Source organism: Pelmatolapia mariae, linkage group LG14 (genome assembly GCF_036321145.2).
Source record: "Pelmatolapia mariae isolate MD_Pm_ZW linkage group LG14, Pm_UMD_F_2, whole genome shotgun sequence".
Taxonomy (NCBI): domain Eukaryota; kingdom Metazoa; phylum Chordata; class Actinopteri; order Cichliformes; family Cichlidae; genus Pelmatolapia; species Pelmatolapia mariae.
Genome location: NC_086239.1, coordinates 13,812,371 through 13,956,549, shown reverse-complemented (window position 1 = coordinate 13,956,549; position 144,179 = coordinate 13,812,371). Strand labels below are relative to the sequence as shown.

At 39.2% G+C, this 144,179-nt stretch overlaps 2 protein-coding genes across 4 annotated transcripts; both read right to left on the bottom strand.

The window, feature by feature from the left end:
* Positions 1 to 28,489: 28,489 nt before the first annotated feature.
* LOC134640958 (sucrase-isomaltase, intestinal-like) lies at positions 28,490 to 84,565 on the bottom strand. The gene is made up of 47 exons (XM_065471932.1): positions 84,445 to 84,565; positions 84,149 to 84,234; positions 83,846 to 83,966; positions 83,136 to 83,245; positions 82,409 to 82,560; positions 79,825 to 79,996; positions 79,448 to 79,547; positions 78,657 to 78,769; positions 78,408 to 78,533; positions 76,271 to 76,402; positions 75,897 to 76,016; positions 72,703 to 72,816; positions 72,418 to 72,502; positions 71,314 to 71,431; positions 69,466 to 69,637; positions 68,215 to 68,331; positions 66,701 to 66,855; positions 65,166 to 65,250; positions 58,965 to 59,021; positions 56,784 to 56,908; positions 56,537 to 56,625; positions 56,209 to 56,258; positions 55,666 to 55,848; positions 54,237 to 54,371; positions 53,419 to 53,625; positions 53,165 to 53,319; positions 52,333 to 52,501; positions 50,802 to 50,898; positions 50,063 to 50,175; positions 49,640 to 49,765; positions 47,402 to 47,530; positions 47,093 to 47,209; positions 46,881 to 46,943; positions 46,615 to 46,731; positions 46,413 to 46,503; positions 46,132 to 46,270; positions 45,278 to 45,411; positions 45,069 to 45,103; positions 44,330 to 44,446; positions 40,640 to 40,788; positions 39,747 to 39,831; positions 39,599 to 39,655; positions 35,368 to 35,492; positions 34,958 to 35,046; positions 32,751 to 32,800; positions 30,008 to 30,172; positions 28,490 to 28,628 (listed from the first exon to the last, which is right to left on the bottom strand). The coding sequence occupies exons 1-47, from the start codon at positions 84,563 to 84,565 to the stop codon at positions 28,551 to 28,553; spliced, it is 5,445 nt and encodes a 1,814-aa protein (XP_065328004.1). The 3' UTR covers positions 28,490 to 28,550.
* Positions 84,566 to 103,452: 18,887 nt separating this feature from the next.
* Positions 103,453 to 112,735, bottom strand: slitrk3a (SLIT and NTRK-like family, member 3a). 3 transcript variants are annotated; one of them, XM_063493349.1, is made up of 3 exons: positions 112,238 to 112,735; positions 112,016 to 112,154; positions 103,453 to 109,362 (listed from the first exon to the last, which is right to left on the bottom strand). In XM_063493349.1, exons 2-3 carry the CDS (start codon positions 112,027 to 112,029, stop codon positions 106,590 to 106,592), a joined length of 2,787 nt encoding a protein of 928 aa, XP_063349419.1. In that variant the 5' UTR covers positions 112,030 to 112,154; positions 112,238 to 112,735; the 3' UTR covers positions 103,453 to 106,589. The 3 variants fall into 3 exon arrangements, with proteins under 3 accessions (XP_063349419.1, XP_063349420.1, XP_063349418.1); XM_063493350.1 differs by adding an exon at positions 111,245 to 111,332 and having other exon boundaries at positions 112,016 to 112,734; XM_063493348.1 differs by having other exon boundaries at positions 112,016 to 112,735.
* Positions 112,736 to 144,179: the final 31,444 nt, after the last annotated feature.

Genomic DNA, 144,179 nt, shown 5'->3' with positions numbered 1-144,179 from the left:
TCTGTTTGTCCTTGTTTTTAATGTCCTGAAACATCTGCCTGAGGGCAGCAGTCGAAACAGAAAGTGTCCGTGGTGAGATGGATCTTTCGGGATGCTCTGGGCTTTTTTGAGGCAGCGGGAAATGTAAAGATCTTCCAGGGGTGGAAGAGGGCATCCAGTGATCTTCTGGGTGGTGGTAACAATGCTCTGGAGTGCTTTCCTCTCTGCTCGTGTGCAGCTGACAAACCAGACACAGATGCAGTATGTCAATGTGCTCTCTAAGGAGCAGTGATAGAAGGACACAAGCAACTTTTGGGTGAGGTAGTTCTCCCTGAGAATCCTCAGGAAACAAAGATGCTGCTGTGCCTTCTTTACCAGTGCTGCTGTTTTTAAATCCAAGGCCAGGTCCTCATGTGTGTTCAGGAACCGGAAGTTCCCTCTCCACACAGTCGCCACTGATGAAAAGGTGAATGTCTGTTTTCTTCCTCCTGTAGTTAATAATCAGCTCCTTGGTATTGGGGATCTTAAGGATCAGGTTGTTATCCCTGCATCACCCAGAAAAACTGCTCCACCTCATCCTGATGAGCAGACTCATCGCCCCCTGAGGTGAGCCCCACTATGGTGGTGTTATTGGCAAATTAGATGATGTTGTTGCTGGAGTGAGCGGTGGTGCAGTTGTGGGTGTAGAGGGTGAAGAGTAGGGGGCTCAGCACACCGCTCTGTGGGGAGCCAGTGCTGAGACTGAGGACTGAGGAGACCTAGCAGCTTACGCTCACCCACTGGGAGTGATCAGACAGGAAGTCTTTAATCCACATACAGCATGGCGCACAGTCAAAATGTAATCAAAAAGACAGAGTTGTTATGCTAGCATCTTGGGCAAAACAAATAAATAAATAAATAGATTAAAAAAAAGTGATCTCACATGAAAAAGATGCTTTATAACATACAGATTTGTTACATTATGGGCAATTCCCAGGTAACTAAGAAGGCAGTGTATTTTATTTCTGTTTTATTTTACAAATTCAATTATAAGATAGTCAGGACACACTGTAAAATGCAAATAACAATAGACTGCAATGATTTGCAGATCTGACAAACCCATATTTCATTCACAGTAGAACATAGAAACGTACTAGTGAAGCCAAGTGCTGTATTTCTAAAATAATCAAATAACAAAAATAGGATAAAATGCCAGAGTTTAAGAAAGGAATACATAAAATGAGAAAACCTGAGTAAAAACACAACAAATTAAAGTACTCTGAATTCATTCTGATTTGAAACCCAGAGAACAAAAATTGGTTTTCAAATGCTACATTTTATTGTTTCATGAAAAATATTAGCTCATTTTGAATTTGATGAAAGTAACTTGTCTAAAAAAGTTGGAGCAGTTTTGAAATTGGGGCCAAAAGCCATGATAAAAAAAACAAAAATGAAACAAAACAATACAAAACACCCACCAACCAGCCAACCAACCAACCAACCAAACAAACAAATAAACAAACAAACAAACTCATCTGTTTGTTTATTTGGCTCATCTGTTTGTTCAGATGAGCCACATCTGAACAAACATATTTTTTACCATTTCCATATACATCCTCGTTCCCTGTTTATTGTGTGTAACCTTCCAAGTATACACAATTTTATTGTTTAAACTAAGAAGTGATGCTGACATTTAATTGCGTACCTGAAGACTCTCTTTCATTGTCTTTCTGTGAACCTGAGTGAGTGGCTTGATGAGCACAATAGAAATCAGGGAAGTCTATAATGATGCTGTTATCTTTAATCAAACGTTATGAAAGGCAACATGACATTTCATGCTAAACAAACATGCACTGGTGTGAAAAACACTTTTATCATATTTTATTGTTGGTATGATGTTCCTTATCTGAAGCGCTGTGTTAGTTTTATGCCAGATGTAATGGGACAGACACCTTCCAAAATGTTCAGTTTTTGTCTCATCAGCCCACAGAGTATTCTCCCAAAGTCTTGGGGATCATCAAGATCGCCCTTTTTCACACAGGGCCAGGTAGGTTTGGATTATTTTCCCCCTTAATAATAAACACCTGCATTTAAAAAACTGCATTTGTATAACAAAAACACAAAAAAATAGCAAATCAGGCAGGGGGCAAAAACTTTTTCATACCACTGTAGATGTACATCTACATAATGTAGGAAGCGATTTGTTATCTTAACTGGGAGAGATGTATTTATTATTTATGTATGTATTTATTTATTTGAGATTTGTTTTGGTTTAACAATAATATGATTACTCTCATGTAGTGACATGAGAAAGAAAAAAAGTTTATGTGATTGTCAAATTAAAAATATTCCATTATGATGAAATTTATGTTGCTTCTGTACAGGACCAATATGGATTTTCAACCAAACAATCAAGATGTGATTTGCCATCACATTTCCAGCTTTAATTCAGTTAAAACCATTCAGGGACCAAAAAGTAAAACTGACATCCTGAAAAGCAGATTCATTGTCAAGTGAGGCCTGTTCTGTCATTATTACTTTTTGGTAGCTGTTCTTTGGAACTCTCTGTATGAGGTCCAAAGAAATGACCATTATTCTGAAGAAAAACAAAATAAATCTGAGAGAGGAATAAACATGACAGCAAAATATATAATAGTGGCCAACACAAAAATTTGAAACATTAAAAAAAATGCAGTGGGACTACTGTGGAAGACCACCGAACCCAATTAAAGTAGATATAAGTAAATATCTTTCCTTGTTTAAGAAAAATCCCTTCACAGCATTTAGCCAAGTCAAGAATATTTGATAAAGCTTGTCATTGTCAGGGCCTACAATCAAGAAAAAAGAAAATCTTTAGTCTCTTGAAACTAAGATTCTCATCAGTCCAGTATTTGATCAAAATATAGAGAAGGCCAGGAATGGTTTATAATCCAAAGGATACCACGCAATCTGTTAAACAGAGCTAATGTTCTGGTAAGGCTGCCAATAGATCTTTAGGTCTTTAGGGTTTATTGATGTTGTGACTACCGATCAAAGCAGCTGAATTAATTCTAAAATGTACAGGGCTGTACGCTCTGCTCAGATTCAGGCACAAATGGATAATAACATAAAACAAACTGCAAAAGCAACCGGAGTGTTTCTCAAGGATATTCTTTAATGGTCAAGTCAGTCACCTGATCTAGTGTTCAACTCAGAAAAATGGAAAAGGATTGCGTCCTCCACTGTCTTGCAATTCTCTTGCAAGTCTCAGTAGAAGAGGAGAGATGAACCACAGATGACCTCTCCACAGGAAGTCCCTTATCAAATGAGAATCATTTTTTAGTCTGACATGTAGAATCTACTATAGCGAATTTGTTTTTCTGTTTTCACTGCATTTAATCATTAATTACTAGTAATCTCTGACTCTTAGCCACATCTTGTCTTTTGTCTTGTCTTACTCCCCTCACACTAAACTAGTCATGGCAGATGACTGCCCCTCCATGAGTTTAGTTCTGCCAGAGGCTTTTTTGCACTAAAAGGGAGTTTTTACTGTAACGAAAGTACGTGCTCAAAGAGGGTCATCTGATTGTTGGCATTTTCTCAGTATTATTGTAGGGTCTTTGTCTTACTAGATAAAGCTCCTTGAGGTGACTGCTGCTCTGATTTACATACAGTTAATATAAAAGTGAATTAAACTGAAACTTACATGTGACAGTACAAAGTTAGTTGAAGCTCAAAATTACTCTATAAATTTTACATTGACAGCAGTGATAACTACTAAACATCAGATACTGACAAGCTTCAAATAGCAGATCTGGAGACAGATGACAACTTACTGATTTTTAAAATATGTAAAAGAATTTTTGAGTGGAATCTCAGTTGTGGGTTCGAACAACAGGCTAGTGAGCCTGGATTGGTGCAGGAAATATCCAGAAAGGGGAATGCGGGTTAGTGTAGGGGTGTCAAACATAAGGCCAAGGGGCCAAAATCAGCCTGGCAAAGACTCAAATGCAGCCCACCAGACAAATGTGAAGAATGCTTATAGATTTTGAACTTTAACTGTATTTTAGATAGATAGATATTTTTTAGTTTTACAGTTTTTCCTATTGAGGAAGGAGTCCAGGTTAGGAGTCAAGTAAGTAGTAAGTACAGGCTCAAAAAGCAAGAAGCCCTGATTACCACCAATAGAGCAACAATAAATGCATGGAGCAAAGCTGCTCAGCCTAGTCCTTAAACAACGTGGTTAATGAGGAAATTGGCAACAGGTGTGATGGCTGGAGCCAGGGAACTGAAGGGCTCCGCCCACAGTTAGGGCAACCACGGAGCCAATCTCCATCTGAGAAAAAGAAAGCAAGAGAGGAGACAGATAGAAAAGAGAGAGAGAATAAAAGGTAAGAAAACCCAGACCTGCTTGTACTGTGACAAATCCTAATTAAGACTTACTACTAATAAATACTCTATCAGACTCCAGATTCCCATTTGGTTCCTTAATTATTTTTGTCAAGGGAACAAAGTCCCCTATACATATATACTTCATATATAATTATTTCAGCATGTCCATATGTATTAAGAGGTAAGATCTATTTGTTATTGCTTTCCTTCAAAAGTCTATTTTACTTTTCCTTCTATGTGAAATCGTCCTAAACAAGGCATCTCAATCTTTTTGATGTGTGTGCTTCTTCCTGTCTCCCTCCCAGTTTTTTGCATCTCCTTTCCATATTAACAGACTTTCTCCACTTCATTCTACCCTTCTATGTAGTCACTATTCCTAAGGGAAAGCATGGCGCTTCAACACCTTGTGCTTTCTAAGTTAAAAATAGTGCTCTTCAGCAAACGAAAAGGTTATCCAATTAAAAGTAATTGCTTGAGAGGAGGAGTGGATGTACTGTTCTTCTGAGAAAATAAATAAATAGGTAATGATAATGAGAAGCCCATGGTGTCTATTATTGCATTATTCAGTGAGATGTCCCCTCACTCTACATCCCCCCGGTTGTTTCCCATCTTTCTTTTATCATATTTTAGCATAAAAATCAACACTTCAAACATTTTAAACTCTTAATTTAGTGAATGATAACACAAAACAGGACTGAAAGAAAAAGAGACTGTCAGACTTTTCAAAATTGTTCAGTGGTATCCCGTAAATTTAAAAAATAAATAAATGAAGTTTAAAGTTAATGGAGTCCTGCATACCTAGAGAGAATGTTGGGTCTGCACTTCAGGAGGCCCGCTAGTTCAGAGCCTTATCACCCATGAAGAAAGCAAGACAACAACGTAACCGGGTTTTACTTACTAGCAAGGGAGGCTGGTCGGAACCAGCCTCTTGGAGCTGAACACTCCTCACCTGTTTCCTAGCCAACTTCAAATAAACAGCATTCCATGCAGTCTTTTATTCAGTGAATACAAGCACCACCCATTGTAACACCCATATGGTCACAAAAGGTTAACACACTGTGTGTGTGTGTGTGTGTGTGTACATGACTTCCTGCCACACAATATATGCTTACAACTGTTTAACCACATTTCCTAGTTATCCAAAGGTCATCTCCCCACACCCGTATATGGCTTAACTTTAATGGTTCACCATATGCAAGCATAGGCGAGCCTCGAAATGGCTGGGAGTGGACATCCTTCACAAGATAAGGAAACCAGAATCTCACATGGAATGTGTCTGCAGTTAAACAGCTACAGCTACCTCCTCCAGCATCATAGCTGTGTAGGGGAGGAACAGAAGAATATCTAACCATGCAGTTTAAGGCACGGTTTACAAATTTAAGTAAAACAATGACAACATTTAACAATTGCAACCTAACAGAGAATAACTTAAATCAGCCAATGCAAACTGACATAATGGCATATTTGACTGCAATGAGACTATTGTAGCACCTGGACTTTTGTAGTACAGTGTCGTGCTGTCATATGTAGTGTCATAAGTAGAACAGCTGATTTGATTAACTTTGTGTTGTTGAAATGAGCAGGATTTTTCCTTTAAAGAATCGGTCATGGGAATGGCAGCACATGTTGCTCCAAAGGTTGTAGATATGATTTAGCATTAAGGATGCCTCCATAGAAGGCAGATGTCTTCTGTGTCTTATATATGGTAAATGTGGAAATGCCACTGAAATCATTTTTTAAAGCTTCCTCAAGGTAAGGTTACAATTTCTTAATTTCTTTCCTTTTTTTTTTTAAGTAGGCTTCAGTAGGCCATATGAATTATCAGACAATGAGTTTGCTTTTATTATTCATATATGACATATGAAACACAACAGGCAATAGAGTAGGAGTCACAAAAAATAGAAAGACACAGATAATAAGAAACTGTCTGACACAGAAATGCATTAATCAAACCCTGATCCGACAACATGCTTCATTGATAGGTTTGTCATATTAGGTGCCACTGCAGTAGTTGGCAAACAAAACAGTGCAACAAATGATTAGCAATACAGGACTGCAGGATAAGAAGAGGGTCATAGAAACAGAAACAGAGAAGAAACGTGGAGTGAGAAAGGTCAAAGAAATCCCAAGAGGTAAGGAATGTTACAGGAGAGCAAGGTATTGAAACAGGTGTGATTGAAAAGCCACAAACAATTGAACAACCACAAAAAAGGAAGGCACATCAAGAATGACAATACGCTACGATGATGAAAGAAGACAACATAGTCGGGGAAGAGAATAGCACTGCACTCTGTTCTTTCTCTGCTCTGCAGTTCTTGTTTCCAAAAGTGGCACAGAGTTGTTGTCTCCCAAATTCTTTCTGTTTCCCACTTCCACTATTGGTCTTGCTTTCTCATTCTGCTCTTATTTCTTTGATTTGTCTTGCATCTTTACGCAGCATTTTCAATTCTGTGATCCTGGTTTTCGACTGTCTCCTATATATCCCCCCATTCCTCTTTTACATTCCCTCTTATATCTATTTCCACCCCCCTTTCCCGCAACCCTGTTTTCAACTCTTACTCTTCTTTCTTTGTTTTTATCTTTCTCCTCCCTCTGTCAATCATCTCTCTATCTGCCTCCCACTTCTCTCCACACTGTTTCTTCCCAACTCCCACTAGGCTATTGCATTATTCAGATGTGAATCTTTTATTTTGTTTCCTCTCTCCACTAGCTGAAGATGTCTATAGGATACCAAAGGAAAATGAATGGACAGGCCAATGCCTGCCATTTATCCAGATTTATTGTCAAAGATCTGAGTGATGCCTATACAAGATGATTGAGTGGAACTGAAGTGATTAGAGAGGGCATATGAAAGGAAAGAAATTCTTAGGGTCATGAAGTCTGAGGACATCTTGTCTTTATCTCTCTTCACCAGATGCCTGTCATCATTAGGCTTACGTGGCTTTTAACCAGGCAAAGGGTGAACTCCAATTCATCAAGGGCCACTGACAAAGTGTGTATAAAGAAGAAGATGGGGGATTTTTGTGTATGTTTTATCTCCACAATTTGCTGCTTGAAAATGTCTGGAAAGTCCTACTTTGAGAGAGATTATTCTTTTTCTATTCTTAGTCTCTTTGAGAGAGAAGCTGTTTGGGATTGGCAGTGCTGAATCCAATGTAGTTGGGACCTGATTCACTGGAATGCCACATACCTGTTACAAAAGCTGCAAAGTACACACACTAAACACACACAAGAGCACCAGAACGCCTAGCCACTTTAGCACCATGGCCAGCGGCAGCTTCATTATGCAGCCAATGCCAAGAAAGGAGCTTAACTTTCAGGACCTTGGACAGCTCTCACTCAGCTTGTGGGCAGGTGCATCCTTGTGTGAGAACTTTATCCTACAATAGATAATAAACTGTCATTCCCTTTAAGTCAGGCAAGGGATTTAAAAAAAAATAAGAATCTCAAAATGACTTTAAATAAATGACAGCCACAGTGAACTGGTAAAAACTGCATTTCTTCTAATGGCTGCTTCCAAAAGAAAATTAGCCCTTAGTGACTCCCAAATTAAAACACCCAGTCGTATATGTGTGTAAACACATTAATGGGGTGATACTAGTAAGCCTTAAATTTAGATGGCTGATTTGATTGTCAAGTGTGCTAACACAGGTAGGTGTAGCCAATTAAATACTTCTGTTCGATCCCAGCGCTTTCTGTGGGAGAAGCTTTAAATCCTAGTGACTCATTCAGTCTCAGCTGACTGCAGGTTTCCCCAACCTTATTAACAGTACAGTTGCATGACGATCACAACCAGCGCATAACAATGAGCCACAAGATTAGTTTCATGGTCATTGATATACAAATTGTCATACCATTAGTCGATGGCCATGAGCACTATTCGCACAGAATTGGAAAATGGCTGCAATCACAGCATTGTGAGATGGTGAAAGATGTACTCTTAGGACCCCTGCTTGGTTCAAACTGGGTTGTTCCCTTTTAAATGGAAGGGCCTCCTTGACTTCCCACTCAAACCAGCGGTCCTCCCTGTCCAGGATGTGTACATTGGTATCACTGAGAGTGGCCACTGGCCTGTAGGTACAAATAGACTGCAGAGCCCTGGCCTCTGAGGATGCTCTTTTGTGTTTTGTGCCATCCACTCAGCCAATTGTTTTTTGGTTTCCCCGATGTATAATTAATGGCAATCTTCCTAGCACTTAACTGTGGACACCCAACGATCCTTCGGGTGGACCAATTTTAGGGTTTGAGGCTATGTTTGATGAAAATATGCATATCGGCTGTTCCAGTATTCTTGACAAATATGGAATCACTAGTGGTTTTTGCTTAAACATGAATTGTCCTACTTCTTTTTTGGATAACCTGGAGCATTCCTCAGGTGTCTTCTCTGCTTGAGAAATTGTCAGGTGGGATAACTGCGTTTACTCAGGGCCTCTGTGATGTAATGTTCCCCTGCTTTGTTGGCCGTTGTGTCTGTAGGGATGGTGTTTGCTCTGTGTTGCAGTATCCTTATGACAGCTAATTTGGGCTCCACTGAATGATGAAAGCCAAACCTTAAACACTGATCTGATCTTCGTTAGTTTATATATCACAGTATACATCAACTTTCAAATGCCCCTCATTCCTGATGATAATTTCACTGTCTCAGAATCTTAGCATGTCATTTTTCATATCTTCCCTCCCAGTGTGTTTGTGTATTGAATTATTGTGATTGATGAATTATGGTACATCCTGAGGTTTGATAATCACCCAGGTATCATCTGTTGGGATTAATTTTTTATCTTTAAGGCTAATATCTCTTAATTACCACACATATTTGTGTTTTATACTTTACTGCACAAAGTTAAGCATTGTAGAGTAGTATTAGAAGTAGATTCCTATACTCAAATACTAACAGACATAAACAGAGACGAGCCCCCTTCTCTAAGGAATTTGAGGGGAAGGGTCTGTCTCACTATTGAAGGCACCAGAAGGTAAACATGGTCGTAAATTTCTGAGATTGGAGAAGCTCTCTTTCTCCAACCTCTTTATGCAAGTCTGATCGGTGGGCAAGAGGTGGTTGCTATGGTGATGGGTGAAGTGGCGTCTCCAAATAAGGAGATGCCCAGAAAGTTGCAGGAGAAGAAATGTGAGCCAACATCAGACTTTAGGCCACCCTAAACTGTTTCAACCCACCATGTTAACATTATGTTTTTGAGACGTGCAATAAAAAGTTTTTACTGCCTGGGTGTGGCAGCCTTTTGTCTCTGAGCCACAGAGAGGAGGTCCATGGTGCAATGTGAAACGAATTTTAAATTCTAACCGTTTAATAATAGATTGTGAAAACTCATAATTTGAGCATATTTGTCTTCTCTCTCATAAAAAACCCTACACATCCACATACCTGAACCAATCGATCAGTGGTGTTTTAGCACAGAATATGACAACCCTCTTTTCCACTTTCTCTATGTATAAGTTAGAATGGGCGACTGGGAAAACTATTGTGCACCCATGTTTCTGTCTCTAGTACTGCCCCTTATATGTGAAATATTTAGAGTGAAAGGACACACTTGGTCAGTAACACTTGCTGTTGCTAAGGGTGGGGTCATCCTGTAATTTTTTGTAACTACTTCCAGTGCTTCAGTAAGTGGAACACTTGAAGAGAGATGTAACATAATTATGTGACAGCCACGAATTCACTGGTAATGTTGTTTCTGTGTGACATCGTCTCTTACCTTTTCCACAAAATCCAGTGTGTTATGCATGTGATGTTTTGTGCTAACTACCAACGGGAAGAGGCAGGAAGTAACTAAGTACAAATAAGTTGTTACTGTACTTAAGTAGAATTCTTAGGTGTCCATAGTTTACTTGAGTTATTTTTCTTCTGACATCTTTTGACTTTTACTCGCTACATTTTAACGCAAATGTACTTTCTACTCTTATTACTCTTCTACATTTTAAAACAGACTTTAGGTTCAGTGGTATCATTTATGGCATTTGTACGCGCGGTAAATGTAGGCCAGAATACTTGTTCTGCAGATGTCCGTACAGCATACGGACATGCTAGCTCTACAGAAAAGGAATGAGCGAAAAAGGAGTAACATTTTTACTCGACAAATAGGTGCCATGTCTAAAATATTCAGCTCAACAAACATCAGCAAACACACAAATTGTTAATGTGCAGTTGGTATGTTACTAGCTAAAGGTCCAGCTGCTGAGAGAAAAGAAAGAGAGCTAACTTCACTGAGAGATGGAGAAATGTGTAAGAAAAGACAGGAGAGGGGAGGAAGAAGAGAGATTATATTTAAAGGTAAAGACTGCTCAGTGAAGCTTGATAAACTGCAGATTTAAAGATTACGCGCAATGTCATAATTTGTAATCACATATTGGATTAGTATATGATGTTTTTTGACAAATCATGCATTTTCATTTTGGAAAACAAGCTAGGTATACTAATTTTGTGTTATTCAGATTAAATTTCTGGGTAACTTTGTGCAGGATAAACAGGTCAGCTCCATTAATGTGGTGAATTTGCAGTAAGGCACTGCGTTGGACTGCTACACAGTGGCTGTTGTGGTCAGTCTTAGGTTACATCAAGTGTAGCAGAGATTAATTTACATTTAAGTTGATGAGACTTAGATTCATTCATTTAATTCAATCATTATGCTATAATAGTATTACTAATAGTATACTGTATTATGCACAGTATAATATTAGTGTAGAAAATGGAACTCAGCTGAAATAGCTGTGAAACAGCTACTTACATCTTGTTTTGTGTAAATCCACAAATAGTAACAGGCCAGTTGATCACAGCTTGTCCACTAAGAAAGTCTACTGGAGCTCACATTAGAAGTTTTTGTGAGTTGTTAGTATTTTCCCTATGCTGAGCCACCACAACAGAGCTTAGTGTTCCTCCACTTTCTGATCTCACTTGACTGTTTTCATTTTTCTGTTTAGGTGTCAAGTCACCATGTAGGCATCAGAAAGTATATATGCTTTTTTAAACGCTTTTGTACTGCTTGTGTCATAAATAACATATTCAAATAAAGTAGATTTATTAGAATTAGAATTTAGATTCAAATAACATTTGTATTCTCACATCCTAATATTATTTTTTGTACTATATTAATATAACAAAATGTCCAGTGGCATGTGCATAAAAATAAATGATAGAATTGTCCTTGAAGGAGTTACTTTTTACTTTCAGTAAATTTCAGAGACTCTACTTTTTCCCTTTTAAGTAAAGAAACTGAATCAGTTCTTCTGTGTTTACTGATGTATTTTTAACACAAGTATCTGTACATCTACTGAAGTACAGAATGCCTGTACTTTTGCTACCTCTGCCATTGGGTTGTGGACCAAAGCCAGAAACTTGGAGATGTTGTACATAACAGAACTGATAATACTGAGAATGGCCTTCAAAGTATTTCCTATTTAAAGAGCTTAGGTCAACAATATATATTTGATGAAGCCTTCACGAAGTATAATCTGTACTAGAGCTGGGTGATATAAGATTTTTTCATATCACGATATGTTTTTTTCATTTCAGGCGATAACGATATATATCACGATATAAGCCAAATAACTATATTTGTAAGATTTAAATGTGCCGTTGCTCACAAGTAAAATGTGAAATAATTAGCAGCTTGTTTTAATTAAAATATTTATTTCCCATAATAAGTTCAACAGGGTAGATGTACTTAAGGAACATGAGACTTCAGTTTCAGATAAATAAAGGCAAATATTGCAAACTACACAAAAGGCAGCTGCTAAAGCATTTAAGTTTCAAAATAGAACAAACAAAACAGACTACTAAATTGTCAATTCCACTTAGAAACAAAATATTAATTCTAAAAAATAAATCTTAGTTTGTTTTACAGAAGAACAGACAAAATTGACTAACTTTTGTCAATATCAAATAAACTGAGAACTAAAAGGAAATTCTCAATCTCTCCTTGTTGTAAAGCTTAGCTTTTCAAACAGTTTTAACAGTTACTTTAGTCTGACAAAAGCCGAATGACGAATTAGCGCTTTCAGTCAGAGATTGAGCATGCAGACTTGAAATAGCCGAAATACCTTCACACTACGGAACTTCTATGGCCCTTCCGTTCGACAAGCTCTCCGGCATTGGAACCATCATCGGTTTTTTCTTCGGTAACCTTCGCTCACGCTCTCGGTTGATTTTTCTCTAGTCGGCAAACTCATTTCCTTCATTACCTGGGCAGCCCGACTGCAAAAACAAATACACATGTGCGCCTTGGCACTTGTGCTGTACGTCAAAGGTCACGTGACATGACGCTGCGGCTGTGATTGGTTCGGCTCTGCGCTACTTAATTTGGATTGGCTGTTCTTTTTTTTTTTTTAAGAGGACAAGAGAAATGAGGCCTATCGCAATAGTTTAATTTTTCTATTGAGAAAAAGTTATTTCACAATACATATCGTTATCATTCTATCGCCCAGCTCTAATCTGTACTATGAAATCTTGTCAATGCTGTTGTCGCACTCTAAATGCTTTAGACAATCTGCTACCGCTTTACTGTAACCATTACCTGGATCTTGTGTCAGAGGCTCATAAGTATTCCTGTCAGTAAGTGGTAACATAAATGCTCTCATGGCTTGGTCTGCTTTAACTGATTGTCTAACTATAGTCTAACTTGACATTCTTCAATCATTCCATTGATTTTTGTAAAATAATCCAGGAATTAATTTTAAGTCAGCATGATGCCGTAAAGTTTTTTTTTCTCCACCTTCAGTTTGCAAAAGATATGATTACATTTTCACTCACAAAACAATAAAGAAAACAAAAATGAAAAGATGTCCAGTTGTCTGTGTAACACTTTCTTTCTGTGTTGTTAATAATCTTAAAATGAATTGCAAAATTTGTGAGTAAAAAAAGCAACAATCGCTCACTGTAACTGTCCTACAGTTCAGGAAAAGAAATTCTTTTAAACAATCATTTTGATTATGCTAATTTTTTTTTCTGTCCATGATTACTTCAAAGAGGACCAGACATGTGAAAAATGACACCACACTGTCAAGGCGGGTGGGTATGAAGTGGACCCAAACGCAGAACTTTTTTCAAGAGAAAACATTCAGTTTATTTACCATGACAAACACATATTTGTGCTGATGTTTGAAAATCATGGTCCGACTATGGGAACCAAGAGAGCTGTTTGAATGGTCTCCCATTAAGTGCGGACAAAAACACCCACTGAAATGCTAATGATACGAAATAACTTTTGGTTTATTTTAAGAGACACTTATTCTGACAGAGTGTCCTGTCTTTCAGCATAAGCTGTTTTTGCCAAAAAAAATGACTACTGTCAGTATTTACCAAAGTAGAACGTTGTCAGTTTTGCGACTGAAAGCATGGGCACATTCATATAACTGTAGGAATTTCCCTTTCAGAGAGCAACATTTTGAGAGCATCATGTATAATGTAACAGCAAACATAAGCATGCATAGTTGTCACTATGAGTGATGACTTATTTGGAAGCCAGTAACAAACATATAATGTAACTGGATCTCCCAAAGTTGGATGTAAATATTTTCAGCAGGGCCTCAGCAGTACTGGTACTCTGATACAGTAGTGCAAAGTCATATGTGGAGTGTCAGAGGAAAGCAAATAACTGTTGCCCAGTGTAAGACACACATATGCTATGAATGTAATAAAGTTAGTTAAGTTAGTTGGTTAAAATGGTTTGCAGTGTTAAAACACAGGTATTATTGTGACTTGCTGTGATAGAATAATCACTAAATCTTAAAATGGGCAACAAACAAAATGCATATTCTTTCTTTTGACTTTCAGGAAAAAAGACCAGTGTGCACATTTATGCACATGACACACTGAATCTGTTATTAGAAAGAGCTGCATCCTACATCCCACAGGTCAGCTGTTACACACACATTTCTAGTTAATATAACAGACTCTGTAATAAAGCAGCCTTCTCTATGAATCATGCCTTTCAAACTTTCTACAGAGCTGAATTATTTGAAAACACTTCTATTCAGATGTTCCCTGCTTTATGGCACATTTTTCAAACTATGAAGCACTTCTTAGTATTGTTTTTTCCTTCCCATTTAAAAATAATATGTCTGTGATTCTCTATTAGTATGCATTAATTAATTTACTTTAGAATGACTGGGGACTGTTTGGATGACAAGGTGCTTCTAAAAGGAAAAAAATCAATAGTGAGAGTAGCTTATAAAATGTACAGTGAACTAGCTCACTTTTTAAAAAGTAAAAAAAAAGTATATATATATATATATATATATATATATATATATATATACACATATATATATATATGAATAGATAGATATTTGACTGACGTCTTTATTGTCAACATCACTGTCCACATATCCTGTTTATATCTATGCTGTATTTTCAACAAAGTAGCACATTTACATTTTTCAAATGACTTTCAAAGGTCAAAAAATGTGTAAAACAAAAGCAACAGGAGTCCAAACATGCCACCCTCACTTTCTGGAGTCTTCTTAACCACAAAATCAAAAATGGTGAACCCAGAACTTATTTTGCTTTTTGCAACCAATAAACATGGATGCTCTTCGTATTACATGTATCCATCTAAACATGCATGTTAAGCACAAATTTCATCACATGCAACCTTATATTTTCATCTCTTACTCATGCATAATCTAAACTGGCATTTGCTTTAGCTGTTTACCCTTGCTTCCCACGCACAGTAACATTCACACATTAGGCTTTCTCTCGCATATACCACGGGTGCATGCATGGCCAAATTTCAAATAAGATTACATGTGTCACATCCACTGTGATTCTTCATGCTTAATGCACACGAACATTTGCCACCTTGTTGCCAGTGAATTTTACCCTATCTGGTTCATCCAAATAAGACATATGCATACATTCAGAAGCCTGTCCATCTTAATGTGCAGTAATATATGTTCAAACTTTCTTTGATATCAGCAATTATATAAAACCCTTTGTCATAAGATTTTTTTGTTAGTTTTTTACCCTAAAACGAATTAATTCTTTATATAGCAACAGACATTCCTCGAGTCTAAAGCACTAACTGGGTTCACCAGATTTTCCAGCTTAATTTGTGCAAGCAGACATCAAAAATGTTGGGCAGATGGTGAAAGCATGATGAGTCATATAAATGCCAGACACATAAATAAAGTAAAACAGGCTTTAATGTTGTAAATATAACAGATATGCTAAATTGTCAGCCAAAGACACAAAATACACATTATGACACTGTGGTGATTCAAACACCACAGTGCTATAATGCTGTGATATTTTATAAATGCTATGTATACTGTAGATAGTGGTGAAATAAGTTTCCAAAATGCTTATCAATGGTTATTCAGCTTCAGTTAAAAACATCTTAAAACATTCAGATTTTTCCCAATACAATAATTTTTCAAGCACAATAAACTGAACGAATACTTGTACTCACCAGTCAAAAAATAATGACTGCAAAAGTTTAGTAATGAAGGTGCAGAAGAGTTAAAAGAGAGCAAGATTACAACACACCATGTAATTTTCTACTTAGGTTAATTGTGAGACAGTTATAGGCTAAAGCTGGACAGTATTTCTCTAGAAGGCTCATGCAATAATCACCCAAATTGTCTACTTTGTTATTGTAATATAGTGTAATATACAATCTTGTTCTATATATGGACACGATTACAACTGACTTTAGTACATTTTGTGAACCTTCTTCATGTAACAATATGCATTTCTTTCAGTTCAGTAGGGTTCCTGTCTGATTTTCTATTCCTTTTCACAAACTGTCTCTCGCTCTATTTATCCTTTGTCTGCCTCCTTCCTCTACTCCTAGCTGTCTCCAGCATTATGCTAACACATTTAAAGGCAGGCTCCTGCTGTGCAGAGTAATCCTTCAGTGAAGCTACACTCCCCTAATGTGTTGAGGCTTAGATTACTCCCAAACCAATATATCTCTGGGATGACATCAGACACAAGCATTAAACCAGGGTCACACTCAAGCTGTATACATGTATACAGCTTGAGAGTGCTCACACTACACACACTACACACACCTGTGCACATATATTCCCAGTTCTTTGATAGCACTGATTTCACTTAAAAGGTACACATATTTCCTTGAGATTTTAGGATCAAACTAAAACAAATATTTCACATTCAGTGGTTTATGAAGTTGTATACTCTAAGAAAAAACTCTAAATCAGAATGAACGATCATATAGAGAAACACAGCATTTTCCATACTCATCAAGTTATTGATATGCAGGTGGTCATCCATTAACTGACGGAGATATCCTTTGTCTTAAAGCCAACCGAGTAAAAGCAAAGTTCTACTAGCGATACCTTAAGTACAGTAAGGATTATTCTAACAAATATGAGCTGTCAAAACATCATGTGGATTTGTTCCTTGCAGTTGTGCCCCATTTTTTCTTTGTGTGTGTGTGTTTGAATCTTTGTCATTGTTTTTACTATATCATAGAATTGTGTAAAAATTAATCAAAATGAAAACTGAAGCATCAAAATGCATGAAAAAACAAACTCTGTCAAAACATTTGGCCACAATTCTTCATAAACTGACTTTATACTCACTATAGGGTGACTGTGACTCCAGTAGTAGAGTGGGCCATCTCCTAGTTGGAAAAGCAGTGGATCGAACTCTGACATGCCCAGTCTATGTTCCTACGTATCAGGCAAGTTCCACCTAGTTTATCCATGTGTTCGGATAGGTTAGAAAGTGCTTAAGCACTGTATTAATGTGTGATTGAGACTTGTACAACACATAGTGAGTAAGAAAGGTGACTGAGGAAGAAATGCTCAATGCATCATCCCCCACCAGCCTACACCTATCGCAGCATAACTAAGGGAAGATTCAGGGTCACCTGATCCAGCCCTAACTATATGCTTTAGCAAAAAAAAGTAGAGATAGTGTCTGTTTCCCGAATTTAAACTGGAAGCTGGTTCCACAGAAGAGGGGCCTGAAAACTGAAGGCTCTGCCTCCCATTCTACTTTTAAATACTGTAGGAACAACAAGTAAGCCCGCAGTCTGAGAGCGAAGCAAATTTAGGATAAATATGCTCCCTCTTTCTAGTCCCTGTCAGTACTCTTGGTGCTGCATTTTGGATTAACTGAAGGTTTTTCAGGGAGTTTTTAGGACATCCTGATAATAACGAATTACAGTAGTCCAGCCTAGAAGTAATAAATGCATGAACTAGTTTTCTAGTACCATTCCATTTAACATTTACTCACTAATGCACAAAACACATGACTGGAAACATTAAAATCTACTATTTTTAACGGATACGGGACCTAACTTTAGTAATAACTTAGCCTTTACTGAAAGTTAAAGCATGTTTTTCAGTGAGAATTCATAGGCTTGGGGGTAAGAGCCACAGATAAGTGGAAGAGAGACAGGTTAACACATTGTTGGTTTTGGTCTTTTTTTTAAAGGAGAGCTGTCTCATTTCCAATGAGTCACATACTGACACTTGGTCAGGACCTATTACCGTCACATTTTAACACACCAGGTAACCCTTTAGCATAATTTTTTAACATGCAGGGTAGCTTGCCAGACTTCACTAGGAGTCCCTCGGTTGCTTAAAAAGGCACCGTAGGTCCCTAGCCAAATGTTTTCTGCTGGCCCTGTCACTGACACAAAACCTGCCTGTGTGTAAAAAAAAAAAAAAAAAGAAAAAAAAAGAAAAGAGAAAAAAGAGAAAAAAGAAAATCACCATTTACTGTTTTATGGACTCAGATGCAAACCCAGAGACAGATGATAAGTTTAGAATATTTATTACAAACAACCAGAGGTATATATAATGAGGTAGGATATTGTAGCAATATCCAATAAACTTGCCAAGGAATGTGAGTGGGAGCGTAGGTAGGTAAGTGTTTTCAGAAATCAGTCTCTCGCCTTACAGGCGTAGCTCTCTTAAGGTCTTGCCAGAGAAATTGAATTGGGTTGCGGTCTGGACCTGGGTCATTGCAACAACTTCTTTTCTTTATCAGCCATCGTGTTATAGATCTTTTGGTGTGCTTAGTATAAAAAAAAATTACTGTTCCATGAGCCAATTTCAGTCAGCTTTTAGCTGTTGGACTCTTAATTCTTGTGGAAGCAGTAAGGGTGTTCTTAAGGGTGCAGAGTCCATTTAAAACTGTCTTTTTCACATGATTGTACTGCCAGAATCATAACAAAATGAAGCTGCATGGTGCAGATTATTCCAATCCATTTTTTATTGCATAAATCTTACTGAAGAGCAATTGAAACTAAGAGATGATCAGACCAAGCAAATGTGTGTAACAAGTTGTAAGTAGAACAGTCCTCTGTTTGACAAGTACTTCTTTATGATGTCTAAACTAAGGGATGCATGTCTTTTGTGTATAAGCAGGCATGATGATCTCTTTTCCTGACGGTTTTTTTTTCCACCCAAGACTTTAGGATAATCATCCCCTTAATACCAAAGGAAAGCTAATTCCAAACAAGCTGTAAATGAAGAGAATTGCAAAGAGGTTTTCCATCAGTCCTCATTTATTCAACAAATGTGATATATTTCTCTGCCTTGAGGGTGATCGTGTAAGTGATTGTAAACATGTTTTGTCCTTCTTCAGAACCCTTTCCACAGGCTGGGTGGAATCATTACATTGTTTTAAGTAAGGAAGGAAATAATTCATAGACTACTAGTTACCCAATAGTTTCTAAAGTTTCTACTTTCCACAGCGTTAGATCCTCACCAAGAAAACGTGTTGTTCTCTTATAGTTTCCATATATTTTATGCTTTCTCAGAATTTTGTATCTTTGAGGGCCTTGTGAACTCTGATTTTCAGTTTTTTTGTTGACATATGTGAGAACAAACATATGTGCCCGCTGCTCTTTTTGTTCATGATGTGTGCCTCCTGTTAAAGCTCAGTGTGCAGTTTTAAATCAAAGCTGAGCAGGTGTCACTCTGGCTACAGACAGATGGGAAACCTCATGGTGAAACCAGAATTCTATCTACTCATCTTTTTCTCTGATCTCTCTCTGTTTGCCTGTTTCTTTATTTTTATCTTTGTCTCCATACAGGCTGATTATTCTGCCTGGCTCTAAGACTTGGTGGTTCTCCCACTTGGTGCTGGCTCTCATGTGCTACTGTATCACTTCCTGTTCCTGTTCTGTCTGTTGTAACAAAGAGTCGTGTTCTGCTAGCTGATCTCTCTAGCTTGATAACTTGCAGTCTCTTACATAGCAATCAATTTTATATTATAAACTATGCATGCCTTATCAAAGCACTGATTCTGTTTAATCACTTGCAAATTGTAGGTATAGCTTTCATTCATCAAACTTTTCAGGTCTGCTAGCTTGATTTAAGTTCTATCTAAACTATTAAAACATAGCTCGTGGGTCTCAAAACTCAGAAAAACTCCCCAAGCAGCCTGGAAGCCAAGCTAGCTGGGTGACTGTGGGGATAATAATCCAAAGAAGCCCTCAACACACCACCAACCCATTCACGTTTCTAATCAATCCTCAACACTTGGCAAGACAGGGGAAAAGAGAAATAAAAAACAAACAAAAAAAACGGTTAAGGCACCCTCAATCTTGTCTTGACATATGGCATAGAAACTGAACATTTACCAATATTTCCTGAAAATTCTCTTTAGCTTGACCATTTCTTGGAACTTGTTATTTTATCATAATGGTCTACACAGCACTAGGGAAAAGTTCTTACTGTAGATATCTATCTGAAAGTGCTAAATTAAATTTAGGGACGTGATTGATTCATTCCAATGTTTTCTTCAATGCCATGTGCCAACACTGCAGACCAGCTATCTAAATTAAAGCAATAAAGAGAGGTTTGACTCTGGTATAATTCAGGCAATATGCTTTAGATCAGTGTCCATGTGCACTGAGATGTGCTTTTCAATCCGATTTACAGATTTTTGGCTAAATCTGAGGAGAGAGTACAGCCCTGTACACTTCAAAATTCATCCCACTGCTTCTATTAGCAAACACATCATCAGTAAACACCAATGATACCAGTACATGCCAATGTCATAAAATATACTCCATCATGCCTCAGATCATGTGGTATGAAAATGAAAAGAACAACTCATGTTCCTGTCATTCTCCAGTGTTTCTTTTCCTTCTTTTTTCTGGATCTGTGCAGGGCCTTTTATGTACCAGACTGCTCTTGTTTGGTTTTTCAGCTTAATAATGGCCTCCTTCACTTGCATCGACATCTCTTTGAACCTCATATTGAGAGATTTAGTGAATAGCTACTAAATGTAACTTTTGGAAACGACTTTTGCATTGTAACTCATGCAGTATATGTTTTCTTTCTCTTACTTCCCTTCTCTCTCTGGAAATCAGCCCCTAGTCTCTTATTCTCCATATCTCACTCATGTTTTGTATGTTTTTCTCCATTTGTAATTTCTCTTTCTCTTGATATGTCTTGTTCTCTCTGTCTGTCTCTCTCTCTTTCTGTCTCTAAGCAGTGTCTTTCTTCTTTCCCTGATGAGGCCATCCCCTCAATGGTGATGAGACAGGCAGAGGGTGATTAAAGTGGTATCTCATCTGGTAGGAAAACTGACCTCAATCAGAACTATTCTACCAAGAGGACACCCCCCTCTCTGTTTCCTACCATCTATCCCTTCTACTCTGTATTTCCATGACTATCATCCACCATCCTTTATTCTTCCTGACCTGATCCCTCACCATGTCAGTGCTCTCCATCTCTCATCATCCCTCTCTTGTGTTCTACTCTCCTTTCTCATCTTCCCCTATCCACTTTTAGTGATCACTCTCAATTTGTCATCATCCGCTGTATTGTTCTGTGATGGTAATCTCTTCTTCTCAGGAACTCTCAAGTTTGCTGTCATCAGCTGTATGCAAAAAGCATCACATTTACAAAAAAAAGTATGCTTTTTAAGAAATGGAAATGCTCTGGATTTCTTGAAATTTGAAAGAATCAGATGCTTTGAAATGCAAACACACACACACACACACACACACACACACACACACACACACACACACACACACACACACACACACAAAGAGGAGCGTAATCCCAGTATGTCCTTTCTAAATGTCAATCAGGCAATGCGTGTTGTCATGGCAACATTTACTCGTAAACTATCTAAAAAAAACACATCCCTGTTTTTAGCTTTGCAATTACTACCATGCATGACTGCCATCTTTTGCTATATTCATCCTCTTGTGCCGAGAATGTAACATGTCTCTCCCACAAACATTCATTAACTCAGCCAACACAAGTGTGTGAAGTATGTGGATAACTCACGTATGTGTCCTTAATCTATTGATCGCAATCCACTATGAAGCTAGAGTTAGATTCTTCAGTCCTTGCGTCTCTATGGCAGCGCCCAGAATAAACTGAATAAGCTTCAATAAGCTGAATAAGGAGACTTTTCACTGCCTTGACAGTGTATATTTTGAACATGGATTATTTATTCATTCATTGGTCGTCTTTTGTGGTGTCCTTATTTTATTAGCCGATGGCTACGTAAGCGCTGCTAAATAAATAAATAGAATGATATTCATGTGTTGAGGGCAATTGAGGGTTTTTTCTTTTGTTTCTTTGAATACACTACCCTACCATGTGATCTTAACTTGTACTTTGAGTTTGTTGGTGATCATGCAAGTTGGATAATTTGCAGGCTTTTGTGCACACTTTGCTGCACTGAATTACTTGGCCACCAGAGGCATTTGACTAGCTCTGTTGAACCGGAAGTGATGCAATCACACTGGCCCAATTTCCAGTGATATTTAAATCCTTTTCTGCATGGATGGTTTGGCTAGTTCAAAAATGGTTCCCCCTCTGTGTTTGCCTTGTTTTGATTTGATTTGTAAGGGATGTTTATATGAGTGTGTAAGTGCGTGGGTGTGCGGTTGTGCCATTTGATGTGATTTATAAATTTGCATGCATGTGGCCATCTTTTGGTGCTTAATCCACTATCTGCAGAAATAAAAATAAAAAAATTTCTTCTCAGTGCTCTATCCAGTAAAAGAGAGAAATATTTTTGTTCCAGTTTGCACTGACTCATAATTAACCTTCTAGTTTTTCTCAGCTTAACACAGTGAACTCTTGTGTCCACCTTAGGTTTAAAGTGATCTTTGTGCACAACTGATCAGTAGGTTCTTTCTAAGCAAACAGACACACAAGGAAGAGTAAAAAAAAACATTGTCTAGAAATTATTCAATATTTCCCAACATGTTTTTATAGCAATGGTGTGACACAGTACTATATAATGCACAGATTTTATTCAACATAATATTAATACTTAGTTTCATGCCTAATTAAATTCCACACTTAAAGAAAAGTGTCCTTTATCTTTTGGTAGTGGAATGGGCTTTTTCTCTTGAATGAGACATGTTAAGAATAATGACAATAGTGATCAAGATGATGATGGTAATGGTGCAATTATGATTGCCATGATACCTGAAGGGGAAGCGAACAAGTGTCGACAGATGTGCTTTAATGACATTTATTATTTATATAAAACAAATTGGCTGTCTAGTGCTCTCCACAGTTTGTATCCTTCATCTTTAAATGTCCCTGTTGAGGGAAAAGGTCCCCTCAGTCATGTTTTTAAATTAATCCTCGTTTTTATGTTGGAAAAAAAAAACAATGTTATGGATCAAATTTTTATCTTTACTGATTAAAGTTAGTCACACATATGTTTAAATCAACATTTTATTGTGACTTTTGGAAAATCCAGCATAATGTAATTTTTCCTCATGTACAATGTACAATTATTCAGCTACAGAATTAATATTATTTTGAGATGCTCGCTGATGCTATAGTGTTTCCTCCATGTTTACTGAAATGATAGGCATGTCATTATTTGCTAAATTCTATGGCTAAGAATGTAAAAGATCTAAGACAGAATCTAAGAAAGGCTTAAAGTCATAAGGATTCATTGTCTGGAATTCTATGGCTATCCATCTCGGAGATGGTTTCACAATAAATACAAAGATTGACATGCAGATTCACCAGAGGAAAAACATGTCAGAAGAGCATTATGGATACCATGAATGTCACAACCAATTCAACAGTTGTAGCTTTGTAGCAGATTTTTCAGTCTGGAGCACAGAGGGACTGACAGGGCATGTTGTTTGTAGGTCTAAAACAAAACAATTCACATTCCAGTACAAAAGAAACAGCTAACGCCTCTGAATTACATTTTCTACCAGGTTTTTCAGCAAGTATAAACAGGTTTCAGCCTTCAGTCTTGTTTTTTTGTCTGTCTTCAACATAATCTCTTTCAGTGCCATAAAATGGGACAGCTCATTTTTGCCCTGACAAGCCAATCAGAATCAGTGAATGGAATCAAATCAGTTCTAGCAAGAAAACAAACATGTTTACTTTGTGTCTGCACAACATCAAAGTAAGCATTAGCTATATTTAATACGCAGCTCTTCTTCTTGTTTCTTATTTGGTTGCACTTGGTTTATACAGACAATCATGTTAGAAGTGCTACAACAACTTGCTAGCAGGCTGTCCATGTGAAATATCAATATTCTCAATGTGACTTGTAACTACATTCAAATGATCAGCGAAGTGGAACAAGTGGGAAAAAAGTGATGCAGGTTCTTCATTCAATTTTAAAACTGCCAGCTTAAAAGTTTTTATCACAGACAAAAATGGCATTTTAGCCAGATATTTCTCAATAATAGATTATTAGAAGAACATGCATAAAAATCAAGCTATGTTACACCATAAAGTCATACCATAAAGGTTTAAAAAAAAGCATGAGAGTGACAGCATCAAGACATTACTTAATTTTTTCATTATGTTTATTGGTTTTTAATGTTTTCACAACCCCCTGCGTCCCAACCTTAAAACCCACCTCCCCATTCCCTTTTCAGTTTTTGTACCGAGTCTATCCAGAGTTGCTTTTTTGTTTTTTCCCCTCTTATTTATTTATTTCTCTTTTTTTTTCTTTTCTTTTTTTTTACAACAGAAGGTTTTGTGAAAGCATTTCCTTGTGTGTTTCAGACAGGGTCAGGAACCATTCATGCCCCTATAAAAGTTGCACTGCTAGCTCTCACTGGGCAGATGACTTCCCTTAAATGAGCAACAGATCAGCGAATGCGAGGGGTGAAACTGCTCATGTCAAACAGGTGACATTTTTATGTGTTTGTGTGTAAGTGAGAGTGCTTGTGTGTGTCAAATGGTGAGCCTGGCTGTAAGGATCTGGTTCAGTAGGGTTCTACTTCATTGTCTCTAAACTATTTGTCTTCATGAGATGAAAATATGACAGAAAAAAACGCGTGGGAGAAAAAAAAGAAAGAAAGAAAGGGAGAAAAAAGTTGGACAAGGTCAAGTCTATATTCTATCTTTGCATTTTAAGGCCTATGTATATGATTGTGGGGGGAAGGCGTTATGAATCCATGAGAGATGAACTATTTCTAATTTTAAAATGATGCATATTTTCAAGGTTCAGCTTGTCATGAAAAATTAGCATATGAATTTATTGTGACAGGTGACATTTTACGCACCTTGCTGTTTTTCTGAAATGACTGTCACAGAAATGTGCTCATGGATTTGACTTTCATTATTACTGGTTTTGTAATACCTCACAGGTGATTTTGCCGAGCTCTTAATAGTTCAAATATAACATATGCATAAAGATATGAAATATGTAATTCACACCATCTTGCAAACATGTTAATAGCACACGTGTACGCACCCACGCGCCTGTCATGTTTGACAGACTGTGATTTTGCCACAGTGTTTTCTTTCTGTCTTTTATGTTGTTTCATCTCCCCACCCCCATCACCCATCTGTGCCACTGTTGTATCTGTCATTCACCCCAGGAACAAAGACACATTACTGTTACTGCAACTTACTTGAAGGCATGCTTTCTGCTAAGATGGCTTCTCTTTTAGAAAGTCAGAGAAAAAGACAACTATCCATAAGAAGTGTTGGGCCTCATTAATTTAGTTTTTTAGAAAGAAATGAACACAAAATCATGTGAAAAATCATGTTCTGACAATCTGGAACTAGAATTGCATTATTTGAACACTGATGGAGAATGCTATTTAAGTTTTTTGTTAAAAATATATGTAAAATTATGTATATATTTTTTGTATATATTTTCAAGATTCAGCTTTATTGCAGTGCATTTTAATGATTTAATTTTTTTGTATGTAGATTTTTTTTAAATTTCCTTTTCCTTAAATCTAAATCCTCATGGTTCATAAAATACATATATTCTATAAGCTCTAGTTTTTTGTTTACCTAACATCTGCTTGACGTTTAACCCTCTGTACCCTATACACCAGGGGTCTCCAACTCCAGGCCTCGAGGGCCGGTGTCCTGCAGGTTTTAGATCTCACCCTGGGTCAACACACCTGAATCAAATGATTAGTTCATTACCAGGCCTCTGCAGAACTTCAAGACATGTTGAGGAGGTAATTTAGCCATTTGAATCAGCTGTGTTGGATCAAGGACACATCTAAAAACTGCAGGACACCGGCCCTCGAGGCCTGGGGTTGGAGACCCCTGCTATACACCCATAGACAGCCAGCAAGTTTCTTTTACTGTTTGTGTATAAAATAAAATAAAAACACTTTTTACACACCATATTTATATAGAAATAACTCTGGGGTAAAAAACAACAACAAAAAAAAATCCAGATATGTGTCAAATAAATATTTAGTGTTTTTATCTGAGTCACTTCCAACATTCTGGATAACTTTTCATCTGTAGTAAGTGTAGCTTGTCAGTCCACTGTTTACCTCAGCTCTCAAAATGCTGGGCGTCTGAAGTATTCATTGTCTATTTACTCCAGAGGAAGATGTAGAAATTTGTGAAAGGACTCCAATACGGGTCGATAAGTCAGTGAAGCTCACTTATGACTGATGGCAGTGATATTCAGGTGAGTTGTCAAAGATATCCTGAAGTTTTCAGTTGGTGGTGTAAGCACTGCTGTTTTGGCAGTGTTACTTAAACTTTCTCTGAAGGGCATCTAATATTGTCAGACTTGAGCGATTACTGAATTAAGTCTGAATGTGAATGTAATCCAACTATTTATCACAGGCAAACTATAATTTTTAGGACCCTTAAGCCTAATCTTGGCTGGCAGTTACCTTAATAACTAACTGCTCTTATAGCAGGCTTGTGGTTAGCTGTATCGACTATCTCCAACAATGAGGAATAAATGAACATGATTATGCACATTTTCTTATGTTACAGCTCTCTTTCAATAGCTTTTTTTAAAGATAAATTTAGGTATTTTGAATTTTTATCAGATTTCCCCTTTCTTTTTTCAAATTTCAGGAATCTGGAACATTCTAATAGGATTTTATTGGAGTATATTGTATCTTGCATAAATACAGCATTGAGCACTGAGATTTAAAGAGCACAGAACAGAGGGTGATTAGCTCACAGAAGATGGGTAAAAATGATTGGGCCAGAGGGATGATGACATAATTGAGAACAGGAAACCTGCCGTGTTTATCTAGTGGGTCAGGCCCAGAGAGAGAAGCTCAAGCCTAAGGAACACTTCTTTAAAGTATTGAATAAACCCGTATTTGACATGGGTTGACTACGGGGACTATATTAAAACAAAAGAAAAGCGAGAGCAGCAATTTTTTTCTGAGCATTAGAAATTTTAACATTGAGCAAAACCCAAATCTTTCTAACCTACACCAATTCAACAAGCCTCTGTGTGGTACAGAGCAGAAAACTTTGGTGGCCAACTAATTGCGAACCAGTCGCCCTCCCAGAACATGTAGTTTGGGCTACATCCATGTAGAACTGGAGTGAAGTTGATTGATTCACAGAAGACAGGCAAGAGATTTGACCAGAATGATGAGAACAAAATTGAGCTGGAAATTACAGGAAAGGAAAAATGTAAAGAAAAATCTGAGCCAATGCTGTTGTCAATTTTTACAAATCTTTGACAGAAAGAAAGCATTTAAGTCTCATTCACAACAAATTCAAAACATGGTAGTGTCAGGGGTAATTCATTATTAACTTTCTTTCCTTGACAAAATAAGAGAGAAAATATGTATGTGTAAAAAAAAGGAACCAGTAACCACTAGGAATGTGAAGAATACAAAACTTCAAACTCATTCACAGTCTACAGTCTTTATCTATTTTTCTTACACCAGTAATGACTTCAGTATGAATCCAGGAAGAATGCCTCTTCAGATCATCAGCTCAATTAGTCCCAGAGGCACCGAAGATAAGGATGTTTTCACAGTCAAAGTGTAAAAATTCTCTTTTCAAAACAATAGCTAACCTGAATACAGGGCTTAGAATGAATCATCACAGTTCTAAACTTTTTGGACATGAGCGCATAAACACAACGTTCTACAGCAACCCCCAAACACATTGCTTCCCGTGGAGTGGCGATTAGAGTGGAAATCAATTTGAGGTGCCCATGGCTAAATTGACATCATTAGGTTTACTGCAGGCTGAATAATGGATGGCTGTATCATTATATGGGAAAATAATGGGATGAGACAAAGCACAGGTAGACAGCTTGCTGCAGGTGAGAGCTATAAATAGATGCTGGCACACCCACACAAACACCCATACATGCACAAGTCTGCGCATATCTACTGTGAAAAATACAAGTGGCAAAAGCACAGCACTAAATGGCAATAACACAAGCGCAAAGTACAAACTGGAGTTAATGAAACTTAATTTACTATTACTAAATTCTTAGTACCTACAGTGTGACAAAACATCAATGATGCATCACATTTGCACCTATCAAAATCATCCTAAGATTTTGTGCAGGTTTGATTATATGGGTCATTGTAACTGGATTACACTTTCTCTTAACTGGATTATTAACTGGATTAAAAGACCAATATGAAAACAGAGACACATATAACTGGAGAAGACGACCAAACACATTTTTAATTCATTGATTTATTCATATCTTATTTGCAGGAACAGACATGCATATGATGCACGGAGTTCATTGCAGTTGGATCCTAGCATTACCTTATTCTCATTTTCTTAAAAGTAATCAGCATGTATACAAGATTGCAAGAAAAAACATTCCTACCATAGACATGATTGGCAGTCATTATTTTTTCTGCGGTATCACACATTTTGGGATATTGAATGACAATAAAGTTCTGAAGTTATTTAGAGTAAATCAAACATTTATTTTAAAGGCACAGTGTAACGGTAAAAACAAAAACATTATTCGGTTTTATAGGCTGATGGGAGGCACTGAGGATTCACATTTCATGTTCAAAAACAATTTTTTTTACAAGTGAACACAAACACTGCACTCAAGCCTTGGTCTTCCATGTTAACTGAAAATACTGATGCACATTCACATTCAGATCAGTAATATCTACGGTCAGCTCCTGTAAAAGCAAGAGGAGATATCAGTTTTACTTCTTCATTGGTGGCTCATGTTTACTATTTTTTAAATAAACATCATCCAGGACTTAAGAGTTGAATGTACAGCACTTGCCTTCTGTTCTGTTCTATAAATTGGATCTGATCTAAAGGCTAATAATTCAGTTTTTCTAATATATACACAGCACACCTTTCCAGTAAAGTTAAACAAGCTGACGCTGAGACATGTGTTTTGTGCATGACAGTAAGAGCAGGCCTATACGTCTTCAGGATGAAACATCTCGTCCTGTGCCAGACAGAAATAGCTCTCCCACCTCACTGTATTTAACTGACACAGCACCAGCTGCTTACTATTTCTTTCAAGTTGTTACCCCATCAGACAATACTTAAGAAGATAAATGGATTGTCTCATGCTGAAAAACTACTTATTACCATGCACATACTGTGTCATCCTCATTCCGTTTCTCTTGTTCCTCGCTGCCCTTTTTCTCCCCCCCCCACACATCCTTCATTCTTCACGTTTATCTCTTTCACCTCTATTTTTTCCCTCCATCTGGTTACAGTGATGCATTCTCCCTCTCTCCACCAGTATTGCCTGTCCTTCCCTTCTTTCTACACATGAACCGTCTTTCTGTCTTTTCAGTATTCGTAACCCATCCTTGCATCCCCAACACACACACACACACTGAGTCCTCTGTCATTCTGACTTTCTTCATCTGCAATTCTTGCCCTCTCATCTGGCTTCTCCCTGTCCATCTTCTCAAGAACAGTATAAATGTAAAGCTTTTTCATCTACCATTATTTATGGAGCTGCAGTAGCTATCATTTTCATGCTTCTGATAAGTGCACTGAGTACAGTACACAACCTTGACAGGAATATTTTATCATAAGCCAAATGAGGAGAGGGAATACATGCTATCCTCTTGGACTATTAATTCCTTTTTTTCATTTCCCACCTCAAACCAATGTAAAGCTATTTTGCAGTGCTACATCTTTACACATGACCTAATCTCTTCTTCCTTATTTACAATTTGGGTACAATTTGCTATTATTTATACTTTTATTCTGAGTATCTTAAGGGTTTAGAAAGTCTGTGTTTCATGTCATGTTTTGGTACATATCAACTTTATTGACCACAAACCTCTGGCTTGCCTACTGAGCACCAATACTCATTTATGAACATCACAACATTAATTTGAACATTTCATTTATGTTAGGAGCTTTTGTGGTGATAGACCATTTCCTATATGCATTTTAGGTTTTATACAGTCATCTGTAGCTTAATGAATAATACTTGATTAATTTTATTTTATTGTAGATATACAAAATATTTAGACATTGGCATTAACCATAACTGAATTAAGTATTCCAGAAATGTACTGACCTGTGATTCAAGGTTGTGCTGTGGGATTAGTGGATAAGTCTCTGCATTTGTAGTTATGGTAACCTCTGTGATCTCAGTTCCCACGCCCCAAATCCTCACCACACCCAGCTTCAAATAATCTGCAGCATTCAGGCCATTTGCTGCCACTTCATTGGTCAAGGTGTTCTAATATTGAAAGTGATGAAGACAAAGAGAAGGTGTTAAGGGGAATCATAAATGATATTGTGTTTTGTACACACACACATTTGTAGTGTTATAAGAATATATGTATTGTTATAGGAATTGCATGACAGGGTAGATAACAACAATCATGAACTTCAAATTCACTTTGCTGGAGATGTGTTTCAGCTGAGTCATGAAGTTTATTCAGTAATGCATTATTGTTTATTTTTTGCTTCCTCTCTTCAGTGAGTGAGCTGTACTATTTGAATTTCTTCCTTATATAGTTCTATTTTTAGTCCTATAGTTTCATATCCAACAGGTAATGTTGTTTACTCTGATTCCTTTTAGCTGTACTGAGGTCCAACACTCATACAGAGCTAAAAGAACACACATATACGAATACGCACATACATACACACACACACATACACATCTACATTCAGATAGACATCCAAAATGGCATACGATCTGCTAATCTGCCAGGCCGCTTCTGGCCTCATTGCTCAACTTATCCTCATCTTCTCACATCTGCCTGTTCGCACATACAGCCATCCCCACAGTCACTTACATACGCATGTGTGCGCACACAAAATCCTGCACACACACACACACACACACACTTCCTCTCTCTCCCTCTTTGGCTGTCAGGCAGTGCCTGTTTTATCGCTGTGTGAAATTGCTTTGAATTGAGCCTGATTGTAGGCAGAGGACAGCCACAGATGTTTGGCCACGGTAGCTTTAAGTGTATACTGTAGGGTTTTGCATATATGTGTGTGTTTGGGTTTAGATGTGTTTATTAATGTGTGCCTTTGGGTCTTTGCCTGGCAAAGAGGCAAACGTGGCTGGGTTATTCCCACTGGTCCCAGCTATTTGGGAGTTTTTAACATGTATGACCTGAACTGCTATCAAGTTGCTGCCAAACAAACTTTGCCATAACACATAGGTCACATGTCTTTTTTCAACTAACTGAAATATCTTTTGCAGAAGGACATGATCCTTACATAGTAGCAATATTTTAAAATTTACCCCAAAAGACACCAAATGAGGCAACTCTGTTGCTGGTGCCAAATTTGAATTTTGTTAAACTTCATTAGAATCACAAGTGAATCCTTTACTATCTTGTTCCTTATAGATAACACATGCTTTAGGGTTACGTTTCGATTTAAGAATCTGTTCATGTCAGTGGACAAAACTCTTTCATCCACTTCACTCGTAAAGCTTGATAGTTGTTTATACATTGTGGCATGGTGTTGCAAGAGTTGGCACTGTTGTCTCAGACCAAGATTCAAGGAATAAGTCCTTGCATGCTCTTCCTGTGCCTGCATGGCTTTAACCTGTTATCCTTCCTACCTTCAAAGACATGATCCTGGTTGATCCTGGACATTAGGTAGACAAAGTATTTAAAGTGCATAAACTAAAGGACTGTATGAATGTATGTGACCTTTCTGGAGTATTGCATGTTCCTAGATTTCCCCAAAACAGCAAGAGGAAATCAAACAGAAAGCATATAGCTGTTCATGTTCATCAGCATATAGACTTCAAAACAGAAAGTCTCAAGAAACATGAGAGTTAATATAGAGTCAGAAAACCTGTTTAAAATGCACTTCAAAACTGGATTGAGTTATGACTCGGAAGGTTTGCATTTCATCATAATTCTGATTTGTGAGGCTGGAGACAGTGTACTTACTGGTTAGAGGTTTTATACAAGGTAGATAATAGGTCTGTCATAATACCTTTGGAAATTATTTGTCTGATTATTTGGGATTTTTTTGTTTGTTTGTTTCCGTTAGTTAGTTAGTTTTTTTCCACATAAATCCCTAAAAAAAATAGTTTTGTTCTACATTAGAGGTTGCCTTGAGAAGGCAGGATTATTAAATCATTTGTAAAGCCAGGAACACACCGAAATCTGCATTAACATATCCACTCAACTTCAGGCTCTTCTGTCTAAGCATGTTAATTTGAGGCCACGAAATTTTAATGAGGCTTCATGCACAACAAAAGCCTTGCACCTGATCAAAATTACGTTGTGACTTCATTAAAGCTAGTGACTTGGCAATGAGCTTGTATATAAGCTCAGCAATACCTACATTATCTATTGTGTTGTAATGTTTTATTGATTATTTTATATTATAGTCACTGTGACATAAATTATACAGCAATAGCAAAGAGAAGAGAGTCTTATTCTTTTTCACCACTTAAGCATGCAAGTTGATTAAAAACTGAAATGGTTATTTTTTAGTATTTTAAAAGTTATTGATCTTTAGATAATTATTTTAATGGGCTAATACTAAGAGATTAAATCACTTAAAAAATTGTGTCTATTTATTCTGATACAGGTTTCAAAAGATTTTCTTTTAAGGAGAATTTGTTTCAGGAAAAGCTTATTTCAAACCACCACCTCAGAATTAGACATAGATTCTTTGCTAATGGTTTCCAGCAGTTAGCCTTTGACATCCGCCCACCACAGCCCTTTTAAATGCTAAGGTATCAGCTGATCTGCTTGTCTTGCTGCATTAATAGTAATAATGATGATAATGGGGGAAAAAAAGAAGTATGGCTTGTATTTAGCCTTTGAACTCACCGACTCCACTGAAAACGAGACATGAAGATATTTGTTGTTCTCCACTGTGCCTGAGGAGAGAAACAGGAGTGAATTACATTCAGAGCAGAGGCATGGATGGTATGTAAAGGAGTATGTGACTATACAATGAGTGTCGCAGCGACAAATAAGGTATGCATAAAAATTTGTGTTGATCAAGGTTTAAGTTGATATTAATATTACTTAAAGGGCAAGTAAATAATCACCTGAGAAAACCTAATAATTAAGTAAAATAAACAGTTGGCTATGTCACTTAAATATACAAAGGTGGTATTAATGTGTGAATGTAAAACCAGTTGAATACACAAGAGAACACCAGTGAATGAGAGAGTAGCACAATGAGTGCTGCAGCTGGACAGACCTGACAGACAGCGGAGTGAATAGCTAAACCTCTGAGGTAAAACTTTAAAATGCGGAAGCCGAAACAAGCAGAAAAGTAGATAGTACAGGTAAGCAAGTGATACGCTGAGAGGAAAAGCAAGCAAGAAAGACATAGGAAGGCTACATGGCAGACAGACAGGGAGACGCAGAAGAGAGAAGCAAGGGACCAGATAAAAGAGGAGTGATGGAGAGCATATCTCTAGGCTGCGACACAGGGAATTACTGTAATGGTTTCTGTCACTCGCCTTCTATGCATTCCTCACTTGCTTACTATCTGCCTTTCTCTCCTTTGTCCCAACACAAACAGACCGTGCACAGAGGAGTGCATCTTCTCACAGAAGCACTTCTGAGACTGATTCTGTTCGTGTATGTGTAAATATGCATGTCTGAGAACAAGCGAGGAAGTAGAGATAGACTATGTTGTAGCTCACTGTGTCTTTCTGATAAAATCCATACTGAATTTCATATTCAGTGAAAGTAGCAGAATTACTTTCACTGAATAACTAACTGCACAGGAGTTTAACACACACTGGGATGAAAAGCCACATTTCCAAAATGTTCTGTATCTGTCATTAATCAGTGCACATCTTTTAATTTAAACAACAAGCCTGTTATTCTTATCATACAACATCAACAAGCTTGATCTTTTTTTGTTTGCACACCAACTTAGCAGCTTTCATCCACTAAAAAGAATCAAGTACTGGCCGTTGATCCACTTCTGTTTTTTGTAGTATTAATGTCAGTCTTTGAAATAGGTGATTTAAACCCATAAATAAAAAACAGAAAATGTAAATGTCAAGATAATAATGAAAGAGGATTTTCCTGTTTGAAAACTTATCTGGTTACAGGGTTGTAAGTAAGATTAGAAACTGTGATATAAATACCTAAAATATTCTACTGCTCTTCCTGTACCATGATATTCATGTGAATGTCATGGTCCGGAGTCGAGTGTCTCCGTGTTTACGTTTTATTTATTCTATGTTCTGGGATTTTGTGGGCTTTTTGTGGTTTTGTCATTTGTATTTCGTGTTCCTTAGTTATTCTTTAGCACCTCGGTGATTTTTAGTCTCTGTGCCTCCCTTGTGTTCCTGGTGTTGTGTCTTATGTCCTGGTTCAATGTTCATGTCATTTCCTGTTTTATTTTGACCATGCCCTATGTCAGTGTATCTACCTTTGCATCCCCTTGTCTCCTTATGTCTTATTAGTCCCAGCTGTGTTTCCCTCCTGTTTCCCATTCCTGCATTCCTCCCTTGTGTATTTAAGCCCTGTGTTTTCCTTTGCCCTTTGTCGTATCGTACCCCCTCATGTGTCGTAAGTCTCCCTGTGTTTCTGGTTTTGGTTTTCCGTGCTTCTAGTTTCCCAGTGTTTTGTTCATAGTTTTATGTTCTAGGTTTTTGGTTTGTTTTCTGTAAGTTATACTATAAAGGATTTTTCTAGCAAATAAAGCAGCTAAATAAAGTTTAGCAGCTTTATTTGCTAGAAAAAGCTGCTAATAAAGTTTATTTTTCCGTGCACGAGTTTCTGGATTTGGGTCCACTTCCTGCCTGCCACAGCCTCACTAGACAGTGAAGCTATTAATGCCTAGAAAAAAATGCTAGTCTGGTGATTCCATTTCTTATGCTAACTCTTATTTATGGCTATTATTAATGGTAACTCCACAAAAAAACAAAAGGAAACAAGAGAGAAAAAAATTGAATCCTAGTGAGTCATTTTACTATGTTATTCTGTCATGAATAATGACTCCATGAATACATACAGTATTTGCTGTTTTGGTGGGTGTAGGTGTTCAAAAGTGACCTTTAACTTACCTATTCCTTCACCATCATCCCAGAAGAATGATCCCTTGGCAGTTCCAGTGTCACTCAGGGCAACGATCAGTCCTAAAGGATTCTTCCGACTAAAACAAAAGGGGCAGAAAGGGTTGTAATAGATTTCTAAAGGACAATGTCTATTTATACCTGCTGCTGAGAACAAATATATTACTGCTGAGGGGATCCATCTGACCTCTTTCTGGCTGGAACAGTCATCGCCCTCTGACTGTCTCTCTCTCTTTCATTTCATTCAAACACAAACGTGATATGTGCTCCTTTCTGCATTTCTGCACAGGCACTAAGCCACACACACACACACGCGCACACACAAGTAGTACTACACACAGGATGCTGACCTGTAGCTGCGTACTCTCAAGATGTATCAGTCATAATGTATGCTCGCTTACCTGTAATATGTAGTGTTCTCTGGTTTCTGCCAGGGTAAGATATATCCTCCTCTGACGTGAAGGTTAATATGATTCAAGGGTGTTGGCATGTCAACCATTGTGCCACGCACTCCAACATCTTTGGCCTGATGAAAGAAATAATTAAATACTATTAAAGTACTAGAAATACTACAGGTCTTTAATCTTTGATTAATTTAATTCAACAGGTCCTTTGCGTCGGTAGGGTAGAGACTAAAAGCACAGAGTAGAATATGTGGAAATGTGTTAGTATGTGCGCATAATGATGAGGGGTTGTAATGCTGTTTAACAGATGGGACTCCCTTAGCCCCACAGAGCAGGTATTTGTCATTAAGGTGCTCTCTGTAGTGGCTAAGCTGTTGCTCCGTGATGGTGTTGTCATACTGTATTTCCCTCTGTTACGGCCCTAGCTGGGCCTCCTGAAACTGCCCTTGTGTGGGCGTGGTGTTTTTCTCCGCCTCCTCCTCTCTTGCCACTCCCACCTCCTCTGTTTCTCTCACTCTCCTCTCTCCCCAGGACACAGCTGCTCTTGGTTAGCCTTGTTTGCCACCTGAATCCAGTCAGCAATCACCTCTGAGGCTATTTAAGCTGCGGATGAGCTGTGAGCAGGGTGGTGTTTTCTGGTGTCTTTGCTTGGTGTTCTTAGTGTGTGGTTATCCTGCTCGTAGCGTGGAGTTGTGGAAGCAGTATAGCTGCTTTATGTGAGTAGTGTGGGCTTGTGGGCCTCGGCAGCAGTAAAGCTAGCTGCTGCTAGTGACAGGGTGAGCTTGTGGGCCCCTGGAAGTGCCTCCTCGTGGTGTGGAGTTTTTGTTTGAGTGTTCTTTGTTGTTGTAACCTTTGTTTTCCTTTTTCCAAGGGTTATTGGTAAAACGGCGTTGCCGGCTCTTTATGTTAAGGTTTATTTATAATAAAGACTATTTTATTTACTAATAACACCTGTCTGTTCTCCTTTCATTCTGTTCTGGACTCATTTGTTACTGGTCCCCTCACTCGCATGCCTAGACCCCTTCGGGGGGAACGTAACAATGTGGGGGCTCGTCCGGGATATTGAATGGAAGGAACAGCAACTGAGTTTTAGTGAGTTGTTTGCCGGTGGCTTGTTTAGTTGTGTTGTATCTGCTGCGCTCTCTCTCCAGTTAGCAAAGGGGAGTGTCTAGCTGAGCGTAAGCGCCTCCTTCAGGCACTCATTTTTTATTTTGTCTTTTTTATTTTCGGAGTAATCCCGGGTGGGGATTAGTTCCCTGTCGGGGGTAGGCTTGTCGGTGCTTTGTGCACTTGATGCTGAGCCTTTAAAGTTGCCTCGAGCCTGGTACACTCCAGAAGCTAACTAGGCTAAGTTTTTAGTAGGTAGGTCTGGGGAGAGGGTCGGTGGTATTTTCATTTATTGGTTAACCTGTGGCCACACATATTTCCCACCTGTTTTTGATTTGTGTATTGGAGGTGGTGCTTTTGTTATTGTAAGCCTCAGGTAGTTTTTGTTTTGGATTTAATGGCTAACTTTGATATTGCTATGTTTAAGGAAAACCCTTCGCTTGTCCAGGTGGACGCCTGTAGGAAGAGGGATTTGCATGAGGTGGCATCATTTTATGGCATTTGTCTCCACAGCTCTGCGTAAAGCTGAGCTGAAGGCTGCCCTTGTGTCTGGATTGGTGGAGAAAGGGATAGTGGCCCTGCCAGTGTCTGCCAGTCTACCTGAGCATGGTGTAACGTCTCAGCCTGTTCTGCAGGTGCCAGATCAAGCTGTAGCTCCGTCAGTGTCTGCGCCTGTTGTTCAGGGGCTGCCTGAGGACAAACTGATGACACTGCCTCACTTCCAACTTCTTTCCATTGAGTCATCAGTAGGTTCGAAGCAGGATGCTAGGCTACGTGTACGCCTGGCTCGTCTCCAGTTGGAAAGGGAGGATCGTGAGAGGGAGTTTCAGCTAAAGAAGGAGATGGCGCTTAAGCGTTTAGAGGCAGAGCTTGCCAGAGCCAGAGAGGTTGAGTTGAAAAAGGTGGAAGCGGAGACAGCTGTCAAGTTGCGACAGTTAGAACTCCAGCAGCCTTCCCTTCCTGCGACTGCCATTCAGCAGGCAGAAGCACCATTTGATGTGGGGAAAAACATTCGTCTGGTTCCAGTGTTTCGCGACACTGAAGTTGACAGTTATTTTGAGTCCTTTGAGCGTATAGCCACAGCCTTGCACTGGCCGCGGGACTCGTGGGCTATTTTGCTACATTGTAAGCTGGTAGGTAAAGCTCAGGAAGTTTGTTCCTCGTTGTCAGCTGAGGACAGCTTGGACTATGACAAGCTGAAAAGTGCCATCCTGCTAGCTTATGAGCTAGTCCCAGAAGCCTATAGACAGCGTTTCCGGGGATTAAAAAGGGGGCAGGGTCAATCCTACCGAGATTTTGCGAGGAAGAAAAGTGTGCTTTTTGATCGGTGGTGTGTGTCCAGCAAAGCTACTGACCTGGTGTCGATGCGTGAATTAATGCTGATAGAGGAGTTTAAGAACTGCGTTTCCGAGCGCATCGCAGTATACCTCAGTGAACATAAGGTGTCCTCATTACACCAGGCTGCATCACTGGCTGATGAGTTTGCCCTCATCCATAAAACCAGTGTTATTAAGCACGACCGATGCGATGCCTCAGTGAAGGTTAGCAATGTGCCAGCTGTGCAGTACCCAAAGAGCGAGGTACCCGTGTCCCGTCCCAAGGTGAAAAGAAAGTGTTTCTTCTGTTTCGGGTCTGGCCATTTGATAGCAAATTGTGAGGCCTACAAACAGAAACAGTCTGTCTCGAGGGCTAGGAGTGTGCCAGCTAACAAAGCCGATACAGGCGTGGTTTCAAGAGCCAAAACAAACCTCTGTTTCTTTTGCCACAAACCTGGCCACCTGATTGCTCACTGTTTGAAAGCCTCCTTAAAGCAAAAGCGACCTGTTTTCAAAAGGGTTAACTGTGGTTCACAAACGGAAAGAGTTGCCAGTCCTAGGCAACAAGTGGAGCATAATTGCTCAGTGGTGTCATTTGGTGAATGTCAGAGGTCAACTAATTATGAGATGCCACCTGTTGACCGTCTTTCCGATCCAGATGACCTGCAGTGTGACACATTGTGTATGACACAAACATTCAAACCTGCACCTCTGGCTAACCAGCATGCCTGCCGCCATGACCTAGCAAAGAAGCTCCTGAAAAGTGTTTCAGTAAGGCCTTCTAGCTATCCGCTGGGTTCTCCTTATGTAATGCCTCGAAAAACATCTGGCTGTCACTCGAGACACTATTTTGAGGGAATTGAGCCAACCCCATCCAGTGTTTTTGACCCATCGAAAAGGTCTTGGCAGATTCGGCAGGCTATGCCTAACCGTTCTTATGGTGCATGGTAGGTGATGTTTAAAAGTGGGGCAGGACGTTCTGTGACAAACCACTGGTTTGTATTTATGGGAGGGGGTGTTACGGCCCTAGCTGGGCCTCCTGAAACTGCCCTTGTGTGGGCGTGGTGTTTTTCTCCGCCTCCTCCTCTCTTGCCACTCCCACCTCCTCTGTTTCTCTCACTCTCCTCTCTCCCCAGGACACAGCTGCTCTTGGTTAGCCTTGTTTGCCACCTGAATCCAGTCAGCAATCACCTCTGAGGCTATTTAAGCTGCGGATGAGCTGTGAGCAGGGTGGTGTTTTCTGGTGTCTTTGCTTGGTGTTCTTAGTGTGTGGTTATCCTGCTCGTAGCGTGGAGTTGTGGAAGCAGTATAGCTGCTTTATGTGAGTAGTGTGGGCTTGTGGGCCTCGGCAGCAGTAAAGCTAGCTGCTGCTAGTGACAGGGTGAGCTTGTGGGCCCCTGGAAGTGCCTCCTCGTGGTGTGGAGTTTTTGTTTGATTGAGTGTTCTTTGTTGTTGTAACCTTTGTTTTCCTTTTTCCAAGGGTTATTGGTAAAACGGCGTTGCCGGCTCTTTATGTTAAGGTTTATTTATAATAAAGACTATTTTATTTACTAATAACACCTGTCTGTTCTCCTTTCATTCTGTTCTGGACTCATTTGTTACTGGTCCCCTCACTCGCATGCCTAGACCCCTTCGGGGGGAACGTAACACCCTCATTTAATACTGTCAGATGAATGTTTGTTGTAGTTTTCATTTTAGCCTGTTAAAATTGTTAAGTCAGTAAAACAGAGGTACCTTTTAGTTCACAGCATTCTGCAAGAACTTTGACACCAAATACTTTACTGTTGTTACGAACGAGTACTTACAGTGTGAAAGTCATACCAGCGGTCTTTAGGAATATATCCTTTTACAGTTGTGACTCCCTGTCAAAAGATCAGTTAAAGAAAATCAGAGCCAACATTAAAGCTATAAAAAAAAAAACAATACAAAACATGTGCACATGTTGCACCATACTGGGTCCAGTGCAGGGCTGATGAGCAGGGCAGGTCCCCACAGGAACTGTCTGTAGATTTCCCATGTAGTTTTATCATCCACAAACCTACAACATACAACCACAGAGGCCATTAAACATGACTGAAAGAAATGTTACCACTGCTCTCTTATGCGTCCTCAACCCAGATGACTATTCAAGTACTCATTCAGAATTCAACGGTTTGCAGATGCAAGCCAATTAACCCTGCAGACTCACCGTGCCAGCTCCTTAAATACCATCTGTGACTTTATAAGAGTCTCTTAAAATGAATAAATATGTCTTCTTTTTCAAACAATTTCGCACATTCACATTTGGGAGCTGCCAAGTGCAGCCACAGTCATCTATGCTTGGCCTCTACACTACACAGTCACATTGCCTTGTTCAGAGGGCTTTTTAAAGGCAGCTGTTGTGGCAAGAAATACAACTCTAATTTTCTTACCAGTTCAAGTTATTCTCAAGAGCGCATTTCTCAAAGCAACCTTACCTCACTACAAAATTCATGGACATTCAGTTAAAGTCAGTTTTATCTCCCATTTAACTTAGCATTTGTAGCCAATTGTGAAAGCCTTCTTTTAGAAAGATGATATAACTTGTGTTATTGGTCATTAAAAGATACTGGAGTTGAAAACATGTTGTACACTAAAGAGAAAGTTTCCTTTTTTTAAATTCAGAAACTTCTTCATGTTACGTTGCACACTGCTCTCTAATGAGAAGCAGTGTAATATAAAATCAGGTCATCTTGCCAGTGATCAGGATGAAAGATCCATGCTGGTAATAACTCAATTATTTGATAAAGTGACTAAATGTAATGCTAAATCGGCCCAAAAATTATCATCAAAGATAAGAGCCTTGTGTTTTGTCGGTTTACACTTACTCGTGTAAAAGTGGTCTGATCACTGTGCTTCCTTTCGTATGTGCCTCAAACATCAGAGTGTACAGATAGGGCAGGAGGGTGTAACGGATGTTCAGAACATCCCGGGTTGCAGTGGCAAATGCCGCATCCCAAGAAACAGGATCTTGTCTCTAAAAGAAAAAAATAAACCATTAAACATGATATTAACAAAATTTGTATTTTAAAACAAACTGTTGGATAGTGGTAACTAAATACAGAACCTAACAGCACATGAATGAATACACCAATCACCATTTACCAAATTTTCAAGGCATTTTTTCCCTTTTTTTAATAAACTTTTAGGATCAAGTTGGATCTGATCTGATTTTTTTTTCATTTTCTTAAATGTAACTGTCTGTGTCTATGTTTGTCTATGGCAAACAGGCAAATGTATTGTTTTTGCGCTTAGCAAGTCGATACGTGTCGCCTTTTGAAAGAAATTAAAAACACAAATGCAGTGCTGAATTAGCCTATTGATCTAGTACAGCAATGAGTTGTTAACCACTGGCAAACATTGACAAAGAGACACAGCACCCCATCAATCACTGGCTACAGTGTTTCACAGTTGTGTGGATTTTTGCTATCTGGATTATCTAGAAGCTTATATGGCTGTGTGTCTGGGTCATGCACTGGAAGACTCAAAAAAATACAGAAACTTAGTTTGGTTGGCGATTCTTATACTGTTTTCCTGCTCTCTGTTACAGTGTGCTGTGTATGTGTGTGTATACTCTAAGTACTTTAGAAGCTTATCAGCATGTGTTAATCTGTCTAAACATCATCACAATATATTTAGGTTAACAGTTACCAAATAGCAGTCCTAGATATTTAAACCCTAATTTGGGTTTAAATACCTGGGACTCTCCACCTTTTGGTTTTAGAACTGAAGAAGGCTCTAGGATGCAAGGTGAAACAATTTCAAAAACTTGCTTCAGTCATCTTTTTCTAAAGCTCTTACACTTAAAGCAACCCAAACTCCCTGATAATGAATTTAGGGGATGCCAATATTGAAACACAATTTGTAAAAAAAAAAAAAAAAAAAAAGAAAGGCCAAACAATATTAATCAAAAGCACATAAGAATTACAATAACCAACACAAAAATATCCCCAAACTTGTTTCATACATTTTAACATCACACCACACATATATTGCATGGCCTGACAGTTATACCACTTTCTGCAAAACCTTCAAGGTAGAATTTTCATTTATAGAAAGCGAGAGATGGGATTGATGGAGATGTGCAAGAAAAGTGGGGTCCATATGTTATGAATTCATATAATTTATAGTGGCACAAGGCAAAAGGCAAGACATGCACTCCTTCAAGGAAAATAAAGATGCTATCTGTTTGGCTGCATTACCCATTCTTATATCCTCCTCAGTATATGGTCATTCTTTTCATTTTATCTGTCTGGAATCTACCCCCTCACCTTATCTAATAAACATCTGAGTTTCTGTTTTGCATAGCTCATATCAGAAAAAGAAAATATATTTAGATGAAGAGTAATATGTCCCTTTGGGTGAATAACAATATACATGACTCCAATATAACTGCCCTGCTGAAGCAAGGCTTGGTCGAGAATGTCTCTTGTTTAATTAATTTTGTTCTGATATCACTGTGGACACGGCAGTATATTGCTAGTGCAGTGAAAATTATCTAGAGGTCAACACTGAAAGTTGTCTGAGGGCAAAGAGACACTAGGCGTGACGGAGCTCTGGGAATGACTCTGCAAAAACTCTCCTCTCTCTTTCTGTCTCCCCTGTTTCTGACCTTGGATACCCTCCAGTCTGGTTTGTGGTGTTACATACTTCGTTGTCAAATGGCTTGTTAAGCAGACTAGATGTTGCAGTCACTAACTGCCTGATGATTGCATGGCTTTTATCTGGCTGTGCTAGATAAAAGCCACATTTTACTCTCATTCAATACATTCCTTTTCAGATTTGTGCTTCAAAAGTGGTAAATAGTTTCTCTTTTTTTTATCTTTTCCCACCTCTCACATCATTATTACTAGCCTGTGTCAAGGCCATTTAACTTACCGAATTGTCATCTTGTGTACATCACCACCGATTTATCCGTAGTTTGTCTTGCTTTCTCTCAAAGCATACGACCTCCTCTGCTCTTCCTTCTCTTTTTTTTTTGCATGTCAGTATTTTCCCTGACAGGTCTTCTGTTTTTTTTTTGTGTGTGTTTTTTTCTCCAGGTTGCTATAAATACACAGTGTGCATGCTCATCAGTTCTCTCCTAATACCTCTGACTTTTTCTCTCTCTGACTTTACAGCTTCCTCTAAAATTGTCATTTTGAGCTACCCTCTCCTGCCGTGTGAGTACTTTTTTTTCTGCCAGTTTTACCCATGTTTAAACATCCATTTGCAACCTATTATTAAACGATTGGTATCATGGCGTGCATGTGTGTGTGGAGGTTAGGTGGTGTGCAGTGGTGCCCAGATCACCTTGAGAATTCAATTATATCCCCACTCCATGTTGTTAAAAAGCACAGGCACTGACCCACACACACAAACACACGCCCACATATACATACACAACTGTGTCCTGTCTAGTATTGCAGACTGTAGTGCAGAGAAATTTCGCCTGGTGGGATCGATCTCCGGACGGGCGTTATTGGATTTCTCAGATGTGTTCCAACGCTTTTAAAGGTCAGCGCTTGAATGAATGCCACCAACACTACACCGCCAAACAGGTCTATCCTTCTGTGTGTTTGTGTGGGTGTGCACGTATGTCAAACAGAGATTAAGAAAGAGATGGCAAAGGAAATAGGAAGTAACTTAGTTTGCACAAAAGCTGGTATGTGTTCGTAATATATCAGTAGAATCTGACCCCATATTTTCAGAACACAAACACATGCTGGCTATAGGAGAATTCAGATGTAGTGAGCACCTTGCTTGGTGTCATTTAAGGCCAGAAGAAGCAGCTCATATACCCTTCATCCAACATTCGGAGCTGAATGTTGTGAAGTTTAATCTTAGGCAAATGCAAGTTACACGATTTCATGAATATAAAAACGTGACTACTTTTGGAATATACAATGTCACAGGTTTCGTGGAATTGCTGGGGTTTTTTTCCCCAGATGATTGATTTTTAATTTTTACAAATGTAGTTTAAAAGTTGAACAAAAATGTATTAATGTATGTTTAAATCATTACAACAACATTATATTTTACCATATACACGGCACTGGTGACATTTAATCTTGTTTTTGCTCTTATATACTCATATAAGTAGCCGAGGCTGTATCTTCTGAAGTGTGTTTAAGGACACCTCCCATAAATGACCATTTTATGTGCTTTTATTCAGTAGTTTAAAAAAAAATTGTTCCTGGACTCCGAGACATAACTTCACTTTATGAAACGAAAATGTATGATTTAAAAAAAAAAAAGACTGTGAGGAACAAAGTACGGAAGAGGATTAGGGCCTCTTCCGAAAAAAAAGTGGGTACGTCTTTCTTTTTCTTCTTTTCCAGAATTCTGAGAAAAAAAGTCAAAATTCAGAGATTAAAGTCAGAATTCTGACTTTTTTCTCAGAATTCTGGACAAGAAGAAAAAAAGACATTTTTTTCTGTGACCCTAATCCTCTTCCGTAAGAAAGACACCAAGTCCATATATAAACTTTTTTTATATATTCTCTTGAGTCTACAAAAGTTTATTTTTAATTCACTCACCGGGTTACCCTTGCCATTGTGGTTGCGTGAGTATGGATAGAAGGCACCCAGGTGTGACCAACGAAGACACATCTCATATTCAGCTGGATTAAAGAACCCGCATATGTCTGCCCCGGTCTGAAAGAGACAAAGAGTCTGAGTTTATCACTGTGTGTGTGAGGAGATGGAGATGGACAGAAAGAAGAAACATGTGTATCAAAGAGCAGGTGTATCTACAAAGAACAACTTCTGATCTAAAGGAACTGGGGTCATGGTATTTTAGTTTATTTATTTTGCAATCATCGTGTTTCTGAGATGTCTTTCCATGGTATAACCTTGCATCTGGGCTGGACACATGCAAATGATTCTTCAATTAAGGATCAATAAGGTGTCAGTTTATAACTATTATTGGATGGACAGAAGGGTGAAAAGACAGAAAGATAATATGCGAGGGGAGAGGAGGCGCAAAGAGAAAGAAGCAAACAAGTAAAGACAGAGAGAGCCAGGACAACAACATAAAATGTAAGATTCACTCAGGACTGCTAATTTAATAACATGTCATGACGGAGTAATACAAGGGCATTTTATTGAGGTGGGGCTTCTGGTGGCATGCTTCACGTTGCATTTCACGATGTCCTCTGATCAAATGGGTCAAGCAAACAAAATAACATAATTCAAGCTACTGTAATCTATTTAGCGAGGGCAAGATCGCTCAATAAGATTATATCTTGTCAAAAGCCGGACAGATGATGATACTTACGTAAGAGATGCCAAACAGACTGAACTCCATCATGCCTGTAGAGGAAAGGAATATGGAAAGTTGTGGATTTGTATTTTTTCTTTTGTTTTGGGTTTTTTGTCACTTTTTTCTCTAAGTAAAACAGACCCAAATAATTATTGTTGAATACCATTAATTTGAATAACAAGTTTTATCTTAAAGAAACAATTAAAACGTATATCTGTATGTACCTATAATGGATTTATAAAGCTGATCCCAACCAGAATTGTTGTCTCCAAGCCAATGTCCAACCCATTTTCCACTAGAGGGGTAGGTGGACCTGGTGACCACTATACCTCTTTTACCTGTCACATCCAGAAGGGCACTGTGGAAAGAAGAAGGACACAGAAATTTGGAAATAAATGGATATGGAAATAAACAACCCAATATCACAAAACGTGTCATAGAAACACCAATCCACCATGTCGATTTCACACTTTGCCTCTGCAGAAGCTGCATTATCAGCAGGGGTGATAATATATTTAAAGACAAAAAGTCGCTCGTGAACCAAACACATAGAAAGTATATTCCAGGGTCCTTAATCGCTGGAAATGATTAAGCTAGGTATTTATATGTAAATTAGTAGTGTCTTTTTAAATACTTTTCTAGCTTTAAGATATCAGTGTTTTACCTTCCATGTCTGGGTTTCTTATTTAGATTCTAATGATCATTTTGTGTACTTCATAGAGCAACATCAGCATTTCTTTGGGATGATTTACATTTCTCGGGTGAAATGGCCTGGATGTTGTGATTATTATGTCATAAAACCTGAGCAGCTCTCATATTTGTTGAGTTACATGGATAGCTTATGCTTTCATGTTAAAATAAAATGAAAAGAACTGTGTTTTTGTAGGCGAAAAATGCACATACATATATATATATATATATATATATATATATATATATAAAAACAATACTGTATAGCAGCTACTGAAGCTGGCAGGAAAGAAAACAGCAATACACAAAAGCACATATATAAAATACACATAAAACCACACATGCAAACAGGCACATACGGCACACATACAGATGCATATATACTTACTCATAGGTAGGCTTGGAGTGGGACCAGCCGTAGAGGCTATGGACATCATAGTGTCTGACTCTTCTTCCATCGCTGAGTATCTGTTCACTGTTCATACACAGAGTCTTATGGTTTAAACCAAGATGTTTTGACTCCAAGGCTGCAAAATGCACACACACACACACACACACACACACATAAAAAACAAAAAGAATATATTTTTTTATGTATTCTGCTTATGTTGATATTGTTAAATAACCTAATTATTTCTCAAGGTAAACAAAGACAGTAGTCTGCCTTACGTGGCATATATGGTGGATTTTCTAGAACTGGATCACCAAGACACTTTCCTCCAACTGTGCCATGGACAAAACTTGCAGGCTCATTCATGTCCTTCAAAAAAACATAAAGTATAGATGATGAAACTGAAAAGAAAATCAGGTAGAATCAGTGGTAAACAGAAACAAGGTGCCTTTATTGGATTTTCTATTTCAGGACACTCACAATCCAAATGCCATCAAACTTCAGGGTATTCTCATAGAAATCTTTAATTTCTGTGTGCCACCAATCTGCTGTTTGGTTCCGGAAAAAGTCTGGAAATGCGGTGTATGACCTATAAAGCTGGAGATGAGAAGAAAATGAAATTATGAAAACTGAAAGAACCCAGTAATGATTAATGTCTATATATATATATATATATATATATATATATATATATATATATATATATATATATATATATATATATATATATACGGAAATTATTGTACCTCTACTTGAGTATCCCAGTCCAGACTTTCATCTACAGTGACATTGGGATAATCAGGCCACACCTGTAACAGTTATAATATAAATATAATAATAATAATAATAATGATAACACAAATGATTGCTACACAACATGCAAAATCTCTCTTTTTCAACACAGCAAATCCTGAAGTATATATTGTTTAACTTTTTGTGAACATTCATTCCTTCTTACCTTCCCCCACACAATTTCATCACTGATGGTTTGGGGCCATTTGATGAAAACATCTGCTGCTATCCCTCTCTCAAAAGCTGGATAGGGCTGGGTCTCATTACCTGAGATGGCGGGATCCTGGAATTGGAAATGCACAAGTATTCAGTACATGAGAGAAGGTAGATTTTCAGTAACATGTATCCTTTATAAAATGGAAATTACATTACATTTGACATTAGAGTCAATCAATTTTTTATTGTATTTACATCTGCCTTGTGGTTGCTAATGATTAAGCATTACTTCAATGTAAAGATCTCAATATCTCATTACCAGAATGAAGATGAATCTCATGCCCTCGTTTCTCATGCTATCAACCAGGGCAGGCAGTCCTTGAAAGTCTTTGTCCAGGACAAAGTCAAGCTGACGCTCCATGTAGTCAATGTCTGCATACTGCACATCCTGCAAAAGATGCCAGTTGAAGCTTAAATTAAATTTTAAACTAACATTTTGCTGCATGTTCATTTTTGTGTACAGAGTTAATAGATACAATTACGTTTAAATTAAAGTTGTTTTTAAAAACACATTTCTTACTAAACGTCTACACAGCTAAAGCACTTTTGAAACAAAGTAGTAATAATGAATAAATAATGATAATAACAACTGATAACTTTTCCTACAGAGGTGTCATATGCTGGGCTGTAGCGGATAAATATGTCAAATCAGCTGCGCTAATCTTATAATGCATGCTACACATGGGATGTAGGGGACGTGAGACTTTTATTTGCTTCTGGGTCTCATTTCTTACAATGAAAATAACACTTGATCTGCTTTGGTTGCCTAAAATGTCTGTGGAAGATTAAGGCTGGCTCGTGTATAAAGCTAGCTGATGTGTAGCATTTTTAAGTATCTGAATTTTCTGCAATCCTTCATTCCACCTAATGATGCAGGAATCTTTTTGGTTGGTGTCAGTTTCTTGCAGGTTAGGGCTTTGTGAAAGCATATTCTGGGGATCACTTGATTATTGATGTAAAGTCTTGTGTTCTGTTCTGCATAATGAAGAGGATTTGGTTCTGGCCTGTTTCCTTTGGCCAAAATGTTACCCTAATATGCACTTCAGTTTTCACTGTGAGGAAATGTGTAGTACAAACTGGAAATGTCTAGAGGCTGTGAAACATACAATTGATTGAATTTCAAATAAAATTATAGGTCACATTTGATTAGGTTAAACTGGATGTACCCAATGTAATCCACAAAGTCCACGTCTCCATTTTTCTTCTCCCGAAAACCCAATTTCATGTAATTCACTTACAGGCCACATACAATCATTATACTGCAAAAACATAGCTAGATACTGTGTTGGGTTTAGTTCTGTCTATTCCACTGAGTGTATGGCTCTGCACTATACAACCTACAGTGGATAAGCTTTCAGGTTGCATTTGTCTAGATGAAACCAATGAAATAATTCCTTGTGCAGTTGCACTGACTGAATGAAATCAGACAAAAGCAGACAAATATACTGCTATGTAATTGAGCCACATGTTTTATAGGGAGTATAAGCATTGTGTCCTGCAGACAGAGTTCCTTAAGTTGTTTCACTTGCTCAGAAGGAGGTGTTTGGTTGCCAGGTGATTTTTTAAATTTATCAGAGAAAGAAGCTAAGAAACTTACAACTATTGTTCACCAATCTAAATAAATAAATATGGGATTGCCTTAGATTTCAAAATATATTGTCAAATATTGTCAGAACGTAATAGTTTGACTGTAGAGAAAGGGGCAAAGCACTCTTTGAAGAAACAGGATCACTTGGGTCCAAAGCATTAGGCAGGTTTGTTCTATAAGAAACAAAAAAGCATCTTCACCAAAGATAAAGGATTTGCTAGATAAAGAAGGCAGAACTTCAATCAGCAGCGGTACTGTCAAACGAACGTGGTCTAGTAATGGTCTCAGAGGATAAGTAGCAATCTCCAACCATTTCTCAAGAGAGAAAAAAGGTCAAACGCTCAAGATGGACTAACTCATACTGAAATTGCACTGTGGATAATTGGAAAGAAGCTCTATTTACCAATAAATCCAAATTACAGAACCACATCGGTGTATGTAAGGGGACCAATATGAGGTAAAATGATACTATGGTGTAGCAAACCCACAGTGCTACCAGTATTCAAGTGATGTAGGTATTTTGCCTACTGTTTAGTGGACACCTGGAACAGAACAGTTTTTTAAATATCTTTCTTAATTTATTCTCCTTCTTCTGCTTTTTTGTTATTATTTTGTATGTGTTTTTTGGTGTATAATAAGATTATTTTCATAATTTATTTCCTGAAGAAAATTCTACGTGTCAACCTATCTTGCTTCCTTTGGAAGGATCTTACAAACATACTTTTTCTGTTTCTCACATGTTATGATAAATAAAAAAAGTCTTGTGTTTAATATAAACAAATATACGACTATACATGTGCGAACTTTCTTTGAATAATATTTTCTGAACTGCATTTAGTTTGCTGGTATGGTGCTGTTCTTATGGTGATTTCAGACATCTAAAAAAAAAATCTTTCACCAGGAACTTACATAAGGGATACCGGCTGTCTTCATGTCTGTGTATAGCGTTTCTATTTCCTTGTCATTCGTGTAACCATAGCGACAGAGCTGGAACCCAAGGGACCAATAGGCAGGTAGAACAGGTCGTCCAATCAACTGTTCAGAAGAAAGCAAACAAGGAAACCAAAACAGTTAAGCACAGGCAAAAGTTGTTTTGCAGGAAAACGGGACAGTGTCCATAAAGTGTTTGTTTGACTATTTGTGTCTGTGAGTGTGTATCACTGTGTGTGTGTGTGTGTGTGTGCATATGTGTGTTTAGATTGGCTAAATGAGAGAGCGCAATGAAGCGAAGAAGTCACAGCTGCTGCAGTCCATCAACAGCGGCCCAGGGCCAGACACAAAACACACAGGCGCACACAGGCACAAACAAACCACAAGTCCAAGAAGACTTACTTGAGTGTACTCCTGCACCACCATCTCAGGTGTAGGACCCATGACCACGTAGAAATCCAGGATGCCTCCCAGAGTTCGGTAGGTTAAAGCTGGACTAGGCAGTAAAGTCACATCTACAAACAAAGCACAAAAGAGATTTTTGTTACTTAAAAATTTATATGTTACTTAGAAATTTATATGAAGCCTAGGTGTGTGTGTATGTGTGTGTGTGTTTCCACTATATATTTTAGTGTTTAAAGCATGCATTCAAGAAAGGAGGGAGAAGATGCAAAAGTAACAAACAAAACATTTTATTTCATTTTGGTACAGTGTGTACTAGCATAAATAGCAGTGTACAGTAATGCCGACAAAAACTTTTAGTGAAGACATTTAGACTACAATATTTAGTCTAATAATCCAATAGGTTACAAGCACGATGTCACAGAAGGCATAACTAACCTCATGAGAAATGTGAGGACAGTTTGTGTGATGCATGTCCATTTGTGTTTCATGGGATGAATACAATATACAGACACAGCGATGCGCTTACTACATTATGCAAATATCAAAGCAATTGTTCTCAAAACTTATAAGATGCAATTAATCATTAATTATTAAATGCTTACTTGCATATGTAATTGAGCATGATTATGTGTACATGTGAAAGTGAATGGATGCACTTAAATCTGGTGTATACGCATGACCTGGCAATAGTGTTCGTGCGTAAGTTCCGTGGGACGTGTGTGTGTGCTTCTCTCACCCATAGCATTGCTGTTTAGCAGCAGCACACCGTGAGCATCAGCTGTATTCTCAAGACCCATATAGAAGGGATGGACTCCATAGCAATTCATCTTGTACTGTAGGAGAGAGACAAAAAAAGTAAGTATCAAGTTCACAGTGTGAAATGGGTGAATGCTGGTTAAGGAATTTCCCTGTGTGGTTTGTGCTAATGCTGAGTTGTGCACAACTTTGTTTTTTTTAGCACATTTCTTTTCACCTGACAGTACATTTCTAATTTTATTTATGGATATGACAGCAACCCAGCTATAATGGGCTTGCTCCCAGCACTCTCTGTATTCTGAAGTTTTCCCCAGAGTGAGTAAGAGAAACATATTCCTACAGCTATCTTCTATGTAAATTAACGTGCACATAATAAAAGTTTTAAATATAAAGTTTGCATGCTAAGTAAAGGAGCCAGTTAATTATGAGAAGACTGTAGCTTGTTTGCTACCATACTATTCAATGCCAAGTTAGTGTTCCTTTAGTAAAAATCCAAGAGGTTCTCTTGTCTTCAGTGCTTAGATTAGAATAGAACTAGACAGACATGGCAAAGACAGACAGAAAGGTGGTGGGGGACAGGGAATCTGCCACTTTCAGATGTCACTATCCTGAGACTCATGGGCACGTTACACTCTATCAGCCTCTTGCACTTCTGGTACATAAGAAGTTGTTGAATTGTAATACAGTGTCTCTGAGGACCTGCTCTGCCTTTGTGTCACTTGTGTTTAGATGTGTGCCTCTTCTTGATAAGTGAGAGTGTGTCCTTATGGCCCTGGTACATAGTGTGATGGCTGTGGCTTAAGAGGGAGAAAGGTCATTAGATAATTCACTAGCAACAGAGTTGAAGCCTTGTGGTCTCTCTCGACTACTCTGTCATAACAAATGTGCAGACACGGATTTTCATTCTGGAAACATTTACATGGACTCTAATAGTTCAACCATGGACACTCTTCAAAATAAAGCAACATTTGGGTTAACCAGTTTTTCAGGTGCCTTACAAAACAAATTCCTTCAAATGCTCTGGATTTCTACATGCTTAATGACTGAAGATGCCCTCTCCACAGTATATTTTAACTCTGATATACCAAGGATTCAGCTATTATTTTTTAAGTGTTTCATTATCCATCTTTAAATTATTTGGTCTCCTCCCCAACTTTAATTTTCTTCCTCTCCAAGAAGCCCCATAACAGTTATCTGAACCCTGTGGTGTAATCTTAAAAGCTCAGCAATTACCCTTGATAATGGTGATGTGAACTATATCCTATCTGACCTTGAAATTGTGATGACAAACCTGATGACAAATGGTCATGTCAGTGGAAACACAAATATCACTAATAAGAAAAAGAGAGAACTTCACATAGTCTGGAAAGTGGTTTACAAATCATCTTCACAATTTCTACAAGTCATTTAAAGATACTCATTGCATAACTTTTACATATGTCATAGCAAGCATAAAATTGGTTTCAATGAAACAATGAAACAAACATTATGTGTGTTTATGGTATACTTACACCAGGAGGCTGGTCCTTGGAGAACATACCCCATGTATGATAGTTTAGATCGTGCTTATAAGTTTTATGCTCTGTTTCCCCAAAACCATAAACATACTGAGATGGCAGTTTAGTCGTCACTTGGATGAACATGTCTGAGAAGGTAAAACCTGGCACAGATGAATCCCAACTAGGAGAAAAGACAGGGAATTAAACCAATGAGAGACAAGAGAAAGAAAAGACAAGGCGTGTGGTGGTTGTGGTAAGGGTTAGTCAAAGGTAGTAATTCACATTATGTTTAAATAAATAGGCATAAAGACCCATGGGGAACTGCAGGCATCCCTTCAACATAAATTTTAATTAGTAAAATTTCAGCTGACAGTTCCAAAAAAACCATTGGAGGTTTAACTACAAAATAATGTCACCCTTGCTTTGAAATATTCTTTGAATAGACTCCAAAGCTGTGCTGCTTCATGTGACATCATCATGAATGCTGAACAAGCGGAAACAACTTCAGGCACTGATGGACTGAGAAACTTTCCTGAGCATATCTCATGTGACTGCGCAACTGCACCAGAGGGTTTGACTCAGCATTGTTACTTTAATCTTTTAGGATAAAAGAGTTTCTAGTTGAAATAGTTGAAATGGAAATTTTAACCCATTTTTGACTTTGACTTTGACAATTTATTATTATTTGAGAAAAAGTGAGAATATTGTTCTATCTATCTATGCTTTATCTATTTATGCTTTATTTAACAAATAAATAAAAGTGTTGAAAACACATTTTAACAATTGAAAAAATCATTTCCATTAAAGAAAAGCCTCAACATACCTAAAACTTTTGGATACTCACATTATGGTCTCGGTGCTTTTCCTAATAATCTGGATGCCGAATGGATACTGGACAATAGCGACCCTGTAAAGCCTATTGTTCTCTTCAGTCTCAGGAGTTGTAGGAACTGACAACTCCACTGGTACCTCATAGCGATCATTATTTGGGTCATAGATCTGCATGTGGAGGAATTGTTATTGCATCAATTTATGCACATCAATCATGAATCAATTATTGCCGCACTACGTGAACAAAAAAAATAAATAGGCACACACCTTGAATTGCAGCATGTCACTGCTGTGATATTTAATGTCAACACGGAGTGTGTCAATATCACGGGACTGTGGACGACCACTGCTCCTGTACTTGGTGTTCCGAATGATATCAATTGTCATCCCCTCATTACTTTGCCTTAATGATGTGACATTGTAACCATAGTCTTCTGGATAGATGCAATTTGGGGCACCTTCAATGGCAATTGGCTATGTAGGGAAAAAAGAAAACATAATGGAGCACTATGAAATAAAGTTTCAAGACTGACAGCATCACATCACCAAAAGGCTATATTTAAGTGGCAATTGTTAGGAAGGCAACAAATCAAATGTTCAAACTGAGATATTGTCATTGCATTTCTAATATGTTCTAACTTTGAATTTGATGCCAGCAACAGGTTTCAAAGAAGCTGGGTAAGTGTAAGTGTTTGGGCACTGATGATGCTCATTTAGTGCAGTTTTGAAAGCAAAATGTTTATCCAAATAGGTCAAATGGACTCTCGGCCATTTGACCTTAGAACTGAAGTAGCTTCTCGGATGAGAGGTGAAACGTCTTCAAGCAACTTAAAGAAGTCCAGACGCTTTTCTTTCCAAGCTCCTTAGACTACGATGACCTGGATGACTGAGAACCTTCACAGACATTTATCCAAATATGCTTGATTTGGATTTCTGCTGGTCTGCATAGTAGCATTTTTCATATAATGAAAGCATTTGCACTTTTCATCATTTACCTTTAACACAGAATTCCAACTATTTGGCAGAAAAATAAAATGATATGTGTATGTTAGCCTACGACATGAGAAATTCAGTAGGCTACTTACATCCCAGATACAGCCTCTGGCCTCGCACTTAGCCTGATCGGCATTGTCCTCTGGATGACAGTTAATACGTAGTACTTTCCACTCTACCACATAGGTCTCCCCCAAGATCAAGTCAAGGTTGTGCAGGGTCAGCACCTGTGGATTGGATAAATTTTAAGGAAGGAAAGTGTTTGCGCAGAGATTACAGAAGCCATTGAGAACACAGCCCAGATCTGCCTGGCGATGTGACTGTGTCATGTTTATGACACATCGGGATGTGGACAGCGTCACCGCTGCTAGCACTGCTAAGGTTAGCCAAAGTGTCCACACTTGTCTATTTTTTTCTCTTCTTTACATCACTAACAAGTTATTCACCAAGAACATCCCTAACATACAGTAAGAATGAAATGTTTAAAAATTAAATAAAGTAATCAAATAAAACACACTTTAGCTTCCAGGGTGACTTGTTTAATATAGATTTAGATTTTAGTGTGTATGAAACTAATGATCTTTAGCAGCTGTGAGCTATGTTCATTGGTCAGACTAGGCAAACGGAGACTGATGAACATGACAAACCAGAATTTAGGTTTAACAGCACAGATACCTTTAACCCGCAGGAAATTATTACAACTCAGTGTCTTGTGATAAATGTAAGGTTGTGCCCGTGACCAAGGAGACCTCAAGGATTTGCACAAACACTGCCACAGCCACATATACTTGATAGTGTATGTACATGCAGTTACTTACACACACAACAAATCTAAAAAGTACTGCTTAAAGAGTCTCTCGACACTTTACAGACTCTTGCCTTTTGCTCCTAACCCTGGGCACTTATGGTAGAATCATTGCTCTTAGTTGTTCATTTTCACTCTTTTTTCTCTTTTTCATAATGACATGCCCCCACACACTCTCACAGATGTTTTTTTTATGATTTTCACCCAATTGTTAGCATTTGTTACACTTAGAGGCTAACCTTGAAGTGAACAATAATGGTTTCATTCCTGGTCAAACTGAAACAAATGACAGAAGTGTGGCTGCTGTAGAAGTCATCCATTCTGCACCAGTCATGCAATACTAAAGTCTGTGCTTTCTTATTATTATATTAATTCATTGATTGATAAACCTACTGTACACACAATAAATTTCATTTACTTCTGCAACTTCCTCCTAATGTTTCCTTGTTTCCATTAACTAGTCACTAAATATATCTGTCATATATGTTGCTTGTTTGTGGACATTAGATTAGAGATTTTCTTTTTATTATTCATGTATTTGATTTTTTTACTCAAAAAATGGCTTCTGCTGCTGCAGATCACCTATAGTCTGACAAAATCTACATTCACGTGTGTTATAAATAAAGACTGTGTGACAAACACAAACAAGAAAAAAAAAACAATAAAAGTTGCTTCTTTTTTTGCATAATTATGTCTAGAAACATGCTTGTATTTACCTTCTTGGCTCCATCGTAGTCTATATTGTTGTTATCTAATATTGTAGTAGTGTTTGTAGCATCAACATGAGTTACAGAGACGGATGCGGGAACAGTAGGTACCCCAAGGATGATAATGTTGTCAAACTTAAGGTTGTTTGGGTCATTGTAACCATTGTTGGTCACCTGCATCGTCAGTGTTCCCTACAAGAAAGCAGACTATGACTATGACACAATCACATAATTTGACCTTCTAAAAATGATCCCAGATTTGCAAATTGCAAACACACAATAAGTTTAGTGCCATCCACCCCAGAGTAATGTAATGTAACGTAATGTATACATTAAACATGCAATTTAGTCCTCAGTGCAGTTTAAAGCATAAAAAAGTTTGATCCAGCAATACTTTAGCATCCCAACATTGGTCAACCATGAGTGGTAAAGTGGAATGAAAAAGTCAAAATTCTTGGGTGGTTTTGAACTTTGGACTTAAGCTCAGACTGAAAGAAATATGTTGGCTCAGTTTGAAAAAAAAGGATGTATGAACTTGTGAGGGAAAGTTACCTGGGTAACAGTGAACTTGTAGTGGATGTAGTTGCTATTCTTAACTGTGTCTGTAAAGAGAAGGACACGCAGAGCTTTATCTTTGTCACAGCACTTGAACACAAATGATGCATAGTTACACAGCAAAGTGTAACAGCTTCAGCTTGTTAATACGTGTGAGCTAACTGAAAGTGATTTAAGAGTCACACTGGCTAATATCCTTTTTTTGTACTCAAAAAGATAACTTTCATTTGATGAAAAAAAATGTATCCAGAATCCAGTCAGTGGTAATAGCATTACACAACATACTAGCAAACAGACAAAAAAAAAAAAAGAAAGGAGACAATACCTCGGGAATCACCGTCATCCCAAAATAGCTCTCCAGCTGCGCTGTCATAGTCATCAAGAGCAATGATCAAACCCATGGGATTACGCCGACTAGTTAAATATACATAAACACACATAAAATTACAAATAGCGTTCACATGAATAAAACAAATGCACCAAATGTAAGAATACAACGTTTGCCATTATGTCCATGTTTGTGATAATCTGTGTGTGTGTGTGTGTGTGTGTGTGTGTGTGTGTGTGTGTACCTGTATGTTGTGGTGACATTAGGCTTCTGTGTTGGGAGGATTGCTCCACCCCTGATGTGTAATCCAAGCTTCTCTGCTGGTAGATACATTTCAACATGCCTTTTGCGGTCTGCCACTTGTTCCATCTGATCAGAAGGATAGCAGAATAAAATATTAATTTAACTGAATTCCCTCTTGTGGGCAAAAGAATCTATGTGATGCAGACCTTTTTTCCTTTTTATTGAAAAACAATTATTTTTGAAGTGATACATATGTAGGGTATGTAATTTTAATTGCTTTTTACTTCATCGTATTTAATCAGAGTTCACCGATCTTTTAAATCAGTTAGTCATCATCAGTAATTGTTAATCAAACTCTAGTCTCATACTATAAGCAGAGGGGGTGGGGGGTGGTTACTCACAAATGAGTATGTAAACACATGCAACAATTATGAAGTGTCCACCTTAAAAAAAAAACTGTAATTTGTAAAAGACATCTGATTTGGAAACAAACTATTTTGCACAACTGGATCAAATGCACATAAATCTCATTGTAAATAACACTGGGCCTTTTGTGAGGGTGTTCCCCTGACTGACATATCCTTTAAGCCCAAGTCTCACCCTTGACAACAGGCTTTATGAAATCTGGATGTTAAACTGGCTTTCAAAATATTATAATGATAAACTTCACATATCTCTCTGTCTCTCTCTCTTTTTTAAATGTGTCCCTCCATTCATCTCTGGTCCAGTTAGAGCTCAGCTGTTTGATCCCCTGAGGACTAAATCCTCAGAGCAGCCTAAAACAATTTAACAAAAAAAAATCCCAATCTCTTCCTTTTCTCCTTTTTACTTACTTCCTTCTCTCTTGTGATGCTCTAATTCTTTTTTTATCCTGTTTCTCTATGCTCTATGTGAGGGTGTGTCCGGGTGTGCATGTGTCTGTGCATGAATGTCTGTTTCTGTGTGTGCGTCATTTTATGCAGTACAATATGGGCGTGTGTGTGGGCTAGAGTTAGTGGAGCATCTATAAGCAATTTCAGATCTTATCTCCCCCTCATTGTCTGCCTTAAGGAGGTCTTCTCTAGCCCTCTCTTCTCTTCCTCCTCTTAGTCTTGCAATCTTCCTCTTTTCTGCATACTGTAATTTTCATTTCTCTTGCCTCTTTCTCATCCTCTCTTTTGTTTATGCTTTCCTCTGTCTCTGTGTAATTGCGCTACCCATCCTTTCCCCTTTCTTTTCATTCAACTCCCATCCCATCTGTTTTCTTCTCATCCCAGTGTTTCTCCAGTATTTCATTGCTCTGTAACTTGTTTTTCATGGTCATTTTCACTACATCATCGCTCCCCCACCCTTCTATCCTCCTACCCAGATAATCACAGGGGACCAACCAGGACAAGGGGCCGGCAGCAAGACAGCCAATCTAATCGTTCATCTGATCAGTGGGCGCTTTACATCGCCACTGTGACGGCTAAATAAGGTCCCAAAGGAACTTAACACCTCTTTTATCTCTCTGTCAGGGAGATAGTCTCTCTCTTCTCTTCCTTGTCCCCTCTCTCGCTCTTTGTCCTCATTCCTACTCTGTCTTATCGCTTTAGTCTCTCAGTCTCAAACAAAAACTTGAGGCATCAACTTTCATGTGACAGGTTGTGTTTTACATGTTTTTGTGACAAATGTAACATGATAGTGATAAGCCCCCCCAATCTATCTGATTTATTTTGTTTTTTTAAAACTATTATGATTACAAGGCTTATTATGTTAACTCAGCTCAATGAGATTTTTAAGGAAGCTGTTTTTGATTGAGAGTGTATTATATTGAAGATATTTTATTATTTTGCTTCCCTAAATGGGATTTAAAACCTTTCTATACTGTGATGTCTGAAGTTAAAACCCAGCTTTCCTGCATTGTGGGTTATACACAGTTTTATGACCATCAAACCATAAAAAGAGTGCAATTTATGAATGTGCACTTAACTTGGACAAGCTCCAGTAAGCCTCTGGTAGTTACCTTTGCTATTAAGTAAAGTGAACATTTCAGCAAGAATTTAAAGAATTGTGGTTTCTGCAAGTGTGTAAATTAATGTATACAACTCCATTAAAGGCAGTAGTCGTGCTACTTTACAAATACAGTTACAGACCCATACATCTAACGGATAGTTGTGCTACTTTAGAGGAAACATTTCCAATGAGGAAAAAATATCCTTACCGTCTCGTAGTCGTACCACCGAGCATCAGGTAGATATGCCGACACCTTATCCACACCCTACAAAAAACAAGAACACAACACTTACATGACTATCTATTTGCATATATATCCAGAGAAAGTGCCTCGAAGAAAGTGAGGATAGCTCTTTCTGCTATAAATAACTGCAACTTAATTGTAAAAATGAAGAAAAAATGTCCCCACCAAGGAAACATATTCTTAAATTGCCTATCATCCAATACAAAGTTTCCACACAGGCCTTGTGGCATTTCAGTCTACAACACTATGATGTAAGAGACGACGGGAAAGATGGCATCAAGCAACAACTGATAGGTGACAGCCTTTGATGGCTTAAGGTGGTGGACAGACAGGGGCAATCAATAGACGAGCGCCAAGCCTTTGATAGCATTGTCACTTCCCTGTTCTTTGTGACAGTGCAGAACAGAGGGAGAATGAGAGAGAGAGAGAGACATTCACAGAGGGCACAGCTAAAGAAAGTGCAAACTACAGGTCCTTCTCAAAAAAATTCTATATTGTGAAATACAGTGTGACAACTGCGCAGGCCAAGGCCTGTCACGGGCACTGATGGCAAAAGTATCTCCCTTCCAATTACTCTCTCACCTCCTCTCTCTCTCTCTGTCCCTCTCACGCTGTCCTTTTTGTGGACTGTTAAGGTCTGTCATTAGGAACATGAAATAGGGGATTCAGGAGGACAAGAAGAATAGTGGTGAGGCATATTTAAACAATGACAAATAACACCAAATTATTAAATTTGAGAAGTAAAAGAAAAAAACAGGACATGGTAAAAGAAGAAAGACTAAAATATGATCAAATATATAAAAATAATGGCCTGCTAACCAAATTAAATGACTTAACACCCCCTTAAGGGCCACAGATTCACACTTTGACGTAAATCACCAGTCACAACTGCTGCACAGCCTGTGGGATGACAGCCTGGGGAAATGGATGCTCCCCCTATACCTCGTTTTCTGGTGTCTGATTTGCTCGCGGCTCCTATCACTCACACCACTGACTAATGGGAAGGGACTGCAGGACTTAGCATGGCTGCTAACTGCGTTTGATAGGGAAACAGCACGAAGCCTGTATCCTTATTTGGAGCACTGAATCTCAGTTAGCTATAAGGTAAGATTTGATCAGGTGAGCCAAAGATTCATACTGGCAGAATGATCAGATGGCAGATGAATTAAATGAGAGCGGCAGAGAGAGAGAGAAAGAGAGGGAGAGTATGAGACACAGAGTGAAAGAGAAGTGGGATGAAATGAAATGGGATCACAAGGGTGAGTAGACAGCAGCTGATTAAGAGAATGCAGATGAGACGAGGGAGCCAACGTTTGATGAAAGGATGAGCTGAAAAGAAAAAGGGAGAAATGGGCATGAGAGTAGAAGTATGGATGAAGACCAGAGGGGATGACAGAGATAGAGTGCAGGAGATCTCTTCAGTTTATCACAGAGATCAAGGTTAAAGCATTGATTGATCTGCATGATAGAGAAAGCATCATTAGAGAAAGAGATAGGCAAGTAGACAAAGGAATAAATAAAGAACAGATAGAGTATAGTAGAGAATAGTTAAAAAGGTGAGTGTAGAATATCAAGGGTTGTTAAAGATCATCCTTTGACCCTTGATGATATCTCTTTATATTGTCCTTCAGAGCATGACACAGCCGTCACATATAGTGAGCATACTCTTGCCACCTGAATCCTTTTGAAATTGCATACAAGAGGACAAAAACACTTCGACGACACTGCAATATAACCCTTCTTAAGCTGATTAATCACATGAAAACAATTTTCATGGTAAAAGAAAATTTACTGTTTTTGTCTAAACAGACAGAAACAGGGGCATCCATTAGGGCGCTGGGCTCTGTACCTGAACATTATTTACATGGCATTGTTTTCCAAAATGGTGAAACGAGAATTTAGACCCTTTTGTTAAGTAAAAGTCATAACCTTACATAAATGATAGTACAAAAGTTTTAACGTCCATGTATGCATAAATAATAGGGGTGCAACGATACACAAAATTCACGGTTCGGTTCGATATGATACGAAAAAATATTCATGCCTTTTTAATTTGTCATTTATTAAAATTATAATTATATATTTTAACTCAAAAGTACAGTTTTTAAATTTAATGTTGCTGAAACAACAAAGTAATAAAAAAATAAATCTATCTGATCTAGAAATCACTCATCTTTGGAAAAAGAGAGTTTATTACAGAGAAATGGCTCTTTCCAAAATAAAAGCTATACTATACGCTTCTTCTGGGCTATATTCTCGGCAGCATATTAAACATATCAGGTCCCCATAAGGAGAATCATGTGCTAATGGCTGTCTAAATGACTCGGGTAAAGTTTGTAGCATGCGTGCTTGTTGTTTTTGTCTGCTTCCACTTGTCTTTGCACTAGGATGATGTCGGAGTAAATGTGCAGTCATATTCGTTGTGTTCCCACTAGTGCTGTCAGCGTTAATCTCATTGAAATGACGTTAACGCCACAACACGGCAAATCTCCGTTAACGAGCTACCGCGGATCGCCCCGTGTGTGGGGCTGGACAGCGTCAACACGTTAACGAGCTAACTGCGCTAACGCACTAGTTCCCACCAATGTAATTGAGCATTGCGTGGCACATCCGACATACTGTTTTACTTTTGTCCATGACGCGCTTACCTTCAGGGTCATACTTCACATGAAGACCAAAATAGTTCCAAACGCCAGATCTGAATGAGGGAGGGGGAGGCTCAATTTAGTGATGCGCGAATCATGAACGAATCGTTCAATACTCGAGAATCACTTTACTGACTCACGAATCATGATTCACAAGCCCAACTGACTCACTGACTCATCCCTGTTGCTGTTAGCAGCAATATATCTAGCTTATAATTAAAATTGTGGAGAAAAACACAACATCCAGTATCTTAACAAAAACATTTCTGCTCTGAACTGGAAGAAAAAACCCTGAGTAGAAGCTCACATCAAGACAATAGCTCCTCGGTTCACAGCAGCATCGCTCTGCTAACATGCTAACAGCACATTTGAGCTACTCACCCCCTCCCTCCTGTGCTGAATCGTAGAGCCAGCGAGTCACTCAGGACTCGCTAACCCCCTCCCTCCTGTGCTGAATCGTAGAGCCAGCGAGTCACTCAGGACTCGCTAACCCCCTCCCTCCTGTGCTAAATCGTAGAGCCAGCGAGTCACTCAGGACTCGCTAACCCCCTCCCTCCTGTGCTGAATCGTAGAGCCAGCGAGTCACTCAGGACTCGCTCACCCCCTCCCTCCTGTGCTGAATCGTAGAGCCAGCGAGTCACTCAGGACTCGCTAACCCCCTCCCTCCTGTGCTGAATCGTAGAGCCAGCGAGTCACTCAGGACTCGCTAACCCCCTCCCTCCTGTGCTGAATCGTAGAGCCAGCGAGTCACTCAGGACTCGCTCACCCCCTCCCTCCTGTGCTGAATCATAGAGCGAACGAATCACTCACTCACTCACCCCCTCCCTCCGGGCTCACAGCTTCTTCTTCTTGGTTGGCAACCAATGTTAAGGCGCATTACCGCCCCCTGGCGCACGGCTCAGTGGACATTTAGATGAGAAAATATATACTTGACACATTTAAGGAAAATACTAATAAAATAAAAATAAACAAGATAAATGTTCCCTTTAGAAATTTTTTTGCTTTATAAAATTGTTGTTTTCTTTTAGAATCACTCATCTTAGCAGTAGGATTTACATGAAAAGAGAAAAGAAATTAAGTTTGAGTGAAAATACATTTTTTGCACTCTCTGGTCAACTGACTCAGTGAATCAAATGACTCAAAAAACCCGATTCACTTTGGTGAGTGACTCATTAAAACTCGATTCAGTAAAAAGAATCAAATTTACCATCACTAGCTCAATTTGCCATGTTGCAACGTCTCGCTAGCTTGCGCTGTGCTCAGTGGATCTGCGCTTGACAGTGCAGCCTAGGCGGATAAGTCGAACGCAGATCCACTGAGCTCTCAGCACAGACAGCAGAAGAAAAGTTGATAAAATAAATTAAAAATTTTGAATTGTTCGATACATATGCGTACCGAACCGAAAGCACTGTATCGAACGGTTCAATATCGATACGAGTATTGTTGCACCCCTAATAAATAACTATGCAGACTGGTCAGGATCATACACTATATTGCCAAATGTTTTCACTTACACATCCAAATGACTGAATTCAGGTGCTCCAATCCCCTCCATGGCCACAAGTGGCTATGCATGCTGACTAATTCTACAAATATTTGTGAAAGGATGGGTTGCTCTAAGAAGCTCAGTAAATTCCAGCGTACTGTGAAAGGATGCCACCTGTACAGCAAGTCCTGTAGTGAAATTTCACTCACTATGAAATATTACACAGTCAACTGTTAATGGATTTAAAACAAAGTGGAACCAAATGAGAACAGCCAAGCCTTATATCACCAAGCGCCATGCAACATATCAGATGCCGTGGTGCAAAGCATGCTGCCACTGGACTAGGGCGCATTGAGAAGTGTTCTCTGGAGTAACGAATCACACTTCTGAGTCTGGATTTGGTGGTTGTCAGAGACCAATACTTGTTTAACTGTGTTGTGCCAACATGACTGCTCACCATTGCACAAAGCAAGGTCCATAAAGACATAGATGAGCAAGTTTGGTGTTGAAGATCTTGACTGGTCTCCACAGAGTCCTGACCTCAACCTAATAGAACACCTTTGGGATGAATTAGAGCACAGGCTGTGAACCAGGCCTCCAACATCAGTGTCTGACCTCCCAAATGCTCTTCTGGAATAATGGTAAGCTCTCAAACCTTGTGGAAAGCCCTCACAGAAGAGTTGAAGCTGTTATAGCTGCAAAGGGTGGGCCGACATCATATTAAACCCAATGGATTAAGATGGGATGTCACTCAAATTCATATACGTGTGAAGCCAGATAAGCAAATACGTTTGGGTATAGAGTGTACGTTTAAACGCATGACCTCTATAGGTCAGACTCTGGAAGATGACCCTATTTACCCAAAATAAGCCTGCAGTTCTTCCCAATGCCACCTACAGACAAAGACAACATTGTAAAGCAAATGTTTAATCCAACTCCTGAATAACTTTACCTACTGTAAATTTATTCAAGGGCATGTCTTCACCATCACAAGCAAGGTCATATTTTCCCCTCCTTGGAGGACTTCTAAACATTTCTCTCTGTTCAATTATCAGGGCACTTTGATGGAAAGCACATTGCTTTTAAAGAGAAGGGAAATGAGCAGTGAGTCATAATTGATGCCCCAACACACCCACTGATAATGGATGTCTTTTTATCCTATCCTGTTTCCAACTGCACAACAGCAGTTGAATTGTGTCTCTGGCTGTGAAGGCATCCCAAATAGGTGCATTTGTCTTGGTTCACAAAAATAACATCCTGCACAGTTGCCTCATGCCTCTTCCTTTCCTTTCCGTATACTCTGTAAGACGTAAACTCTAAAGCATCACAAAGCACCCCCCCCCCACACACACACACACACACACACACTTCTTGTATTAGAAACTTTTTCACAATTACACTGATTGAAGTTACTTCATCCTCAGCCCGACAATGAATCCAATTCGCTTTCCACTATTCTGTAATTCACGAGAGGCCGCACTAAATTGCTTATTATTCAGGCCACTTTGACATGACCGCAATCACTGCATATGCACACATACATATGTGCCTACAGGCACACACATTTACATATGCAGGCAGCTGCACGCATGCACACACACACACACACACACACACACACCAAAACGCAAGCGCACAGACACACACACGCGCACAGACACACACACACACACACACACTGAAACAAACACAAGAGTACACACTTCTATCTACACTTCTAATCTGCTCGTAATGAGGTCAGTGCTCTCATTAGAGCTCAGAGAAAAGAGGGAGGATATGGAAGAGAGAAGAAAGAGGGATGAGAGTAGGGGAGGGCAACAAAGAAAATCCCATGTCATGTTTTCCCAGTGGAGGTCGCGGTGTGTGCGTGTGTGTGACTGTGTGAGTGAGTAGCTGTTCAGCTGCAAGACACGTTTCTCCATTTTCTATGCACATTTCTTTAAGTAATGTGTATGATGTCATTTTGACCAAAGTATCTTCATATGTATATGTATTCTGTTTCTGATATGTCTCTCTCTCTGTGTTTTAACTTACCGGATCCAATACAGGTGTGATGAGCAGGTATTTTCCCCAGAGGAACTGGCGATCTACTGTCCAGGTTTCGCTGTCAGAATAGAACCTTGGGCAAGGAAGAATATATATTAAATTAGGCATCTTTGTCATTATGCTGTGTCCAGCCAAAATGTAATTAAACTACAGCCTGTACATTTTATTTTCCAGTTTGTGTTTTAGAAAAGCTTTAGGATGTCTATGCTTTGTTACAATTCTAAACTTTATATTAACATTAAATTAATGTTCACCCTTTGATTTTTCTAATTTATTAGTTCATGTCTTACTAGATCACATTTTCCATGTTTTACCCTGGCTGGCTCATTTAAGCTGTGTGGCTACTAATCTCCAGTCGGTTTCTTGCTGTTGAACTCTACAAGTAGCTCGTAGAGTCATGCATATACTTTACAACTTGTCACTTGGATGCCATTATGTTTTATTAATGCCCTAGGTGTCTTTTTGAATGGTGAAAGGGATAAATAGTTGTACTGCAACACGGTCCTTGTGCTTCTCGCTATCTGTTTATCATGTGGTTTGCTAGTTGTCTGATTGCCAAAACATAGGCTAATTTTTCTTGTGCTTTTAAAAATAAAACCACTCAAACAGGAGTGTATTCACTGGATTTGGAATTGCTGTCTTGCCAAGGTCTTAGTTTCTGTTGGCATGTTGTCCTTTCATTCATTGCCAGTGACATCACTTTTTAGTTTATAGGCCAGGGTTGCCAGGTTTCAGCTACTAGCTTTCAGGCACTTGGAACAGAGCTTTTCACTATGTAAAATTGCTCACTTTCTTTCTTTAGGAAAAAAAGGAAATCAAGGAATATTTGGTTTTGCCTGTCTTGACAGTTGTTTATACTGTCTATTTCTGTCTTGGTGGGAGTATTTGTGGACAGAGTTACGGTATAGTAGCATCAGGTTGTTTGGATAACCAGGGAGTTATCCAAACAACATGATGCTAGTCTTCTCTTTCCTCCTAGATAACACCTTCAGAGATACTGTGACATCACCTACGACCTTGCAGATAATAATGTCACACTCCTCTGTGGCATCAGAATGATGGTAGTGACCAAGACAAATGCCCTATTATTGAATAAATTACATTTCTTGTATGCAACTAGCACAGTGCCCACTGTCACAGGGATCACAGGGACATCAACAAATATGGATGTCACCGTCGTTGGAGGTTGATTTATCAACTATGTTGTGTGATCTGGTCATTAGGAGGTCACAGCAGTGTAACATCATCTGTGATCTGTCAGATGATGCCAAAGTGACCTAGCTGAGATGAAAAGACAACCACTCATCAGAACGCCCCGATTTAGCACTGCACTTACTGAGGTCTCCAGCAATACACAGTATGAAGTACATGAGAAATACTTTTGGAAGATTTAAGGTTTCGGTGGTTAGGAATAGGTATTTGTTGAGGTATGTCCACAAGTGAGTTGAAGCAACTGCAGTTTGTTTGTGTCTCTGTTTGAATTGGTAGCATAATGACTTAACTCAATAGTAGATGGGACTTACTCATGCAGAACAGGACGTACAACAGTCTCTCCTGCAGTGTGGGCTTTGTAGAATAGCGTGTAGAGGTAAGGCAGAAGTGTATAACGTATATTCAGGTAATGTTTTGAACTCCGGACCAGTGCTGAGTCAGCACCATATGCAGCTGGATCCTGAGGCTGGAGATAGAAAGATGGAGTAAAGGGATGGGGTTAATGAACAAGAAATAATAGAGAAAATAAAACACATATTTGTCCATTAGTTACTGAAAAACAATGGGAACGAGATAAGATAGCAAAAGAGTGAATATATTTGAGCAAGAGAAGGAAAGAAAATCACTGAAATTAAAGGAAGTGAGTGACGATAAAGCAGTAAAGAGGAGGGATGAGAAAGTGGAAAATTACCATGAGCAAATACACATTAACCTTATTCATAATGAATAACCACAAAATTATCTTTACATTGGAGCAATCTAAAAGTACAGTTTATAAAGACAAAGAGCAAAAGAAAAAAAAATGAAAAACTGAGAGAAAGAAACAGAGGTATGATGTTAATTTGATGACAGTGGTAAGTGTGGTAAGTGTGAGGGTGATTAGCTGCTTACAGGCCGTGGTCCTCTCATCTGGCTAATCATTTATGCCTCCAGCAACTCTGACAGTCTGATGAAAACTCATTTGTGTCTGTGTGTGTATTTGGACTATCTGTATGGGATGTGATGAGCGCCATGATTAGGGCAAAGCAAAGGTCACACTTTAGCTGTCTTGTTTAGTGGAAATTGTACATCAGATTCATCATCATCGTGTCCCTGTCTTCAAGCAAGTACTATCACCAACCCCCACCCTAAATGGAAAATGTTTGGGAGCATCAGTTTTCATGCGATTCAATAGTGTAGAATGATTTTTCGCATAAGCCATTTGTGTTCATCTATATAAATAGCTCAGTGGCAATATAAGCACTCTTCTAGGCTCAGCAGGCGCCTTCCCTGTGTTTCTCAGTGACATTAAGCCACTGATCTGACCTGTGACATTTAACGTTTTAGCCTGCTTGTTAAATATAAACATGATTTTTACTCTGTTAATATTACCACCTGTTTAAAATCATTGTCACTGAAAATGAATCCTGACTCTTTTCTAAACTCTTTTCTTGAAGAGCAATTGTCCAGTCAGAAAGTTAAGAAAGGCAGTCAGTGCAATACTGCAGCTGATGTGGAGAATCCACCATATTACAATAACTTTATGTTTATCAATATCAATTCCTTTGAATTTCATTGCACCATTGAGATTGTGAGTAATATTTTATTTCAGACTCAAATGTTGTGTTTTTCAGCAGCTTGCATCCTCAGTGTTAAACACAGATTCAGCTGTACTTGCACCAGTGAGGTGATAATCTCCACGGCTACAAAAAGTTTTTAACTGCTTGCTACTTCATAGCACCTATACAATGTTATGGAACGATGTGTATACCCTGCAGTACTTTACACCAAACAGCAAAGTTGTAATATACAGACTGACAATCTAATATAAGAAATCTGGGAGTACCTTGTAGCCCTCAGCGTTGTGGTTCCGACTGAAGGGGTAGAAAGCCCCGACCTGCATCCAGCGACGACACAACTCCTCAGTGGAGTCATCAAAGAAACCACAGATGTCAGCTCCAATCTGAAAAACATTTACAATGACATTTAGCCAGAACCTACAGTATAATTCTAACAACATTCTTAATATTGTTATATCAGAAAAATCAAACTAGACTAACATTTCACAAACTCTGAGAAAACTTGAACTTGAAAACAAAAGATCTCTAGATTATTAATGTTTCATTATGGCCTGGTTAAAAAATGGTCCAACTGTAAGGTTAACAAATCTCTTGTAGCACTAGAGTGATAACTGCCTTCATATTTATCTTCTAAAATGCCTCTCTTCATGTTGGCTCCATTTAGTGAGGATTTACTGGCAAACAGTAGATGTGGGTTGTAATCTTTATTTACATTAATTGCTTTCATGGAGTCCAAGAAAGAGACTTCAGTCAAAGGCCAGTCTGCAGAGACTGTTTGCTTTCTATTGTTTACTACCGGCCACATTTTACAACAGCCTCAATGGGAGGGAATCGATCCAAATCCTATTTCTCCTGCTTTCTCTCCGTCTTTCTCTCTGCGTTCGTGTGAGCGTGTGTCTACTGAGGAACCCAAAATCTGCTTGACACAGTCCCAGCAGGAGAAGTTGGCATGTATATATGACTACCTGATGTGCACAGCTGGAGGCGTGTGCATGTGTGTATTTGCATGTACACTGGACTCCCTGTCGTTTTCTTACTGCTGTTTGAAATCTGCACACTAGCGATACACACAAGCAAGTACAAGGTCCACTCGGTTACTGGCTAGGAGTGTGTTTTCTGAACGTGGTGTTGTTCCAGGAAAGAAAACTGCTGTTGGTGCAGACATTTTAATGGATCTTATTCCAGACACACTTCTTCTTGTCTGCTGTTTGAAATTATGTCTGAGCATACATTCCAATGACAACTAAATCTTCTTTAAAAAAAGCAAAAGAGAGAACCATCCAAATGCCAGAAACACATGCTAACAAACAGATTAAGTTCTATGACTGGTTCTGGAGCTTTCTGTAGAGTACAAATGATATATATACATATACACAATATGTTTTCATTCTTCAATGCTTTGCTAAAGTGAAAATAAAAACTTAAATGGTCACATTTATTTGTCTTATCAAATGATTTTAGCTATTTTAAAAATGATATGACCATTACATGACCTTCTCTGAATGTTTGCTACTCACATAGGGTATTCCAAAGAGGCCAAACTCTAGCATGCCAGGGATAGCCCATTTTATGTCATTCCAGTTGGCACCATTGTCCCCCAGCCAGTGACCTGAATATTTTCCCACACCTGGAAAGGAGGAGCGGGTCAGCAACAGGGTACGGTTTGCTCCAAAAACACGCTGCAGAGCTCTGTGGCAGAGAATTCAACAAGAAGACAAGCAGATGATACAGGGTCATTAAGATAAAAGGACAATGGGACAAAAAAGAGAGTCAGAGAGAGCACAAGAGAGAAACATATGCACAATCATTTGTGTTTGTGCATATGCACAAACACAAATGATCAGAGAGAAAGATAGATAGATAACACAAGGGAGCGTAGCCAGAATTGATTTACCACTACACATTAATATTTTATTCGAACAAAATTGAAGCATTATCAATCTCCACGACAATATAAAGCCCTGATGATGTTTACAAAATGTGTCTCCTGCCAGTAATACATTTTAATTAGTAGACTAAGAAAGAAGAAAAGAAATGAGTAGGAAAGCTGACAAAAGAATGATGAGCTAGCTTTAATACCAAAACAGTGAGTCAGCAAGCTCACTTCAGGGAGCTTGTATTTCATAGTCTTGAGTGGGCTGTGTCTGTGTATGTGTGTGTGTGTGTTACCATATATAGGCAGATTGTTTCTTTCGAATGTAAATGTGGTTACGAGGGTAATGATGAACTTCGGAGAATTGACATGAGCAGAGCTTAAACATTAAATAAAAGTTAGAAAACATTTGCCACACTGAGGAAAATGTATCACGTGCAAGGCTGCAAAATGGTTTTATGAGATTTTATTTTTTTTTTTATGATTTTTATTGGCATTCAAGTTAGCTCTTAAAGCTTATGCACTGATGAGTCAGGATACACTAGCAGAAGAATATTACAGTTTTATATTACTTTATATTACTGGTTGCATTGTTAGGAAAATTTGACATCTAGGTTTCTGATACAGATCAGCAGCAACAGTTTTCTTCACCATTATTCTGAATCCACAGTGCTGTCTTGGGTCTACAAATTGTATTAAACCAACCTGTCAAACTGTAACTTTGAATCATGTCTCTTGGTTCTTTAAATGCCGGCTGGCTAGGGAACTTTATTTTATTTTCCCCAGTGTTTTTCTGTCTACTGAGTATCTTGTCTCTACGAAGAACTCCCACTGCATTGTGTTGGACTGCAGGTAGTGATGGTAGGCCTTGTTCTGCTCTCTGGAGGATCAGCAATGGGCTCAGAGGCCACCGTAATAAGAAATTGCAGTAGGCCAAAAAATGGCTCATACACATCTATGCCAAATTCAGCAAGGATGCTGAGAACAAGGACTACTGTAGTTCAAGACAATGGAATTGGAGCCCTTCAACAGCATTCAGATAAGGAAATAAGATGAACCAATGCTAACTGGTTAGCAAGTATAAAACATTAATAATAATAAACCTGCGTATGGTGAAGCACCTTTTTGTCCCTCCTCAACAGATTGCCAGCACCGACAATATATTTAATACTCCTTTCTAAGTTTGTGCACATAATGGGCCATTAAACTGTTTCAGCACCAGACTCATTCAAACACACTGGAAGCTAGACTCATTAAAACAAGTTTTCGGATTTAACACATTGAAGTCAAGTCAACTGCTCTGGACTTTAGCACAATGGGTCAGTAACATCTGATTCTACAACTCTTGATTTAGAAAATTATGTATATTACATTATTTTCACACTGTGTATTTTGAGTTTCCCAGAGTCTCACTATACTGAATGGGTGGCAGAAAGTTGGCCTTCATAGCACAACCTGAACTCTTCCTGTCATTGATTATTGATGTACTCACTTTTCACTAGCCAGCACCATAGAGTAGCCGTACAGACTGTGGACATCATAATGGTTTCCCCAAGACTGCTTGGCATCCATACACAGAGTCTTACTGTACATCAAGTTGTCGAGAATGTCTGAGGGAGAGAAAAGATAAAGGAGTGAAGAGATGGAACAAGGGGTGAGGAGGCATGAAGAGAATACAAAAAAACAGTGATGGTGTTGCGATGAAGTAAAAGGACAGAAAGAATGAGATAGACATTGATGTATACTCCTATAGGATGTCAGAGCAATGAGGAAATGAGAGAAAAGAGAGCAATGCAGGAAGATGACTAAGGAGGAGGGCAATAACAAGGATGGCATCAGGGGAGTGTGCCTTTTCCAGTTATGATCATCCTATCTGGGACACAGTCAGAATAAAAGACATGGCAGAAGAGTCATTTTCAAAATTCTTCTTTAGGGATCTACGATCCTAGATGAGTTTTCTAGAAAACCATCTAGGATACACTATGCATGTACAATGACAATAAAGGGCTTTTCTATTACTATGTGTGCTAGTGTAGCTAATTTATCAAGTTGTGTACAATATTTGGGCGATGACCTACATTTCTATGGTATCCTTTGTTTCTTTGTATTAAATATATACCAGTATGACTAGTTTTCACAGAAAAGGCAGAAAATAGGGAAAAAATGAAAATCATTCAAAGGCCAAATGTTAAAACCTGCATCTTTTACTGACATGTGCCCATTTTGAATTAGGTAGCCACAAAATAAATAAATAATTAACTTAATTAATAATAATACTAATAATAATAGATTACTAATTAAAAATGATTATAATTAATTATATCTGCAGAGTTTAGTTGCCATAGTAAATTATTTTCTACTCTTTCTTGAAATATAATTTCTACAGATCAACAGTTCAGGGCCTCTTCTTTGGTATTTTAGTAGCATAATATTCAGTTTGCATTTTCTTGAGTTATATTTCAAATGACTGCCCAACTTTTTCTGGATTTCTTTTTTTTTTCTTCTAAAAGCCACAATTTACAGCTATAAGAACAGTTAAGTACGTCAAATGATTAGCATGATCATGGCTCAGAAGATAAAAAACAACATCTCTTACTTGGAATGAATGGAGGGTAGTTGAGGTTGTTTGAAGCACAGCCCTTTGCTGATCCTTGCTTGAAATTAGAGACCTCATTCATGTCCTGCAAGGACATACAGTAGATTTTAGTGAGCGGACTTTTGTTTTGTTTAAAGACGGTTGTGAAGTAATTTTTTTTCATGTTTCTTAAGTTAAGAAAATTCTTGTTATTAGTGCTCTTTCTTGGCCCTTGGCCATTTTGACAATTTTCGGTCAGGACACAACTATTCATACCTCCGTTTTCTGTATTCAAAACTGACTTACAATCCAAAGTGCATCATGTTTGACCTCCCTGTAGAATCGCTCATACTCATCCACCCACCAATCTATGCAGGCTTGGCTGGTGTAATCTGGAAATACAGCCTCTCCTGGCCACACCTTTGAGGGAGAGAATGTGAGAAAAACAATTTTGACTGGTCTACAGTAGTTAACATCACTCACAGTTTTCAATTCTGGTTCTGTGTAGGTGTAAGTACAATTTTTTTTTTTATGTGCCCATTTTTTATGCATTTAACATATATGGATGTGAAACATGGCTGAAACAAAGCAGTAATTTAGTCTGCAAAATAATCTATATCAACATAACACAACATCACCAATCAACATAACAGGGCACGATCAGTCAAAATTATGAGCTCTGCAAGAAAAATATAAATGTTCCTATGTAGATGTTGCAGGACCAGCTTAAGGAAGTGGCAATGACAGAAAATAGAGGACAGATGAAATACAGGAGAAGCGGGATTGATGAGAGAGAGATGGCTAAGGAGAAAAGGGATAAAGAGACAAATGAGTTGAGGAAGAGTAGAGAGGAGAGGAGAAATCGATAATGCAATAGAAATCTCCAGACGTGACTGTGTGTTAGAAGTCGTCCTTAATGACATGTATTGAGAAAAATGATTAATCCACTGAGAAAGGCAGAGGTTTTGTGCGTTTGTGTGTGTATGTTTGTGTGTGTGTGTGTGTGTATGTGGCTGTATTTCTGTATGTGAACACTCTTGAAGAGCACAGTAGATATTAAATCTCAAGGTTGCTCCACTCTAGCTATCTTTTACCTTTACTTCCATGGGCAATAACTTTACAACCTAGTTTTCAGCAAAGACATGAATCATACTTATGTACGCTCATGTGCTTGCAGACACGCACACACACACACACACACACACACACACACACACACACACACACACACACACACACACACACACACACACACACACACACACACACACACACACAAAGATTTATAGGCAGATGTTTTTGGCAGATGGTCAGAAATCCAAGGTCAAAGCTTATTGATAGTCCCTTGCAGATGCTTTCCCTTGCATCTTTTTTTGAGCCCTTCCTTCCTTCAAGACCAGATTTTGTCATCTCCAGCTGTGTACTAATACTGACAACAGGATAAGTAAAGTGCTGTCATTTGTAGCTGCATATCTCACTGTTTCTTTTACTGTTTTTATGGTCTTTTGTCTGTCAGTCTGTCTCTCGAAGTTGTTATCCACCTGTCTCTCTTCTCTTCTACCGCTATCAGTCCCTCTGCCTACCTTCTTTCCAAAGTCTCTTTCTACCTCTCATATTGTCTACCCCCTCCTTTTTTGTCTGTATCTGATAACCTATCTATTTTGTTTCTTCTGTCTCTTTGCTTCCTGTGTATGTCTCTGTCACCATGCCACAGTAAGACAGCCAGTCTGTTTCCCTTTACATTTTCATCTAATCTATTATTTGTGTTTCTCTGTCTGTCTGCACATACCCCTTTCTCTGTGCATGTTTCTGTCTACAGTTAAACCTTCATTTAAATCCAGATAGGTTTCTTTTAGCTCTCCCCACTGCCCTTTATTTTAACTCTCATCTATCTTTACTTTTGCGGTATGAACAGAAATGTCCACCTGTTTGAATGAGGTCCTGCTATGACTTTACTCAGGCACTCAAACATGGGTGCCACCAGGAAAAGCTTTTATCTACATATTTCTCAGCAATTATTATCTATTTAAAAAGCAGAATATAGACCAGGTCTGTTTCAGTGCCTACCTGATTACAGAGGCAGCAACAGCAAAGGTTGTTGGCAGAGACGCTTGAATGTTCACAATGAGAATACATAGAACTGCATATGTAAATAAACTGCAAACAAGTATGGCCACTCTTGTGTGTAGAAACAAACCACAAATTACAGCAAAGAGTTTTTTTAACCCACACAGCTGGATGCGCATAAATGAATGCAGGGACTATGGGTCTTTTCTTTCTACCTTTCTCTGTCTTGTCTTTCTCGCCATTACACATTCACACACAGGGCTACACACACACACGCACAGACTCATGGCTAATGTGTGATGTGGTGATGCAGAACTTTTTAAGATTAAGCACTAATGCAGAATCAATGCATATGTTTGACCTGTTATAAACAGGATGAAAAAACTATTAACAGTGGGGCAGGGTCTCGCTGTGTGCATAATCAAAAGCAACACTAAAGAAAGTATTGGAGCAACACATTTTACTCTGCACTTCCACTCTCTTTTTTAAAAAATGTTCTCAGCGGGGAAAAGGATCTCTCAATGAATATATTTATGTTCTATGATTGTCCTATGGAAAATTATTTTCCACGAGAACAAAGCTGTGACCTTGCATCAAATATCAGCTGATTGTATCAGTAATATATGCAGTCCTGTAAAGAGCTATGTGCACTATTATTGCTTCAATAGAAATTAAGAGGATAAGTAGCAGGAAGGTGCTACTAATCAACAGAGCTGCAAACTATAGATGAAGTAAAGATATTTGTACTGCTTACATTTTCAAAAAAGATTCATTACCTCTAGGGGAGGTATCGATTATTTTGCATCATTGCGTGCCTTCCAGGAATTAAACCAGACTGAATCTATATAGTGGGAACCATACCACACACAACCCCACTGGTATATCCACTGGTGCTTATATTTAGTTTTTCACATGGCTGCATAAAGTCCTTTATTTTTCACAACTGTTTTAAATTGTTCATAAAAGTTTATATAGTAAAATAAAAGTTTATATAGTTATAGTTCACATAGTTTTGTTAATTTTATTATTAATTAACCCTTTATGAGTCCCCTAAGGTTAAATAAATAACAGACTATGATGAGTCATTTGGATGCCAGTCAAACTGTTTGACTGTCTGATTTAATCAAAATCTGTTATGCTTTTTTATGTTTTGGGTTAAGCAGCTGAAAGGTTTGAAAGGCTTTAGCTTAAAAAGCCAAATTTGATAACTGAAAAAATATGCTAATATTTAACCTCTAATTTCATAAGCCTTAAAAGTAGCAGACTCCAAACTGTTTGAAAATAGTTCCCATTCATTCCTGTGTTTAATTTTGATTGAAAGCACAGTTGAGGTTTCAAAGTTAATTAAGTAATTTTCTTTTTAAGTGAGTTTCCTCTTGTTTGTTGTGTGCATGTAATTCATTAAATTAGGTTTGTGCACAAATGTGGCTCACCTCTCCTACTAGAGGAGTTACTCCATCTGATTCAGTGACCCAAGCATTTTTCGCAGTTCCACGGTCATAGGACTCATACGGAGCATCCCCAACCCTCTTACTGGTGGCTATTGCTGGATCCTGTCATAATAATATAAGTTGAAAACAAATCAGTAAATACATAAAAATTACACAGCACCATTGGCATGATTTTGAATTGTTATTTGTTGTATCTGATGTTACAAAGATTTTGTACTGTATTATTGTATTATTACACATTATATACAGAACTCACATCACAAAATTGCTTGTAATACAAGAATAAGTTCATGTAGTAATATTTGTTAACATGTCCATTACACAAATTATTTTGTGCACAGCAAAGTATTTCTTACCAGGATAAGGATATATTTCTGTCCATTCTCATGGAGGTATTCAGCAAACTGTGGAAGTTCTGCAAACTTAACCTTGTCATAGGTGAAATCCTTTTTATCCTCCATGTAGTCTATGTCAGTATATTGAATGTCCTGCATGGGGTAAAGAAAAATGCTGCATTGGTATGTGATGTGCATGCATTTTTTACTTCAGAAATTATATAGGCTAGCATAGCCAAAATCTTTGTGTTTCAAAAAAAGCTTTAAATCTAATAGCATATGAAATTAATTTACCAAGTTTTACATATGCATTAACCCTTGTGAATTAATTTCAAATGAGTTTTAGAAATGGACATTAGATATTCAAAGCTTCTTTTGAAATACAAAACTTTTGGCATGGCTTCTGTTTATTAAAATTAAATTTGCATCTTGGATTGCAGTGTAATACATTCCAAATTCCTCATAATGCCTCCTAAATGTACCCACTCATGTATTTTTTTTCTTTTTGTGCTTAATTTTGGCACATCTGCTAAAAAGAATCAGCATTTTTAGCATTACTTAAATGTGTCTTTCACACTGTATATTTTCATCTTAACATAGCTAGCAAAAGAAATGTTGAACATTTGCATAGAGTCTTACTAACAGAAAGACCTCTGATGACTTTTGGAGACCTAATGTGAGTGCAAACAACTTTGGTAATGTGCTGCTAAACCTTGGGAGGACAATAGCAATGTTAACACAGTCTTCTTTTTTTGCCAGGGTGTGACTTTATGCTTGCTCTCTGCCTGTTGCCTGCCAAAATCTACTTCATATCGATGGAGCAGATGGTTTGGAAGGCTCTGCCAGATCCTTCCTCTAATGGTAATCAGCTCCAGACATATTAGGGAGAATGTGATAATACCCTCTGTGGTCTATCTAATGGTTATCAAACATGTCCCTGAGTACAGCCGGAGAGAAAGCAGCTGCATCCTAATGTCTTTGGATATGAAAAAAGAGATTGGAGATTATAAGAGTGAAATATTGAGATGGGTTGGAAATTTGTTTGCATTTGAGTGTTAGATAAGACAGAGTTCAAATGACATCCTCGACTGTTGCCATCACTGCTGAGTTGTGACAGAGTTAAAATGTTTTATTGGGACACATAAAGAACATGTATAGGAGTCTACCTTAGTAATTAAAGACAAAAATGTACAGCATTGGAAAAGAATCGGTATCGAAAAGACTCTTAGCAGTTACCTCTCATGGCTCGACAAAGATAAGCAGTAGGGCTCATTCCAAAGAAAATGTCAACTGGAATTGATATTTACCAAATGTCTCAGAAAGGAATAGGCACTGGAGTAGTTTTAGCATTCAGTTCAGCGTGAATGAGATAATGAAAGGAAGTCGATCGATTGATCTTTGATTGCCACTAACATTCAGTGACGTTTGAAAAATAGTGATCCCAGGATTGAACCTATACAGCCCAGCAGACTCGCCATTATTTGACAGAAAGCTGGATTACCCTGTGTAAGCTAAAGGCCATCCCTATCATTCTGTCTGTCTGTCGAATTCCTGTTTCAACCTTCGTATCACGTCTCCACAGATAGTGTAGTGGTTAAGGCTCTTGCCTCCGGAACCACACAGTGGTGCATGAGTGCTTCAAATTTAACAAGGGGTGCACAAGGTGAAGTATTGATTCCCCACATTCCCCCACCTCTGAAAGCTTTACAATTGTGGTAGTAGCCAAAGGAATCCCTCTCTATAAAAACCACGCATTGCCACTACATTTCACACACTCGAGTTTTAAAATGCATGTTTTCTAAGGAAGAAACAAAGAACAAGGAAGAAGTAAAAGGCCAGGTGATGTCAGTGACACCAAGTCACATGTTTTCAGTTTCCAGAATGTTCATCATGACCACATGGTCAGTATCAGTGGTATGTAAATGCACCCTACATTTATTACATATAATGCATGATATTGTGATATAATGGAGATAAAATATATAAGCAAAGTTGTTCAACATTTTATCAAAATATTATAAGGACAAAATCACAGATGTTTATGGGGGCGGCAGTAGCTCTGATAGCAATTTTAGATAGTCTGAAGAAAATGTTTTTCTAAAATATGCATGTTATGAAAGACAAATAAGGAATAAAAACCAAGCAGACAGAATCTTACATATGGAAGATCCACAGCACGGTTCCTCTCCACTGTTTCCTTGACTATACTGAGGTTGCCATAGTTCCACCGAGAAAGCTGGAATCCCAGTGACCAGTAGGCAGGAATGACAGGCTTGCCAATGAGCTGAATAGCACAATTGGAAATACTTTTAATGCAATTACCACGTCAAGGCAACACAAAACCCACTTTACCCAACAGTATTAACCAGAAAACCTGCCAGACATATTTCTGAATTTAGAAAATCACCTCGAGGAATTCATGCACCACTTGTTCTGGTGTGTCACCAAAGAAAATGTAGAAGTCAAGCACCCCTCCAATTGTCCTGTAGGTCACAGCTGGGGCGGGCTGCAGTATCACATCTGGTGAAAACACAGAGAGAAAACATATAAGTATCAGTGTCAGTATTATGTTTAAAAATAAATTACAACCCCAAATTGATCGTAAGCCATTGTGTACCACCAATCCTCTGTTTTGATAAAACAACTTTTTTGTTGTTTTAATTCTTCAGAGAATTATTACTTTAAACCTAAACACAATTGTATATGGAGGACATATCAGTCAATTCCTATGGAAATCAATATATTAAAAAAACTTTCATGAAGCAACTGTAAGCATAAGCAACAGAAACATGTCAGTGGGAATCACTAATGCTTTCAGTCATCTCCTTCTCAGAATAAAACAGTCATGAAATATTCTCTTTGATTTGTCAGCACAATTCTTTGATTGATGCAACAGTAGCTCCTTTTGTGTTGGGGGATGAGGATTAACTGGCGCTTCGTATGCCCTTGAACCATTTAGAGATGATTTTCTTGTCCCGAAGTTTCATGTATCAGTGTAAACATACGGTATGTTTGTACTTTTTTGGCAGTATGTATGAGAGTGCTTGTGCACATAGATTCTGTAGTTTTTAAACACAGTGCTGCTCAAATGTTTTTTTATGTGTATGTGTGCATTTGTTTGCATGCTCGAACCCATGTATATTTGCTTTTATCCAAGTACCAGCAAGTGTTCTTGCATTTGTGTTAGCGTAATTTTACCCATAGCATTGCTGTTCTGGAGAAAGACCCCAAATGACTTCCCACTCTTATCTTCCAGACAGAGGAAAAAGGGATAGTGTCCATAGAGGTTATGTGTTCCCTGTAGAGAAGACAGGAGGAGACAAATGAATATAGGGTATTGGTGCCTTGTGAGACCACCATGTGGGAGACTTACTGAAGCTGAGGGGGTGCCTACACGGCATAATCAGCTCACAAGGCATTCAATTATAAGCCTTTTGCGAAGGCAAATGCACATGTAAGACACACATGTAAACATGCCACACACGCACAACTAAGCAGGCCTGATTTTAAGCACATATGTCTCTTTGTGTGTGTGTGTGTGTGTGTGTGTGTGTGTGTGTGTGTGCTGTCTTTACCCCATTAGGAAAACCATCTCTTGTGAAAATTGGCCAGGTTCTCCAGTTTGTGTCATGGCGATATTGCCTATGGACATGCTCCCCCAGGCCATAAATATTATGGGATGGGAGCTTGGCAGACAGCTGTATGTACTGGTCTTCAAACACAATTGGAGCCATTCTAGTGTCAAACCTGAATGTAACCAGAAAAAAAGTGAAGTTAAGTAGGAAGTGAAGAGACACACAGATGCACTGGGATGTGGAATAAGGGAGAGGAGATAAGAGTGAATATGTGTGAGACACAAAAATAAAGAAAATGTGCATGAGATGGAGCAAGATGAGAGTGGGAATGAGACAGAGACATTTTGATGAATTGAGTTGCAAAAAAAAAAACCAGCGAGTAGACAGGCCATCCCATCAAGCGCTAATAAGCCCTCTGGGTAGCTTTTCTGTAGTCTTCAAAACAAGACATACACTGGTTACTGAAATACCCAGCCTGCTGAACTTTCAAACAGCTGTCAGATATTACAAGTAAAGGTTTTAAATGCAGTAAATATATGATTTTATTTTCCTTTAACATCTTCATTTAACATCTTAACCCTAATTCTGTTCAAAAAGATCATTTCCAAATGACAGGCACACAGGCTTAATAGAATGATTATGAGCCACATTGTCCATTTATCTATATAGTAAATAAATAACAGATCTCGTGGAATTTAATGCCATAATAAATACCAATGGTAACCTGCTGCAATTTTTATGATTTAAAAGTAAATATGTAAACATTGTTATCACTGTATTTTATGGGCTTTTTACAGTTCATGGCCTGCTTATTCTCATATTCTTATCAAACTATAATTACATTATAACAATTTAGATCTTGGTAAACATACCATGTGTTAAAAAATTCCACAATGGTAGTCTCTGTAGCTATGCTTCACCCACAGTGCCAAAACGGATCAGTTTGGTTGCTAAATCATAAGATAATCTACTTACGATTTATCTTGAAAAGAATTTTAAAGGCCTGTGACTAAAGGTTGCGTGCAGTGTTGAGAAAGACAAATGAAACTTTATAAGCAGGTCAAACCAACGGCTTTCATTTTATGTAACTGTGACTTTAACTTTAATTGTCTTTCATTATTTCTTTTTCGTAAGTAAAGAGTGTCGAAGAAAATAATTAACTGACTCTTTTTTTTCTTACAGAAACATAACTCAACAATGAAAGAAAGCCAATAAAAGACAAAACACTAAAAGCAAAGGATTAGATAAAATAACTCTTGTACATGTTTTGTCATTTTGAAATGTGTTGGCATGTCTGAGCAATATGAATTCTCTATTGGCAGTGTAACTTTTGTTTCACCAGTTTCTGCCAAGAGCAAAGATAAACTACAGGAGTGTAAACTATCGTTATCAGTATTTTAGAGCACAGAGATTATTCTAAGTATTGAACATTTGCAATCAACCAAAGAAATCCCCGTACACTGTAGAGAGTTTGAATCAGAAAAAAATGGACCTCCTATTTTTTTCATGAAATAACTGTGGACATGGTCTCTGTCTACAAGCTATTTTTTAAACCAATGGAATTTATTAAAGTAAATATATTTTCCTACATTGAATGAAATGATAAAAACCTCCTTTTAACCTTTTCCCACCAATGATTAACAATTAGCAGGAAGCCATAAACAGTGTTTTTTTTATCAAACAACTGCACAAAGGGCGCATTGACTGGCGCTTGGTTGTAAATTTCATTATCGTTACATCAAGGAAGACTGATAAGCCGCAGTGATACCTATATCGATAACATCCACACAATTTGCACCCCTACTATAAATTAAACATTTTTAAAAGGTTGCTTTGGCTTTCACTTTTCCTGTAAATAAATCCACATTTACCTAGTAGGGAAATTTGTCATGCACCATAAAAGCCAATAATGATGTACAAAACACCATTAGCACTAATGTATGCAATTGTTGTTTTTCTCTATTTATCTGTGTTTGTGTGTTCTGTGGAGGAGTTTGTCACTGCAGTGTCACACAGAGCCAACTAAGCATGCACTGAATCAACACGAAAATAATGACTTATTGTTTGAGAAACTGTCTTGTAACATGGAATGGTGTCACCTGCCAGTTTTGCATGACAGTGAGTTGATGTGCTGCTGAGACCACCTTTGTGGCTTTCTTACACATCTGCTTCAAGTGATACACATAATCTGTGGTTCCGAATTTCCAGTGTCAAATGTCTAAGGGGACAGTTCTGATAAGTAATAATTGTAATTCTAAATAAATATTTAGTAAGTCAATTTATCTTATATTAAAATTTCAGTACCATGGCATCTTAGCATTATTATGAAAAATCTCCTCCACACTACGCAATCCCCTGCTGCTATACATGCTTTAACTCAGAAATGCCCTTATCCCTCTTTACTAGCGCAACCATAGTATATAAAACAATGTATAAAGTACATAAGAAATTATAATAACAATTACCTTAATTTGAATCATGTTTTTTTTTAATGAATACACACAGTTTGCATAGTCTGATATCTTTTGTATATCCAATCTGAAACAGCAAATATACATGGTATATACACACAATGAGCACTTACACAATGTTTTGGTTCTCCTCTCTGCGTACAGTAAGGCCAAAGGGTTTCTGTGTAATCTGCAGTGTGTTGTTGATGGGACTGGATGGTGTAGGGTTGAGGCTAAGGATGTGCTCATGGGGGACCTCAAACCTCTTATTGTTGGGATCATAGATCTGAGGGAAAGGAAACAGTCATTTTAGGCAGTGAGACAGAACTCTCGCTGTCTCAGTAATACTCAGTTGTGTATATTTCTATTCTTCATTCTCAACGGCTTTTATGGTAAATGGTAAATGGCCTGTATTTGTATAGCGCTTTACTTAGTCCCTAAGGACCCCAAAGTGCTTTACACTACATTCAGTCATCCACCCATTCACACACACATTCACACACTGGTGATGGCAAGCTACTTTGTAGCTACAGCTGCCCTGGGGCGCACTGACAGAGGCGAGGCGAGGCTGCCGGACACTGGCGCCACCGGGCCCTCTGACCACCACCAGTAGGCAACGGGTGAAGTTTCTTGCCCAAGGACACAACGACCGAGACTGTCCGAGCCGGGGCTCGAACCGGCAACCTTCCGATTACAAGACGAACTGCCAACTCTTGAGCCACAATCTTTTATATTAAAGATACTTTGATTAAACTGCTTTTGAAATGAATAGTGTATCTCACAATTTTTTACTTTGCTGTGAAATCTGGCTCTGCAAACATGTATACAAGAATATAAAGCCAGAATGGTGTCAATGTTCACCTTAAATCGGAGTCGATTCTTTGTCTGCATTTCTGCGTCAATTGCCAGTTCTTTTATGTGTTGACCAAATAGAGATGGAGATTCCATTCTTGTCAGTTTTGCCTTTATAGCTACAAAAATAAACAGATGACAGTAAGATGGCAAGAAGTTTAATATATCATCCACATAATACAATATATTTACATAATGTAGAAATCAGTTACATAAGAAACATAAGTTTAAAAAATTCAGTTTTGTTATATTTTATTGTAAAGAGAAACTGTGTGAGCAAACATTCGTCAGGGTCAGTCGTTCAATTCAGGTGTAGCACCACATGAAAATCTTCACGTGAACTTAGACTGGACTTTATTTAAACAATATGTATTGCCAACTTCTTTTACCGCCATGATAAAAGGTTACAGAGTACTTAGTTGGCTCTGTTGTACTAATTTGCATAGTATCCTTAAGCAATACCTTTGCCAAATGGATGTCAAAATGTTTGATGACATTTTAAATTAGATATGGATAAAAAAAAAGGAATGCTTTCATTTTTATGTGTTGGTTCAATTCCCAACGCATAAAAATCTCAGGCTGGGCATAACATGATTGTTTTTGAATATTCTACTGAGTCCAAGCACATACAGACTTCTTTCTATTTATGTGCATATTTTTATCAGTTAGTGAGCACATGACTCTGAATTAAAGAATACAGAGGGGGTTTAAGGTTTTACCATAAGAATTTGGTGTCTCCTGTGATTCCACAGTATATCCATAGTTGGTTGGGAAGAAACACCAGGGAACATTACTCTCATCTCGTGGACTCCAACAACATCCACGTTCCTGACATTTCTCCTGTTAAGAGTATTGTTGCCAATATAATTATTTGTAGTGTCATTACTGTTACTATTAGAAGTGCTTTTTGTCACAATAGCAAATGCTTAAATTATGTAAATAATATTTATTTAATTATTCATAAATTAATAAATAAACAAAATCCCCATACACACACTTTACACTTTAGGAAATTAGTTTACCTGTGATGCTCCAGAATCAGGGAAGCAATCTACTCTCTCACCCAGAGGCATGCTGGGACATGTTGGAACAAATGTATCTGTAATTTCTGAGAAAAGAACAATACAACTAAGTCAAAATTATAAAGGGTAAACCTTGTAAATTTACAAACTGACATTAGTGTGCAGATTATTCTCTGGTTTAGAAATGATAATCATGTGAGCAAAAGAAAAGTAAAGGAGGAAGTGATTTTATGTTGCTTAAAACTTTAATACCATTACTTTGAAGTTAGATGTGTATTTCTCTGTGGTCCACCTACCTTCTTTCACACCAGATTGTCCCGTGGCAAACAGAACTATGAATGCGATTGATATCACAGTCATAATCGTAAACATCACCATTAACATCACCTCCAACTTAGAGAAGTGTTTTTTCACCATCTAACAGAGAAAAAATGCACAAGAACAAAATATCCATACGTACACAGTGATTACAAAGGCCAGCATCATTAACACTCGTTAATGATAGCAAGTTTACTACAGGCAAGGTCTCAGAGGTACAAAAACCTTTAGCTGCTTAATGATGCCCATTGGCAGGAGGCACACTCACAGACAGGCAAAAAAATAAAAATAAATAAAAACATATTTAACACACACATGCATTTTCCTTCCATTAACCTTGAATTTTTGGCAAAAAGTCTTAGGTATTAAATTCAGTAAAATAAAACCATACAGTTAAGCGAGAAGGAGAGTGGAGTGAGACTGAAAAAGAGAATCTGGAAAGGAAAGATGTCCAACAGGCTTAGCCTACTTTTTGCAAAGGCACCCATCATACAGCTCAAGCAATTAGGCTTCATTCCAGTAAAGTCTACTCATGTAGACAAAAACAAGGTGAATATCTGGATGTGTGTGTGTGGCTATGTGTCTGTTTGGGTGTGTGAGAAGCTTATAGCTATCCTGTTTAATGTGCTGTGAAGAGCAGGTGAGGGCGTAGAGAGAGACAGAGAGCCAAATGTCTGCATGCCCCTGTGTGTTAGCAATCAGCTGCACATCATAGAGAAACACTGAAAAGCACCTGCAAACATGCAATGTAAGGCACAGAGAAAAAAAAAATAAACAAACATAATGTATGTTTAAAGTACAAACTCTTTAAGCTCTCTACTCCTCCTTTTGGCTTCCACTGAATACCTAAAAGTAGGTTTCACTAAATCTTCCAACACACAGAAATCCTGAAACTAACACTGTTTTACAGCTGCACTTTTGAGGTTCCCTGAGTACAGCCAGTTTAAAATATTATATTTAAATAGAACTTTTATTAAACTCAATGACAGACCAGGAGGCAGTTAGCTTACCTGTAAATAAGTTTAAGACTAGCATAAAAATTGCGTATGTGATGTGCATCGTAACAACAACAACAAAAAAAGAAAATCAGCATCAAAGAACCCTCATAAGACATCTGTTCAGTGGAACCGCAATATAGTTTACACTATGCTTTTATGCCACTGGCAAAGAGCTTCATATAACCAACATAATCATTAATGCAGTCTTTCTTTGTCCACATTAATGTGAGTATAATTATATAATTTAAGCGCCTACAATCTACAAAATGTTAAAAAATGAAGAAAATTCCCACTGAACATCAGCTTCTTATGTAGTCATAACAAGAAAGATCTTTGAATGTAAAATTGTTTTTTCTGTTTATATATCATTATTCAGCAAAATCATAATTCATGCAGTACAATCAAAAGACTGTAATATACACTGTAATGTATTGTTATTAGTTTTTGAGTGAAACTGCCTGCCTCTGTAATCTTACCTTGGCTCTCTTTGGAGGTTGGGGCAAAGTGCGCCCCGTTCAAGAGAGATAACAGCTTTTCAATCCACAGGATGTGGAAGTGTTGCACATGGACAAGGAGGCTCAGCCCCCTTTACTGTTCCATGAATGGTTGTGTGTGTGCAGGGCTGTGTCTCTGCTGTGTACGTGTGCCTGAAAACCATCTACTGTTTGAGAGAAGAAGTGAAACCCCAAATCACCTCATCCGGGTGTTAAAATCATTCATTTACCACAGTCACAGAGTCTGTATGGGTGTGTCTGCATGTTTATGCTTGTATGGTTATAGTTTAACTAAAGATTACTGTGCATTTTCAATGGTTTACGTAAGATGTGACTTAGAGAGAGTAATCTTTACACTGTTGTTGCTATAGCACTTCAACTCAGTAGTCAACACATGTACAAATTCAGATTCACTCAGTTGATAGTGGAAAACTGAATTTTTATACCAGGAAGAAGAAACTTTTTAGGAACTTTTAGAACATAGAATATTATGTAAAGTTTTTTAATTTTAATTTTTATTGGTAAATAATTGTTTGTGTAAATGTGAGGACATTACTCTCAGGTTATATCAGCTTAGCAAATAAAGGGTCAACAAATCCAATAATTCAATTTGGAGAACCCCCCACAGCTGGCTCCAAGTGGATATTTACATTCGAGGATGAAAATTAGTGAATTATGTCAACATACTACAGAGCTCTACTTGAAATAAGAGAGCAGCATGTTGCCAGCATTGCTCATTTTTATCTTGGCATTATAAAAGCACTTCCTAAGTATTATCCTAAGGAGTTGTATGATGCACCCCTTGTTGATGAGTTTCATGATTTTCCTTGTTAAGATGCAGTCCCATTTTTGACAGGGGGCTTCCTTTCCACATAATTTCATGACTATGAAGTTTCCCTGGTCTCGTATTCATGAGACCCAGAAAAGTTATTCCATGATCGAGTGCTGCTTGATTTAGCTCATCCCAAACGTGACATCCAAGACATAATCTATGCCATTTCATGTTATACTTTAGTAATAAATTTATTCTATACCATTGCAAAGCAGAATAGTGAGGAAGAACATGAAGTATTTATCAGGTAGTGGCACAGTAGTCTTCCAACATAGAGCTCGATGGTAATAAACAATGCAATGAGCCATTCTGTGTGTAATCATTCAAGCAGGTTAGGCTTCTATCCCTGTCGCCATAATTTAACTGTCCAGCAAATACATAAGAGCATATTTAGCTTGCATGTAGTACATGCTGGGGGATGAAAGTGTTCAAGTTCTTCTGTTGATCATTATGCTCCCTCTTGGTCTTTCTCTCCTTACAAATCCAATTCCACTCTGTCACTGCCAATATCTGGTGCTCTCCCTCAAGAATGCACTGCCAGCCAATTTCAATAGAACAAACTGAAATTGGCAATTCACTCCCCTGTATCGATCCAGTCACTTTAAAACTAGGCACTCAACATTGAGAGCTGCCAACCAACCAAGTTATATATGGGGTTCATGTATACCTGTGTTTCTTTTTGTTTGCTTGTGGGTCTAGAAAGGAAACCTGTACAGCATATCTGACGACCAAGACCTCGCGTGCGTGTGTAGATATGAACGTGTGTGCTTGTACATTGTGCTGTTGATATTTCGCAACCAACCTGCTTTCTCAGGACACAATAAAACACTCAACGTCTCAATATTATAAACACAGTAATACAGTTTCAGATCTGGCATCAGTTCTCTGATAATGTTTCTATAATTAGGTATTCTCACCAACAATATATTCCAGCTAAAAATAATTGACCGAAATAATATACCACTCAGACTAATATGTTTTCTCTGTTTAATGTGTGCTGTTATAGTCTTCATTTGATTTGATTTTGCTGTTCTAATACAATGACTCAACTCATTCCCAGGAGCATAATGATCAACAGAAGAACTGGAACACTTTCATATACCAAAAACTGTCTGTTACATATATTACATGACACCATATGGACTGTTGCTGAAATGTAAAAACTCCTGTAACTGGTGTGTTACATCTTTTTTTAATTTACTTTTTCATGAGTATTAAGTTTTGTATTTTTTCGTGTGCACAGTGTGCCATTTCTTTATATATAATTCTTTATACATTTTATTTATACATTTTTATTTCAGTATTCCTTCAATGTTTTCTTTTGTATTGTACTTGCTAAACATGGCTGCTAGGTGTTCACATGGTGCTGTGTTATGCAGTGAAACAATGGCAGTACTGACAATATAAAAAGTACAAAGCAGACGAGGAGCTGTATGGCGTTTTCATGCACTGATGGCACAATTTCAACAAATTCACACATGAAATTTAGGCGTAAGTTCATCAAGCAAGATCTTTAATCACTCATCTGCCTGTTTTCCGGGCTGTTTGGCTGCTAGCAAGTGAGTTCTCATCAGTCCAATTTTGTACTCTTAACAGGTACTCCCAACAGATTTAGGATTCATTTAAAAATTTTTGTATTTACTTTCTTATAAACCAAGAAAGCTGTTTTTGTTAGTTGTTCCTCGTACACGACTAAAGACTAAGAGGGACAGAACCTCTGTGGCACCAAAGCTGTGGAACAGCTTACCACTACAACTACATTTAACTGACTCTGTGGACTCTCTTAAGGCACAGTTTTACTTTTTTTTTTTAAACCACCTCTTTATTTTATTGTGTCTTATTGTGGATTTTTAATTAGCTATCATGGCACCACATTTGGAAGTAACTTTACTTAATTACCTATTAGTGTATTCTTCACATTGCTTACTCCTTACAACACTGACAAACTCAATGATGATGTCATTGCTCTAGTCTATCTTTTTCTTACCTCCTCTGAGCCAATCAGCCTTCATTCTGCGTAGTTTAAATCTCAGTGCTCTTCTGTAATTCTTCCTTTCAGGCAGCCTGCCTCCTCTGCATGTCTGCCTGATCCCAGTCACTCAGAGCTCCATTCTAGCTTCCATCTTCATATTCACGACCACCAACATCTAGATTCCTGGGAGTCATGTCCTAATTCCTATCAAATTCGGATTCCTTTCTGCCAAATAGCTTAACTGAATTCTGTATCTCTACTTCTACCAAATGAGCTCTCCTTATTGAAATATTGTCATGTAGTATGTGCACATGGGTTGAATCTTGTTAAGTTTTGTTGTGAGAGTGGATGTGGTTGTTGATTCTTCTTAGCAGGGTTCCATTTGTCAAAATCCTTCTGTGGAGTTTCTTAGATTGAGAAATTTTCTAAACAGTCATGAATTTTCTCAGTCTTCATAGCCAGTTGCGTTTTGTATATGCTATTACAACATACTCTTACACGCATATGTACAATTGGCAAAAGACCTTGTTGTAGTGTTGGGTATTATTAATACCAGGTGGTAAAAATAATATACCACTGAGTGCAGAGTGGCCTTTGTGAACACCTTTTTATGATCCTGCTACTTACCATCATTATGCTTACTATAATATAACTATTGTTTTAATGTTTTCAACAAGTACCTTCATACATTCACATTCAACTTAACTCCTGTGACACAGAGGCTCTTAAGGACTCCACAGTTTACCACTTTGCTTACTTTAATGTGGGTCTGCCTCCCTAACAAGTACCTACATTCAGTTGGTAGCTTAAAGGTGGGATATAATCACAGTCCATGCAAACATGGTACTGAGCACTCAGACAACAGCACCGATAATTAACCTGTTGTCCTAGATTTTTGCATTTAAAATGAAAGTCTTAGTGATACCTAAGTCCAGTGGAAGATAGTGTTGATAAAACCCAACAGAAACCTTTCAAAGTACCATTTTTACTTGTTTGTAACAAAATATTATTATAGTGCATTATTATTCTGCTTAGCACTACATTTGATATTTGGCATGCACACTGGAGCAGACAGGGATCAAACCACCAACCTTCCAGATTATTAGATGACCTGTGCTACCTCCTGAGTCACACTCACTCCAGTAGTAATGTTATCCCCACTGTCATTTAAGAAAAAAAGTGTCAATAGGAGGCAGATAAAAGTTTACCAACACAGCTAATTATATGTATTGGACTCATAATGTTGTTGGTGCGACAGTTTCTCTGTCTTTTTCCATTGTTGAGTAATTCCACTGTTGCATAACTAGAATGTCTCCAAGGTGCTGAAATCAACTATGGCACAAAGCAATAATGTAATTTTCCAATACAACTCAGCTTGCTTGTTAAATAGTGGCAACAGTCTTATAGATCCCATGTGCTGCTGAGTTACAACAGGCTAATTAAATAGAAAAAATTATGAATCCTGGTCAAAATGGCTAAACTTTTCTAATAAACAATAAATGAAATTGACTGTGATAATCTGTGCATTTAGTGGCAAGTGTTTCCCAAAACATCAGCATTTACCCACACTATGTTGTGTTCCTTTGCCAAAGGGATAACGCCTTTGTTTTTAGTGATTGAAAAGAAATATGTTTATATTGTTTTGTTTTGTTTTGTTTGTCTCACTGAAATCAGGCCCACTAAATGGTGGCATGACAAAGAACTGCCCATGTTGATATAGTTATTCAACCTCCTGGGAGACAAAGTCATCAAGCAATTAGACTGTGGTGTTGTAGTTGTTCTCACTGTGTGATTGTCGGCGTGCATATGTCTGTAGCTGTTATTCCACAAATGGTCGCACAAGCCGTAATATGCAGGTGGCCTATCTAAGTGCTCCCATTATGCAGTTTTCCCCCATAAGCATGGCACAGATGTTACACCCCTGTGGGGGAACAAACAGCAAAGTAAATGAGGAGAACGACACATATGTGTGACTTTAACTATATATGAGCGTTCGCACACGCACATGCACACACACACAAGCCCAGCTTCTGCTGCATCATATCTTAAGCTAATATGTGCCATTTCTCTAAAACAGCAGGGGTGTTTTGTCCACGTGCAGACACAGGCGCTTATAAAACAAGAGTATGACAGCAGCTGTCAGTGTGCAGCGTGACAGTTATTTTAAGTGCTGCATAATGATTAACCGCTATCTTTGTGTGGATGTTTGTGTGACTGATGGTTGGATGGAAAGATCACCAGATGCTGGTATCGAGCATGAAAATGGTCAAAGTGTGAATATCCTTCCTCTCCCTGTAAGTCCTATACAGTCTTATAAAACCTGCTAGTGACTTTATAAAGTTGAGGAGACCTGAGGTTCAGTGGAATATAAGGATATTATACAGAAACTAGAAAAGTTGAAAAATACAGAAAAAGTTCGTGTTCTCTGCTGAGATTTATTTACTGCTGATACACTGCTCTTCTGTGGAGTATCAGCAGAGTTTCATTATTTCATATCTGTTTTCTTCAGGAGAGGAGGAAAATGTAATGTGTATATTTATGGCTCCTATGTATGTGCATATAAAATATTCTTTAGGGCTTAGACTGCTCCGTCTGTTTCCCCAGTTTAGTTGTCAGATACCAGAAGTTAGTATAATCGTTATACTAATCTAAATTGAGCATGCATACTTAGCATACTTAATCTCACATCAAAATTCTTCATCTGTATGTTCTGAAGACTATGAGGTTTTCAATAATATCTAAAGAGCTCTATTTTGGCACCCAAGATTAAATAACGCTAAATTTAAATAAAGCTTGTTTTATGCATCATGAAATCAGTTAATCAGTGTGAGTTAATATTTGATGTAATCAAAACTTAAATATCTGAAATGAGTGTAATACAAAGAATGCACATTGCCTATAGTGGTTGTTACGAAAGACCACCATTCACTTGAGATACCTTTACTGGAATAACATACATGACTCCCTGTAAAAATCATTCATCTGTAGGTGTGGCTGTGCTGTTGATCCTGTCCTTCAACTCGCCTGTAAAAAGATGAAAGCATATCTTTCATTGGTGATAGAGAATGATGGTTATAACCATTAACTGCAACTGTAAGGCTGGTATTGTATTCACTCTATGACTGAAATCTGTCATTCTGCCAAAATGCAGGTCTTAAAGACATCTAATGTAGGGAGAAGTACTTTTGAAAGCCTTTATGGATGATTTTGCTAATGTGGTAGACAAGAAAAGATTAGCAAAACTTTACATGTGTGTAGTTGGAATGCAAATGAAAGAGTTTGAAAGTAGGTTTGGACAAACACATATTTGATTAAACTGAAGAAAGGGAATTCTACATATACAGTAAATTGCATTTATCTAATATATTTATATGTTAACACTAATTATGCTTTCTTGCATACAGTTTTCTTCAGAAGATGTAATATGGCACGTAATAATACATGTAATACTATATTTGTGTGTGATCTTGCCAAGTACAGAGAGACTTGTAGAACAGTTACTTTTGGCAGCTTCAGCCTTATAAAACACCCACAGCTTCACTCACTCATCATCTCTGCCTGCCAAACAAACTCAAAGAAGAAGAGATAAAAGGAAATCTAAACATCAAGAAACTAGCTGACATGTTGCTGAGACAAGGTGTTTCTGGGTCTGTATGTGTTTTACAAAAGTTCAGCCTGTATAGATTTTTGTAAAAAAAAAAAAAAAAAATAGTCAAATGCAAGTTTCCCCTGTTAACAGTCAAATTTTACAATATTTTTATAACAGTCTGATACTTGGTATATATAGTAGAATGCTTTTTATTTATGGATAGTATATAGTATATTTGTCTTCCTCTGTCAGCTGCTCCCGTTAGAGGTCACCACAGTGCATCATCTGCTTCCATTGTGTTCTATCCACAGCATCCACTTCTGTCACACCAACTCTTTTCATGTCCTCCTTCACTACATTCATGAATTTTCTCTGTGGGTTTCTTCTTTTCCATCTTCAACATGTTTTCTCAAATATGTCCACTATGCTTCTACTCATTCTAATCCTGCCCCTCTTGGTCACTCCATACAAAAATCTTCAAATCTGCCACCTGCAGCTTCACCTTCTGTCTTTGTGTCATTGCCACTGTCTCCAAACCCCCACCTTCTTGCAAACCTTCCATTTAACCCTCGCTTCTATTCTTCTGTCATAAATCACCTGTGACACTCGTCTCCACCTGCTCCACTTTGTCCTAAACTCTCTTCTTCACTTCTCTTGTGCACCTTTGCTTTGGATGGTTTACCCCAGCTAACTTCACTATCTCTATTGTCTATCTCTGTTGTTACCAAATGACATGTTGGTTAAATGTCAGTTTAAAAAAAAAAACACACTTTTTCTTCCATGACATTCCAATCATTTCTTTTTTCCAATCAAATTAGGATATTCATTTAAACCTTAATTATCTTTTGCTCTCTCACTCTTTTTCTCTCGTCAGGCTGGCTGTTGGGCCGTATGTGCAGCAACAACGATGTCCTCGTTGCTATGGAAACGTGAGAGGGTGAACTTTTGTCAGATGCCAAGAGCTTGCTCCAACAGAAAGTGTTGGTTGTGTGTGCATGTGTCTGTGTGTCTTAATGTACGTGCACACTTGCACATGGTGTCACCATGAGTGTGTGTGGTTTGTAGGACAGAAAGAAAACAGTGTGCTTATCTTTGAAGAAGACTGCAAATCCCCCTTCGGTCTGTCACTCTCACTCCTCCAGCAGCGTGACTCTCTTTCTTTCTCAGCCACACTTTCCGTAGCTTCGATTATCTTTCATTCAGATACACCCTTGCCGCATGCTTCACCCTCCCTGAAGTTGACATAAAGAGACTTTACGTTGTCATCACCTCTTCTGCTCTCAACTCCTCTCCTGCCTGTTTCTGCCTGAAAGTAAAACAAGAAAACTTGCTGTGTGCTTTCCTGTATTTTTGCAACTACACTCCCCCCTTGCATTGTTCCATGATATGCAGATTCTCTCAAAGTACAGACTGCATTGATCTTTTCTGTCCTCCCTCTCATTCACCCCATGTCTCCCTCTATCCATTATCCTCCCTTCATTCTACTCTTTCCCCCTCCTTCCTTTCTAATGACCTCTTTGCTGATTCAGAGAAGAGTTATGGCATATCTATGTAGCTGTAACGATAATTAGGGGAAAAAAACTATTAGACTGTACTGAAAGATAAACAGCATAAGTACAGCACAGCAGCTGGTGACAAAAAAATGTTCCTCTCAAAGTGTCTCGTCATGCAGCTTCTGCAGCATTTTGAGAAAGATTCAGGGGTGAGATCTGTGATTCAGAAGTGTGTGTGTGTGTGTGTGTGTGTGCGTGTGTGTGTGTGTGTGTCCTAAATTAGGTGAATGACTTGTTGTTGCTGTGTGGATCTGCCTGCCAACACAAAGGCCCTCTCTTCGACTTCAGTTAATCAGTATGCAGCTCCTCTCCACATCACTGTCCTTGTGTTGTAAAAACATACACACACACACACTCTGACACACACATAGATGCAAATAAACGCACACTTCATCGGAATTTTGTTCCTGACTTCATCATTGTCCTTGTGGTATAAATATCACATGTACAACAAAGAACACAGAAGCTGAACTGAGTCCAAAGTCCTGAATGCCCATGTGTATATATGTGGATGTTTTCACATTCGCACAAAGTTACTCCAGCTCCTCTCTCACACACACATGCATCCATACCAAAGATATCCTTGTGAGAAACCATGATATTCAAGAACGCACACACACACGCACACACAAACACACCCCCACACACACACATGCAAACACACACACACACTGGGGTGATAAATAAAGCAGTGCGAGCTCAGCAGCAGCCCTTTGCCATGTCAGGCTTTACTGATGTGTCGACCAATCCAAGGGAGTGATTCAATCAGGTCTGCAAAAGAACAGCGTAAACTCAGATCTACAATGTGAACACACAGGCAAACACACAAACACACACATCAACACAAACACAGACACAAAGTTATGAGAAAGTGGGGATTTTTTTTCATCTTTTTCTCAAAATTAGTTTTCTGTTTCTCTTGTTTTTACTATTTTTGAAAAAAGAATCTTGTTCAAATGACTGAACTATTTCTTCTCACTTTTGGCTACACTTTTAAAAGCTAGTTATTGTGACAACACATGAATAGATGACATGTAACTCTTTGACAATGACATTTTAAAAAAAACCCAGTTAGGTAAAGCTAATTAAGCAGGGTTAGCACAGAATATAAATAGGAGAGGACAACAGTGGCAAAGGTAAAGATTACAAAACACCCTTCTCAATTTTAAATGTCTTTTGAGAACTCAATCATAAATTTAGCTCTCTCAAGTGTGTGCTGTCAGACAAATGAGTGAAACTCATCCTACTCACACTGTGACAGGCACCTTTAAGATCCCACATAAGTTTTTAAGCGAAATCTGGACAAGCAAAACAAAACAAAAAAACAGCAAACAGCTTCACCTGCTTACCTATAGATAGTCGCATTTCATAAGTGTTTCACATGCAGTCTTTAACAGTAGTTTGTATTAATAGCCTACTATATTCTAAAAGATGTTTAGCATAACATTGAGTTACACACATGTAAGCAGGTGTGCAGTTTTGAACAACCAAAACAGGAACAAGATGCTGAGGATGTCAAAGTATAAACCCATGAACACAACATTCTCAGGAATGTAAAACAATACGCTCTGACTCTAATGTCATATATGTGTGTGTGTGTGTGTGTGCGCGCGTGTGTGTGTGTGTGTGTGTGTGTGTGTGTGTGTGTTTCTGTCTTAACATGGAAGATACAAGTGCAATACATTTGCAAGTCATTCTCAGTCCTTTATATCCTACTGAGACCCACTGAGGCATAATAGTTCCCTCTGACATACATAGATAACCAACAGCTCCTGGCCACAATCTCAGTGTCAGTCCACTTCAAGCTCTTAAAGACCCTGGATCTGTGTACTCATGCATACTTGAGCATTCATTCACCCATTTAAGAGTTCAAAATGCAGAAAATAAAGATGGTATATCCATGTCCTCTTGTTTCTCTCTAAACTCAACAATTGAACAATATGTGATCAGTCTGGATGTTGTGTTACAACACAGACTGAGTCATGATAGTAAAGTGAAGATAAGAGCTTCTATAAGACATTAAGGGAAGTTTATGACATTAAAGCGCTGTTTTATCTCTTAGACACAAAGTACAGTTTAGGTATCCATGACTCTAATCAATAGTTTTCTGCTCTGAGTTTTGGCTCACCATAGATAAGCGCAACATAAAAGCACTATCAACAGCTCTCTGCCATTTCATGTAAACGTGTGCTCTGCTGAGACTACTACACTTCCATCTCATGCATTAAATTATATGTGTCAAAGGGTTAATTGTGCAAAGCAGGGTGCTCTTGGATTAAATTAAAGGTGAAAAGCATTTCTTTAAGGAAAAGCGCTATAATGTGATTAGTGTAATCACATTTAAATTAAGCTAGATAGATATCGCCTGGCTGGCACTTCATATTGCAAATGGGTGGTATATAATACAACGATAATACAATGGCTTGAAGCTATACGCATTTTAGGAGAAAATAGGATTAATACAGATAAGCCACAACATTAAAACCAGCTGCCAGGACACGGCTGAACCACTGGATCTCAGAAACAGGACCTATGTGGGGGTGTTCTGCAGTATCAGGATTGCATGGGCTTTTTGTTTACGGCCAAAGATCCTGCCACTGGCTTGTGTTTGGTTTGCAGCAGTGTCGTGGTGGGTGGGAGAGTGACAGCCACCACGACCATCACAATTAATAATTCCCCAACACAGCATTGGATTTGTAAAGTGATGATCGGCGTTGTTCTCTTAATCACAGTGCTATCATTGTTGTGAGTAATTTTTTTTGTTCTGTTCAGTGAGTACATATATTAGAAGTTATGTTTCCCACAGGTTAGGGGCAGTCATCTCACCTATAAAACAATAATCTGATACAGAAAGACAAAGAAGGGTGGGGCAGAAGCTTGTTGGGGTCAAAGTATTAGCACGTGATAGAAGTGACATAAAGTATGAGGCCCTCAAAGGGAGATGAAAAGAAAAAGAAAAACAGGTGAAGGGAAGAAAGAGGGCGGCCACCTCTCTCCTTTTTCTTTCTGTCTTTTAGAAGCACACATACACAAATGCACACCATGTCTTTCCTTCTCTCTGTCTCTTACATCAACCTGCCTGTCAACCCTGCCGACCCAAACGATCCATCAAATGCTGCTTCTGCTGCTCCAATAGATGGAGGGAAAGATAAGGATGTGAGAGAGGACGAAGAGACTCTGGTCAGAAAGAGGGAGTCCACTTTCAAAGCTACTTCTGAGATACAAGAAGACAATGGACTGGCTGACCAAAAGAAGGGGCCTGAGGCCTCTGAGGAACTGACAAATGTTTATATGTCCATCCCTGTTTTTCATTATTTTTGTTATTACCGCACCTCCTGTTCCCCTTTGCCTAACTACTAATTTGCCTCCATTTCTTTTCACTTTCAGAGAACTGATGCAAGCAAAAATGCTAAATACTCCAATTAAATGAAGCAGCAATCTTTCTCTGCAAATCCTAAGTGATGTCTCTCTCGCTCTCTCTCGTTTTTTTTTTTTCAAAACAAAATAATTTGGTGTAATGACCAGTGAAAATTGTGATAAATTACCCTAGCTTTTGACTTTCGTGCAAGTTCAGATTGCATTGATAAAATATACAGCCTTACATTTTACAGTTCAACCTCTTCATTTGCATGTCCATCTGCTCAACTCTTCTCTTTGCCGTTCACTCATTCTTGAAGCCAAGAAGCTCCAAAAATTACTCAGAGTAGTTAAGCATGCCCATACATTGGACATTGGGAAATACTGTATACTCTTTACAGTACCCCCCTCCCCTTCTCCCCTTTCATTCTTTAGTATGGTGTCGATAATTTCACTTGTCTGCAGTGTCTACATTGTTTATCTCCCTTCTTCTCTTCTCTCCTCCTTCCATCTCATCATTCTTTCCTCTTTTCCCCTGGTTTCTTATCACACCCTGCCCTCTCATCTCCAGGCAGGAAAGGAGAGGGAAAACAGACCAGGGTGGAAGAAGAGATAGTGGGAAGAAGAGTGACAGCAGCTTACAGGGAATTGGATGGGGGCTTTTTTTCCTGTGTGTGTTTTTTTTTATCTCACTATCCAACTCTCTCTTTCACACACACACACACACACACACACACACACACACACACACACACACACACACACACACACACACACACACAAATACACACACACGTAGTCCAAGGGTCTTTTCTGTCGAGTCCTGTATGTCTAAGGGTCCTCGGCTTCTCTAACACACACACACACAGACATGTGCACACACACAATGGATACCTTGCATGCGCACTTGCCTATATACAACTGTTCACATAAAACCTGCAGGGAAACACAGGAATGTACACTGACCAAAAATATTTGTAAAAATGCACCCTCTACATTTGTAAGCAAAGGAACATGCAGCACATGCAGGCATTTGCACCCCTCCCACTCCATCCCATGCAAGCATACTGCCTTTGTTCTACCTGTTACTGTGAATCAGCATTCTGCCTGAATTATAGGGCTGCATTATGGATTCTCTCCACAACCCACACACTCTCTAGACATTGCTCAAAGAAACAGACACACACACACACACACACACACACACACACACACACACACACACACACACACACACACACACACACACACACACACACCAAGAGTCATCTGTGATGCCTTTAAATTAAAAAAAAAAAAAAAATCGCTTACCTTCAAGTCCCCCCTGTTGGTGTGACTATATTTACACCACCACAGAAATGATACAATCACTTAACAGTGACCATAAGAAACACAAGCTTCACACTTGCAGCCTTCTCCATAAATTCCAAAGATGATATTGCGGGGGGTGGGGAGGGGGTACACTACTCTTATAACCTATTGAAGTGTATAGAAGTGTGTTTGTGAGGGTGTGCTGATCCTCTCAAACCGCCAGGCCTTAATTAAGCTAACTCCTCCATTGTTCAGATGACACTAACAACGCAAGCAATCCCTGCACATTAGGCAAAACTCTCCACAAACCCCCCTCTCTCTCTGCTGTAGTAGTTTTTACAGAGCACTTTAACAAGCATAACAGCTCCACATCATTACACACACTCACACACACATAATATATGAGTATCATTATGCTCACTAACCAAGCAGAAATGTTTGACTAACATTAGATCAGTGGGGAACACACCAGTTTTCTTCACTGGTAAGTCAAATGAACCCCCCACCCTGACAAGCCCACCCTATCAACACATACACACACCCGCATTAATAAATAAAATAAAAATATCTGCAGCTCTACCTGGGCTCTGAAAACACAACCTGTAACACAGTAGCTTAACTACCATTAGGCTTCTTAAGACATTACGACATTAGCAGTAGACATAAATGAACAACATGCTGTGCCTCATGGGGGAAACATAACAGATACCTGATATTCCAGTGAAAAATCAAAACACACATGTTATTTATTCCCTCTATGCCGGCCTGTTAAGCATACCTCTGCCCTTTCTGTCTTCTGCCATATGTCCTACATCACTCTTTTCCCCCATTGCTGCTCACTTGCCTCCTCCTCCACCACTTGCCCTCTCTCTGTGCAATTGCCATAGCCTCAGACTAATGGAAGTAAGCAAGCCAAGTGAACAGTCCAAGCCAACAACATACACACAAACACACACACAAATAAGCTATAAATTCTATTCATATGTATAAAAGCAATATTCATGTAGAATAATTACATTTGAATGTATACATCAATTGACCTCATAAATTCAGGTTTGCTCGATGGTAACCCTGGAAAAAACATAAATCATTTATATCACATGCAAATCTAATTTGCTTTACTCTGCAGTACATATTTAAAGCATTAGTGTGGGATGTTCCATCCATAGTCACACAACTCGAGCAGCCAGCAAGTGCACCATAATCTGTACTGTGGAAAAAGCAGATAGAGAAAGACCCGACCCTCTCCCTTCATCTCTACTTCCCCTCTTTTTTCTTCCATTTCTCGCTTCTTCTTCAGTCATCATCTCTGCTTCCCTCTAACTTCTTTTGCTCCTCATTCACAATTGCAATGTCACTCAAATAAGCACGGTATGCTGGCACAGAGGTCGGCATTGCACCATTCAAGGCTGGGTGTACTGGCAGAAATTAAACACATGCTTTGATGCTTTTATCTTTAAATCAGCAGCTACATTTTGCTTTCACTAAATCTCTGAATGCCAAACATCTCTAAATCTGCATCAGCAATCAACCCCCTGAAGGCAGCTTTTACATTATGCACTTAAACAACCAGGCACATCAGCTAAACAAGCAACCAGCGGGTGACCTTGGCCAACTAAACTATTCATGATCTGAGTGGAGCAGCTGAATGTCAAACCACTACACAAAGGCACAAGAGAAACTAGTCTCCCTTATATTGAACTTAATTTCTCTCTAAAAAAAACGTATAAATAGTTGATGAAAGAATTCCATTTAAAGTTCCAATAACATCATGGAATCATATGTACCTTTTTTTTGTTGTCTGCAACATCAAAAAACACAGCAGCCCAGCAGAGAGTCATGTATTTGATGTCCAAAATAAACTTTTCAGGTAGCAGGCTCTCATTTCAAGCATTGTTGCCTATTTTGTTGGGTCACTTGTAGACCCCTAAAGTACAATGCACCTGGCTAGCACTGTATAGACAGAAACACACAGTAACCTAGCCTCATCCCTGGAGATTACTAGAAAAAGTATTTCCACCATGTCAGACAAAGAAAAGCAACTCTACAACTGAACTCATTTTATATTGGTCAAATATTGCCCATCCAAGACATACAGACAACCATCAAGGTCGGTAGGTAAACCGTTTGCTGTTTGTGTAGATATGAACTAAATAACACATACATGGATGGGTAGCTGTACCAGGGGGCAGAAGGGTAGAATATTAGATGGAAAAACAAACAGGTTGAAAGTGAGGCAGAGGAAAATGAAAACCATGTGAAATCAGGACTCATGGGAGGAAACAGATGAGTGACTTTGTGCAAATGTCATCTCATTAGAAGGAGGAGGGAAAGAGGGAGCAGAATAACGAGAAGGCAACTGCAGCAGTCCATAGTAAATTTACTCCACGCTAAAGCACAAAGTAGGCCCCACACTGCGGAACAGAGAGAGAGATGGACTGTTCAGAACACCAGCCAGGGACACCATGCTCCATATTTTATTTTATGAAATTATACCTCCTGTCCTCCCCTCCTCTTTTCTGAGAAAAAAAAGAGACAACGACACAGATTTGTTAATCTTTCTTACATACAATAGCTAAAACTGTGGCACACTGCTGAGCAGCACAAATGACTGCAACTTTTCCCAAACTTGCAGTATTTTCAGAAAGGAGAGTGGGCCATGGTCTCAGGGGACCTGAAATTCACTAGCAAACAATACGAATGCAGAGCTTTAGAGCAAAGGCAGCAGCAGAACTTGCAGAGGGCTGAGATTCACCTTCTCTCCCTCACTCTCACTGTACAATTTTCTGCACCCCTTTCTTCTCTCTTTCTCCCCCACCTCTCACTCTCTCTCTTTCAACATACTGGGTCATTTGAGCTCCTGCACTGCAGCATAGATGAGTGATGTGTTAAAGGGTTTTTCATGATCTCAGTAGTAAGCAAACTTTTTTGGGGGGGCGGGCGGCTGGTGATGGCGGGGGGTGGGGGCTGGTGATGGCGGTGGTGGGGTGCCTTTTCATTATGCTTTTAAATTCTCTGTTTATGAAAAAGGACAATCTTAAACCTTATATTAATTACATTAATGCTTATATTAATTTGCAGAGTCACTGAAAATCATCACAAAGTTGTTGTGATGAAATGTTTCTATGCAGATGAAAGTGTAGTCTTCTAGGACAATAACGTCCTCATCCACAAGGCACAAGAGGTCATCAGTGAGTATGAAAATGATATGCTACTTGCTTTGCAATCACCAGAGCTCCACCCATTTGAACGCTTATGGGAGATTTTGGGCTCATATGTTAGAGAACATGCTTCATTACAGTCATCAAAGCTCTAAATGAGGGCATAAATATTTAAATGTTCTATTCCTACACAGAACAGATTTATTTTAAATCACTTAAGCTCATCAGTATTGAATAAAATGTGCTTATATCATGTAAAAGAAAAGTCTTTCTGTTCACAGATGCTAGTGCTATGGCCAAACCTACAGCAGTGATTTAAATTTAGCACTTTCATGACACCACAAAGACAACCAGAAGTTAGTTGAGTCATCAGCATTATCACAAAAAACTTAGATAAGCTCTGAGAAACAAAATAAATATAGAAAGGCTAGAGAGAGCGTTACCCAAGTCTCCCACCACACACCAACACACATATGCATAAAAAGTAGAACGTGCCTTTGTATGCAGCACCTGCAATAGACTGCAACTTCAGCACCATGGTCAGAGACAGATTGGCTTTTTCAGCAAACTGGAGATAATTCTCTGTTTCCCAAATGGAGAAAGCATATCACGCATTACACACACACACACACACACACACACACACACACACACACACACACACACACACACACACACACACACACACACACACACACACACACATAAATGCAAAATATACATGGTCACAACCCTTGCTTCCTAACACGCTGTCTCTGTACTTTATACTCTTTCATTTCAGGCTCTTCAAGGCTGACTGTGTGTCTTTCTATCTATCTTCCATCATCCTATTATTATGTCCTCTGCCTTCTCCTCTGGCAAACTATACCACCTATAACACCATACCTAACACCATTTGAGATCAAATAAAAGTCTACATGTCACAGTCACTTTTGGGTTACTGATTCCATACAACATAAAGATTTTCCACTTACATTTACATCAAATGCTTGGAATAAACTCAGTAGTGTTTTGAGAGCCCACAAAAGCTTATCTAATAAACTTATGGTATAGCTTAAATGAGTTCATATGAAACAGCACGGCCATGGTCAAGGTTTAAATCAGTCAATTAAAATAGAATTATCTGTTATTTGTGTTTGTTTGCTTGCATTTGCCTATATTATATTATACTTCGTACATTTTTGTAATAACTGCTTGATGAAAAAAGGCAGTCAGTCTAAAATTACCAGTAAACTACCAATCACTTTTCATCAATAGCCTGATAAAATTAAGGTGGAAACAAACAAAAGCTCTTGCAATATCAGCACAGATCTTCTCCTTCAACATGATTTTGAATTTGTTTAAATAATTAGATGGAAGTCTTCAGAATTTTCAGTGATCCCAATACCCAATGGAGCCAAAGCCAAGAATCACAATGAAGCATTTAGGCAGGCAGTAAAACACAAGTAGAGAAAAGAATCCATAAAACAGAGATAGCAAAGAACAAACCAAAAAAGCACCAAAAAAACCCACATTAGCCTTGTTGGTGTAGAAACTTTGAGAGAAGGAATAGGTTAACACAAATGCCAATTTCAACATCAATAGGTAAAAGCAATTTTCCACATGGAAAAGAAACATGCATCGATTCTGTTCTCCTATTGGTCGCCTTTATCTAGCATTCCACTAAAGTATGAAATCACTTGGAGATATTAGCACAGGATAACAAGAGGATTTATTGGGATAAAACCACTCAGCATGAGATAATGGGACAAAGCCCAGCACTCATTTGTGAAATACTATGGTGGGTGGGTTAGGATAAAAGGTAGCCAAGATACTGGGGTAAAGCAAAATTATCAGTGATCCCATTTTTTTTAATTAATCATTAAAAAAGAAGTGATGGTGTGACTTGGGAGTCGACAATGTAATGCATTATATTTTTAATCAAATTGAGTGCACACTAAAAATGCTGATCATATATTTTGACCTTAGGGTCAGATAAAGGAAGCTTTTATGTGTGTTGCTATGCATATATATATTTATATATACGTGTGTGTGTGTGTGTGTGTGTGTGTGTGTGTGTGTAGTTGCATTTGTGCATAAATGTATCTGCATATCTGTGTAAGTGATACAATTTAAAGCAAGAGCAAATTTCATCACGGAGCAGTGAAAAACTTTCTGAAGCAAAAAAAAAAGACCCTTGACTTTATGCAACCATGCGTCTATAGGCTTTATGTGAGTGTGACTTCTACTCATTTGAGCAATAATAATTCAAAAATAAACAATGAATACAACACAATGTAAAATGTTACATACTATGCGAGTTTATAGACCAGATCACTGATATTGGAGATGAGTGTTTGACTAGCTAAGGGCATTCTTATTTAACAGGAAAATATCAGGTGCGCTACTTTTCTTTCACTTAGTGTAGGCTGACACATATGAACCAACTCTCACCATTCCTACAAAACCCAGTGCATATCATCCCCATTTTCAAAAACAACGTAAACACGGCTTTCTTCCATAGATGATCACAAATGTATCAAAAACACATAACTTCTTCTTTTAATAATTAGAATTTCACAAGATCCTATGACAGTATCTGTTCCATAGCATCTTCACCCAAATGTAGCAGGTTCAACCATATATTTCTTAATTTTTCTTTTTTGTCTGCCATGGGCCCAGAAATGAATGAGGCTTAAACATGGACATTTGAATTATTACAAAACATTAAATTAATCAAACGTTGAGTCCTGTGGAGGAGAATAATGGGGGTTAATTTACCTTAAACCATTTATTAGTTGTCAACAACAAATAAATATATATGTATATGTGCATGTGCATGTGCACACACACGCACATGTTTGTGGAACAAAAGGGCAACAAATGTGAAAAAAATTAAGCGGTTATGAAACTGAAGTTAATCAAATTTATGTCACTGCATTTTATTCACATTTCTTTGTTTTATATATATATATACTTTAAAAATAATTCATATGACCATTCATCTGAATATGAGATTGTATGACCTTTTAGGATGAACAATTTGTGCATCACCTTATAACTGCATCAAATCTAATAAATGCCCAACTGAATCTGAACACCTTTTTATCGCCCTCCAGTGGAGCGAATCCACACTGCTACTGTGGAGGGAGTCACAGAAATTAGATGTGCAAATTCAAAGAGCATCTTCCAATCACGTTTTCATTCACCCTCTCAATTACTGTTTATTAGCCTACATCAGCAATACCCGTTTAGATAATGACAATCGCAGCATGCCTCACTGATTTGGTATCAACTGCTATATCCACTTCAAACCCCGCAGCATTCACGTGACGTGTTGTGGCATTGCACTTGCTTTTTGCTCCAGGTATTATCCAACTGAGACCAGCAATGTAGAGGCGAAAAAAACGGTACACTAAGATATTCAGCAGGTAAAGACCATTGGGCATACTATGAATAGACATAAAAAATTTTAGGAAAAATAAATAAATCTGGTTCTCTTACCAACACTTAACTTAAAACTTATATAAGTTTAGTACTAATCTGAAAAATATCACTAAGCTGAACTTAGTTTAAATGTTTTTTCCCGCTACATTCCTGTCTAGCACACTGTTATTCTGACTCTAGCAGCATTTTCTCATGATGGCTGACCAGAGCTTCATCATGCCTTTTGTAACAGGACACCAAATGTAGTCCCTGTCAGTAGTGCTCCACACACACGTCCCTGCCCAATTCAGCCTTTCATCATTTGATTGAAGAGTTTGTTTTTATTAAGAAGGCTATACCAGACGCATAATCACTATACACTGATTTAACATTACCTTTACAATTAAATTCTTCACTGAAATTACAGAATAAATATATGCACATTTTTCTTCAAATCTTTGTGAGAGAGAAAACATTAAAAGTGCCTCCTACAAAGCCGTTAGTGGGTGGCGATGGGGAATCCAGAAGTAATGGAGGGGTGGGGTGGGGGGTTGGGGAGAAGGGGGAGAAGGGGTGGGTCTTAACAAAGTGTGTGGAAATATCCAGAAAACCTTCGGCATTGTCTTATAGTAATATTCACAAATGTTTTTGCCATCCGTGCGTCGGCGCATCCTTTTTACGAGAAGCACCCTGATATAGACAGAAGTCCTCATTAATAGTAATAACCATATTAATAAGATATAAAAATTAAATAGAACACTGAACTGTAAATGCGTTGCAGTATCTCTGTTCATAATGTCATTGGATAGTTCTGAGAAAATCCTCTCACTTCCTGCACCGAAGCAAGTGCATGCAGCAAACTGCAGTTCATTTTAATATATATATGTATATATATTCTTTTTTTCTCTCTTTTGATCATTTCCTACAAACTTAATGTGCACGGCCTCCGGGTGTTTGTACATCCTAGTCAGGGGTAAAAGAGAGAAAGAAAAACCCCAAAATCAGGGAGACGTCCAGCTCCCGTGCGTCTTCAGTGAATCTGGTACAGCATCATGTAATTCCATAAAAATGGATTTTAGTGACAGATGTAGGATGGTTTGTATGTTTTATTCCCCAGTGCCCCTCTTGTTTCTCTTTTCCTCTCTCGTGGGCTTATTGAGATATTTATATATTATAAAAATAACGGCTGTTGACATTGCTGGCTACTCTGAAAAAAAGGCACTTAATTGAATTATCTGAGAATGGCCTCTCCTCCAAAGTGATTTGGGGGGGAAACATTGTGACTGTAATATAATATTTTATTTTATATCATGCTGCATTTTCAAGTTGGTTTTTTTATGCTTGTTTTGTTTCGTTTTTTTAACATGGATTTTGGGTGAGTTCGTTTTGAGGGTGGCAAAGTAAATAAGTTGACGTTGTGTCTTTTTTTTTTTGTCCATGGGCTAGAGATGTTAAAACCGATAAGACTTTTCCAAGACTTCGAGGTAATCCGGCTTGGTTTGAAGTTTGGCCCTCAACTCAAGGTAATCACTTTGGGACGGGTCAGGGTAGCAACCTTTCCCCGCTGTGAAAAGCAACGTCTCCTTTAGCCGTGCATCCTGCTGCAAATCAGGGTACTGCATGCCTGGTGGGTGTGCATGCGCCACATGCATGTCCTTTAATTTGGGTACTGTCCCATACAAACAGTCTACAAAACCAACAGTAGGTGTGGGCCTCTGACTGTCAATCACTGTTGGGCAGAGCCCTCCATTCTCATGAAATCCTGCCATGTCAGCCGTGGTGTGGTTGACTGTAACAATGGTGTTGAGCTGAGAGTTGGAGACAGCCAGGGTCCACTCTCTCTCTTTTTCTAATAAGGTTCTGTAGTTACTGTTGCTACTGCTCCCATTGTCTTTCTTCTCAGAAAACTGTGCTCTCTCCTCCTCTGCTATCTCCCCTTCTCTAGGTTTATAAATGGGGTTGTTACACATCTGAGTCACAGGATGAGGGATGTAATCATAGACGTGGCCATGAGCATGTGTGTGACTAGCATGGGTGTGTGTGTGCATACTCTGCGTAGGTTTCTCTGGTGTGCCAGTGTTCCCGGAACTGCTTTGCCTTGGTGGGTCCTCAAAAATTCTGCATTGCATTTGGATCCCTGTCAGATCTACCTCAGAACGTTTCCGGAAGGGCAACTTTTTCCGGCGACGAAGAACAAAAGCAAAAAGCCCAGCGGCCACAAACACAGCAGATATGAAGAGGATTAGTAGGCTAAGGATGAGGACAGACAGTGGGACAGCACCTCTCCCACCTGCCACCCCCATGTCAGAGCTCCCTGTGGTGAAGTCATTCCCACCAGGCAGAGCTGGGGATGGGCCTGAAGAATATTTAAGCTCAGGACAGATGACTTCAACCTCAAGTGAACGCAGATCCTTCCCAAAAGCAAACTCTGGTGTCTTACAGATGACATCTCCAACTACAATAACAGAGGAGAGTTTTTCCAACCACTGTTTGAGGGGAATGATATCACAGGAGCAGTCCCAGGGGTTCTGATGGAGATCAATCTGGACAATTGAGGTCAGATGCTCCAGTACACCATGCACGGGCAAGGAAAGGAAGTAATTGTTGCGGAGGTTGAGACGTGCAAGGTTGGTTCCAGCAAAGGCATCAGTGGGGAGGGAACGCAACAAGTTGTCATTGAGAAAAACCAGCTGGAGATTTGGCATCAGTGAAAAGGAATGAGGCTGTATTTCACGAATGACATTATACTCAAAGTAAAGATAACTCAACATATGAAGCCCCCGAAACATCCCAGGGGTGAGTCTCTCAATGTCATTCCCATTCAAATATAAACTTTTCAAGTTTGGTAGGTTGATAAAGGCGCCTTCCTGGACATAAGATATCCGATTGTTACCTAAATGCAATAAATCCAAACTTGAGAAGTTCCAGAAATCAGAACGATAGATCTTCTGTATTAGGTTTCCACTGAGATACAATTTCTTGGCATTGAGGGGCCGTGGAAGAAGCTCTGAGATGTTATGAAAGCTTTTCTCTTTACAGTTTACCGTTAGCCCCAGGTCATTGATATGAAGATTGCAAATACATCCAGCAGGGCAAATTATTGGAATAGGAGGCCTTGTTTGATAACCTGCAATTGGGGGCTGGTTGATGCCTGGGTAGATGCTACGAGGAGTTGGGGGGTTCTTTGTGGGCCGAGGTCGTTTGGTGGGTTTTACAACTCTTTCCTTGTATTCCACAGAAGAGGCTGTGTTGTGAAAGGAGGAGAGCATTGAGGAAGGTTTAGTAGGCCATGTGTTCTCATTGCTGAATGGAATCCTGGGAATTCCCAGCTTGGCCTCTATCTCTGCATCCGAGAGCAAAGGACAGAGCTCACTGCGTTTGATTTCCCTTAAGTCTTTCCCATGTAAGTGGAAAGGATATTCACATGTGATTTCACCCACTAAAGCTGTATAGGGAATTCTCTCCAGCCATGTTTTTAACTGGACAATTTCACAGACACAGTTCCAGGGGTTCTCCTCTAGCTGGATTTCCATTAAGCTCCTCCCAATATACTCCAGTGTGCCCTTGTATGGCAATGTCTTTAGTCTGTTTCCTCTCAAGTCCAGATGTGTGAGTGACACAGACCTAAAAAGATAATTTGGGAGCACAGGGATCAGATTGTCATTTAATATAAGTACTCTCAATTTGTGAAGGTGTCTGAATGCACCACTTTCAATCCTTTTGATAACATTGTAATCTGCCTGGAGATACTCTAAACTATCCAAGCCCAGGAAAGTGTCATTCCGGAAAACTTCTAGTTTGTTTTCATGCAGGAACAGCCGTTTGAGTATTCCTAAGCCATTGAACGCTCCGGCGTGAATATCTTGCAAGGCGTTGTTGCCCAGATTAATGGATATGGCATTGTTAAGGTGGAGGAAGCTGTTAAAGTAAAGCTTCCTCATGGAGTTTCTCTGCAGGTTGAGCTTGAAGGGCCGGCTCCATATCTGGGAGATCTGGCTGATATTTGTAAATCCTTTATTGTCACAGTGGACGTGGAAGATGCCCTCTTTGACCTCGCAGTAGCAGGGCTCGAAGCAGGGCTCGTCGATCTCCTCTGAGTCCTCCAGTAGTGGGATCGGCGTGGTCCATCCTAAGGCTATGGTGCTCAGCAAGGTAACCCACAGCATCCTTGCTGACACCAAAGGGATGAAGTCTTGGCTCCAGGGACAGAGCCGCTTCACAACACTGCAACAGAAAACAGAGAAGGAGCGGAGGAAGGGCGGGGGTGGGGGAGGGAAGCGGGTGTCGTAATTACACATACAGGTACACGCATACCCTCAACCAAGAAATGTTTGTGTCAAAAAAGACAGGCAGATGGGATAGAGGGAAGAGAGGAGAGAAGAGGAGGTCACATTAGTTTGAGTAGAATGCAAGGCAAATCTTGAAAATAATACCAATGAATTAGGAAATCATGGAACCCTACTTTCAATTTTGCAATATTGATGAGTATTTAAAAAATATGTGTGAGGCATCTTTGTAGGGCTAATATGCTGCACAAACAAATCTCTACATTAAGACAGTTAACTTTACCAAATAGGAGGGGAAAAGTCATTTGTTATGGAGCAAATATGCTGGTAAGCACGCAGTAAATCACCAGAGATATTTTTATCACATTGAATAAAGAAGGTAACCACAGCAGGGTGAGGTTAGTGGTGAGTATAAGCTGTCCCTTCGCAGTATTTATTGCATAACAGGGACATCAATCCCTCTTTCAATAAACTAGAGTCCAGAAAAGCTTGGTGGAAATGGAAGCAGGTGCTTTGAAGGTCTAACGCAAGAAGAGGACGGGATAAGGTGCCCGCTTGGTATCCACAGTGGGGCTAAATACGGATTATTGTGACGCTTTCTTATTTTCAGTCTCCTTAAAATTAAATATCAGCACAATTAAATATCACTATTATGACTCAAGCAAATGTGACAGAAGAAATATATACGTCTGAAAAATATGTAAACAACGCCACTACAGCTTCACGCTAGGCCTGAACTGTCAAATGTAAAAACGTCAATAACGTGTTGAAATAGGTAAAATAGTTTAGTTAATCCGATCTGCAGAAAACAAGAAATCACAGCCCTTTGCCTGGGGTTAATTCCCTGTATAACTGAAACATTAGTGTCTATTCCAGCGTAGTTAAACCTGTATTTTTATAAACCTGTTATTTTTCCTAAAATCCCCTCAATTGAACTTTTTTTTCAGCTACTGAAAACATTTGAAGACTGGATGTGCATCGGAAAAAGTAAAGCAAAATAACGCAGTGGCCGAATCTGCTGCTCCGAGAAGCTAAGATGTAAGGCGGTATCTTCGTGGATCCAACCGTCGTATGATTAACAAGATCACATATATATGTATATATATATATATATATTGTAAAATGTCCAGTTGCAAAAACAAAAAAAATGTTTTGTTATATAAAAATAATAGAGCCAATCATCTAAAAGGAATAATAAAAAAAAACTTATCAAAGATTCTTCCACATCTTTATGGTAATAGGGATAAAGTATCTCCATCCTTCTCCCTACGAACAAACACACACACACACACACACACACACACACACACACACACACACACACACACACACACACACACACACACACACACACAGAACGTCTTGTCTTAAGGCTGTGACTTTTCATACATGCACGCACAGCGCTCTCCGTTCAAACGAAGGCGTTAAAAAATCCAGGGAGATGCCCTACGACTGTTTGTGGGAGTAAAGACGCTGTCCGTGGTGCTGAAATCAAAAGCCCAGCGACAAGGGGAAAAAACGAAAGAAAAAAAAGACGGAAAACGTGTTTTGTAATCCCCAAAAATGATGTGACGGGAAAAAAGTAGGGAAAAAATCCTTCATGCAATTTCCTCGCTGAAATATTCACTGTTTTCATTCCCAACTCTGTGCGTAATCCTCCACGATTTATCGTTTCAACTTCCGTAGTGGGGATCAAAAAAGCGCCGATGCGATGCCAAAAAAGTAGTAATAAAATTTAAAGAAAATTTTAAAAATATATATATATACTAAACGCCGTTTTATATTCCCTTGGGGTGTATCAGATCGTTTAACATACGTACTTAGTTTAGTAGGATTCCAACTTCACATATCCTCCTGCAATGTGTCCTGTTGTTGCCCGGTGCGTCCCGCTTAGCGTCCGATGCCCGGCTGTGAGGACGAGAAAGAGAAATGGGGGGTGACCGAGGCGTAAGAAAGGAACAGGAGGAAACAGAGAGAGAGAGAGAGAGAGAGAGGAGGGCATTGAGGATGGAAAGAGGAAGAGATGCGCATGTGAATGAGCCGGGGATGAGTTAAAAGTACTGCTTATCTTGCGTGGTAATTCCAGTACAACCTGGAAAAGGATTAAACTTGAATTTAAATTATACTAAGTTATGGTGAAATTATTATACTGCACAATTTACAGTCCGAAAAAAATAGAGAATATGCCCTCTTCGCGCGCGCGCGCGCACACACACACACACACACACACACACACACACACACACACACACACACACACACACGCACACACACACACACGAAACCGTTGCTGTCAAGACAGAGCAGAGAGCAGAGCGCTTACTGAAATACATGCCAAGCATAATGCAGTAGGCTTTCGTCGTGACATTGGCAGGAAATTTCCGAATAAAGAACGAACGGCCACTGATCAGTTAACTAGATGCCGGTGATCCGTTATCCTCGATATATGGAGAACGCTTGTTGTCCCATTTTGAAGTCTGTGGCTATGCAGACACCGATAAGCACGGCAACACACACACATTCATGCACACATCTGCGTAAGGCTCCCCATATGATGCACATGCACATGGAAACAGCCTATAACCACTCACCAATTGCAAAGCATCGGGGAAAGACCACTAGTTTGAATCTTGTTAGATCTCCTTCTCCCCTCCTCTCCTTTTCCCTCTCTCTCTATCTCTCGCCCTCTCTTCTTCTTCTTCTTCTTCTTCTCTCTCGATCTCTCAGTGGCTGAGGCAAAAGAGAGAAGAAATGAAGACGTGATAGGAATGCGATCTCTGCCACTCTCACTCTCCGGTTACTCTGACTCTCACCCCTTCTTTCTCCTCTACATTTTTTTCCCTCTCAAAGCAGTTTGCTTAAAATGCAAGTCCTCGGCTTGTGTCCGTCCACTTCCCCTTCCAACCCTTTCCCCCCTCCCTCCTTCTCCACAGCCGCCCCCCGGGTGCGCGCTCAACAACGGTATAGCTGGGTGCAAGTATTTTCCTCTCGGTTTCAGGACCGCGTTTCTTTCCGGCTCAGCAGTAGAAGGAATCTGTGGATCATATCGACTGTGGCTGGGTCAGCTGCTATCTTTTTTTTTCTTTCCCTTTCTTTTTTTCCTCGGGTATGTTTCCCTGTCGTGCGTCAGAGAAATGAGGGACAGAGCTGGGGAGGTGGATGGGGGTGAGGGGGTGAGAGACGCAGAAAGAGAGAGAGGGATCTGGCGGCGAGAGAAAGAGGAGGAGGGGAGGAAAGCGAGTGATGGGGACGGCTGCTCTATGGTTCTGGATGCTGCCGAGAGGAGAAGAGGAAGGGAAGAGAGCAGAGAGTGGGGAACGCTCGGGCTTTCGCGGCGGGGACGCGCGTCACGGATAAATAGATAAATAAATAAATAAATAAATGAGTGAGAGTCTGGGAGCGAGAGCCGTGCGGGCTGGGTGAAACTACGAAACCTGTGGATGACAGTCAGGACTCTCTCTCTCTCTCCTTATGAGGCTTATCTAATTATAATCACAATGATACTCAGTTCTTTCACTGAGCATATTTATTCGGCGTTAGTTGCGAGAGCAAATTGTAGAGTTGGCAGCCCCTCACCCTGCCAATACCTCCTCTCACTGCTGTGGAGACGCAGAGGGTGGCCACGACTATCTACAGCAGGCGGGGGAGAGAGACAGAGAAGCACAGAAAGCTTCATTTTTCTCATCCACTTGCGTGCCTTCCCCCGCCTCGCCTCCAGCGGGCAACACAAGCCCGTGTTGTGAGCGGCAAACCAAGCCACAGCTCACGAAGACGACTGGGATGCACTTGCAAAGTTCTTGTATCTCTGCAAGGAGGACGATGATTGCTGTGGACTGCTGAATTATCGTTAAAGTAGCTGTGGTTGCAGCACAAGGCAAAAAAAAAAAAGTTTAAGCTATGAAACGTCACTAAAATCAGCGACGATATCGGGTCGCTGGAATCCTTCTCTCATAACACGAGTGCTGATTATATTTATGATACATTAAAGTCACTTTAGAGAAAGGATACTTCAAATGTGCGCAGGTATTTTAAAGGCTGTAGCAAGTCTTATTAAAATTATACAGTAGATCCTCTCCGAGTAAAGCAGGATAAGTTAGCTAAAATTGACAATCATTAAGTCTATTTGTGTAGGCGCAACTATATTTTTTGTTTTTGTTTTTTTTAGTCATTTTTGAAAGTGTCCTGTCATGGTATTAGACAAGCAAACCTCCCTATTTGACAATCCTGTAGAGATTTACCACGCATGTCATGGTGGATTACTCCAGGCTAAACTGAGCTCTGGGGACATTCATGCTTTCTGCACATATGGAATGTTAATAAATAGTGATGTTCATAGCAAAAAATGTTGAATCTTGGAGTGCAGAGAACCTTCCTATTCATATTGTAAATGTGTTTCCCAATTTCTGCATAGTTCAGTGCCTGTCTCACGCCATGTCATATTAAAATAACTGACACCAACACACACTGGTGTCAACAAAGAAAAAAAACATCTATCAAGAGTTACTTCTGGAGTTACAGACGTGTTAGTGGGACATGATGGAAATGTTTTGCCTGATGTGTTTTCCCTTGGTTTTCCAAACCAGTCACCATTCTATAACAATAAATAAAATACACACAAGCCTTAGGCAGTGCACACCCATAGACAGACACATATTGGACACACAAAAATAGATAGGAGAATAGAAAAAAGTGAGAGCATCTGGTGGACTGTAAAACTGCCATTCTTCTTCATGAGTAGCCATCATTCACCCTTTCAGACTGTCAGCTACTGTCAAAAAGGCTGACATAAGGCCACTACAAACCCTTCATTCATCTCACTGGACATGGATGGCCAGAGTTTTTCACAGTACAGCAGCACTAACATACACTTTGGAGATCAGTGCTAATGAGACTACTAGTTAGAGCTTCCACTTTGAATGTTACAGCAAAACATGGACATTGATATGTTTGGGTTTGACAAGTATCATGTCACAGAAAGGGCAAAGAATGACAGTAAATAATAAAAATGTAATCTGTATAACACAAAGACATGAGGTCACAATGTCAAGGCTAAGACCCGAACATGAAAAAAATGCTCAACAGGTTTAATGTGAGCACTGGAAGTAAACAAGTTCATAAAGCTGTTTTGGGGAATGAGGCAACAGGCAGATAAGTCCATAGATTTATCTCCACTATAATCTCTCAAAGTCTCCAAAGACTGGAAGCATCCATCCATTCATCCATCCATCCTCTTCCGCTTATCCTTGTCAGGGTTGTGTGTGTGTGTGTGTTTGTTCGTGTGTTGGGGGGATAACACTGTTAGTACAACATCTGGCATCAACTGAGGGATTTCTTCAGCCTTAAGTAGCAGACAGGAAACGAACAGTTGTGCGCAGGTGAGAAAACTGATGACAACTCCAGTTGTACAGATCAGGAGGGCAGGTGCTCCTGGAGGAAACTCGCCCCTGGAACAGACACACATGCGTACACATATACTGAGAAAGGAGGGAAACAGATAGAGAGAAAGAACAGGGAAGAGAAACAACTAGAAAACAGAAAGTTGGCACAGGAAGACCAGGGGACCATGACATACAAAGCGTTTATGGATGTTGAAGCAACAGAATTGTAGTGCTAAATCATAACTATCAGTTAAGATATGAAAACAAGATTTAAATTTACCAGAAAAAATGCTTTGGTTGAGGTTTTTGTTTCTTTACCCGGTGTACTGATATTAAATCTATTTGGTGTATTATAATTCCATTTATTAAAAAAATATTTTCTCTCAGTTAGAAAGGTATGGTAGGTCTGTTAATGTTTATAAAGGTCAGTGGGTGAGTGCACTGTCAAGCAATGTCATCACTCTTATAGAGACACTGATCGAGAAAGCAAAAGTATGAGTATGAATTCGGGTTTTAAATGAAAATGACAACAGAAATTAAAGTGGATTAAGTCATCTGTAACATTTTAAGGTTATCACTGAATAATAAACTGACCTCACCGACAACATCAATCATCAGAGACAATAAAGAGTATTGTAGTAAACTGCTGCCAATGAATAGACAAAAGGATGCACCCACAACAGCAAAGGGGTGTCTTTATTTCATAAATGCTTAATAATACATGACAGCAATAATAATATGTCAAGTATTTTTTCAGTGCTTTAGCAACTTATAACCAAACATTCCTATCAAAGGGTTGATTAGCAGGACTGCTTAAATAACATGTAAATATGCAAATTATTCATGAAATTAAGATAATGGTTGGGCATTTACACTGACAGTTTTAAAAGCTAATGGGTTATTGCATTGTTAAAAAAAGAAAAGTTTTAAAAAAAGTTTTGTGTCCCTCAAAAACTTTCCTTCTTTTTCAGCCTTCACCTTTTGAAACTTTCCATTACCGTTTCTCTGGTTGTCATCAGGGGTTTCAGTGACATACCTCATGTCCTTTGTGAACCACAAGGGATGGTGGAAGGCACAGTCAAATAATTCCCTATCTATCTGTCTGTCTATCTATCTAGCTGTCTCTCCTCATGCCAGTCTCCCTGACTGCTTGGGAGTCAGTGTGTCCAATATGTCACTGGCCTGCCTTTCTCACTGTCCACATACACCACAACTTGGCAGCCTGCCAACCAGACCACCCGCCTGCCAGTCTTTCTACCTGATAGCCTGCTTATTTGGCCAACCTGCTGCATTCTTTCATGTCCGTCTGTCTCCGTGCCGCTATACCCATTTGCCTATGAGCCTGTCAGTGTTACTACATGACTGACAGATTTCCTTTAGGCACCTACAAGTTCTATCTTGTCTTATATTTATACTGACTAACAAGGACAGATTGACAAAAGAAGATGTGGGTAAAAAATGGAGAGGAAAAAAACCCCATCTGAGATTTATGTGCCACATGATAGCATGATTTAGTTTGATATTTTGTATCATACAATACAATCGTACAATGTATTTCTTTATTATTATCATCACCTATAAGAAAATCTAAAATCAGTATGCACAATATTCATTACCATGGAAGTCTGTATATATTTTTTTGTTTTCTGTTTGAGTCTGATGTTGGCTGGGAAAAACAGCTTACTTTACACAGAAGTGTTTGTCACTAAGAATATGTCCTATGTTGAAAATATTCTTAGTGACAAACATTGTTAAAATATTGTGTTCTCTAATGGTAGGTGTTTTTTATTATTAAATAATAAAAAAGACCTACACTCTTTGTAAGTTTCACATCTAGCTTTGTGTAGTATATCTATGTACTCACTGCTGTACTAGAGACACAAAATAGCTGTTGTTCTATATTTTATATCTTTTCACGTGCTCAGTACTTGCAGAAGTACTGCATGCTTTGCACTGAAATTTTTTTATGAAAAGAACAGACATTGTTTAAAGTCCACATGCATGTTATTAATACTTGGAAAGAAAGCTATGTACAGTATTTAAACACTATAGTACATAGCATTTTAATTTATTCATAGTATAGTATTCACTTCATAGCATTCAATCCCATTGGTGGATAATATTCACAATGCTCTGAATTTTGTTGAATCATCCTGGTTTTCCTGGCATCCCTGCACCAATGGCTCTGGTTGGTAAACTGGGGTTCAAGTCCCCCTTTTTAAGAATACAATCCAGAAGGGGTGCCTCAACTGAATCACACTCTTCAACTTCCACAGGAAAGTCTAGGGTGGGGCACAAAAGAGGAAAGTTGACGTGTTAATCAGAAAGAACAATGCCGCTTTCTGGCTGGTTGTGAACCACTGGACAATCTGTTTAGACCTCAAGGATACTTGAGGTGATATTTTCCCAGCAAGTCTAAATGTATTTTGTGGACTTGGAGAGGGCATTTCACTGACTCCCTCAGAGTATCCTGTGGGGGGTGCTCCAGGAGTGCAGTGTATTGCACCCATTGTCAATGGCCATTGTGGGATACAGATTATGTTATTGACCTAGAAGAGCTTTTGGCAGGGGAGAGAGGTCTTTGCATCTCTCATTAGTCTGGTGACTCCTGCAAATGGATGGATGGATGGATGGATGGATGGATGGATGGATGGAGGGATGGAAAATTAATAATTTATGCAGTGGCTCACAGATCCATTGAACATAATAAGAGGTCTTGATTGCCTACAGTAAGAGGCTAAAGATATAAGGAGTCTGAAAAAAAGGAGTCCACAGCAACATTCTCTTTCAAAGTCTTCTTTGTAGTTCAGTGCCTAGCCTTGTTTGAAATTTGAGTGTGTTTCCGGGGTGAGAATGTACCCTGACCTAGGTTTTAAGAAACAGTGGCTGGGGAGATCTTTGACTTTAAAAAGAACAAAGAAAAAATCCTTTGAGAAGATCCATTAATGTTTATATTGAATTTGAAATATTCAGAACCACAGAACATTGTTTCTTTTTTCAATATTCTATGGCAGTCCACATAAAATTCTTCGTCGAAATCAAGCTAAACTCCATGTAGATCTTTTTATATCAGGTATTATAAGTTTCTGTTGTAAAGTGGACTCTCACAGGATTAGTCACTGCAAATATACAGGGCCAGAGAAGAAGTTAAATGTCACACTGGGGTTTGCTTCAATGAATTCTTTCTAAGTTTATGAACTCTCTCCCTCTCTCTTTGTGTGCTTGTGTGTGCTGGCCACTGAGCAGCACTTTAATGTGGTCACATCTGAGTGATTGGCCCAACAGTGCGGATGAAGTTCAGGACAAAAGAGCATCCAAATATAAAACAGATGTCGACATTTTGTTCTCTCACACACAATCTGAGTGAAACAGAGCAAGTGTAGGTGTCATTGTCTGGCGAGAACATTACAGCTTTGTAACATCTTTATAGCGTTCTTACTGTAAAACGTAGTACGAATATTGTCACTGTTACTGAAACGTCTGACAGCATTACAGGAAACCAGTAGCCTGCCCGTGGTAATGCAAAGTTTATTGTAAAGTGCTTACATAATTAGATAATGAATAATGATTTAACTGGACACTGTTTTGTCTCCCCTTGTCACTACATTTCGCTAGTCTATGCTTCTGCTTCTTCCACGTTCCTAGATATAGAAAACCACACATACAGTATTCTACACTACAGAGTGTACATGTAACATTTTCAACTTATAAAGTGGCTGAAAACAGAGGCAAGCTGGCAGGCTGTTAATGGAAAAGGTACTTAACTGTATCACTGAAAACAATCAATCATGCAACACAGTCGCCAAATAATTCCAATAGGCTAACAAAAACCTAACAGAACCAGAACTAACCAAAGGCAGAATGCCAGCAGGGGAAAATGCATGAATGGCATGAATGCCAGAATAAAGAGACAATGACCTGAGAAAGATTGATGCCTGAATCCCACCAGGGGTGTTTACGTCAATTTCTGTCTTAAATGTGGCTGTCAGAACGGTTAGTGCTCATTCAAGCCAGTGCTTGTGATTCCACAGAAGAAACCCTCTGCTCTGTGTCTCTAAAATACACGTCAAGTGAATGCATTATCATCCCAGGGCATGATACAATATTTTTTTCTTTTTTGTGAGATGCCACTTGTGTGTCCTTGTTACACTCAAGATGTTTGCTGGATTCAGTGGTTTGACTTGCTGGCCAAAGCAACACTGGTGGTGCCATTTTAGAGGCTTACGAGTCTGCAAAGTCTTAAAAAAAAAAGGTGGGTAGGGATTGGTGGCATAAATGACATGTTTGCCAGGAGATTAAGTTTCATGAGTAAACTGAAAAGGTACTTTGGCAAAATGGTATTAAGAGAAATCCAAGAAATAAAACGAGACTGGCCATATCTTTTGACAGAAGCAATTGGACAGAGCAGATGAAGAGGGCACAGAACATGTGGGTAGTTTCACAATAAAATAACAAACACTCCAATTTTAAAAGTCTCTACCTCTGTCTTAAGAGTAAAAAAAAAAAAAAAAAGCTGATCTTTAAAATATAACAGAAAGAAGATATCAAAGCCCTGTTTACTGAAGACTGTGTCCTCACTTCATGTCATGTCATGTCAGAAGCCACAAATCAACACAGAGATCACAATGGTGCATAAAAGGCAGGCTTATGTAAATTAGATTTCCATTTCACCACCAGGGGTGGTGTGTGTCACCCTGATGCTCAGTTCCTCTACCAGAGGCATGGGAGTTGGAGGCTTCCGTGCCTCTTCTCATGCTCCTTGTTTTGGATGTTACTGTCAGCTGAGATTGTCAAAGCTGTCACAACAGCCCTCTTCTGCTCCTTGTCAACCACTATTGTGTCTGGTTTGGTAGTCAGCAGCTGCTTGTCATACTAGCTTCATATTAGCTTCAGTCAGTCTTAACTCCTAGTTCTCAAGTCCTTGAGACCAAGTCTTTCTTCCAAGCACTTTGCTCTGCAATGTGAGGCTTTTCTATTGTGTGCCTTTCTCTTGTTCTGTATATATTCCTCTTGATTGTATATATTTCTCCTGTTTGTTATTTATTTCTGCTGTCTTACGATTTATATTTTATTCCTGCACAGTTGCCGTGGAGGTTTGACACCCCTACTTTAGCTTTTAGCAGTGGCTCATGGTCAAAATAGCCCTTCATTTTACCTGAATCACCAAATCTTTCCCTTCCTAATTATATCCCTCCATCTATTGTTCACTTCTCTACAGCTGGTGCTAGCAGCAGGAGCTTCTTGTGACTGTGAGTCATGGTTACTAGTTGTTGCTGGTACTACTGCTTATGGTGCAGCAGCTCCAACATCTAAAATGTTGATTAATTTGGCACATTTTGCTGCATTTATTTTTACTTTCTTTGTATTGTTTTCTCTCAGCTGTTCAGCTTCACCTTCTCACCACTTCTTCCACACTAAACTTTTTTTCTACAAGCTCCATGAGAGAACAGCAAAGATAGTGGAGGCACCGGTTGAATTAAGAGATGTGATTGGCCAATCCAGTGTCAGTAATGAAAGTAAATGAATCCGCTGACATTAGTGCTTGTACAGCAGGTGAGGATTGGCCCTTTGGGCTGGTCCATAAGCCCAAAAGTGGGTTGGCCCACCAGCAAAATGTCCAGTATGCCAGAATACATGTCTAATCCAGCCCTGGTATAATATCTTGTCAGGCCAACCTGTCTTCTATCTAAAGTATTGTCTAAAATTAAGCTTATATAATCCACACTATCAGTATTGTCTTTGTGCACACTGTAATTTTCTACTTTTGAATTTTTATCTGTCCATTGTACCATTAGATTAAAAAAAAAAAACCCTGGTGGTCATTTAATGATGTCAGGGATTCCCAAAAAGTTGTCTCTTTACATCTAGACGCAATGTTTTCAGTGTGAGAAACGTTATGGAGTGGAGGATATTTCCTTGGTTTGTTTTGGGCACTTTAGGTCTGCCTGAGCTTTGTACAAATGCTACATCAGTGCCATGAAGATCTAAGGCAGTTCTGGAGGTACAAGGAGATTCAACCTTTTACAAGCCAGATATACATAATTCACATTAACGTCAGTTCCATTACTGTCGGTTGATGAAGAATCCCTGACACACATATACTTTATAAATTATGAGCTTCATCATTATAAGAACACATATGTTCAAACCATTACAAAAAATCAAAACCGTTAATGTAAAAAAAGATTGTATATTCAATCATTTAAATGCTAAATACTAAAAAAAACTTTGATGAAAAGAATAGAATAGAGTAAAATAGAATTCCTTTGTCATTGTTCAGGCAGAAACAGGCAGGATACTTATGGTGTGTTTTTTTTTTTATTCTCCCTGCAGTGTGTTCACATATGAACTTGCAGTGCAACCCCAAAGATCCACAATCTGTCAAAAGAGTCAAGTGCCCACCACCATTCAGTCACAATGGTGTTGCATGCAAGGAGCCATGAGAAACCTTATAAACAGTACATCTGCATAATGACTGAAACTAGGACCACTGAATGAACAGTGGACCGTGAGATCAGTTTCTTGATCATTAATATGCAAATTGTCATGACCACTGATCAACAACCACTGATCAAAGACTCTCACTTCCATTGATCTATGGCCATGGGTAGCATTCACAGAGAGCTCAGGAATGATTGCAGTCACAGCTTTGTAAGATGGTGAAAGATGTACCCTTAGGCCCCTCCTTGATTCAGAGATGGTCTTTCCCTTTTCACGTAAATAGTCTCCTTAACTTCCCACTAAATCCAGCATTCCTCCCTCTCCAGGATATATACATCCTCATCATTGAAAGAGTGTTCACTGGCCTGTAGGTGTAAATAGACTGCAGAGTCCTGGCCTGACGAGTTAGCTCTTCTGTGTTGCCCATCCACTTAGCCAGGAGTTGTTTGGTTTCCCTGACGTATAACTCAAGACAATCCTACTGGCACTTAGCAGCATACACTATATTACTCTGTGCCAGGGGACCTGATCCTTGGGGTGGACCAAATTTTGGCAGAACATATTTTGGGGTTTGAAAGCAACAGAGATGTCGTGTTTAAAGGAAATGCATCTCAGCTGTTCCGGTACTCTTGACATATAAGCAATCACTAAGGGTTTTCACTTAGGCAGCATTTGTCCTTCTTCTCTCCTGGAGCTTTCTTTAGGTGCCTCCCCAGCTTTGACAAATGGGATAACCACATTTACTCATAGCCTTCTTGATGTGATGTTCTTCTGCTTCCCTGGATGCTCTGTCTGTGGGGCTGGTGTTCGCTCTGTGTTGTAGCATCCTGATGACACACAGTTTGTGCTCCAGTGGATGATAAAGTCAAACCTTAAATACCGATCCAAATGTGTTGTTTGACAGTTGTTGTGGAAGTTTTCCATTAAATAAAGCCTGCAGACAAGCGGTGAGCAGTAGCTAACAGTCTTTAATCAAAACACAAAGAACAGAAAAACTAAGCTTGGTGGAGAGCCTGCATGATTGCGGGGCAGACGGTCAGCAGAGTCACCCTGAGCCTAGCATGGCTCTCAGTTAAATACCTTCTTCAGGAACAAAAGGCAGTACACAGCTGTTTCACACCTTAAGGTTCACACTCCCTTGCTACCTCCCAGAGTCCTCAAAGAGACAAAAGATTCTTCCTGTGGAGTTGTCTGCTTCCCCCAACTTCCTTACCAGACCCCCACCATCTGTCTAACTGTATGAGTGTGAGACATGCTAAAATCCAGTGGCACCAAGGCATTATACAATAAAATAATGTGATTAATACATAAATAAAAGAAATTCCTATACACAGTACACATCACATTTTAAATGCCCCCCATTACTAATGGAAAATTCCCAGTCCAAGAAGGCTAAACTATCAATTTTCATATTCTCTCTGGTGAACTTGTGTTGGTTCACCACGTTGACGTGATCAGTGAATTTTGGTATGTCCTGAGATTGGATTTTCATCGCTGAACCAATCACTTGGTGGTGTTCCAGGGTAGGAAAACAAAGCCCTCTTCTTCACTTCTTCCATGTACGAGTTGGCCACAATGGGTGAAACTGGGGAACCCATAACACTGTTAGGGTACCTGGGTCGTCGACTCGGTGTTGTTGTGTTTATGGTTTTTGAGTCTTTTTTTCTTTATTCATGATGGTTTTTTTCTGTGTGACTTGTTTCTAGTTTAGCTATCTGTACCCTCTGGTCATGTTGGTAGGTCATCTAAGTCTTGCCCACGTATAGACTTGTCACTATATTTACTCCCTTGTTCCCCAGTCATGTCTCTGTCCCTGTTGCCTGTACCTAGTCAGTCTGCATCTCAGTGTTTGCGTTCCCTGTAGTTCTTGTTTTACTTAGTCTCTCGAAAGGATAGTCTCCTTTCAGTGTGCGTCGTGTTCTGTTTTGCTTCTCCACCGTCTCATCTGTCTGATTAGTTACCAGCCGTGTTTCCCAGGTGTTTTCTCTTTGCCCCGTTTCACTCTTGAATTTAGTGTCTACATCTCCCTCTGTTCAGCATCACGTTCTCCCTCATTTCCCGCTGTGTGTGTTCTGCCTGCCTGCTAGGGCTGCACGATTAATCGTTAGAAAATCGCGATCTCGATTCATACTTATGTGCGATCTCATTTCCAAATGACAACGATTAAAAAAAAAAAAAAAAAAAAAAAAAAGACGACGATTGTACCGCATTTTGATCCGGGACGTAATCTGCATGAAAACAAGTGCTCACTCTTCCTGCTCAACAAATGACAAGGGCGGAGCCTTATACCACGTGATACAGAATCTGTGCCGTGATGCTCAAATTGGCAGGAAAGAAACAACGGAGAACACGTCAGGGATGGCGAGAAAGTGACAGGAGAAAATTCGTCCCGGTCAACCACCCAAACATCAATAACGGGAACCTTATACAGCGCTTCCCTATACACGTCGAACTCCCGCAGGCACAAAGAAATTACGGAGGCTATTACTTATCACCTGACCAAAGATATATCAACACTGTGCAAAACGAGGATCAACACCCTAGACAAACGCTACACAACTATTTTTCTATTGTTGCACTACCTGCACAGGTACACGCAGTGTCGAGCAACGGTGGAGACGGAATTTCAAGCAGTACAACATTTTGCGGCAACCACAAAATGTGAGGCATTTATTGTTTTTATGTTTATTTATTGTTTTTATGTTCAGTTTCAACTGTTACGAAGTTGATGTGCAGTTAATAAGTGCAATAAATATTTATATTGGAAAAGAAAATCGTGAGAGAATCGTGATCTCAATTCTAAGCAAAAAAATCGTGATTCTCATTTTATGCAAAATCGTGCAGCCCTACTGCCTGCCTGTTTAGTTCACGTGTTTTCCAGTTTGTTTTGTTATCCTGGATTCCAGCAGTAAAGCTGAGGTTTGAGTTTAGTTCTGCCTTTGAGTCTGCATTTTGGGTCCTCCATTCCTGCCTGCTGCACACAGCTTATGACAGGCACATCCATGTTTCTGCCTGTAGTTCTGACCCTTGTATGTGAAATAGGTGGAACGAAGACACAGTTCCAAGAGCAAACACACTTGGTCAGTGAAGTGAAGAGAAATGTAACATCATACAAGACCATTGTTTCATCTGTCTCAATAATGCCATCTCTCAGCTCCTCAACAAAATCCAGTGGTGTTCTGGATATGGTGTTTAGAGCTGCCTACCAACTTTGAGATGTTATAGGTGACCAAGTTAATCATTCAGACAAATGATCTTAAAGGTAAACCAAGTTTATGTATCTTTGGTAAATGATACAGACTTGGTGTAGCTTCCACTGGGTATAGCCTGTCGTATGAGGTCCAGTCAATACCATTGTCTTGTTGTAACTGCTTAAGACAATCTATCACCCTCTTCCTGTAAGCACTTCCTGGGTCTTATTTCAAGTATTTTTGTCACTGAGCAGTGACAAAATATTCTCATGACAGTCTTTCTGGTTTTGCAAAACCGTGCACCTAAGTCTGCCTCTGGCCTCACAGCCCATTTTTTTTGTAAGTGGTGGTAGTTTCAGTCAATATGTATATGTACTGTTTATAAGGTTGGGGAAACCTGCAGTCAGCTGAGACTGAAGAAGTCACTTGGATGAGTAACGAAACATTTCTCCCACTGAAAATGCAACATCCAGATTAACTTATTCAACTTAATCAACTTTTTGGGATATCAGAGAAAACAAAGAAAAAATAAATTAAGAATCCTGCAGTAAGGCCAATAAAGACCAGTTAAAATGGTTTACTCCATGCAGCAAGTGTGAAATAGCCTGGCCTAAGCACATCAGCAGAGCAGCATAAGCCACCACAGCTTGAATGAGGCCACATAGGCTAAGTAGCCTAGACAAAACCACACAGGCAAACGAGCAGTCTGGCCTGGAAATCTAAAAAGTCCAATATGGCAGGCATTCTGGAGCAAGTATGTTCTGCAATTTAATGCCCAGGTTTCTTTATACAGTGTTGTTTAGATTGCATTAGCTTGTAAAGCTAACTTAACGCATCACTGTGTGGAAAGAAGGCTAATGTAAATGCAACAAACGTTGGTCAGGTTGATTAACAATAAGCAAATAAACAGAATTTCAAGAACAAATTTTATTTATATGAACATGTACCACAACCACTATTTTCCATTTCCTAGCAGTTGTGCTGGATGACTTTTTGAGCGCATGGCCAGATGGTGCCCTCTCCAAAAGTATGCGTTGTGGCACACATTGTTGCTCTACCTCTGCCTCTTTCTCTCTCTCTCTCTCTCTGTGTGTCTGTCTTAGAAACACACAGCCACAAACATAGAGTCCAGGAGGCTACCATACCATCCACTATCCCATCTCATTCTACTGGCTATAGCCTCAAACTGTCGAAGCAAAAATACCCACATGTCTGCTGAGAGACCTAATTCTCACACGCTGCTCTCCCAGGGGAACCACAGAGAGAGAGAGAGAGAAAACGAGGGAAAAGACCAATGGTTTTACTTTAGCCTGGTAAGCATAAATCATAGCACAACCATCTCATTGATGGAAAATCCAAACTAAACTTTGGTCTATGAAAAGGAGAACAGTAAATCAAAATCCTTTTGCAGCCTTTTGATAATTGGCATTGGAATTCATTAGAGCTCATTTTTGACTGAATCTCGGCTTTCATTTTTCATTAGGTTTTCATTAGTCTTGAATGCCATTCCCCAGATTTATGCATCTTTGATAGAAGTCAAGGCACAACAAAGAGCAAAACACAGTCAGATATTCAAAATTATATGTATGTAAGCTATTACCATTGAGTAACTGACCTTGGGTGCTCCAGACTGCTTTAGAAATTCTCCCTAAACAAAGATTTACAGATTTCACATTCCCACATTGTGTCATTAATGGCACTGAAAAAATACTGAGTTAGGTGGAAAAGAAATAGAAAAAACTTGCATAAGATGTGGCCTACTTCATATAGTGAATCATATAAGGCTTATATGATTTACTCATGAAAGTGGCCACTTTCTCATTACTTTCATATATTGTTTTAGTATCCAAAACATACAAGTTTCATTTATATAATTTTTCAAGGGATCTTATATCTGTTTTCACTCTTGTATGCTTTTCATACAAGTTTCACACAAGACAGATACAAACTTTATAAGATTTATATATATCTTTTCCATATAGGGTAGATTAACCTAAATGTGCTTCAGGTCCCAAAGTCAAACAAACACAGCGGCATCACTGAGAATTAAAAGCTGTTTATATTCTTTCATCTTTAATAAATTGATCAGTGTTGCTGCTTTACTAGGTGTAACAATTCAGTTTAACATCCAGGCATCCATGAAAACAGAATTTATTAAATTAAACGGAGTTAGAAGTTAGGAGAACGCTAGTTTCCACTTAAACATGATATACCGTGTTCTGACTGAGAGATTTCAGGAAAAAATTAAAACGTACAGCTCTGCTATCACTTCCAAAAGAAATTAAGACAGAAAACTAAACAGCAGTGACTTTTGTAGGGTTACTGAAGTTTGGACTAGCTGGTATATAATGATGTGCTACGTGATCGCTGGCGACACAGCTATGTTAGCATAACATAAACACAGTGAAGCTGGAGGATGAATGATAACGTTTCTCCACTCGATAAAATTTAACGCGAGGGTTCTCGTTGGTTATTGACAAATGCAATCGCATGGCAGGACGCTGTAAACAGACCAAACTTCAGTCGGGAGAATGACTGAGATAATCCATCCACAATATGAGGCTAGTCATTAATATACTGCAACAACACGGGAATAGAGCAGCTGCGAGAGAATTCGACATTAATGAATCAATGGTACGGAAGTGGAGGAAGCAAGAAGTTGAGTAAAGTTTGACTTATCTGGCTATTTTGTTTCGCTTAATGCGCCTTATAATCCGGTGCACCTTATGTATGAAAATAGACCCATTCATCGACGGTGTGCCTTATAATCCAGTGCGCCTTATGGTCCGAGAAATACGGTAGTGATTAAACTGGGCTAAATCCGATAAAATTAGGGCTGGAGCCAGCATTTTGTGTTGTCATGAAGTCAGAGATTGAGATTTTTTTATTTTCTTCTCGACTAAATTTGACACATTTAAACACAGGGACCATTTAAGAGGAAAGCACTGCCATTTCTCATTGTTTAGCCCCCTATAACTGTCTCTGTGACACATTTTGCCTTGTATCCCAGTTTTTGGCATAGGGAATGAACCCAGAACCAAGAAGAACTGGGTCATGACTCTGACATCTATGACAAGATTAGTTTTGGGTTTGGCCAGTTTTTGTTTGACTGAGATGGTGAGGCACCACTGACACAGATATAAGGTGTGAAAGCTTTAAACAGTATTAACCAAATCAGTGTTTGGCGTATCATTTAAAAATGGCACTAGTTAAGCGTTGGAACTACTGAAACCTATAACACGGGAATCTCTTTCAGAAAGAATAACACTTGATGATTATGTTCAGAGAGTGTGAAAATAAACAGTTTTTTCTAGAGCCATCAGTATACTGTGGGTTGATATAACCCACAGTTTTCCACATTTTACTTCATGTTTAGCACGGTTAAAAAGCATAAACAACAGCTTTGTTTGAATCCACTGCTTGGCCACTATGCTTTGGGCATAATTGCATTATTAGAGTTGCAAGGTGAATAGGTGAGTCATTTATGTTATATTTAGCCAAGTGATGCCTATGGCAACATTTAGTAAAAATGTTGCCTGTTTAATGCTGAGCATAATCTTGGTTTTATTAAATAAAAAGATGTTATGAATGCAAATTAGTGATAACAACTGTACTTGAAGGCCACTGTCCATTGTCCTTGTGTTACTTCATTCATGAGGAAAGAATGTTAGATATAAGGTATCAACTTATTGTATTTACTTAGCAACAATCTCTCTGTCCTGGTTTCACATTTTTTAACTATGTCAGATGTGATGTTATACAAAACAATGGTATGGTTTCCTTTTTCTCAGTTTGTCTCTGTCATGTTTTCCTCTTCATCACAGTTTTTGACATAGGGAATGGACCCAGATAAAGACAGAAATAGGTCAACTCTCTAGCCTCTATGTAGAAACAGTAGCTCTGGGCTTTGGCCAGTTTTTGAATGTTTGACTGAGCTAAAGAGGATATACTGAAAGAACAAATTATAAATACTGGTGTACTGTCTATGAGCTGCATTAACAGAGAAGCACAAGCACTGTGCAGCAGAAATCACATTTCAGATTAATTAAGCAGTATCTACAGTGGCTTGCAAAAGTATTCGGCCCCCTTGAACTTTTCCACATTTTGCCACATTACAGCCACAAACATGAATCAACTTTATTGGAATTCCATGTGAAAGACCAATACAAAGTGATGTACACTTGAGAAGTGGAACGAAAATCATACATGATTCCAAACATTTTTTAGAAATAAATAACTGCAAAGTGGGGTGTGCGTAATTATTCAGCCCCCTTTGGTCTGAGTGCAGTCAGTTGCCCATAGACATTGCCTGATGAGTGCTAATGACTAAATAGAGTGCACCTGTATGTAATCTAATGTCAGTACAAATACAGCTGCTCTGTGACGGCCTCAGAGGTTGTCTAAGAGAATATTGGGAGCAACAACACCATGAAGTCCAAAGAACACACCAGACAGGTCAGGGATAAAGTTATTGAGAAATTTAAAGCAGGCTTAGGCTACAAAAAGATTTCCCAAGCCTTGAACATCCCACGGAGCACTGTTCAAGCGATCATTCAGAAATGGAAGGAGTATGGCACAACTGTAAACCTACCAAGACAAGGCCGTCCACCTAAACTCACAGGCCGAACAAGGAAAGCGCTGATCAGAAATGCAGCCAAGAGGCCCATGGTGACTCTGGACGAGCTGCAGAGATCTACAGCTCAGGTGGGGGAATCTGTCCATAGGACAACTATTAGTCGTGCACTGCACAAAGTTGGCCTTTATGGAAGAGTGGCAAGAAAAAAGCCATTGTTAACAGAAAACCATAAGAAGTCCCGTTTGCAGTTTGCCACAAACCATGTGGGGGACACAGCAAACATGTGGAAGAAGGTGCTCTGGTCAGATGAGACCAAAATGGAACTTTTTGGTCAAAATGCAAAACGCTATGTGTGGCAGAAAACTAACACTGCACATCACTCTGAACACACCATCCCCACTGTCAAATATGGTGGTGGCAGCATCATGTTCTGGGGGTGCTTCTCTTCAGCAGGGACAGGGAAGCTGGTCAGAGTAGATGGGAAGATGGATGGAGCCAAATACAGGGCAATCTTGGAAGAAAACCTCTTGGAGTCTGCAAAAGACTTGAGACTGGGGCGGAGGTTCACCTTCCAGCAGGACAACGACCCTAAACATAAAGCCAGGGCAACAATGGAATGGTTTAAAACAAAACATATTCATGTGTTAGAATGGCCCAGTCAAAGTCCAGATCTAAATCCAATCGAGAATCTGTGGCAAGATCTGAAAACTGCTGTTCACAAATGCTGTCAATCTAATCTGACTGAGCTGAAGCTGTTTTGCAAAGAAGAATGGGCAAGGATTTCGGTCTCTAGATGTGCAAAGCTGGTAGAGACATACCCTAAAAGACTGGCAGCTGGAATTGCAGCAAAAGGTGGTTCTACAAAGTATTGACTCAGGGGGCTGAATAATTACGCACACCCCACTTTTCAGTTATTTATTTGTAAAAAATGTTTGGAATCATGTATGATTTTCATTCCACTTCTCAAGTGTACACCGCTTTGTATTGGTCTTTCACGTGGAATTCCAATAAAATTGATTCATGTTTGTGGCTGTAATGTGACAAAATGTGGAAAAGTTCAAGGGGGCCGAGTACTTTTGCAAGCCACTGTATCTTTTTTTACATTTTCATATTTTTCTATATTTAACTTATTTTCCCACTCTGTAAGATAATTTAGCTTCAAATTAAATGTCACACAAATACAAACATGATTTTTTTTATACGTAAGAGATTAGGTGTGTGCAACTTTTTAAACATCATTTATTTATTATTTTTATTTACTTTGCTTTACTTCTGCAACTTTAACCTATGCGAAAAAATTATAACTGTCTGATGTCTTGATGCATGCTCAATCATCAGTCTAAGTTTGAACTTGAAATGAACTTGAACTTCCTACTACACTGGAAACGGAATGGGAATAAACAGACATCAAGACATGACAAACTGGGGACACAAAGGGACAAAACACAGAGAGATGAAAATGGGACAGGAGACAGGACCAGGGGGACTTTGAGGATAACAAAAAACAAATCCAAAGTTGGTTAGCCAGCTGACAGATAGGCGAACTGAAATTTCTGGAAATTGTATGTCACGCAGGCGAAAATGGACTCAGACGCAGACCAGCTGAACTAGAATAGCAGTCGTAAATTTATTTACAAAACACCACGTGAAAGTATATACAGTGTACAGGGCAGGGATATGCAACGGTCCAGGTAAAAAAGGGGAGAAAGTCCAAAACACGCTCCGCTCATTCGCTCCTTCCCAGTTTGACTTCGGCACGCTTCTGCATCCAAACACACTCCGCTCACTCGCTCCTCTCGTATTTTTTTTTTCACACACGTTTGTTTGCACACTCATTCTCACTCCACTCCACACCACGCCACCAGGGAAACAGATCAGGGGTACGGACGAGTCCGAGAACCTAAGCACAAGAGAACTGCGGTTAGAATAAACAGAGTAATAACACGAGAAACAGGGTTTATCGGGGCTGTACTGACGAGAGTAACTCAACGATCCAGCGAAGAAGCCTTCTGAGTCCTCAGCTTAAATAGCCCAGGAGTCCAGGTAATCAGGTGAATTCACAGCAGGTGCCTGAGCCAAGGGTGGGAGCCCAGCTGAGCTCCTCCCAGGCAGACAGGTGAGAGATAGGAGAGGGAGAGAGAGAGAGAGAGACAAACTAAAAACAACATGTAGCCTGAAACCTAGGTACACCAAGGAGACACAGAGACCATGACATTGTAATTTATAGTATTTAAACAAAAATAGTTTTTTATTCTATTACATTTTTTGATACAGAAGAGCAGATCTGCCTTGAATGATTTTAGTAAAAAACTCATTTGTAAACACTTTTAGAAACAGATATCAGTGCTGTAGCTGAAACAAGTTACTGTGCCAAGTGCATTGGGACTTGAAGATAATCCAAGAAAGCTTCTTATATTTTAAACATAAACATTAAAGTCAAAGAAAAGAACATTTACAGAACACTAAAATTCACAACTAGTGCATGTGTAAACCGTAACACTGTGTCAAAAATTTGTACTTGTAGAGGCGAGATGTAAAGTTCTGCTTAGCCTGAAGTATATTCAGTACCCATGATTGTCACTGTTCCACAGCTGAGTAAACATGTATTATTTTTTCTGATGAATTTGGTCCAATGATTTTTCCACACTGTGGCTATGATAATCCAGTTACCAAGGTGAAATCTGTTTGGCCTATGTACTTTATAATATCAGTTCACATTGTTCTAGTATCCTTCTTTACTTTACTATGGTCCTATGTTGTCAGTACTTACACAGTTTTAAGTTGTATGGCAACTAAAAAAAATGTGCACACATAATGTCTAAAACATATAGTGAACTCTATTCAAGTCTATTTTATTTCCATTACATGAAAAACAACAGCCTTTTTTGTCCATATAAGGTTTCAATTTATAATGAGAAAATGCATTGTAATTTATAATTCAGAATGCAAAGATACATAAACATAGACTTAGCTGTTATCTTTCTCTTTCTGACTATGAACTTGTATTTATATGACTTTTATATGACAGTTGAATCCTTGACTCTATTCCTTCCTAATTATGACCCTCAACCTATTTTCTTACCAAGTTGACCTTCCTCCATGTCTTCCTCACTCTGTTGCTAAGACTTCTGTTGTTTCTCCTGCACTCCTGCACTTCTCCACGGTTGGTGCTAGAAACAGTTATGCCTTGTGACTGCAAGGGCTTGTTATACTAGTTGTGTCTGGTACCAGAGCCATTGTATGGGATGGGACTGAAAAGAATCACTTACTAAAGGACTTTGGCTGGTACTATTGTTAATGGTGCAGCTGCTGCAGCCCTAGTAGCTAACATTGGTTAAGTTGACCCATTGTCCATCATTATTAACCACTTCTTCCACACTAAACTCTGTTTATTGCACAGGGAAAGTAGGGCATGGGCCGGTTTTATTGGGCAAGCCAGTGTCAGTAATGAAAATTAACGAATGGGCTGCTGTCAGCACTTGTAGGGCTGTGAAGGGGTCTTTTAAGCTGGCGTGTAGCCTGTATTATTATATTGACAAAGAGAAAAAATATATTGAACTATGGCCCACAAGTGCCTAAACCCACTGGGCAAATGGCTGATATGCCAGATTACCAGGCCAGTCCTGACCATAGCTTTAAATTTATATCAGAACATTTATGAATATGCCTTGAGAAATTTACTTTAGAATTAAGGACACATATTTTTGGAATTCAAGAACACAAAATCAGCATGTCATTGCATAATTGACCCCATTTAGTCAATCATTTCCCCAAAGACTGCTTACTTGCACTTTTCCAATGAAATTCCTCTTTGTTTTATGGGGGCGGGGTTTATGTCATTTGTCAGTAACAAATGACACAAATAATAATCGTACACACTGAGAGACTGCACCACTGATGTCCTTCAGTAGTCACATATCCCATATTCACTTTCTTGTTTCTCTTTTGCAGTGTACGAAATCATACCATCATTTATATGGTGCTTAGTGCTTGTTTTTCTCAAATTATTTTTTTTTAAAAAGAAAGAAAATAAGCAACCCAATATTTACATTACCTATATATTTACATTTCTCTTTTGATTTACTTCATTTTACTGTTTTGTGCTTCTCTTGTCTGTAGGCATAGCACCCCACTGTTTTATGCCTTGTGTTACCTCAGACATTTGTATTTTTGATTCTTACTCACACAGATTTAAATGCTTCTTTTTCTGTTTTTACTCCTTTTTACTTTCACTTATTAGTATTGCAACTTAACTTAATCCTACAGACACAGAAAGAGTTTGGGTCCAATCCCAATAATATCTCTTTTTTTGGTACAATATTAATTATATTAATATTATAAATCATATATAGAAACTTTATGTGGTATTCTTATGTTATTTTTATAATGGAATTCTGCATCTGTCTCAATGAAAATGCAGCAAAGTAATATATGGTTACATGCAACCACTTTCACACATATACACGTACACACACAAACACATACAGACACACACAAAACATATTGCAGAAACTGAAATAGCAAGGACAATGTGACTCATACTGTAATAAGAGTGTTAGAGCGTGGGTGTCATTTTATATTAGTAGAAAGAACAAGTCTAATCTCTCTTGACAAAATTGGGCAGAACATACTAATGAACATAACTTTCAACCGTTAGCGTTGACACCACAAATCAGTGTTTGTTACACACTTATTATATCCTTAATATTCAATGACTGTTTGATACACTTTAGCTAGTCGTTGTCTTTTCAGACATTGTGTAACATTTCTGTGATGGTAAGTGATTCAGTGAATGACTGAGGAAAATGTAATTTGACAAATTACTCTTTATGGGACAAACCTAAAGAGTCCATAATAATGAAAGCAGATTCTCTGAAAAAAATATTTCTTATTTAAGTATTTTAGCTGTTGATATTCCTTAATTATTTTCACTTTCTCTTCTTGTTTTTGTTTTTCCATTTGCACTTCGTTAAACCTGTTCCTTTCAGTGGGCGCCTCTCTCAAAGTGTATAATTTGGTTTGAATTTGTTACATGTTTTCATTTCCAGTATTTATGCCAATGTTTGCTTTGCCTTACCATTTTTTTGTAGTTATTTTTGTGATTGCCATTTTTCCTTGATGTTTGCCTATCTGCATTTAGGTTTTTGTGGCTTTCACAGATTTTTGTAGCCTTTATCAGCTTGTAATTTCTTAAACCTGTTTGGCTTTAGTCCAGCAGTTGGGGAAAGGAGCACTAAATTGTGCTAATGATCCAAAGATGCTTATGGATTGTGGTTTAAAGAATGTTTTATCATCGCTAAACTAGGTTCCTGAAGCATAAGTAGACTATGCATAAAGGAATTACAGCTGTTTTCAACTTTTTTTCTCTAGAAAACCTTCTTTTTAATGGAATTGTGCATGTTTTTCAAGCAGTGCCACATAACAGTTTGAAGGTCAATGCCATGCAGTGCTGGTTTACATCTTAAGTATTATTTCACCACATAGTCTCACACAGAGCAGCAAACCTCTAATCATATTTCTTTCTAAAAGACTCAGCCTTGATATGCTACTCTGTTTTTGAAGATTTGTTTGTTTTTTGGGGTTTTTTTTCAGTTAAATGTTGGGTCCAAATCACTGCAAATAATTGAGTTTAGTTATTTTCTTCTTCTTTTTTTTTTATGGACAATAAACTCACAAACAGTCCATAGACTCCCAGTGCATGCATGATTTTCTGAGGTTTGAATGCTTCTCTACATAACTGACACTTTTTCCCCAGAAGTCTATCTAATGAATTTGCATTCAAATATAGAATCAAATGTAATTTTCTTGAAGACAAAAGAAGATTAAATTGAATGCTATAAATTGTTAATAAGTTATTGCTTTCCAAGTTATTATTTTGGGGCTTCATTTGAAAGACTGCAGAATTTGCTCCCTTTTCAGGTCTGGTCTTTTTAAAACTTTTAAAGGAAGAGTTACAAAAAGCTTCACAAAACCCCCCCTAAAAAACACATTTAAAAAAATGAAAGTTTTTTCGTTATGTTATGATGTCACTGAACCATACTAGAATCAATATCTGAAATAGGTACTAGTAATAATGATTAAAAGCAATACTCCCTTTTACAAAGAAGAGGGGAATATTAATGGAGGGAGAAAGTAATGAGGACAGAAGAAACTGGCTGGCAGGGGAACTTGGGGCCAAAGAAGATTCCAGTTTATGCAATAAACATTTACCACCCAAAAAACTAGTTTTCTGTATGCATCATTACATTGCACTCCTTAAACCCATTTAATGGTCATGAGTAGTGATGTGCGGATTGATACTGAAATATCGATTCCTCCGATACCAGTCATTTATGTTCTAGAATCGATTCTCACATTAAAATATCGATATTTTAGTAATTTAGGGTAAATTTGTAGTTTATCATTAACAGGAACACAGTGGAAAGAAACTATATCATTCGGATTGTCTACATTGGAAGGAACTACTTCCTCTTCCGCCTTTCATAGTCATGTGCGAAATACGGCTGTATAAATGTGTCGCAGCCCCTTGGCGTGCACACTCACAACAATGGCTGAGCATAATTGGAGTTATGTGCGGACGTATTTTACATCCACAAACAGCCAAGACGTGGTTTGCGATACATGTGGCAAGAAAGTGAGGTGTTGTGGCAACACCACAAATTTGTCAAACACCTCAGAGTAAATCATATCACAGAATATGACGAGCGTATGTTGAGGAAGAGGAGGAGTGGACATGGACAGGTGCTGCTAGGGTGAGACAGACATCTTTCACGGAGTCCTTTAGTGCTGCAGGCAGGCAAGGTGTTCAAATAGCGCACAACTTCAGGTTTTTTATTTCTATATGATGAATTCTGCATTTTTAAGTGATAAGAACAAGTAATCTGATGTCCTGTAATCATTATGACGCTATAATTTGAGATACAATAAAAGATGCAATAAATAAAATAAGTTTTTGTACAAAGTATCGGTATCGGATCAGTATCGTCGATACCACCCTGAATTTTACTTGGTATCGGATTGGAAAGGAAATCAGTGGTATCGCACATCACTAGTCATGAGTATGCGATCACTGATAAAATGCAGAGGTATACCTCTTGAGAATTAAGACAGAACCAGCCAACATAGGCATAAGGACTCACAGCAAGTAGTGTAGGATGGAGTGGGGAAGTGAATGAAAGACTGAGATAAAGGGATAGACTGTGAACAAGGGCTCATTTAACAGTGAATTGGTCTGTTGTACCAGAAATCAAGTTACATTCAACGTGGGCCACAAACTGAGTGACAAAGAAGTTTTTGGAAGACAAAGTTTTTAATATTCTATGAAACAAGAAAGAAGCTCATATAGTAAAAGTAGGAGCATGGGTAACACATTTACCTCTGCGCAAATGTTTGCAGTGTAGTGTTATGTAATAGCCAAGCATAATTCCCACTGTGCACACTGAAACCAGATGTTGGGTGGGCAGGTGAAGATTTGAATCACATTGTAATAGTGGTTTCAGATGTCATAATCCTTTAGATAGTAGTCAAAAACAATAAACCAAGACATGAGAGAAAGAGAAGATGAGTAAACAACTTATGTCACTACTCCTGGAATTACGAAAAAAAGTTTTCTGAGCAGAGGAATCAACAACGTGAGTCACGATGCTGGGCTCTGCCCACAGTAAGATAGGTTTTGTTTCCTTTTAGAGTTGCTGGAGAACTGTATCCAATATCTGGACATTTCAAAAAAGGACAAGATATTAGAGTAGTATTTGATCCCATTTCTAAAATCGAAAGACAGCTTTATTTATGTTCAACTGCTTATCTAAAGTGTATGTTTGGAATAATTAGTGAATACATATTTTATACTATACTGTCCACTCAAGCCCAACTCTGACATTTTAAATGATTTTTCTTTCTTAATCTAATATGACTTTTGTCAATTTTAATATCCACATGGAAGTACATAAAATTCATTCACAAAAGATTTTTTACCTAGTCTGGATACTTTTGGTTTGAACCAATATATGGACTGTTCTGACTATTGTCAATGTAGTACATGGACTTTCCTACCCTACTCCAAAGGACAGATTTTGGACCATATTTGGTGTACTGGTATCACCCCATTGAACTGTTCTATATCGGACTTGCCTTTTCCACAGATGACCACGTATCTCATTATATCAGTAGACCTTGAAGATACCTTGGCTCCTCAGAAAACATGAATTATTTCCTTTTTTCATCCTGCTCAGTGGGATTCATCAGAATGTATTCTTCGAATGTCTCTTCAGGAAAACTGGAGTTACTATTTATAAGGATAAAGTACTACGTCATTATACAATATACATACTACTACATTATATTTAGTATACATACAACTACTACTAGAACAACAACAGTATAAAGAAGCTATTTCTCATGTTAACTCAGCCTACTGTGCAGTCTGCTGGCAGAAACGCCCCTACTTTGTTTTCCACATTACATAACATTGTTAAACCTCCAGACACTCTTGCCACACATACACACTCTTCTAAACTCCGTAGAAAAATTCTGAACTTATTTTTTTATACCAAAATTGTAAACCTTCATCAACAATTGACCTCTTTTTGCAATATTGTGAACTGTTCTGCATTGATCTTTTCCCCTATCCATCTGTTTTTTACCTAGTTTTGAACTTCCTACAATAATTCAAATATCTTCCATTATTAGTAAGTTAAAATAATTTACATGCCAACATGATCCACTGTCCACCCCCTTTCCTTGCTCACTCATCACTAATATTGTATCTTGATGCATGCTCAATCATCCAGGTAAATAAATCCCAAAACGTTGATTCTGTTCATCTGGACGTAGCGTTTTCGAAAACGCTACGTCCAGAAGAACAGAATCACCGTTTTGGCACTAATATTGTACATTCCTCTTCAGTTAATTGCGGTGTGCCCCAGGGCTCTGTTCTAGTTCCTTTGCTCTTTATTATCTATCTCCTACCTCTTCGCAATATTTTCAGGAAGTATAACATCTAATTTTACTGTTACACAGATGACACCCAGCTCTATGTCTCTTCCCACCCACATCTGTCTCTCTTTAAATAAAATAAAGGGTTGTTTAATCGTAATGCCAATAAAACTGAATGTATTCTTATTAGTACAAAATCTGCTCTGTCTAAATCCAGTAGTTTTTCATTATCTACTGATAATTCTGTTGTCATACCTTCCCCTCAGGTTAAGAATAGGGGTGTCATTCTCGGAAGTACTTTCCCTTAACGGCACATATAAATAATATTGCCTGGTTGGCCAACCTTTATCTTCACAGTATTAATCATTTATGTCTCTCACTTACTCCAAACAATATCACTATACCAGGGGTCGGCAACCTGCGGCTCTTTAGTCCTTATATTGCGGCTCTGCATGGTTTGGAAAAATAAATTATAAGTATTTCACTGAAGTGTATTTTATTTGTGTTAGTTCTTTTTTAAAACTTGTAGCTCTAAATTGGAAGATTATTGTGATCTTGAATAATAAAAATAAAGTTATATTTTATTATTTTTCGTTGCTCAAAATAAGCGTCACACTCGTGGAAGCCAGTATACCCGCCGAAACAACATGCATTTACCGAGACTTTAAGCCCCAGGTAGGCCAAGTATGGAGAAATCTAAGAAAAGAAAAATATCTCAAGAAAATACAACATTTAATGATGCCTGGGCAGATTCATTTGTATTTACTTCTGACGAGAGTGGCCTACCAGTATGCCTAATTTGTGGAGTGTCGATCTTTGGATCCACATACCTATGTCAGCAGCTATTCTCCACCATGAACTATGTTAAAAACAAACACCGCTCACGCCTCACAGATGACAGCTTACAGTCCTGCGTAAAGATGAAAGGGACTTCGTACAGCCCCGATCGTACAGCAGACGCTGTGCGCAGAGGTTCAGGAGCAGAAGTCCGATTGTAAACACATCACGGCAGAACCAACGATGTTTACATGAACATGCTCTTCAGCATCTCTTTATTGACCACTTTTCACACACACAGCTTTCCAGCTCACAGCCTGACACATACAAACAACAGCACAACAGCAGAGAGAGCAAGCCGGTGAGGCGTGATTGCGGATGCCACTCAGGTAAGTCTGCCTCTCCTGCAGCGTCACTGCGGGCCATGCCCCGCGAAGCACATTAACCAGGTAAAATAAATATTATGCAAATATTTTGAAAATATAAATTTTTTAGGAGCATAGTGCTTTTTTTCCAATAATTTTTTTTAAATTCTGGTCAAGGCTCCGCTACACTCAGAAAACCCAGAAGGCGATATAAGGATGACGGCTCACTGTTTTTGTTTGCTACATGGACAATTTAAGTAAAGCTTTTTAATTCATTTAAAAGAGACCTTCAACTGGTTGACTTCCTTTTGGTTATTATTTTTTAAGGGTTGACAATGTGTTCATTACATAAATAAAATTTAATTTTCTCCGTAGCACTTCATGGATTTCATAAGAAACACACTATAGTTCTTTATACAAAGCATAAAGGTAAAATAAACAATATACACAGTGTTATCTTCATTTTAGATGTCAAAAAGTATTTGTGGCTCCCAGTGTTTCCTTTTCCGTAGAAACCGGGTCCAAATGGCTCTTTGGGTGTTAAAGGTTGCTGACCCCTGCACTATACCCACTGCACAAAGTCACAGTGATGTCTTTTATAAGTCATTTTCTTTTTTTCCTTCTATGTCTATTAAACTAGCGTTAACATCCGTAGGACCTCTATGTACAGGCTTTTATAATCCAAATGTGGTCATTGTGGATGTCTTTTCAATGTCAAACTTAGACTCATTTTAGATGTTGTCTTTATAATGCTTTTTTTTTTTTTTTTTTTTTTTTTTTTTTAAACCTGTCCCGTTTGGTTCTTTTGCCATCAGAATTATTGTCTAAAGGCGAAGAAAGATGCCCAACGGATTTACTTTACCAAATGGACCATCCCAGCCTTGCCGTAATGGTCCATTTGATTTACCTTTTATTGTTTATTTTATTTAATTAATTTTTTTTATTTTTTTTACTTGCTAGATACGGGACAGGGGAAAAGAAAAGGGAGAAAGAAAGAGGGGGAAGAAAAAAAAAAACAGCGAAGAAGAGGGACGGGGATAAAGGGCAAAAAACAAAAACCAACAAAATAAGCAGACAAAAAATACATATATCGATCACCTGGATCACCTGTTGGGAAAGAAAAAAGAAAACAAGCAGAAGAAAACGAGAGTAATAGAATAAACAACATCACAATGATATATGGGAATATAACGCTAAATACTTAATATTAAACATTATTGTGCAGCACGTAAGATCGACAGCGCACAGTGTGCTCTGAGGTAGGAGCCAAAAAGGGTGCAGTTTGTGTGTGTGATCACCTGTGTGTACACCTGTGAGCATGAGCGCGCCTGTATTCAAAAGGTTCCTCAATGTAATGATCTGCTAGAGGGTGTGGGGGGCCACAGTCCCATCCTCCAGGGCATGAAGCAGGCATGGAGGAGATAAAAACTCCAGACATCCAGAGGCCCCCAGAACACAAGAGACCAAGGAAGACCAACAGAGGGGCAGCCGCGCCACTGTCCCAGAAAGAGCTGAGGAGAGTCCCAGATGAGGGATCACTCAGCAGCCGCGGAGCAGAAGCCAGGGGGGGTTGCAGTGACGTGCCCGTGAGCTCCGCCGGCTGCCAGCTGTGCCTGAGTGACCAAGCCCCAGGCCGAGAGGCCGAGGGCACCCCACCCCCGAAGTGGCCTGAGCGAGCCCCAAGTTCCAGGCCCCGATAAGCAGCCACCAAGGAGTGAGCCGGTGTGTACCCGGACGCCCACCCCCGGACACAAAGAACCACCAACGCACCGATGTCTGAGGGCGTCTGCCACCGGCAGGGGAAGTGGTGGGGGGAGATAGGCCTCCAAACCTTGGAGGGCCTGAGATGTCCCCAGAGAGGTGGCGTCTGATACCCAACCTGACATATAGACACAGACATACAGGCACACTCAAATACAAACATTCCCATTCCCACCCTCATGCTCTCATAGGCAATTACTCCACACTCAACCAACGTGGAGACAGACATAAAGAGACGCTGTACACACAATCACACTCCCCAAGCGTACTCTAAGAACCGGGTCTAGGTACCCTTGCCCCTGGAGGGGGAAACTGCACCCAGACCCAGGTGGTGTTACCCTTTTCCCTGCAGTGGGGAGAAGCAGACTGCCCTGACTCCGCAGCAGCAGGGAGGCCCCACACACCAGACCCCAGTCGGACGGCCAACTCCTCCTCCTAGCCCCCCCGCTCCAGCAGGCCGCAAAGACCGGGGGTGTGAGAAGACTCCAAACCTCCCTCTACCCGCTCATATGTAGTGTTGATGTATATGTGTTCTAAGGTGCAATTAAAACCCAGGAGGGCATGGAGCTACCTGCCAGAGAGCAGCAGGTAAGCGCATAGCCCCTCCTTTATAATGCTTCTACATCTACAGTACGGTGTACATTTTAGGACATTCTCAGGTCTCAGGAAAAAAGCTGTCAGGTCTCAGGAAAAACGTCGTTAGGTCTCAGAAAAAAAAATGTCAGGGCTCAGGAAAAAAGTCGTCAGGTGTCAGGCCTCAGACAAAAAAAATGTCAGGTCTCAGGAAAAAAGTTGTCAGGTCTCAGGTATCAGACAAAAAAATGTCAGGTCTCAGGAAATAAGTCGCCAGTTCTCAGGAATACATCGTCTTTGGAAGCCCATTCCCGCCACAAAAAACAAAATAAAGCATCCATAATTTGAAATTTCGAGTTAATAAGTCACAATTTCAAATTAGCTCTGCCAATCAGTAATCTACGTGGATGAGGTCATTTTCTTGTTACCCGGAAGGATATGGTGCACAGGAACGCGTACTGAAAACCGGATCCCAACAAATTTGCGCTTTCGAGAGTACGTTTGCTGATAGAAGCACCATGTGATTCAGCTAATAACATATTTGTGAAGCCACGCTGAAAACACTAAGCAATTTGTGCATTCATGACTGGCTGTAATTGTCGATGACGATGTCGAGACGGCAGTATGGGACCCGAAGGTCGTGTGGCCCCCGCAGCACTAGGCAAGACAGAGGCTGGACCAGGCGAGGCTGAAGCGGAAGCGGAAGCGGAGGCTGGACCAGGCAAGGCTGAGACTGAAGTGGAGACTGGACCAGGCGAAGCTGAAGCTGAAGCGGAAGCTGAGGCAGAAGCAGAGGCTGGACCAGGCGAGGCTGAAGCTGAAGCGGAAGCTGGATCAGGCGAAGCTGAAGCTGGACCAGGCGAAGCCGAAGCTGGACCAGGCGAAGGCGAAGCTGAAGCTGATGCTGAAGCTAGACCAGGCGAAGGCGAAGCCGAAGCTGGACCAGGCGAAGGCGAAGCGGATGCAGAGCCTGGACCAGACGAAGCTGATGAAGCTGAAGCAGAGGCTGGACCAGACGAAGCTGATGAAGCTGAGGCAGAGGCTGGACCAGACGAAGCTGATGAAGCTGAGGCAGAGGCTGCTGCAGGCGACGCTGAAGCTGATGAGGAGGCTGCTGCAGGCGACGCTGAAGCTGATGCGGAGGCGGGACCAGGCGAAGCGGAAGAAACTGCTGCTGCAGGCGTGGGTGAAGCTGCGGCTGCTGCAGGCGGCGTGGGTGAAGCTGCTACTGGATGGACGGGCTCCTCGGGCCCCCCAGCTGACGAGGCAGGAGGCTGGACGGGCTCCTCGGGCCCCCCAGCAGACGAGGCATGAAGCTGGACGGGCTCCTCGGGCCCCCCAGCGGACGAGGCAGGTTGCCGGAAGGGCTCCTCGGGCCCTCCAGCAAAAACAGTCCCAAAACCAGCGGGCACCGGGGCCCCTGGCACACACAGGGTGGAACCAGCAGGCACATGGGCCTCTGGCAGGGACAAAACGGAACCAGCAGGCGCACGGGCCTCTGGCAGGGACATCACAGAACCAGCAGGCACCCGGGCCTCTGGCAGGGACAGAATAGAACCAGCAGGCACCCGGGCCTCTGGCAGGGACAGAACAGGACCAGCAGGCACACGGGCCTCTGGCAGGGACAGAACAGAACCAGCAGGCACCCGGGCCTCTGGCAGGGACAGAATAGAACCAGCAGGCACACGGGCCTCTGGCAAACACAGAGCAGACTGCAGCTGCGCGGAGCACCGACCCTGCTCAGGCAGCGACAGCCGGGTGCAGTCCTCAGCTGGGTTCTTAGCCTCCAGGGGTCCAGAGTTAGCTGAGGGCTGTAATTTAACCTCTGGTGAGGCCCTGGAGCAAGTAACAGTCTCTAAACTAGCCAGCTGTTGAGGAACGATTATATTTTTAACGTGTTTGTCTCTCTGCAAAAAATACGTACTAGAAAAAGAGTCCAAAATGGGAGGCACAGACACAGCCTCCCGTAGAGAGGGAGTCAGTGAAGACGGAGATGGCATAGATGACTGGGCTAGCGGGGATACCGGAGACCGAGCTGAATGTTGCTGGACAGCTAAACGAGCTTGTGGCTGGGCAGCTAAACCAGCTTGTGGCTGGGCAGCTAAACCAGCTTGTGGCTGGGCAGCTAAATGAGCTTGTGGCTGCGCAGCTAAACGAGGTAAAGACAGCTGAGCAGGAGAATGAGCAGGCAACAAACAGTTCTCCTTGTTATCTGCTGCACAAAACAAAGCCCCTGAATAAACTGTCCCACAGTCCAAAACAGAAAAAGGGTCCTTCTCACTCACCACAGCCGGCAGTTCTGAAGTCCCAATATCCAGCTGTGGGGTGACGCGCAGGCGGCGTGATCGTCGCTTCCTCCCTGCCGACGGCTCCGACGGGCCGGGATAACCACATCCGACGGGCCGGGCAAAACCACATCCGGCGGGCCGGGCAAAACCACAACCGGCGGGCCGGGCAAAACCTCCGGCAGGAGAAGCTGACGCGACTGTTCCGGGGAGGCCGTAGTCCGCTGCTGCTGGACAAAGTCTGTGGATTCCCGAGCTTGCACCACCTCCCGGGCTTTATGCAGGTTGCAAATTAAGTCCGAAACTCCCTTGAGCTGGCAGAGGTAGGAATTTCCTTCCAGGATCGCCTCGATGGCTTTTAACCCCACCACTTTCGCCCTTGCGTTGGTGGTGTGGGTTACCCAGTCCATCAGGCGTTGGATGCGTGCGAGTTCACTCTCCCCAGACAAAGCTGCTGGATCCATCTTGTGGTCG

Excerpts from the sequence above, each read along its gene's own strand:
- LOC134640958 (XM_065471932.1), bottom strand. The coding sequence starts at position 84,565 with ATGGTGAAAAAACACTTCTCTAAGTTGGAGGTGATGTTAATGGTGATG. Across the intron at positions 83,246-83,845 it reads GGAGACACCAAATTCTTATG|CTATAAAGGCAAAACTGACA; the intron begins GTAAAACCTTAA and ends TTATTTTTGTAG. Across the intron at positions 69,638-71,313 it reads ATGGTGCTGGCTAGTGAAAA|AGCTCTGCAGCGTGTTTTTG; the intron begins GTGAGTACATCA and ends TCTCTGCCACAG.